At 37.4% G+C, this 144,179-nt stretch overlaps 3 protein-coding genes across 3 annotated transcripts; 2 read left to right on the forward strand and 1 right to left on the reverse strand.

Moving 5' to 3' along the window:
* Positions 1–33,485: 33,485 nt before the first annotated feature.
* Positions 33,486–34,168, forward strand: LOC131167634 (uncharacterized). The gene has a single exon (XM_058126428.1). The coding sequence runs from the start codon at positions 33,636–33,638 to the stop codon at positions 33,972–33,974; it is 339 nt and encodes a 112-aa protein (XP_057982411.1). The 5' UTR covers positions 33,486–33,635; the 3' UTR covers positions 33,975–34,168.
* Positions 34,169–36,073: 1,905 nt separating this feature from the next.
* LOC131167635 (protein DEFECTIVE IN EXINE FORMATION 1) lies at positions 36,074–105,447 on the reverse strand. Its single transcript, XM_058126429.1, has 14 exons — positions 104,882–105,447; positions 104,606–104,716; positions 104,142–104,224; positions 103,075–103,192; positions 102,790–102,950; positions 73,434–73,517; positions 72,805–73,331; positions 72,622–72,692; positions 63,734–63,990; positions 48,437–48,618; positions 37,322–37,605; positions 37,104–37,221; positions 36,826–37,008; positions 36,074–36,740 (listed from the first exon to the last, which is right to left on the reverse strand). Exons 1-14 carry the CDS (start codon positions 105,022–105,024, stop codon positions 36,423–36,425), a joined length of 2,640 nt encoding a protein of 879 aa, XP_057982412.1. The 5' UTR covers positions 105,025–105,447; the 3' UTR covers positions 36,074–36,422.
* On the forward strand, positions 79,777–83,800 carry LOC131167636 (uncharacterized). The gene is made up of 4 exons (XM_058126430.1): positions 79,777–81,944; positions 82,034–82,843; positions 82,935–83,053; positions 83,157–83,800. The coding sequence occupies exons 1-4, from the start codon at positions 80,972–80,974 to the stop codon at positions 83,658–83,660; spliced, it is 2,406 nt and encodes an 801-aa protein (XP_057982413.1). The 5' UTR covers positions 79,777–80,971; the 3' UTR covers positions 83,661–83,800.
* Positions 105,448–144,179: the final 38,732 nt, after the last annotated feature.

The following is a 144,179-nucleotide window of genomic DNA, read 5'->3' on the forward strand; positions in this document are numbered from 1 at the left end:
CCAATATTTTTGTCAATATAAACCACAAGAGATATTCAAATAATGGTTTGTAAAAATATTTATTTGATCTTTGTGATAAAATGATAATCTTAATGAAAAGGTATAGCAACAAAGATCTTTAGCACGCAAGCAAATATCTCAAAATATTTCTCAAGAATAAGCACAAGAGATATTTGAAAAACGATTTGAAAAATATTTTTGCAACCAAAACATAATATGAACTCTTGAGTGTTGCAATGAAAAATGCAAAACTCAGAAGCCCAAAGAAGTTTTCTTATGGAAGACTTATTTATGAAGCCCCCTAAGAGAACTTGTAGCTTACTCTCTATGAAATATAAATCTCAAAAAGAACAACCAAGAGAGAGTTTAAGCTTGGTGAGATAAGCACAAGAATACTCTTACAAAGAGGTATTTGCAATATGAATGAGTAAGAGTGGAAATTTAAAGCTTGAATATGAAATATAGGCTTTTTGAGATTGAGAGGATATTGGCTAATTATATTTTCTAATCTTATACTAATTATTCCAAATGAGGGGGTATATATAGACAACCCTTAAAATATAACCGTTAAGGACACATATGGAATTATTAGGAAAGTTTTAATATATTTTAACTAAGTTAACCCCATTTAAAAATATTAACCACGGTAAAAAAATAAGTCCAACTCGAGAGCTTCGTTCGACCAGAAACATTTTCGGTCGACCCAAGTTCGTATGGTTCAGTCGACCAAGACAAAAATGAACTGGGGACTTAGTCAACCGGACACATGTGTTGAGGGCAAAATTACCGAGGTTCGGTCGACCAGGGGGAAATGAACTATGGTCTCGGTTGACTGGGAAGGGTGATTTTTCCAAACATCACTGTTCGGTCGACCGGGAAGAAATGAACTAGTTGGTTTGGTCAACCAGACCATTGGGGCATCTCCTGAGGACCCTCGGTCGACTAGGTTGTTAGAGTACATTTTGGGCTCGGTCAACCAGGTGGTCAAAAAGTTGACTCCCTAGGGGTTTCGGTCGACCCAATATAAATGAACTATAGAAGTTCGGTCGACCGGGCTATGGTCAAACTGTTGACCCGGTCAGGGTTCGGTCGACTAACAGGAAATGAACCGGGAAGTTTGGTCGACTGGGCCATGGTCAACTTGTTGACCTAGCACCGGTTTGGTCGATCGGGCACTTTACTACAAGTAGGGTCAGTCGACCGAGTGTGCACATTTTGTGCATTTCAGTCCTATTTCAAGCATTCAATCACCCGAATCAAATAATCAATCATATGTATGCATGAATGAGTGTCCTAGGGTCATTTCTAAACCTTTTTCAAGACACCGAAAAAATCCGGTGTATTTGTCATAATCTTCAGGGTCTTCAGGTCTTCACTTCATGTGTTATGTGCGTGCACCATATGATACGTTTGATTAGTCCTGCACACAAACTAATCAATCCATTAAATACCAGAGTATTTATCATAATCAAAACAGGGTATGACCCATAGGGTCAACACCAAGGAAACCCGGGTGTACCTGTCATTACTAGAATTAAAAACCATACAACGGACGATGCTAAAACATCAAAACACTTTACCAGAGTTCAAACTATTCCCAAACACGTGTATAAAACTACCTATCTATATAATACAACCCAACAAAGTAACAAAATACAACAGCTGGTGGCTCACCAGCTCCAACTATCACCCCAAAAGTCTAATCCTTGCCCCATAGTAAGCTAGGCACGGTTCCCTAAAGGACCTGAAAAATGATTTGTATAATGGGGTGAGACACTTCTCAGCAAGACAAATTATATTATTTTCAGTGTGTGGCTAGGACGAGTTCCTGTGTGAAAATAAAACTACCATTATTTCACTGTATATAAAGATATGACATTTAAACTATACTGTCGGCTCAATATTGCCCATAAATAGTAAATTTGCCCATATATGCATAAAAGACAAAACCTGGACTGCTGAATTAGCATCGTCATGCTATCACATACTCATATGACATGCTTCCCCCCATGATGGGTTGTGCAATTCGAAGGCTGGACTCAGCATATGGCCGGTCGACCATAGTTAAGTTAGAAAAAGGTTGCAAGTACGATTGTGTTTACCCTTAAGGGTCACTAGGAACTGCATCGAATGGGGCCCTCGGAATTGCCTCGGGGTAGTACTGTATCCAGGTCTCCAATTGACTATCCCATATCACACTTCCATCCTCGTGTGATTGCACTCACTGCCAACTCATAGCTACGGTACCGTGCTCATGATATCACATCGCATATCCATAGGGTTCTAGAATCATATATGAAAATTTACATAATAATATGGAAATCATAATTCATTTTTCATAACACTAAATAAAACATATGTTGTTTATAATTCTGTCATTTTTTGTCTCGGTATAAAATCAGCATATCAAATCTTGGCTTATAGCCATCACATCACATCTCGACTTATAGTCGTCATATCATATATCGACGTATAGTCATCATTTCCCATATCAGCTTATAGCCATAACATCACAGTAGTTTACAAAGTCTATTTATTTATGCCAGTTAAACCTTACTCATGCCACACAATTTTTCACCTGATAAATCATAAATAAAGTAAACTGTCTGAGAAAATATACAAGTTGCTGTAAACAGGGGTATGAGCATCTCCAGGATTTAGTTTAACTCAAACTACATATTTTATTAAAAACCAGAGATGTTCAAACCATTCATGTTAGTCTTCCCAAAAAACGTATAAAAATCAAAACTACCATTTTCATCCCAATTTGTTCAGAAAATCATAAATTCTATTTCTATAAACATAAATTGCAATTTAATCGTTCCATAATTCAAAAACAATTGACATAATATAATCCCTTTACCTGCTTCTGAAGAAAACGCCTAAAACCTTCGAAACCACCGAACCTAACTGCTCAAATCTGTTGAAAATCGATGGCCTACATGTTGGGAGAAGGGAAAAAGAACCGGAGAGCACTAATGGAGAGTTCCCGAGACTAGAGAAAGAGTAAGAGATGAGAGAGAGAGAGAGAGAGAGAGAGAGAGAGAGAGAGAGAGAGAGAGAGAGAGAGAGAGAGAGTTGTGAGTTATGAAAATTTAAAACATAACTTAGCCCTTAAGTAAAAAGGCCCGTAGGAAAATTGTCGAGGATTTTTCTGGGTTTGATAAAATGGTCAACGGTTTGGCCTTAAAACAGCTCTCGGTTGTTTACCTGCAGGAAAACCGTTGACGATTTTTCTGATCCTCACAAAGCTGGTGACGGTTTGATCTTGGCCAAACCCTTTTTCCTCTTTTTCCTTTCCTTTCTCTTTTCTTTTATTTGTTTCTTTATTTTCTTGGTTTGGGTTACTATAATCTCCCATTCTTACAAAAATTTCATTCTCGAAATTTGGTAACTAATTCCCATCATATCCACCGAATGATTGTTGATCTACTGATCTGACTCTAGGAAGAGCTGGCAGCCACCCACATAGTAGTCTTGTCCCAGATTTATTAATTACCCTCACTTATGACACAGGAATACCGTGATTACACGTAATGTCTTGAAAGACTATAATTCCCATACAATACTCTCCCAAAAACCAACCATGAACTAAATAGTAAACAACTGAGCTTAAACAAACCTACTCTAAGCAACCTAGATACAAAACCAACACTTACCTACTGCTATACCTACCCGATTAGCACTGAGCCTCTCTGAATAGCTATGGATACTTCTAACGTATCTCGGTCTCTAATTACATGATGCTTCCTTCACTGTATGATTACACCAAAGTACCTTTACAAGCGGAATCCTTTTAGTACATAGCTCCTGCTCCTTACAATCTAAGATCTGTACTGGTATCTCCTCAAATGCCAAAGTGTCCTCGAGCTCCAAAGACTCGTAACTGATCACATGTGAAGGATTCAGAATGTACTTCCTTAACATGGACACATGGAACACATCGTGAATCCTGGACTATGCTGGGGGTAATGTTATTCTGTATGCCACCGAATCAACTCTCTTCAGAATCTCGAATGGCCCAATGCATCTAGGGCTTAGCTTCCCCCTTTTCCAAAATCTCATTATCCCTTTTGTAATGACCTAAAGAATAATGGTGTTTAAATAATAAAGAGAGAGGGAAATGGATACAGTAATAGAAGGAGGCAGCAGACTTCATCGACGAGGTTGCGTCTCGTCAATGAGAAGATACCGAGAGGTTGTTTTTCCAAGTTCTGAATTTTGTCGATGAGGAGAAGGAATTTGTTGATGAACCTCCTTCTTGGCTTCGTCGATGAGGTGACGTGGCTCGTTGACGAAGCCCATAGTATAAATAGCCTAAAACTCTGATTTTTACGTAGAAAATCAGCAAAAATTCTCTCTTTCTCTCTCTCTCTCTCTCTCTCTCTCTCTCCTCCCCCTATGGTTTCTTTCTCTTCTCTCTTCGATTTCGGCCTTGTTTTTCACCGGATCAACGATTTGAGATCACCACAACGCTTCTGGGGAAGTTCTTCCCAAGTCTACCAGAGCGGATCGTTGGTGGGGCAAAGTTAGATTTCATCCCTGGGTTAAGGTAAGGCTTTTTATGCAAAATTTGGTCTTTTCATAGTTATAGGAAATGTTATTCAGGGAAAAATACTGAAGTTTAGTTATGGGAGTTGTCGTTTTCAGGGTGTTGAACGGGGAACCCTACGGGTGCAGGATAAGTGTATTTTATGGGGTTCTTCTTAGAAATTAGGTAAGGGAATAACTAAAGCAGTCATTTTCCATACAAATTACTATTATTTATCAGCAAATTAATTTTCAGGAAGCATGTATTATATATTTATGAGTAGTTTGGTAAAAATGCATATTTAGGAAAATACTACTATTATGTTGAAATGTATATATTAATATGAAATGCTAGAAAATATGATTTTAGAATAGAATGTATGGTTTTATTCAACTTTGTGTGACATGAATATTATTTGACAAGGAAAGTATTATGTTATGGCAGTTTTACAAGTAAAGTATGTTTTTAGAAATTATGAACTAATGTAGTACATTATGGTTTCAAAATACATGATAAATGATTTATTTATTCAAAATGATATTTATGAAATGTTTGACACAAGGTCATGATTGATAGCCGGCGCAAGGCCATGTATAATGTATGATTTCAGCGCAAGGCCGTATGTATATGAATGATTTTGGCGCAAGGCCACAGATATGAAAGTAATCGGCATAAGGCCATATGTGTTATGTTATTACAGAAAATGCTATCAATCTATTTATATTAAACTGTATATTATCATGTATTGTATATTATCAGAACCCAAATGATAGTTCAGTTCAATTACAGGAGCACGGTACCGTAGCTATACATATCAGATTGTTATTTTCAGACTTGTGCTAATCGTCCCTGCTAGTAGAGGGGGTGGGAGATGGATAGTTGATGTGGCTTTCAGTGTAAAGTTGTAGAAATCCACCTGATAGTCTGGACCAGGGTGTGGCGGGCCCATCATACTTATAGACATTTTTGACTCGGTAGTGGTCGGCCAGCCATTGTTGGGTCCTGCCTTCGGGCTGCACAATCTGTCATAGGGGTAATACATGACATTAGCTGACTATACATCTTGAGTAAATTTCAGTATTAACAATTATATCAGAAATTTCATGATCATTATAAATTAATAGAAATTATGAAAGTTATGATTATTTAGATATGTTATTATGAATGGTTTACAACATATGAAATGTACTGTATATGTATTATAGCACTAAATATTCATGTTGCCACACAGTTGTATTTAGTTTATTTTCCCTTACTGAGAAGTGTCACACCCCCAATCTTAAATAATTTTCAGGAAATCCAGAAAGACCGACGGTTTGAGGCCGCCGTTGAGTCAGTTGTGCTACCCCGCTAGGAGGGTAAGTTTGAACTAGGATCAAGAGATTTTGATGTGGGATCCTAGAGATATTTTTTTGTATTTTTGGGAGTTTGTATATGAACATCGTATTTTGGATTATATTTGACTCTAGTATTATGTACTTTGTGGTTATGAGATTGTGATTTACATTTACTGCTGCCTAGGTTACGCTGTGTTTGACAGGTGTCCTTATTACCCACAGGTTCAGGTTGACAATTTTTGTAATGACCCAAAAAATAATGGTATTTAAATAATAAAGAGGGAGGAAAATGGAAACAGAAATAAAAGGAGGCAGAAAACTTAGCGTTTGTCGACGACATTGCACCTTGGGAGTAATAACTGAGGAATTTAATCAAGGACTCGTCGACGAATATAGGGGATTCATCGACGAGGATAACATAGGGTCTCGTCGACGAGGGTATGTTTCATCGATGAGAAAATACCGAGAGGGTATTTGGGTGACTCTGATTTCATCGACGAAGGGTAGGGTTCGTTGACGAATTGTCTCTTGACCTCGTCAACGAGGGCCAGTGTATAAATCATTTTTTCAGAAAAATTTTGACTCACAACTCTCTCTCTCTTCTCCCTACGGTTCCTCCCTCTTCTTTCTTCGATTTCGGCCCCGTTAGTCGTTGGATCGATGATTTGAGGCCACCAAGACGCTTTTAGGACAGTTCTCTCCAAATTTTTTGGAGCGGATCTATAATAGCTCGAAAAAGTTTACACAGGGCCTCGTCGACGAACACAGGGAGTTTGTCGACGAGGGCATTCATTGACGAGGGCATAAAGAGGCCTCGTTGATGAAGCCACGTCTTGTTGACGAGAAGATACCAAGAGAGGGTTTAAGGCTGACTGAAACTCGTCGACGAGGGTGCAGGTTCGTCGATGAAATTTCTACAAGACTCATCGACGAGGTGACGTGTCTCGTCGATGAATTTGGCCCTATAAATAGTGAAAACCCAAATTTTTCAATAGAATTTTGGGGTAAAACACTTCCTTTTTCTCTCTCTACACCTTTTTCCCCTACTCTCTTCGATTTCGACTCTGTTTCTTGCCGGATTGAAGATCTGAGGCCACCATGACGCTTCTAGCGAAGTTCTCTACAAGTCTACTAGAGCTGATCATGGGAGAAGTTGGTTTGGAATTCATCCCAAATTCAGGGTACGATATTTTATTCAGATTAAGCCTTCCTTGTAGTTATAAGAAATGTTGTAGGTAAGAAAATACTGATATTTTGTTCTGGGGGATGTCGTTTCCAGGGTGTTGAGTGGAGAACCCTGCGAGTATAGGGCTAGAGTATATCAAGAACTTTTCAGAGATAAGGTAAGGGAAATATGCAATGCTAGGAGATTCATTTATGTTATCAAAAATTTTATACATTTATATATGTGCATGTATATCAGTTATATTACAGAATATGAATTTTTAAAGTATGTGTGGCCGGAGTAGATATTACCTGATATGAAGTTTTGTACAGTTTTCAGTATGGCAAGCCATACAGATATAGTTAGATATTTTACAGATTTTTATATAGACAGAATATGTATACATATACAGTTTTACTCAGATGATTACACAGACAGATATTAAATAGTATATAGATAGAACAGTATATATATGGTGTATATAGAAAACTATGTTTTCCTAAATGCCATAACACTCAGAAAGTACAGACAGATTATACAGATAGAAAGTACAGACATATTATACAGATAGAAAGTACAAACAGAGTATACAGTTATAACATCAAGATGCTACAGATATTATAGAATTTACAGTACAGAGTTATGGTGTTATGGTTATTTTGGAAATATAATGAAAACAGTATAAAGAGTATAGTATATATATATATATATATATATATATATATATATATATGATATCAGATCCCTGTGAAAAGATTACAGATAGATACAATATATATATATATAGAATACAGAGCACGGTACCATTGCTAATATAGATAGAGTGCAACCACATATCTCAGATAGTGTGTGGGTATACCGTCAACCGTGCTCAAAGAGTATGCAGCTCTCCAGTTTGCTGGGTTGAGGGGGCCGGTTTGAAAAGGTAGCAGCTAGTCCCACACTTAGGAGAGTATGTAGTTTGGCCGGGCTGAGGTAGTGCAGAGTACAGTGACTTACCTGGAGGGCCGACCAGGTTAAGTCCCGCCTACGGACCGCACAACCCTGTCATGAGGGGTCAAATCATGACATTCAAAGTTTCAGGGATAAAACACAGTTATGTATATGTATACAATTTTATAGCTTTTGTTGTATATAGTATGATATTAGCAGTATGAATGATAGAAAGTTCAGATTCAGGGCTCGGGTGAGTGCCGCAGGTATTTTTTGGGGTCCTTGTTGGCGTAACTCAAGAAACCAAGTAAGAGAAAAAATATATATTAAATCAGAATTTTTATGAATTTAATGGAAAATAAATTGTATTATATATACGTGTATATGTTTTGGTATGAGTTTAAAATGCCAACCATTTAAATTATGTTTTTCCGAGCTTAGGTTTGTTTATTAGGTACGTATATGCGAAAATGAACTGATGAAAGTAGAAAATATTTTCAGGATAATTATGTAAGAAATCAAAGGTATTTTCGGTATATAGACATTAAATGTTAATTAACTTATTTTATAGGCAATCTATGAATTTTATTGCTAAATTGTGTGGCATGAGTAAATGTAAGTTCTGTGCAAATATATGTTAAATGTATGAGATGCAGGCTAAGTAAGTAAAGCATTAAGAATGAAATATGATATGAACCATGCTGCTTGTGTATGTTAATGCAACCATGTAAATGTATGACAGCTGAAAGCCGTGTTAGCAGATTTTAGCGCGTTTCTATGTGGACTAATTGATGTAAGATAAAAGGAGCTGTGTTAGCAGATTTTAGTGTATTTCTATGTGGACTAACTGATGACGGCTAAAGAGCAGTTATAGTATGAATGAATGAAATGAAAATGGAATAAAAAGGCAATGAAATGACAATGGAATGAAATGTGAAATGTGAACGATGTAAATGGGAAAGAGTCACTTAAAGTGAAATGAAATGAAATGTTAAGCTATGAACATGAACAAATATGAATGGTTGAATAATGACAAAAAGAATAATGTATTATGATATTAAAAGTATTTATGCTAATAAAATATGTTACAACTGGGGCGGGGCATACTCTTTACCCGAAGGCTTGCTGAGGAAGGCAAGTGCGCTAGTAGTATCAGATGTAGCAGTAGGCTGCATAACGCACTAGGGCAAAGGGAACTTACTTATATGGGTGGGTAGATTTTCCTATCCTTGGGGCTTTTGTTGGTTAACCTTTGCATGAACTGTGTGAGTACAAGATCAATCTAACACTAGAGGGCTTACTGAGTAAGGTGAGTGCCTTGATATCCTTCAATAGTGACCTTTGGGTTGCCAAATGTATCAGAGCAGAAGGGTGCTACTTGTATAGGCAGGTAATCACCCCTATCCTTGGGTAATCTCGTGGGTTAAATTTTTTGCATGTGATTGATTAGGTTCAGAGAATGATTTCAGAAATTATGTTAACGATTTTCAAATGTTAAATATTATGTTGTTATATAAACTCATGTTAGCCACACGCCGTTTTAATATATTGTTTCTTCTCTTACTGAGATATGTCTCACCCGAATATGAATTTATCTTTTTTAGGATTTTTTTGAGATCGAGCTTAGAGAGCTCGAGATTTTATAGCATTTTTGGGAAATAGAAAGAGAAAAGGGTATATTTTTATGTTAATTTTGATATGTACAAATTTATATTTTATGTTCTATGTTTTAAGTTTTCTGAGATATGAATGGTTGAGAATACTACTATTTGGGGATTATGTTTTGGAGACATGTATATATGTGATTACAGGTGGTGAATAGTTAATTTAGATTATGGATAGGAATAGTAAAGTCTGGTATTATATTTGTGGAGATTATATTTATGTTTTCCGCTGCGTACATGATATTAGTATGTAGATTATCAGGTAAATGAATGGATTAGTAGCACTCCGGGCCCACGTAGGGGGTCGGGGCGTTACAGATGGTATTAGAGTAATGTCCAGTCGGAAGTGTGATTAATTTCGCGTCGCCTAGATATGGAAATATTAGAGTATTAAGTTAGGGATGATTTATACCAGAATATAGGATTGAGTTGTGATAAGGATAGAGATGAGTAGATTAAGATACCATTAGGGATTCTGAGTTGTGTTTCATAAGCTTAGGGGCAGAAATCCCTTGATGGTCTTCTGTGTTTTTCTGAAGAAGTAACTAACTTCAGAATATCATGGTAAATCCATCAATGGTGATGTTTCCGAGTAGAGAAATTAGAACTTGGAATTTGAACTCGGAGGTTAGGTTGGTTGATTTGTAGAGGAAAATCTTTGAAGGAGAATAATTTAGGCGATGTAATTAAATGATTTGTGATAAAGTTGGGTGTTTGATATTTAAATTGGAGGATATGGAAATATATGTGATGATGTTGGTTAGTTGATTTCAGAGGTTATGGTATCGGGGGAAATCAGCAGGTACCTCTAGGTAGAGGTGGATTAGCACGAGTATACTCGTTGATCCTGACTAAGCCAAATAATGCGAAGGGGGCGGGTATAGGTTTATGATTAAGATAATAATAATTTAATTTGGCTATGAATGATTGAGAAGTTTATATGATGATTTCATTTCATTGTGGATAATGTAGCCATTCATTGGTTAGATATTGGGATATGTGAGATGTGTTGAGTTATGAATCCCAAAAATGAGGAAATGATTGATTAGTAAAGAAATTCTAAGAACGAAATTTTTTAAAGGATGAAAGAATGTAATAACCTGGAAAAAAAATTTAAATTTTTTTTTAATTAATTAAAATTATTAATCAATTAATTAGTTAAGCATTATTAAATTAATGTATTAAATAAACAAGTAAAAAGAAATAGTATGAAAAAAAAGTTAAGAGTAATTATTAATTAATTAAACATTATTAAATTAAAAAGGAATAGTAAAAAAAAAATTGGAATAAAGATATATATATATATATATATTAGTTTATTATAATGTATTTATATAAGTTAAAGTATATATATATATATATATATAAAAGATTTAATAATATAATAATATATATTAAATGTAATAGAATAGATTGGATTTCAATTTGAAATCCAATTCCATCTTTTTCAGCCGCCTCTCTGCAACTCTCTTAGTTTCTCTTCTACGTCTGTCGCTCGCCTCCTTCTCTCTCTCTCTCTCTCTCTCTCTCTCTCTCTCTCTCTCTCTCTCAATTTTTTGACGGATTTGCAGGTGATTGGGAAACGGAAGGTACCGTTGGGTTCCTAACTCCACTACTGACATTTCTAGTGAAGTGGATTCATCGTGGGAGTGGCGTAGGCACCACTCATAGGGAAAGGTATATTTCCTCTAAATTCTTAATTTCTCCTTAAATCTGCCCTTAAATCGATGATTAGGCACCACCACGGGGTCCTAGTCGTGATCGTCATCATTTTGGCGTGGGTAAATTTCCAATTGAGGTTTTCTAGGTCCCACTCCAAAGCGAGGGTGAGATTTGGGGAATTAGGTGAATTTGTTATACTTGAGGGTATAATCATTTATTTGGAATTTATGGTCGTAGGAAATATTAAAATAATATTTTATTTAGTGTTAATTTAATGGAATTAAGATTTTTGATTCAGGGCTCGGGTGAGTGCCGCATGTATTTTTCGAAGTCCTTGTTGGCGTAGTTCAAGAAACTAGGTAAGGGAAAAAATATATATTAAACTAGAATTTTTACGAATTTAATGGAAAATGAATTGTGTTATATATACGTGTATATGTTTCGGTATGAGTTTAAAATGTCAACCATTTAAATTATGTTTTTTTTTAGCTTAGGGTTGTTTATTAGGTACGTATATGCGAAATGAACTAATGAAAGTAGAAAATATTTTCAGGATAATTATGTAAGAAATCAAAGGTATTTTCGGTATATAGACATTAAATATTAGTTGACTTATTTTACAGGCAATCTATGAATTTTATTGCTAAATTGTGTGGTATGAGTAAATGTAAGTTCTGTGCAAATATATGTTAAATGTATGAGATGCAGGCTAAGTAAGTAAAGCATTAAGAATGAAATATGATATGAATCATGCTGCTTTTGTATGTTAATGCAACCATGTAAATGTATGACAGCTGAAAGCCGTGTTAGCAGATTTTAGCTCGTTTCTATATGGACTAATTGATGTCAGATAAAAGGAGCTGTGTTAGCAGATTTTAGCGTATTTCTATGTGGACTAATTGATGATGGCTAAAAAGCAGTTGTAGTATGAATGAATGAAATGAAAAATGGAATGAAAAGGCAATGAAATGACAATGGAATGAAAGGTAAAATGTGAACGATGTAAATGAGAAAAAGTCACTTAAAGTGAAATGAAATGAAATGTTAAGCTATGAACATGAACAAATATGAATGGTTGAATAATGATAGAAAGAATAATGTATTATGATATTAAAAGTATTTATGCTAATAGAATATGTTACAACTGCGGCGGGGCATACTTTTCGCCTGAGGGTTTGCTGAGAAAGGCAATTGCACTAGTAGTATCAGATTTAACACCCCGGCCCCCTACGTGGGCTCAAGTGCTACTAATCCATTCATTTACCTGATAATCCACATACTAATATCATGTACATAGCGAAAAACATAAATATAATCCTCAATCATATAATACCAGAGTTTACTATTCCTATCCATAATCCAAACTAACTATTCACTAGTTGTAATCACATACATACATGTCTCCAAAACATAATCCCCAAATACCAGTATTCTCAACCATCCATATCTCAGAAAACTTAAAACATAGAACATAAAACATAAATTTGTACATCTCAAAATTAACATAAAAATATACCCTTTTCTCTTTCTATTTCCCAAAAATGCTATAAAACCCTGAGCTCTCTAAGTTCGGTCTTGAAGAAATCCTGAAAGATAAATTCATATTCGGGTGAGGCACATCTTAGTAAGGGAAGAAATAATATATTTAAACAGTGTATGACTAACATGAGTTTATATAACAACATAATATTTAACATTTGAAAATTATTAACATATTGAAATCATTCTTTGAACCTAATCAATCACATATAGAAGACTTAACCTACGAGATTACCCAAGGATAGGGGTGATTACCCGCCCATACAAGTAGCACCCTTTTGCTCTGATACATTTGACAACCCAAAGGTCACTACTGAAGCATATTAGGGCACTCACTTGACTCAGTAAGCCCTCTAGTGTTAGATTGATCTCGTACTCACACAGCTCAAACAAAGGTTTACCAGTGAAAGCCCCAAGGATAGGGAAATCTACCCACCCATACAAATAGGTTCCCTCTGCCCTAATACGTTATGTAGCTACTGCCACATCTGAAGTTACTAGTACACTCGTCTTTCTCAGCAAGCCCTCAGGCGAAGAGTATGCCCTGCCCAATCGTATCATGTTCTACAAGCATAGATACTTCTAGTATCATAACACATTGTTTTTTCTGTCATTATTCAACCATTTACACATGTTCATGTTCATAACTTGAACATTTCATTTCATTTCATTTCACTTTAAGTGACTCTTTCCCATTTTACATCGTTCACATTTCACATTTCATTTCGTTTCATTCATTTCCATTTTCATTTCATTTCATTACATACCCAGCATCTTTCAGCTGTTTTACCTAGCATCTTTCAGCTGTTTTACATGGTTGCATTAACATACACAGGTAGCATGGTTCATATCATATTTCATTCTTAACGCTTTACTTACTTTGCCTACATCTCATACATTTAACATATATTTGCACAAAACATACATTTACTCATGCCACACAATTTAGCAATAAAATTTATACATTGCTTGTAAAATAAGCCAATCAACATTTAACGTTTATATACTGGAAATTCCTTTCATTTCTTACCTAATTATCCTAAAAATATTTTTCACTTTCATCAGTTCATTTTCGCATATACGTACCTAATAAACAACCTTAAGCTCGGAAAACATAATTTAAATGGTTGGCATTTTAAACATATACCGAAACATACACACGTATATATAACACAAATCATTTTCCATTAAATTCATAAAAATTCTGGTTTAATATATATTTTTCCCTTTACCTGATTTCTTGAACTATGCCAACAGGGACCCCGAAAAATACCTACGACGCTCACTCAAGCTCTAAAATAAAAATCCTAATTGCATTAAATCAACCCTAAATAAAATATTATTTTAATATTTCCTAGGGTTATAAATTACAAATAAATGGTTATACCCTCAAATATAATCAATTCACCTAATTCCTCAAATCTCACTCTCGCTTTAGAGTGGAGCCTAGAAAATATCACTTGGAAATTTGCTCACGCCAAAATGATGACGATCACAACTAGGACCCTGTGGTGGTGCTCGATCGTTGATTTATGGCAAATTTAAGAAGAAATTAAGGATTTAGAGGAAATATATCTTTCCCCAGGAGTGGTGCCTACGCTGCTCCCACGACAAATCCGCTCTAGTAGAAATGTCGGTGGCGAAGTTAGAAATCCAACAATATTTTCGATTTCACGATCGGTCGAATATTGGAGAAGAAATTGAAAAAAGTGGGAGAGGAGACGAGAGCAGGAGAGAACACTGGGGGGGGGGGGTTGCCTTTGAAATTTTATTTCAATCTTCTTGAAGCTTCTGCTTCAGGAAGTAATTTATGTATATATATATAATCTTATATTATAATATAATATAATATATTATATTATTATATTATATCATTTAATTAATAATAATAATAATTTAATTAATTTTAATTTTTAATTTTATTTATTTATTTATTTTTTCCCCAGGTTATTACATTCTTCCCTCCTTAAAAGAATTACGTACTCGAAATTTTGTTAGCTAATCAATCATTTCCTCATTTCAGACATTCATTAACTCACTATATCTCAATATTTATATCAAATGAATTCCTACATCATCCACAATGAAATAAAATCATCATATAAACTTCTCAATCATCTATAACCAAATTAAATCATTATTATCTTAATCATAAACCTATACCTGCACCTCTGACATTATCTGGCTCAGTCGGGATCAACGAGTACACTCGTCCTGGTCCACCTCTACCTAGAGGTACTTGTTGGTTTCCCCCGATACCATAATCTCTGAAATCAACTAACTAACCGCATACCACACATTTCCATATACTCAAATTTAAATATCAAACACTCAACTTGACCACAAACCATTAAATCACATCACTAAAATTATTCTCCTTCAAAAAATTTTCTCCCTAAATCAACCAACGTAACCTTCGAGTTCAAATTCCAAGTTCTAATTTCTCTGCTCAGAAACATCACCATCGATGGATTTACCATGATTTTCTGAAGCTAACTACTTCTTTAGAAAAACACAGAAGACTATCAAGGGATTTCTGCCCTCAAGCTTACGAAATACAACTCAGAATTTCTAACGGTAACTTAATCTACCCATCCCTATCCTTATCACAACTCAATCCTATACTTTGGTATAAATCATCCCTAACCTAATACCCTCCATATCCAGGTGATGTGAAATTAATCACATTTTCGGCTGGATAATGCCCTGATACCATCTGTAACGCCCAGAACCCCTACGTGGGCCCGGAGTGCTACTAATCCATTCATTTACCTGATAATCCACATACTAATATCATGTATGCAGCGGAAAACATAAATATAATCCTCAATCGTATAATACCAGAGTTTACTATTCTTATCCATAATCCAAAACTATTCACCACTTGTAATCACATATATACATGTCTCCAAAACATAATCCTCAAATACCAACATTCTCAACCATCCATATCTTAGAAAATTTAAAACATAGAACATAAAACATAAATTTGTACATCTCAAAATTAATATAAAAATATACCCTTTTCTCTTTCTATTTCCCAAAAGTGCTATAAAACCTCGAGCTCTCTAAGTTCGATCTCGAAGAAATCCTAAAAGATAAATTCATATTCGAGTGAGACACATCTCAGTAAGGGAAGAAACAATATATTAAAATAGTGTGTGGCTAACATGAGTTTATATAATAACATAATATTTAACATTTGAAAATCTTTAACATAATTTCTGAAATCATTCTCTGAACCTAATCAATTACATGCAAAAGACTTAACCCACGAGATTACCCAAGGATAGGGGTGATTATCCGCCCATACAAGTAGCATCCCTTTGCTCTGATGCATTTGGCATCCCGAAGGTGATTACTGAAGAATATTAGGGCACTCACCTGATTCAGTAAGCCCTCTAGCGTTAGATTGATCTTGTACTCATACAATTCAAACAAAGGTTTACCAGCGAAGGCCCTAAGGATAGGGAAATCTACCCGCCCATACAAATAGGTTCCCTCTGCCCTAGTACGTTATGCAGCTACTGCCACATCTAAAGTTACTAGTGCACTCGCCTTTCTCAGCAAGCCCTAAGGCGAAGAGTACGCCTCGCCCAATCTTAACATGTTCTACAAGCATAGATACTTCTAGTATCATAATACATTGTTCTTTCTGTCATTATTCAACCATTCACATTTGTTCATGTTCATAACTTGAACATTTCATTTCATTTCACTTTAAGTCACTCTTTCCCATTTTACATTGTTCACATTTCACATTTCATTTTCGTTTCATTCATTTCCATTTTCATTTCATTTCATTACATACCCAGCATCTTTCAACTGTTTTATCCAACATCTTTCAACTGTTTTACCCAGCATTTTTTAGTTGTTTTACACAACATCTTTCATCTGTTTTACACAGCATCTTTCAACTATTTTACCTAGCATCTTTCATGTCATGCCCTGAACCCGGAAATGGGACCTAGGGGTGAATTAGTAACCTAACCTGTCCCTGTATCATACAAATAACAACGATACAGCATAATGAATGAGGGCCCAAGCCCGTGGGGTAACCAGGCACCCTATACGCATCCATACACAAATCATATACACAGCGGAAAAGGTCATTCTATACAAGTACTGTACCATACTAAAGTCTGTACAAAACAAAACGAAATCCTGGCTCCATACATACAGAACGTACATCTGGGTGCCAACATACCCTAAAATGACAACCCGTGAAACAAAAGTCCTAGCACTTACCCAAGCGCTACCCGCAGTACACCGGCCACTACGCTCCCAACTCTAGGACGCTAGTTCTGGTTACTCGAAGGACCTGTAAAAATGTACGTACAACAGGGGTGAGACACATCTTAGTAAGGCAAACACATGTTATATTAGTGTGTGGCATTCGAGTGTTATCATGACAACAAATAAACACAGTTAATGCAATTCCAGTATTCTTACAATACAGTTCCAGTACAGTGCATACATGCACACACACGCATATGCACGCCCATGATCTACACGGTGTCGTCACACCCCTCAGCCCATAGCTAACTTGCGAAACACGGTGCCACCGGCACATGGCTAGTCTCAAACTCCCATGGCATCCTATTAGAGCTAACATGTGGATCCACACCCTTTGGTGATCAATCGGTATAGGCTCACATCCTAAGATATAGAGCCGGACACTCTTGCCAACATGGCAGGTGATAAACACACTCCCTCGAATATAGAGCCGAGCACTCTTTCAGTACCTGAAATTATTCGGAACCCAGTTCCTATTGCATTTCAACATAACACATTCATGCATGCTCATATAACCAAACATACCACACCTATTTGGTAATCCAAAAATCATGTTTTCCAATCATATACAGTTTAAAACAAATTCAAGGAACGACTATCCCTAATACACAGTATAAATCACAATATACCAACGGTTTTCAACAAAACCAGGGATGCAACCCAATACCCCCTTTTCCCAAAACTGTAACATGAAAAACCCATAATTTTACCTGTCAGATTCCCCCAAATGAGTAACCAAAACGCACACAGAAACCTGAACCATAGTTCTACCGAGTCTGATTTAAAAAATAACCAATATAAACTGTATTCCCTTACCTTTCCCCCAAAAGACCAATCCTGAACTCTACGGCTCCTAAACAGCGAACCGAGTTCTCAAAATCAACAAAACATAGTACAAAATATACTCATAACTCCGTCCTCTACCAAACTATCCGATCAAAAAAGGAAACCGAGCCTTACCTCGATTTTAAGCTAAAACCCAAAAATCTCCGAAATGGGATTTCGATCCGTAGGTTTTGTAGAGAATCCTTCCGTGATCCTCGTGGTAACATCGGATCTACGATTTCAGCAACGAATGATGAGGAAATCTAGAGATAGAGAGTGTAGGATGAGTTCTAGAGAGAGAGAGAGAGAGAGAGAGAGAGAGAGAGAAAGAGAGGATTTGAGATTTCTTAATGGTTAAGTAATGAAACTGATATTTATAGCCCCTTGACCTGGCCGCCCTCATCGACAAATGGCGTCCTCATCAACGAGGCCATATAGTTAGCTCGTCGACGAGACGGTGACCTCGTCGATGAGCCTGAGATCCTCGGTTTCCTGAAATCTATCGGCTTCTCCTCGTCAACGAGCCTCTAAATTTTGTCGACGAGAAAAACATGGACCTCGTCGACAAACTCTAACTTCGTCGACAAAGTCTGCTCAAATCCCAATTTTACCCTTCTCTTATTTATTTAAACCCACATATCACGGTTCAAGTTCTTACAACCTCCCCTCCTTACAAAAATTTTATCCTCGAAATTTGACATCCCTCGTTTGCAAACTCATTCGTACAATCAAACATATATACACAACTCTAGAAAGAAACTGACAACTACTACAACGCAACCTCATCATAATATATATACAACATACCCTCACTTATGGCGGAGGAAAACCATGGTTACATACACATCATGTCATAGGAGTTCACAAGTACACACACTCCCAAATACAAACCACCTATCCCAACCTAAAGCAGGATGACGTACACCTACTCAAAACAACTGTGGATACTTTTGGCATATTTTCGATTCCAGTTCCCAAGAAGCCTCCTCAACCTCGTGGTTCCGCCACAATACCTTCACTAATGGTATATCTTTGGTACGAAGCTTCTGAACTTTACGGTCCAGAACCTGAACAGGTATTTCCTCATATGCTAAAGTATCCCCAATTTTCAAACCATCATAACTAATAACATGTGATGGATCCAGCACGTATCTCCTCAACATAGACACGTGAAACACATCGTGGACCCTTGAGAGTGTTGGAGGTAGTGCAATCCTATAGACTACCAGACCCACTCGCTCAAGAATCTCGAATGGTTCGATGTACCTCGGGCTCAACTTGCCCTTCCTCCTAAATCTCATGACCCCTTTCATCGGAGTGATTCTCAGAAATACCTTACCCCCCACCTTGAACTCCAACTCATGACGGTGAACATCTGCGTAACTCTTCTGCCGACTTTGAGCTGATCTAATCCTCTCCTGGATCAAACCCACCTTCTCATATGCCTGTTGCACGAGTTTAGGTCCTAAAACTTGACGTTCACCAACCTCATCCCAACACAAAGGAGATCGACACCTCCGACCATACAAAGCCTTGAATAGTGCCATCCCGATACTAGCCTGGATGCTATTATTATAAGCGAACTCTACTAGTGGCATAATCTGTAACCAGCTACCACCAAAGTCTAACACACATGCTCACAAACCTCTCCGACTGTCCATCTGTCTGGGGGTGGAATGCTGTAAAAGTAAGCTTCGTCCCCAGTGCCTCCTACAAGCTCATCCAAAATCAAGAAGTAAACCTCGGTCTCGATCTGACACAACAGACACTGGTACTCTATGCATTCTCACAATCTCATGCACATACATATCTGCTAACCTACTCAAAGGATAGCTAAGCTTCATCCGTATGAAATGAGCAGATTTCGTCAATTTGTCCATGATCGCCCAAATAGCATTTTGCCCGTGAAGTGCTACCTGCAATCTGGTCACAAAATCCATGGAAATATGCTCCCATTTCCACACTGGAATAGGCATAGGCAAGGGCTGCAACGGCCCCGCCGGCCTCTAATGCTCAGCTTTCACCTACTTACACGTCAGACACTACTCCACAAACCGGGCAATCTCCCTTTTCATACCACTCCACCAAAAGGACTCGCACAAATCTCGATACATCTTCATACTACCCAGATGTACAGCATACAAAGAACGATGCGTGTCCTCCAAAATCGTCCTTCTGATCTCATCGTCGTTTGGAACACACAGCCTGGTCCCAAACCTCAACACACCTCCATCAGAGATGTTCAAATCTGCAGCCAATCCCTGCTGTACTTTCTCCACAATCTCAGCTAACTCCGCATCACTAGCCTGCGCGACTTTAATATGTTCAAACAAGGCCGACTAGATCACCAAGCTAGCAATGAAAGCCTGATGATCACCAAACACCAACTCTGTGCCAAGGCTTTCTAGATCCCGTCTGACATGATGCTGAGCTACAATTGCAGATACTGTTGCATGCTCTGACTTCCGACTCAACGCATCAGCTACCACATTAGCTTTCCACGGGTGATAACTGATCATGCAATCGTAGTCCTTGATCAACTCTAGCCACCGCCTCTGCCTCATATTCAACTCTTTCTGTGTGAAAAAGTATCTGAGGCTTTTGTGGTTAGTGAAAATATCACACTAAACACTGTACAGGTAGCGTCTCCAAATCTTCAATGCATAAACTACAGTGGCCAATTCCAGATCATGCATAGGGTAATTCTTCTCATACTACTTAAGTTGTCGAGAAGCATAAGCTACTACCTTATCTTGTTGCATAAGCACACATCCCAAACCTTTTAGGGACGCGTCGCTATAGATCACAAAACTGCCATCCCCCAAAGGAATGGTCAATACTGGAGCAGTAACTAGCTGGTGCTTCAACTCAAGAAAGCACTACTTGTAATCACTAGTCCAGTCAAACTTCACCCCCTTCCTGGTCAATCGTGTCAGAGGTCTAGACAATTTAAAGAAACCCTCTACGAACCGATGATAGTAACTCGCTAGTCCTAGAAAACTTTGAACCTCTTGCACACTCTTCAATCTCATCCAATCGACCACAGCTTCAATCTTGCTAGGATCAACCAACCACATGGCCTAAGAACGTAACCTGATTCAACCAGAACTCACACTTCTTCAGCTTGGCATACAACGTCCTTCCTTACAGAATCTGTAGTACCAACCTCACATAGCTCTCATGCTCTTTCGAACTCCTCGAATGCACTAGGATGTCGTCAATTAATACCACTACGAACTGGTCTAGGTACTCATGGAAAACCTTGTTCATCATATCTATGAACACCGCCGGATCATTGGTCGACCCAAACGGCATAACCAAGAACTCATAGTGACCATATATGGTTCGGAAAGCAGTATTCGCCAGATCCTCAGATCTAACCCTCACCGGATGGTATCCTGACCGCAATTCGATCCTCAAAAAGACCCGCGTCCCCTATAACCGGTCAAAAAGATCATCGATACGAGGTAATGGATAACGGTTCTTCATAGTCACCTTGTTGATCTCACGGTAATCAATGCACATACGCATCAATCTGTCCTTCTTTTTCACAAACAATACTGGAGCTCCCTAGGGCGAAACACTCAATCGGATAAAGCCCTTGTCCAGTAATTCCTGCAACTGCTCCCTCAATTCTTGAAGTTCCACTGGAGCCATCCAGTACGGAGTCTTAGAAATTGGTGCCTTACCAGGCAGCAACTCTATAGCGAACTCCACCTTAGGATCCGGAGGTACGGGTAAATCATCTGGAAACACATCCAGGAACTCGCTGACTACCGGAATATCCTTGAGTCTCAACTCATCTTGCGGCGATTCCTTCACACAAGCTAGGTACCCTTGACACCCGCCCAAGAGTAACCTTCTCGCCTACAATGCCAACAGAACCTGTGGCATCGAACGCACACATGATCCTACAAACTCGTACTGCTGCTTCCCGGGAGGTCTGAAAACTACTACCTTCCTACGACAATTGATCACAACATAACTGGAAAAAAACCAATCCATCCCCAGAATGACTTCGAACCCCGACATATCGTATACCATAAAATTCGTCGGTAGCAGCCTTCCCTGAATTATCACTGGGCAGTGTGCTAACATTCTACTACAGAATGATATACTCCCAGATGGTGTAGCAACAGATAATATCTCGTTCATGACTTGGGTCTCAACCCCACACAGTTTAACAAAACTCATAGATAGAAAAGAATGGGTCGCACCCGAATCAAACAAAACAGAAGCTTTATTTGAAAGCAATAATAAGGTACCTGTCACTTTGTTCCCTGTATGTTCAACATCCATTGGAGTAAGAGAGTATACTCTGGCCGGAACTGTATTCTTATGAATGGTTACCTGAGGTATCTGGTTACTCCCCCGATTCATACTAGATGTAGGCATATCTCTCTTCAGTACACGACAATCGCGAGCCATGTGGCCTGACTGGCCACAGTTGTAGCAGTTACCCCCAAATGACCAGCACTCGCCCTCGTGCCACTTGAGGCACCTGGTATAACAATCCCGTGTCTAACTCGCATGAGTACTCTGGCGCTTGGTATTCTGATGGTAATCTGAGCCTTTGTTCCTCTTCTTCCATGATCCCTGACGAGATCCCGACTGAGAACCAGAAGGTACTATCCTCTTCCTTGATTCCTAATCCACCTCATCCTCTCAGATGTCGTCCTCGATCACCGTGGCCTTGTCTACCAGAACTGAAAACTCGCGGATCTGAAGCATACCCACCAACCTACAGATATCCTTCCTCAAACCCTTCTTGAACCTCCGAGTCTTCTCGTACTCGCTTGAGATCAGACACGGCGCAAAGTGGGATAACTTTATATACTGAGCAGCATACCCCTACACCGTCATATCCCCCTGTGACAGAGCAGAAAACTCATCCGCCTTCGCATCACGAGTGGAGGCCTGGAAGTATCTCTTGAAGAACACCTCCTTGAAACGACTCCAAGATATCTCTGAAACACTAGCTCTCTGCTTTTCCAGCAGATTCATGGCAGTCTACCAACGCCCCGCTTCCCTAGACAGCTGGAAGGTAGCGTACATGACTCTCTACTCATTTGTACAGTGGAGGACTTCCAGAATCCTCTTGGTCTTCTCGACCCAGTCATCTGCTATAATCGGGTCGAGTCCCCCTTCAAACGTCGGCAGGTGCATGCATGTGGACCCCTCGATGGTACACCCTACAACAGTAGGAAAACATTCGCATCTCCTGACACTCCGCTCGATTTCTAGCATAACTTGCCTCGTCAAACCCCGAGGCATTGACGAAAACTAGTTGCTGGCAGTCTCCTCAGAACCACTCCCCAAGTTATTATCCTTGGGCTCCATTCTGAAACAGAATAGGAATCTGTTAGGACTCGTATATCACAGACAGTTAACACAATAATTAACACACACAATCATGTTAACTACCCTCTCATAGGCCTAGGTCTGTCCTATCACATCAATGCGAAAGTCATCAATGGTTTGCCCTGATTTTACTCGAATCATCATTCCAGGAAAAACACGAAACACCGCCAATGAATCCCTGTCTAGTAACAAAACAACCCTTGACCTACTTTACCCACTTCAACATCCTAAACTCTAGTACGTACACATAGCTACTCCGAACCAAGTCTACAAGACCTGGCAACCTGGTTAGCTCTGATATCAAGCTGTCACGCCCCAAACCCGGAAATGGGACCCAAGGGTGAATTAGTAACCTAACATGTCCTTGTATCATACAAATAACAACGATACAACATAATGAATGAGGGCCCAACCCTGTGGGGTTACCAGGCACCCTATACGCATCCATATAAAAATCATATACACAGTGGAAAAGGTCATTCTATACAAGTATTGTACCATACCAGGGTCTATACAAAACAAAACGGAGTCCTAGTTCCATACATACAGAACGTACATCTGGGTGCCAACATACCCCAAAACGACAACCGGTGAAACAAAAGTCTTAGCACTTACCCAAGCGCTACCCGCAGTACACCGGCCACTACGCTCCCAACTCTAGGACGGTAGTTCTGGTTACTCGAAGGACCTGTAAAAATGTACGTACAGCAGGGGTGAGACACATCTCAGTAAGGCAAACACAGGTTATATTAGAGTGTGGCATTCGAGTGTTATCATGACAGCAAATAAACACAGTTAATGCAATTCCAGTATTCTCAGAATACAGTTCCAGTTCAGTGCATACACGCACACACATGCCCATAATCTACATGGTGTCGTCACACCCCTTGGCCCGTAGCCGGTCCACGATATCCAACGTTGGCTCGTAGCCAATTTTCAAAACACGGCGCCACTGGCACATGGCTAGTCCCAGACTCCCATGGCATCGTACCAGCGCTAACAGGTGGATCCACACCCTTCGGTGATCAATCGGTATAGGCTCACGCCCTCGGATATAGAGCTGGACACTCTTGCCAACATGGCAGGCGATAAACACACGCCCTTGGAATAGAGTCAGACACTCTTTCAGTACCTGGAACAATTTGGAACCCAGTTCCTATTGCATTTCAACGTAGCACATTCATGCATGCTTATATAACCAAGCATACCACACCTATTTGGTAATCCAAAAATCATGTTTTCCAATCATATACAGTTTAAAACAAAGTCAAGGCACGACTATCCCTAATACATAATATAAATCACAATATACCAACGATTTTCAACAAAAGCAAGGATGCAACCTAATACCCCCTTTTTCCAAAACTGTAACATGAAAAGCCCATAATTTTACCTGTCAAATTCGACCAAATGAGTAACCAAAACGCACATAGGACCGTGAACCACAATTCTACTGAGTCTGATTTCAAAAATAACCAATATAAACTGTATTCCCTTACCTTTCCCCCAAAAGACCAATCCCGAACTCTACGGCTCCTAAACAACGAACCGAGTTCTCAAAATCAACAAAACACAGTACAGAATATACTCATAACTCTGTCCTTTACCAAACTATCAGATCAGAAAAGGAGACCGAGCCTTACCTCGATTTTAAGCTGAAACTCGAAAATCTCCGAAATGGGATTCTGATCTGTAGGTTTTGTAGAGAATCCTTCCGTGATCCTCGTGGTAACGTCAGATCTATGATTTTAGCGACGAATTGCAAAGAAATCTAGAGAGAGGGAGAGTGTAGGATGAGTTCTAGAGAGAGAGAGAGAGAGAGGATTTGAGATTTCTTAATGGTTAAGTAGTGAAACTGATATTTATAGCTCTTTGACCCAACCGCCCTCATGGATGAATGGCGTCCTCGTCAACGAGGCCATATAGTCAGCTCGTCGATGAGACGGTGACCTCATCGACGAGCCTCAGATCCCCGATTTCCCAAAATCTCTCGGCTTCTTCTCGTCAACGAGCCTCTGAATTTCGTCGACAAGAAAAACATGGAACTCGTCAATGAACTTTGACTTCGTCAACGAAGTCTGTTCAAATCCCAATTTTACCCTTCTCTTATTTATTTAAACCCACATATCACGATTCGGGTTCTTACATTTCAACTGTTTTACCCAACATTTTTCAGCTATTTTACATGGTTACATTAATATACACAAGCAGCATGGTTCATATCATATTTCATTCTTAACGCTTTACTTACTTAGCCTGCATCTCATACATTTAACATATATTTGCATAGAACTTACATTTACTCATGCCACACAATTTAATAATAAAATTCATACATTGCCTGTAAAATAAGCCAACCGACATTTAACGTTTATATACTGAAAATACATTTCATTTCTTACATAATTATCCTGAAAATATTTTCCACTTTCATCAGTTCATTTTTGCATATACGTATCTAATAAACAGGGAAAAACATAATTTAAACAGTTGACATTTTAAACCCATGCCGAAACATATACACGTATATATAACACAAATCATTTTCTATTAAATTTATAAAAATTCTGATTTAATATGAATTTTTTCCCTTACCTGGTTTCTTGAACTACGCCAACAGGGACCCCAAAAAATACCTGCGACGCTCACCCGAGTCCTGAAATAAAAATCCTAGTTACATTAAATCAACCCTAAATAAAATAATATTTTAATATTTCCTAAGGTCATAAATTCCAAATAAATGGTTATACCCTCAATTATAACCAAGTCACCTAATTCCCCAAATCCCACTTTCGCTTTGGAGTGGGGCCTAGAAAATCCCACTTGGAAATTTACTCATGCTAAATGATGACGATCACGACTAGGATCCCGTGGTGGTGCATGATCGTCGATTTAATAGCATATTTAAGGAGAAATTAAGGATTTATAGGAAATATACCTTTTCCCAGGAGTGGTGCCTACGCCGCTCCCACGACAAATCTGCTTCTGTAGAAATGTCGGTGGCGGAATTAAGAATCCAACGGTATTTTCGATTTCACGATCGGTCGAGTATTGGAGAAGAAATTGAAAAAAGTGGGAAAGGAGACAAGGTGATAGACGAGAGCAGGAGAGAACGCGGGGGGGGGGGGGTTGCCTTTGAAATTTCATTTCAATCTGAAGCTTCAGGAAGTAATCTATATATATATAATATTATATTTTAATATAATATAATATATTATATTATATTATTATATCATTTAATTAATTTTAAATTTTTTTAATTTTAATTTTAATTTTATTTATTTATTATTTATTTATTTATTTATTTCCCGAGTTATTACATCAGATGTAGCAGTAGGCTACATAACGCATTAGGGCAGAGAGAACCTACTTGTATGGGTGGGTAGATTTCTCTATCCTTGGGGCCTTCGCTGGTAAACCTTTATATGAATTGTGTGAGTATGAGATCAATCTAACACTAAAGGACTTACTGAGTAAGGTGAGTGCCCTGATATGCTTCAGTAGTGACCTTTGGGTTGCCAAATGTATCAGAGTAGAGGGGTGCTACTTGTATGGGCGAGTAATCACCCCTATCCTTGGGTAATCTCGTGGCTTAAATATTTTGCATGTGATTGATTAGGTTTAGAGAATGACTTCAGAAATTATGTTAACGATTTTCAAATGTTAAATATTATGTTGTTATATAAACTCATGTTAGTCACACGGTGTTTGAATATATTGTTTCTTCTCTTACTGAGATGTGTTTCACCCGAATATGAATTTATCTTTTTCAGGATTTCTTCAAGATCAAGCTTAGAGAGTTCGAGGTTTTATAGCTTTTTTTGGGAAATAGAAAGAGAAAAGAGTATATTTTTATGTTAATTTTGATATGTACAAATTTATGTTTTATGTTCTATGTTTTAAATTTTCTGAGATATGGATGGTTGAGAATACTGGTATTTAGGGATTATGTTTTGGAGACATGTATATATGTGATTACAAGTGGTGAATAGTTAATTTGGATTATGGATAGGAATAGTTAACTCTGGTATTATATTTGTAGAGATTATATTTATGTTTTCCACTGAGCACATGATATTAGTATGTGGATTATCAGGTAAATGAATGGATTAGTAGTACTCTGAGCCCACGTAGGGGGTCAAGGCGTTACACCAAATGATGTCTTGATCGGTCAAATTCCTTACAACACGTTTGACCAATCATAAGTTCAGTACATAATATATCTTACCAACCTATTCCCAACTTGGGCCAATCCATTGAGTGATTCTCGCCTAGCTCAATAATTTCATCTTGAAAGAACTCATATCCATGCAAGATTTTTCTCTATTTATTTCATCCTCACCATAGGATTAATCAAGTTTTTTTATAATTGGACTACTTGGGACCCATGTGATCTTTGACATATTCTTTGCCTCTAGGACCATTAGAACTTTTATCATAGGTAAACTTTGAATCCTCATAAATCTCTATATAGTTGGTTGACAAAGGATTTTTGAAGTTCTCATACTTGCTAGGGTCAGAATCCTCCTCCTCCTCAATATAATTGGCAACTAAAGAGTCCCTATAATTTTTATCAATGGTGTGCTTAGGCTTTTCATCCTCTTCTATGTAATCACTCAATAGAAGATTATCATAATTCTTATGTCTTCATTGCTGCTTGTGTTGTTGAGTCTAACAAAAATCATAATGAGTGAAGATTTTTCTAGGAGGAGATTGTGGAGTAAAAGACAATTGCCCCTAGTGTTTGCATAACAATGAGCAGATTGGCTAAACCCCTATGCATCACTATAATTATAAGTGATGGTTTGGCCATACCCTAGAAAGATTAAGGGTGAGCTATAACAGAAGCCATCATAGGTATTTTTATTGTGAACCTTAAATCACTGAAACTGACTTTCTACATATTCTCCATTCCAAGATCTATCCGAATCTTTAAATCGTGAACCATTATCTCCATTGTTGTCACTACCTCGTAAGAGGTGTGAGCAACCAAATGAAAGTTTTCTTTATATATTTTTTGTCGAATCAGTAACAAATTAACATTAGTGTATCTGGTCGACATTGGCAATACATTGTCTCCATTGATAGTTTGTTATGCATTTCTAGTAATTAGTGGCATAGTAGGTCTAATGGGCGTAACACAATTTTTTTTTTTTTGGTCAATTTTCTATGCAAACATTTTCAAATGTGGTATGGGGATTGATTTGATATGGAAATGATATTGTTACGCCAGCCTTCAATAGAGGAGTGGGAAAGTGCCCAACTTGCTCAAAGGATACCTTATAAAATAAGAAATTGGAATCACAAAAGAAGCAGAAATTTGTTAAAAGGAGGAGAGAGAGAGAGAGAGAGAGAGAGAGAGAGAGAGAGAGAGAGAGAGAGAGAGAGAGAGAGAGAGAGAGAGAGAGAGAGAGAGCGAGCTAAATAGACTCATATTAGAATAGATAAGAAGAGGACATAAGGAATTGGATTAAAAATGGAGGAATAATAGGGGTAGGGGTGGCGGGGGGGGGGGGGTGGAGATAAAATGGCATTGGACTGTTTAGCATTGGGCTAGTTGTATTGATATGATATGTCAAAGGTACTTATAAGATTTTCATCAGTGCTATATGTACCCATCTTAAGTGAACTCAAAATTCAAATGACCCCTAATACTTGCATAAATTTCAAGGAGTTTCTGAACAAAAAAAAGACATACTTATAACATCACCATTTTGTCCATCTTCATTTTATGAGATTTGCTTTCTTTAAAGTGTGTTCATAGTTAACTCTTCACATTTGATGTCTCACCAAGTCTTTTTTTACAATTATTCTCTCCTTATGAGGAGGCTTGACAAGTGTTTGATTATTGCTTCTCTTGAGCCTTGTGTCCTATGTGCCCTATGGTTAATTATTCATCCTCCACATTACATCTCTAGAGGATGTACAAATATTGCACAAACAAGTTGATTTGTGCAAGAAATTCGATAAAAGGATAGGAAGATTGAATAAATCTGTAAACTTAAAAATAAAAATAAAAATAGAAGACTTGTTAAAGGTACTTACAAGATTTTCATTAGTGCTATATGTACCCATCTTAAGTGAACTCAAAATTCAAATGACCCCTAATACTTGCATAAATTTCAAGGAGTTTCTGAACAAAAAAAAAAAGACATACTTATAACATCACCATTTTGTCCATATTCATTTTATGAGATTTGCTTTCTTTAAAGTGTGGTCATAGTTAACTCTTCACATTTGATGTCTCACCAAGTCTTTTTTATTCTCTCCTTATGAGGAGGCTTGACAAGTGTTTGATTATTGCTTCTCCTGAGCCTTGTGTCCTATGTGCCCTATGGTCAATTATTCATCCTCCACATTACATCTCTAGAGGATGTACAAATATTGCACAAACAAGTTGATTTATGCAAGAAATTTGATAAAAGGATAGGAAAATTGAATAAATCTGTAAACTTAAAAATAAAAATAAAAATAGAAGACTTGTTAAACAATGCAAATAGACTTATTATTGGACAAGTTTGAAATCCTAACTTTAAATGGCAAGGTTATTTCTTAAATGAGACATTTTGGATAATCATTTAGCGTTAGAATTCCCTTTTAAAAAGCTTTTTCCCTTCTAAGGTTGGTTTTTTTTTTGGAGGAGGGGGGGCTGCCCAAATGGTCAAAATCCCTCAAATTGGGCCATTTTTATGTAAGGGGGCAAACCCTAAAATTGAAAATTTTTAATGGATGCCCTAGAGGCTTGAACCATTTCTCAATGCCTTCTTTAGAGACAGGATGTCCTTTATAAAAGCCCTTGTTTGGAGGGAAGGGGGATTGAAAGACTCAATGGAACGCCCAAATTGCTATATTTGCTTATTTTAATTATAGTCAATACACCAATTCCTTAAATTGTTAACAGCACACTTAAACTACTAAATTGGATGGTAGTCCTAGAAAGCAGGTATGTTTCTCAATTCTGTTAAAATTGGTGTATTCCCAAGAGGGGGGGGGGGTTGAATTGGAACTTTAAACTTTTCTCCTAGGTTAAGTCAGAAGTCAATATGATTTGGTAACCTAGGGTCTTTTTACACAATTCCAAATGTGCTGATAAATAAAATATGCGAAATTTAAATCATACACATCATTCATACCATAACATATACGTGCGGTAAATATAAAGTGCGAAAATGTAAACAGACACACAATATGTTATCGAGGTTCAGCCAACTGTGCCTACGTCCCCGCCTCTATCTCGCAAGCCCGAGGATTCCACTAAAGGCTCACTTAAGGGTGGAGCGGCACCGATTACAATCAAGTCAACTACCACAGGGCTGACCTCAACCTTAACCTAGTCAATTAGCGGGGCTGACCTCAACCTACACGCCTTACCAGGATGGCGCACCTAGCTTTCCTAACCGGGTCTAAGCCAGTCCGGGACTATTTCAAAGGGTTAGTCTCCCTCTTCAGGCCTGTGCCTAGAATACAACAGTTTCGCTCAATAAATGAAATTGTACAATGATTCTGCTTTCAGGTAAAACTGATATGTACCCAGTTACGCGCAATCACATACACCACAATATGATTTAATATGTAAGCTCAGTGTGGTCTAATATTTCAACTCTCAAAATATTTGCTATCAGTGTAATGAGTGCATGAGAGTGTCAACAAACAATCTTTGTTTCTCAAGATATTCAATCAATCGTGTTCACACAAAAGATGTCAAGCAAACCTTAGGGATATCAATCAACAAGATATCTCAATCATGTGAATATTAGATAATGTATATGCTTGGTTTGCAAAAAGATGTGTAATCTTTATATTCAACAAGTAATATGTGAGTGAATAACTATTGCACAAAGATTAATATCACAAATACAAATATCTCTTCACAAGTATATCAAATATAAATCACACAAGATATTTGAGTATGTTTTGAAAATGATTTTGTAACCCAAAGACAAGTACAAGCTTCCTAAGATATTGCAACACTCAGAAGCTTAAGCAAGTCTTCTTAGGATAGACTTATGAACGAAGCCCCCTAAGAACACTTAGGTTTAGCTCTCAAGAAAATCGTTTCAATCAAATAAACAAGAAAAACAAACCTTTGAGAATAATCACTCAATCAACTTACAAAGAGTATGAGTAGTATGAGAAGGTAAGTATGAGTGTTTTTAGTATGAAAATGAGTATAATAGGTTTTTGGATTTTCAGAGAATTTTCCCTAATCAAATATGCTAATCTATGGCTAATAATCCCAAATGAGGGGGTATTTATAAACACCCTATGAAATATAACCATTGGGGACTTATTGGGAATTATTAAGAAAGTTTAATGACATTTTAACAAATTTAACCCTATTTAAAATATTTTAACCATGGTAAAAAATCAGGACAACCTGAGAGGTCTGGTAGACCAGAAACCTTTTCGATCGACCGAAGTTCATATGGTTCGGTCGATCGGGCCATTTTTGAATTGTTCGGTCGGTCGACTAGGGGAAGGCAAAATTTTCAATTTCGCGCGATTTGGTCGACCAAAGGAGAATGAACTGAGCCTCTCGGTTGACCAGACCGTTGGGATTGCTCCCGAAGACCCTCGATCGACCAGGTAGTTGGTATGCAATTTTGGCTTGGTCGACCAAGTAGTCAAATGTTTGACTCCTAGGAGGTTCGGTCAACCGGGTGTTTTTGAACTAACCTAATTCGGTCGATCGGGTTGTGGTCAACTAGTTGACCCAGATCGGTTCGGTCGATCGGGGCAGAATGAACTGCCTAGGTCGGTCGATTGAAGGTGCACAAAGTGTGCATTTCGACCCTATTTTGATTTACAAACACCCTATTCAAGTGCCTATCACAAATAAATGCACGGGTGAGTGCCCTAGGGTTATTTCTGATTCCTTTTGAAGACACCGAAAAAATTCGGCGTTAACCTCTAAGGTCTTTCTAAGGTCATTTTAGTTATACCTAGTTTGAGCTTACGTACTATACCATGCATGTGATGTGTGTGATTATTACATACAAAAAGGCCTAATTACTATTACAGACCAATTACACAACTGAATATATATTACAATTGAAAATATGAATTGGTCTTCAAGCTTTATTTTCTTTCACGTGCATCTTGATCTTGACAATTAAGGTTCCTACACATAATCTCAAATACTCATTAGATATTATGAGTATTTGTCATAATCGAAACTGGGCGTGACCTATAAGGTCAACAAACTCATACAATTGTCTATGTACTAGTAGAACATTCAGCAGCCATCACAACTAGTTCACTCGTACTTTATCTTATCATTCCTATTTTTGTTGGATGAAACTTCTGGTAACAAATCTTCATAAACTACTCCTTGATAAGGTCACTTATTGCTATAAAATTTTCATTGTGAGGCCAACTATTTTTGGTTGTAATAAAAAAGAAAAATAACCCTTGTCTTGAGCATTAATTTTACAAAGGCACTATTAATCCCACAACAACAATATAAACTTGTCTTTGCAGAAGTTCAAAGAGATTGGAAGGAAGGAGCCAAGTAAAGAGAGACACAACCACCTAGATTTTCTTGAAAAAAAAAATACATTTTTTTTAAAGTCCCAACAATATTTACAGACTCTATAAAAAAACTTCATAGTCAATTTTTAAAATATTGTTTCAATTACCACTAATGACTTTTCTCTCTTTGCTTTATCAACCAGTCTCATACCTTCAAGTTATCACGTGACTTCATAAAATTAAAATAGAATAAAAAATATAAACACTTTATGACTTAGAAAACTATAAGATATAGATTTTTTTGGCAATACAATCTTGACAACGCACGCTGCTCTCTCCCAATCACATGTCTTCAAACGATAAGCTCCCTGTTGCTGTTACAGAACAGACCCTAAACCTAATTCGATTCCTTATTTGACGGAGAGGGAGAACAACCATTCGCCATTCGAACACCTCACTCTTTATGTTTGAATTCTCTGTTCAGTTTCCAACTTGTACGATCATTCAACCTGAATAGTTGGTGAGGAGACCAGCAAATTCCTGAAATCGCATCTGAGCATACTTCTTTCGCTGCAAAAATTTCAGTCAACCCCACAAGTCCCGAGTTTTAGTTTTATTCTCAATTACGCTTGCGGCTATACCCACGAAGCCGATCAGTCTCAAAACCCTCAAACCCAAAGATTTTGATATTTTGCCAACCAAAAACTTCACAGATTTTTTTTCGATTAATTCCTGGTTAGGGTTTTCGTAAAGTTCAAAATTTTCATCTTGGGTTTGTTCCCGATTAGAAATTTGAAGATCGGCCCACCATAAAAACTCTAAAATTGGCGTGTTTTGTTTGTCTTGAAGATATGAATTTCAGAAGCTTGGACGAGTTCTGGTCCTTCTATGTCAACCAACACTCAAAACCATCCACTAGGCGTTGGCATTTCGTGGGGACTCTCACCAGTATTCTGATCTTTATATATTCAGTCCTCTTCAACTGGTGGTTTGTGTTCTGTGTGCCACTGTTTGGTTATGGCTTTGCCTGGTACAGCCACTTCTTCGTTGAAGGAAATTTTCCAGCTACGTTTGGTCACCCCTTTTGGTCCCTTCTGTGTGATTTCAAGATGTTTGGATTGATGCTAACTGGTAAAATGGACAAGGAGATTAAGAGGCTTGGGAAGAGGCCTGTTTTGCAGGCGTTTTGATCCTTCAGTAAGTTTTCAAGGATTTGTTTTGTTTATATTTATTTATACATGTAACTGCAGCATGGGATGCTCTCAGTTATGTTCAAATTCATGCTGTGAATGTGATATTTGGGGATGTTATCTATTCCTCCACTTCTTTGAATGTGAGAAAACAAGTTGTCAGGTATTGAAGTTGATCTCTTGAATATGGCAAATTGGGAAGAGCTTTTTGGTATAGTTGTTTTTAGGTTAGGTGTTCTTTGTTGGAATATAGCTTAATTAATGAGTCCTTTGTTTTTGTCTTTTTGGTGCTGGTAGGTTTTATATTTAATCAAAATTTTAAGCTGTTTTTATGTTTATTTTTTGTGTTTTTTATGAGTATATATGCAGCTAGTATAATGCATGTTTGGCTGACAATCACATTAGGTCATGTTTGGTCTGAAAAATGGAAGAAATGAAATGAAAATTTGAATACGGAGTATGACTGGATTCACAGTATTGAATTCGATTACATTCCCTCCTATTTCATTCCATTTCTACCTACCAAACAAGCAATTAATGGTATCCAAATAGGCTTCAACCTTTTATTATCATTATGAGAAATCTCCTCAAGTTGCTGAGTCTTGTTATCACCAAGGTAAACAAATCTGAAACTGAGAAAGAAAAATAAACGACATCACATTTGATTTATGGAATCAAGTTCTTTTGTTTTTTCACCCTTTTTCTAGTGTCTTTTTTTTCTCCCTTGGGAATAAATATTCTTATCCTATTTGATGTAACCTTAAGTTGTGTTGAACAAATGGATTATAATGCTTTCACCTTAGTGTTCTCAGATCCATTTAGTGTCAATTGCAAGACCCTGTCTATGCTTCAGACTCTTTAAGCATTGAAAAAATCAAAATCATGAGATATGTCAACACAGGTGAAACTTTCATGGATCCCATTCTAAGGCGGCTTAATTGAAAACTTGCTTTTGAGCTTGGAGCCAACAATGGTAAAAAGGGAAAACCCAAACAAGACACGACGTTCGAAATTAAAAATTATTAGGAAAAAAAAAGAAAAAGAATTCATCTTTTTTACTTTTGTTATTAAGAAAAATAAAAAATAATATAAAAGCATATCAAATTAATTAATAAAATTTTGATTTTGTGCACATTAGCACAACATTGATTTTTTCTTTTGTGTAAAATTTTTATTCATATTAAAATAAAATTTATTTTCAATAGTATTTGATATAGAAAAATAAAAATAAAAAATAGCTTTCTAATTTTTCTCTCTTCTCCAAAAACCATCATTAACCAAGTAGACTTTACTTGAATTTATTTGAAATTAAATAAAATTTAATGATGATGCATTTGGAAGATTGATTTCGAACATTAGGTTTGAATTTTGATAACATTAGGTTTGAATTTTGATAGATTCATGTAAAGTTCAATACAATTTTATATTATATCATCTTAACATCCAATACAAGTTCAAATTTCAGACCTCTCCAAATATAGAGTACACAATTTTTTTTTTTAAATCTGAATTTACACATGAGTTGCATTGTGCGTCCTCGTATGGATACAAATTTCAAGTACTAAAGCGCCCTTTTAAAATGTCTTAAAAAGTAAATACATTTTTAAAAGTACCTAAATTGTACTTGTGCCAATAAGTAATTTTTGGTATACGCTTAAAAAAGTAATTATCTTTTTAGAAAAATAAATATTGTTTGAAAGAAATATTTTTTTTATAATACGTAATTTAAGATTCTTTTAAAATAAATAATATTTTAAATAAATATATATTTTTTTTTTGTACTTTCAATAAGTGGTTCCAAATAATGGTGAAGCATTTTTTTCTCGAGTACCATAACAAGGCAACAAACTCTTCTAAATGATGGCGGTGCTTTCATTTATCCAGGTATAGAAAAACATTTTTAACATGACATGGTACCAACCACAAACCGGGAGTTTATTCTCTTCTTTATTTTATTCTATTATTAATTTAACTTTTTTGGGGGACAATTTCTTCGAAGGGAAAATGCTCAAAAAAATAATGCTTGTCAAAGGCTTCCACCCTTTGGCAGGTTGGATTGAACAGCATGAGAGAGAGAGAGAGAGAGAGAGAGAGAGAGATTTTAAAAAGGAGCCTTACTTTTAATTCATTTATTTCAAAAATACAACTATCATATAAATCTAAATGGACCAAAAATTGGGTTTCGACAAAGGAGGGGATTATTTTGGGCACTAAAAAATTTCAAGTCGTTCTATTCCAAAATCAATTTCAGCTCAGTTCCAAACTTGAGTACAGCTCCATGTAACAGATGAAGCATCAATTCAGCCACCAATGGCTTTTTCTCCCAAAGGAACTCAATCAAAACATGAAACTTCTGGCTTTGGGGCCAAGGAGTAACACTGCTCACATTTTTCAAACTTTTTAAGCATGCGCGGCATGGGGTGAGGTGAGTTACATATAGCTTGATCATCACAAGTCAGTGTTCCGTGAAAAAGATGGCAAAGGCATGGCCTCTTGTGGACGAAGAATGACGAGCACACCGAACATCCCCAGCATTGGCAAGACAAGAAGCCACTTCAGCAGTTTGTAGTAATGCATGTGAAATGTAAGGGAGAATTCGTCTGAAAAATAAAGTCCATTCTTGTCAACCATCTCCACCATTACTGTCCCCGTAGTCCGTACTGCCACCGTCGGAAGCTTTATTCGATACTTTCCAGGATGATTAAAAATCTGATTCTGTTTTATACTTCTCTCCCCTTGGTAATTGCCAGGAACCAGCAAAGTTGTCTGCATTATTTCCCAAAGTAAACAAAGAAAATTGTTGACACCATAGTTACCAGCCTAGGAAGGTAACAAAAAATGAACAACATACCGTGACATTATATGGTGCTTGAGACCCAGAAGGAAACCTGTATCTATCTACAATCTCAATCTCAACCCAGAAACTCTTGCCTTCTTCATCACGGAAAGCTCTTGATGAATGTGAAATGTAGACCCCTTGGCGATTGTGCCTGTTTGCAGCATTGTTTCTGCCTTGATTAGGTGCTTTCCATGCCTAAAAAAGTAATACAAGTAATGTTACATAACTTGAGGAATGTCCTAATTAAAGACCAAAAAAGGTCCTCACAAATCAGGTTAGTAATGTCCTGCCTTGAGGGGATGATGTGGAGCAGGGGTTGAGAAGCAAAATACATTGCCATTCATGGTAGTTACAATAAGATCAAGATCATCCCCACCGTCAACATTGTCTGCCAAAACCATGCTGTATCTGTCATGCAGCAAGTGACATTTTATATAATGTTTTTCTTTAATAAATAAAGAGAAACAATTAAGACTTATTCTATGAATGAAATTGTATCAGATCTTACGAAGTTTCGCCAATATCAACAACATCAGCACATGATGTTGGCCCCTCAATAAGATACAGATAACCATCAAAGGATGTTGTGACAATAGTGAGACCATTCCTTTTTTCACCACGTTTACTTAAATCAACAAGAAGAACTTGATTCATCACTCGTCCATGAGTTCTATATGGATAGGGACGAACAATAGACCCATCCTTGCCACTTAAAACATATATGTTCCCTGATAATGTTGCAACTACAACATCAGTGTGGCCATCTCCATCCACATCACCAATACTAGGACCCTGAGGAATTTTTTTACAAGTTATGTCAGATCATTCCACAGCAATGCAGAATTACTATCTAATTACCATAAATACAAATAAGGTGCACACAGTCACTAGGCTATTGAGCCAAAAGAAAGTTGGTAATCTTCTGAATGCATTCAACTAACATAGATGGTTATGTCAGATCATTCCACAGCAATGCAGAATTACTATCTAATTACCATAAATACAAATTATGTGCATACACAAAGTCACTAGGCTATTGAGCCAAAAGAAAGTTCGTAGTAATCTTCTGAATGCATTCAGCTAAAATATATGGTTCCAAGTCCAGCATTCATGATTCGATGAGAAACATAACTGACACTGATGTACTTTCTATGTATTCCACATGAAATCAGATATAGCCCTAAAGACGTACTATGTGCCAGCATAGGCAAATGCTGTACAAAATATAATTAAAATAAAGCAGAATAAAACATAGTGGAGACATCAATGCAGCTAATGTAAACTTTGTGCATAAATAAAAGTGGTTACCAGCATGCTGAACTATTGGTAAACCGTTCATGCATTTCAAGGCAACACCAAAACAATTACACTAAACTTTGCACTACACACTATTAATGAATGGATGATCTCAAGTCAATTTTCCAATCACAGTGGAACCAAATAATAAATTGCAGAAATTAAACAATCATATAGTGGAAAGAGCTTTCATGTTCAGGAGTTTCCATAGGAAATTTAAATTGTGGCTCATTTTTTTTTTTTTTAATAGAAAGAGATATCATTAACAGAAAGGAGGGAGAATTACAAAGAATGGAGAATAAGGCATCCTCTTAAAGACACACAGAAAAACAATTACAATAATGCCAACACCCCAAGCCCACCTCCCCCAACCAACACCCACCCCACAAAACCCCATCACCCTGAAGATCAGATAAAAAAACTCTCTGACCCGAAAGGAAGCAAAGAAAAGCTTTATTTTATTGGGGAAGTTTTGCCTTGACATTAAAGATCCTAGCATTCTTTTCAAGCCACAAAAGCCAAAAAAAAGCGAACACAACACACTTCCACAAAACCACCCTTACTCCTCCCAAAGCCTCAAAACCCCCAAGAAAAAATACATCAACAGCATGCGGCAATCGCCTCATCAAAAAACAGAGCGAAGGTTATCCCAAAGCTACTTAGCCACCAGCCAATGGAGAAAAGATGCTTGATGGTTCACCAGACACTAAACTCATTATGCATACATCTGGAATCTGGACTCAGCTTTATAAGGCCTACTTACTGCAACAAGTCATTAGCATTAATCCATTTGGGAGCCAAAGTCCACATGAAAGTCCTGATCTTAAAAGGAACTTTAGCATTCCAAAGAAAATTATTTAAGGTAAAAGAGTGAGAACTAGAGGCTTTCAACAAATGATAGAAGAAAATTTTCATGGTAAAAAAACAGAAGCATACCCAATCCAAATTGTGGCACAAATTTTAGAAATTATTATTATTATTATTATTATCATTAGAAGTAGTAGTAGTAGTAGTTATAAAAACAACACATTAACAGCCTGATGTAGGACGAGAAGCGGCTATATGGATGGATCATTTCGACCCAATAGGAGGCCTATGTCAAAGAATAGGGTGAATGGTTTATTGGGTCTGAAACCCAAATGTGTTTAGTCATTTAGTTGTTTTAAGTATAGTGTGTGGTTGCTTGTATTAGGATTATTTATGTTGGGGGCTTGTTTGTAGTAATTGTGTATTCTAGGGGTATGTTTGTAATGTAATGCAGTTTTAGGGGTATTTGTGTAATTTCATGATTAGAGGCTTTCTTATAAATAGTGTGAAAGCCATGTTGTGAGCAGTTGTCAATGAATTTGAATTGAGGTTGAACGTGAGTTTCCCCCAGGTATCTCCTCTCTCCTCCCTTCCCCTTCTCTTCTAATTTCTCCATGGCTACAAACCTTGATGCTGCCCCTGCATCATTTGGTATCAGAGCCCAACCACGATTCCATTCTTCATTTCAGTCCAACCATTCTTCCTCACTCTTCTCCTTTTCCCTTACTCTTCTCCCTTCTCTTCTTCTTTCTTCTCTGTTTCTGATCTCCTGTTCTGTCCATAATTCCCTGTTGCCCAGCAGCAGTCTGCCCTATTCTTCTTGCCTATTTGTCCTCCTTCTCTCCTTCTCTTAATTCTCTCCCATAATTCTCTCAACTCTCTGATTTATAAATTCTGTTGCTGTCTCCTCTACTTGCAGCAGTCTCTGTCCAGCAATTAATACCCTTGTTCCTTTCATCTTCTTCCTCTTTTCTTCTTCTTCCAATCTCTCCATTAATCACTTCTTCTCTGTTACTCTCTCATCTCATCATTTCCTCATTGAAATTTCATTTAAAAAAAAAAAAAAATGAAAGCAGTTCTGCAGTTTCAGAACTTTTCAGAAAATTCCAACCACGTCCCCATTTCCTCAAACACCACCTTCCAGCCATCATACTGCAACACCACCCACACCACCAAAAACAGAACCCCACGAAACCCTTCTCATAAAAATTTTATTGCCGCCCGACCACTGGAGGACCCCCATGTGCTGGAAAACTTCTCCAGCAGCCGACCCCTTCAAAACCCACCATTTCTGGAGTAATTTTGACATATAGCCACCACCACTGTATTCCCCAACCCTTGATCTACCATCACCTGGAAAGTCATCACCAGAGCACCATTTCCTGCGGCCTACGCACCCCACACGCCAGCGACTGCAAGTGGCATTCTGCCGGACTTCCCTCCTGCTGACAGAATCACAAGAAATTGGTGTTTCCTCATGATATTTTGGCTTCTAAGTTGAAATTGTGTAAGCAAGCACAATAATTTGGCACGAAATCCTAGAAATTGTTGCTGCCAGCATGAGAAGTCAGGTTTTATTGTTGCTATTTTTGAGTTTTTCTAGTGAATTTATTTTATTTTTGTGTGATACTTAAGAATAAAGGTGGCTTGAAGATTTTTCTTAAATAACTGAAAGTGAAGTTTGTGATTTGCTTCATATAAGTGCATCATGGGCACCAATGTTGAATTGTCTGCAAAGGTGGAGTTGTAATCCCGTAGGATACAAAATATGGAAAATGCTTTGGAGACTATTCCTGGCACTTTGAATAGGCTAACAACAGAAGTTGCAGTGTAAAAAGCCCACAGAATTTCCTACCAATAAAGAGGGCGGAATAGCTGCTGTCCCACATGGTTTTGAGTTGTGTGAAGACAGTAATAATCATTTGAGTAAGGGAATTAAACTAGAAGTCTGATTTTAATGGTGATGATTCTCTTGATGAATTTGATGATTGGGTGTATTCTTTGGAGTACTATTTCCGATGGCATGACATGAATGAAGTTGAAAGTTGTACTTTGCTGAATCAAAATTGAAGGGAACTGCTCGAATTTGGTGGATTAAACAAAGGGAAATCTTTAGAAGGAGGAGATTTGGTGAGATTACGACATGGGATGAGATGAAGCGAGTCATGCAGTGTGTTCATCTCCAGCTATTTGATTTGGAGCAAGAAGAAATAAGACAGTGGAGTACACTAGTAGATTCTATCATTTGGCTACTCGCACCGATATAAAATGGAAAGAGGACGTTATGATAGTTTTGTGCAGATAAGGGTTGAAGCCAGCCATTGCCTCCAAACTTGCTGCATGTTGTCTCATCACAGTTGGGGATGCAACACAGGTTGCCACTCAGATTGAGGAGGACACGTGCAACGCAATCCTCCTAGAGCTACATCAGCCCTTCCGCTTGAGAAGAGTACTAGTGGAGTGGTACGAGAAAAGACAATTTCGCAATTGGGTAAAGGTGTTCAGACTAGTACCTCTTGGAAAACTCTTGAGCATTCTGGGACAACTTCCAAGAGCCAACCATCACTCAAATGCTTTAAATGTCAAGGTTTTGGACATCGAATTGCACAATGTCCTAGCCAATTAGAAAAGGAAGAAGAAGATAATGATGATGATACTAAAGTAGTTGAAGTTGAAACAGAAATTCCAAGTGATTTAGATGATGTTGGCAATTTGCGAACCTGGTTAGTGCTTCGACATATGCTCTTTTCCCACAAGGTTAAAGAGATGGAGGATTCGAGGCGGATCAACATCTTTCAAACTCAAGTGATACGCCAAAAACAACTATGTACTTTGGTTATTGATCCTGGTAGCTGCACAAATGTAGTTTCTAAAGAAGCTGTGAAGAAGTTAAATTTGGAAGTTGAGCCTCATCCTGAACTATACAAGATTGCTTGGGTGAATAATACCAACTTGAAGATCCATGATCGCTGCTTACTTACCTTCAAGATTGGTTCCATTATGGAGACAGTGCAATGTGATATCCTTCCTCTCAAAATTTGTCACATTCTTTTGGGCCAACCATGGTTATTTGATTGGAAGGTGAAGCATGATGGATATGAGAATTCTTATCCTCTCCATTGACAAAAAGGAGTATAAGTTGATGCCGTCACGAATTCTTTCATTCACCAAGTTGAAGCGTACTGCCAGTTCCTTTCTTATGAAACAAGATGATTTTATCCATGGTGATGGACTCCTTGGTGCTTTCCCCAACTCAACGGAGTCAAGTTCTTTTTGGATGGAGGGAATTGATGTAGGATGAGAAGCTGCTATTTGGATGGATCATTTTGACCCAATTAGGAGCTTATGTCAAAGAATAGGATAAATGGTTTATTGAGTCCGAAACCCAAAAGTGCTTAGTTATTTAGTTGTTTAAGTATATGCGTGTAGTGGCTTGTATTAGAATTATTTATGTTTGGGGGGGGGGGGGGGGGCGTGTTTGTAGTAATTGAGTATTTTAGGGGTATGTTTGTAATGTAATGTGGTTTTAGGGGTATGTGTGTAATTTCATATTTTTAGAGGCTTTCTTATAAATAGTGTGTGAAAGACAAGTTTTAGGCAGTTGTTGATGAATTTGAATTGAAGTTGAACGTGAGTTTCCCCCAGGTATCTCCTCTTCTAATTTCTTCATGGCTACAGAACCTTGATGCTGCCTCTGCATCACAGCCTCAAAGTCCTCAATTATTTCGAGTCTTCAAGCAAAAGCTAAAGATGACATTGACCTCAGTGGTAGGCTTTATTTATCTGGTAGGGTGATTTGTACCTAGATTGCCTAGTGATGCAACCAACATAAATTTGTGCTTGAGAATAATCTAAGAAATACCTTTTCACCTTCATTTCTTCTTTCTTCCTACTCTATTCAGACTCTTCAATGTTAACACACTATATATACATACTTCTCTGAAATTGTAGAGTTCACATTTAACTGATACAGTGATACTACAGAGTTTACAGATGACTGATACTACCTACGAGTTTCATCTTATGGCTCAAATATAAATCTCAACATGTGATTCACCTTGGAGGGTGCCATTTTAGAGCTCAGAGGATAAAACATCATTATAAAAGCCCTCAATGTCCAAATTCAAATGTTACAATCATTGTATCCAATATTTTAGATTCATGAATTCCACATTTTTTTATTATTATTGAGATTTTTGGTAAAATGAAAGACCTAACACAATGATAGGTCTCTCCCTCTATTTATAATATCTATAAAATACATTCTAATGATCATAATACACTTACTAACTCTCACTTATTAACATAATACTAACACATCAATAACACTAAATGATTGAAATAACCATTAACACTCCCCCTCAAGTTAGAGCATAGATATCATATGCTCCTAGCTTGTTATAAATAAATTTAACACGAGCACCCTCCAAAGCTCTACAAACAAATCAGCAAGCTGCATATCAAACTTCACATAAGCAAGGTAATGAGCTTCCACACAAGTTTCTCCCGAACAATGTGACAATCAACTTCAATGTGTTTTGTTCACTCATGGAAGATCGTGTTGAAGGCAATAGAAAAACAGCTTGATTATCACACATCAACTCTATAAATCGAGAATATGAAAAATCAATTCTTCCAACATGTTTGTCAACCAAACAAGCTCACATGTAGTGAGCCATGACCCTATACTTTGATTCAACACTTAACCTAGCCACTATAGTTTGTTTCTTATTCTTTCAAGAAACCAAGTTACCACCAACAAAAATACAGTAACCAGTTGTAGAGCTTTTATTTGAAGGTGATCCAACCCAATCTGCATCAGTATATCCCTAAATATAAATTGACCTTGCTCTTGATATAAGAAACTTCACCCATATGGACCTTAGAGATATCTCAAGATGTGAATTATTGTGTCCCAATGACTTGTCTTCGGAGAATAAAAAATTTGATTTACAACACCTGTTGCAAAAGATATGGTCGGTTGAGTGATTGTGCGATAATTCTACTTTCCAACAAGTCTCTGGTATCATCCTGGGTTAGATAACAAACCACCCTATTCGACACTAACTTGCTGTTAGGATCCATGGGCGTATCAACCGGTTTGGATCCCAACAGCCCAATCTCATAGAAAAGATCGAGAATATACTTCTTTTATGATAAAACAATTCCTATACAAGATCTGAATACTTCTATACCCAAGAAGTATTTCAATGGTCCCAAATCTTCGGTTTGAAATTTAGGCTTCGCATACTTTGATCATCACCGCCTGTAATTAGAATATCATCCACATACACAATAATAAGAATCCTACTCAATGAAGTATGGTGTTTTTTGATTGACTACACACCATCGAAGGCCGAACTCAAGCACTACAGTACTGAATCTATCAAACCATGCTTTAGGAGACTGTTTTAAACCATATAATGCCTTTTGAGGCGACACATTGAGCCTGACTCCTCCTAAGCAACAAACCAAAGTTGTTGCTCCATATAGACCTCCTCCACAAGATCAACATGCAAGAACACATTAGAGGCCAATGACAAGTGGTGGCATATTGATGTAAGTTTGGCAACTAGGGAAAAAAAAAAGTGTCAGAATAATGCAAACCATACACCAAAGTATACCTCTTTGTAACAAGACCAGGACATACCTTCAGACGAGCCAAAAAACCATTAGGGTTGACTTTCGCAATATATACCTAGCAGCAACCAACCACAGTTTGTTAGGAGGAATAGATACCAATTCCCAAATATAATTGTCCTATAAGGCACTCATCTCTTCCATCATTGCATTCCTCCACCCAGAGTGGGCTAAGGCATTAGAAACAGATATAGGAAGGGCAACGGATGATATAGTGGTAGCAAAACAATAATAGAAGGGTGATAAGAAGTCATAGGAAACAAAGTTGGAGATGGGATGTTGAGTACATGTGACTTTACCTTTCTAAAAAGCAATGAGAGGATCAACATCGTGGGAAATATGATCATTAGACGAGAAAACCAACGGCATGGTAGTATAAGCTACAGCAGACTTTTCCTTGGAGCTTCCGTCCTGAATACACAAGCAAATTAGGATGTTCAAGACAATGAGGAGTCAAACTACATGGAGACATAGGTGAATAACTAGATAAGGACAACAAATTAGAATATGGAAGATTAGGCAAAGGAAGAGATTCACTGTGATCAAAAGCACTCAAGGACTAAAAGTAGTATGGTGTAGACTCGAAGAAGGTACCAAAAAGCGATGTAGAGTAGGAGTGTAATAATGATATCCCTTTTGACTGAATGAGTAGCCTAGAAAGAAACATTTTATAGGATGAGAATCCAACTTATCCACCCTCGGACTTGGCTGATGAACAAAGGACACATCTGAATATATGAGGAGGTAGATAGAATAAAGGTAAATTAGGAATGGTTAGGGAATTTTACCACTAAGAACAGAGGACGACATCCTGTTGATAAGATAACAAGAAGTAATAACAGCATTACCCCAAAACACTTTACGTACATGCATTTGATAACGTAAAGGGCAAGTAATTTCAAGGATATGTCTATTTTTCCACTTTGTAATCCCGTTTTGTTGGTAGGTGTAGAAACAGGACAACTGATGAACAATACTAACTGAGTCATATAAGTAATGAATTGAGTATTAAAATACTCTTTAGTATTATCACTCCGAAATATTCGAATTGACAAACCAAATTGGATCTTTATTTCAGAACGAAAAGCACAAGATACATGAAAGAACATTTTTTTATTAAATACAGCCAAGTCATCCTTGAATAATCATCCACAAAGTTTACGAAGTACTAGAAACCCCAACTTGGGCACAACTTGACTAGGACCCCAAACATTAGAATGGACTAACATGAAAGGGCTTGCTACTCATTTATGGACTTGTGAAGCAAATGGGACATCATGATGCTTTCCCTGACAAGACTCACAATCAAGACAAGACAAGAAAAGACACAATACTTAAGAAATAGACATTCCAAATTTTTCAACAAAGGATGACCACCCGATAATGGATTTGGAGAGGTGTGGCAGCATCAATGCAAGTGATGGAAGGAGATAGAGGCTCAAAATGATAAAATCCATCAGCCTTCACGCCCTCCACTAGTTGTCTTCCTCGTCTTCGAATCTTGAATGACCACAAAATCAGTGAAGAATGTTACTAAACAAGTAATGGATTCAGTAATCTTGCTAAATAATATAAGATTGAACGAAAAGTTAGTATTCAAAACCGAAAGTGGTATTCATAGTCTTAATTCCCTTAAAGACAAGATGGATCCATTAGTAAGAATAACATGAAGTAAGTTTTTAGGATATTGGAAAATAGAGAAGAAATTTGGTATACTTATGCTATGATCAGTGACTGTAGAGTCTATAACCAAAGGACTAGGATGAGAAGTACTGAATGACAGACAAGTTTTAGGGTTAATTGTTTGCGCAAGGGATGTAATGGCAAGAAAAGCTAGCTAGGATGCTTGATACTATTGGAATGTGGAATACTCTTCCTCTAACATAGATATAATATGCTGCTCCCCTCTTGGCCCCAAAGGTATGGAATCTATGGTGGCTGCATTAGCAATACGTGAAGGTTTACCATGGAGATCCCAACACCACTCAATATTATGAACACCTCGTCCACCACGAGCACACTAGTGAGGAGTGCCTCTACCTCGTCCATCTTTTCCACCACAACCGCTTGAACCACATTGATAACTTCTATGGTTGAAAACCAGAATCATCTTGCATGGCAAAGGCCTTCCTCTCAGAGCCAAATGCAAGAGCATGGGAATGTGTGCTGGAGGAAACACAAAGGTTGCTAAAATAAACATTGCCAAATGATGGCAACTCTGCACTGCCAAGTATCGGGGACCAGACCGCCTCAAACTAACTCGCTATAACACAAACAACTGTCATGTGCTTCCCCTGCTTCTGCATCTCATGAACATCAGCAGTTATAGGTTGCTTGATGTTAAACTCCTCATGAATACACTTCATCTCTCCAAAGTCCAAAATAGTCTGTAACATTCCTATCCCTTTTTTTATAGCTGAAAGTACTTCAGGGATAAATCATATATATGTATAGGTTTGGTATAATACCAAATCTCCTTGCATGCGTCCACATGCATGCACATTCGTGCAATCTTGGGTTCCATTGAGGTCCACAAGAGGGAAATAGTCGACGCATCATCCACACTTCTTTTCTCTCCTCATCAAAAGGCCCAAATTGGAACAAGTGGTCATATTTTCCTAAACTTGTTAAATAAACTCTAATAGCCTTAGATCACTGAACATAATTCTTTCTATCCAACTTTTCGATTGTTATCATAGCAGCGATGAAGGAAACATGTTTTTTGGATTCAAGGACTCCATCCCAACATTCACAAACTAGACAACTATCAAAGAAAAAGAACAATCCAACTAACCAAAACAACCACTAACAAGGTGAACCATCAAAACAATCATGAATAAGTCGCCAACAAACTAATATTAAACTGCCACAACCTCACAAAATCAACGTTTAACACTGCTATTGCTCCAAGAGCCTCCCCCAATGGCCTTTACTAACACAGAATGTCAACTAGTCAATTGCCACGAGTGCATGGTCGACAAAGGTTTGACTTTTGAATAAAACACATGCCTAAGAGCTTGATATTATGGTCTATGGAAGGAATCAGAACATGCTGGAGGAAAAAAATGCAGAAAAAGGTGACCAAAAACTGTCTCGCCTGCCAGAATGTGGGGGCACGTCAGGTAACCCCAGCAAAGGAATTTTACAGGGTTACAGTTTGGATCGTTCTTTTTTTATGCTGTGGTTGGTTTTATGAAATATGGAAGGGTTTTTGTGGTTCTGTGAAAGGCAATGACAGGAGGGTGTTTCCCAGCAACAACTGAGTTTGTTTTGGTGGTAGGGTTTAGGTTGGATCTTGCTTTGTTACCATGTTGAGATCTTTGGTAAAATGAACGACCTAACACAACAATAGGTCACTCCCTTTATTTATCATATATATCAAATACATTTTAAGGACCATAATATCCTTACTAACTCACACTCATTAACATAACATTAACACACTAATAATACTAAACAACTAAAATAACCATTTACAATTATGAATATCAATCTTCGTCAATCTGGGAAGACCCACACATGAAAGAGGAAATGAGTTGTGAAGTTAGAGAAGCCAAGTATCATAAATTTATGAACACTTTTATGTGGATCTTCTGAACAGATTGAATCATTTTTCAAAATCTTATACCGTATCTCACACATAAATCCCTTTCTTTAACATTCCTATTTATGCTTGCATGCACCTCTGTGTAAAATATACCATAAAATACTTACCCTATGTTTGGGAAACCATTGGATTTGGATTTGTATTGGATTTAGATAAATTGTAATGTAAAATTTTATTAAAATGTCCAAATCCACTTAAATCCAAATTTAGGGTCCGAAATCCATGCTCCCAAACACTACCTTAAGATCAAAGAACAATGGAACTACAGAGCACCTGTGGAACAAGACTCTTAAGATGGGTTTCCCAAATTTCTTTCCCTTGTGGCGTCCATGCAGCAACATTTCCATGTGTATCAGTAGTAATCAGTTCAATTTTTCCATCATCGTTGATATCAGCAGCAACGACAGCTCCATGAATTTCAGCCATTTCAAGAGGAAACTTGTCTCTCACCTTGCCTGGAACAAAACATAAATAAATTTCCCATTTGCTAAAGCAAATTAAAAAAAAATAAAATTGACAACTAGATTCAAATCACTTCAAGAAAGGAAGGCAGCACTTAAATATTGCTGTAAACAAATCTTGACAGTATATCCTTCTTAAAATCTTAGACATTTTGTTTTGGATCAGCCAAGACACAAGTCCTATGTTGCAATAAGTGTTTTTTTTTTCCCTCAATTCATTCTATAAAGATTTTTTTTTTCAACTTTTCATTCTGCATCATCATATCTAGACTCATAACCGTATAAACATATGGTTGCAAACAAACACTGTTCCAAGCTATGATGATGCAGAATGCAAGCTAGAGCTATTTTATTTTTCCAATTCTTATTGTATTTTTTCTTTTTATTTAGGGTATTTTATTGGAATTGTATCTTAAAGATTGAATTTAAAAAAAAAAAAAAAAAAAAACAAGAAGTCAACAAAGCCACAGCAGCAAACTAAAAAGCTTCCTAAAAAAATTAAACTCAGGAGGCAACCAAATTACAATCTAATCTTCTCAGCTTTAATCCTGTGAAATTTTCCAACCAATAGCTTCAGTGTTGAAAGGGAGTTGGATATAAAAGAGCGAGTTTCTGGCTCTCCAAACATGATAAATTGAGGCTGACCCAGAGCAGCCTAATCATATCATGCTCCCTTCTCTTACCTACAGAAGAAACCCACCTTAACTCTTTATTCCAAGATCTAAAATTCCTGGGTTTATTAAACCAGCACAGGAGTCTTCATATACACCTTTTATAGCTTCATACTTGATGGTCACTCTTGACAAATTTACCGCAAATAATGGAATCTGGCTAAGATTTTAGGATATTATTATATAGGAAATTACTATTAGTGTGTGTATCTTGGGGGCTAAGAATTACAAGATTGGACTGACTATAATCACTATCCTGTACCACTGATTGCAAGCATGGTTTTAAATAAAGGCCGCGACCGTTACGTAACGCCGTTACGTAAAGGTTTTTTGGGTTACCGATACCGTTACACACCGCGAAATCGGTGGGAAGAAAAATCATGGCCGTAGCGGCCGTTACGGACCGCGACCGTAACGTAAAGGCCGCTACGGCCGTTACATAACCGCTACAAGACTGTTACACCAAAAAAATATTTTATTTTTTACTTTTTCTTCTCACTTTTTCTCTCTCTTTCATATATCATTCTCAATATACCAAGTGGCAAGAGGGGGAAAAAATTATAATGAGGATGACAATGATACAAAATTTACTTTTTCTTTAAATACTCACAATAGATGCATTAATTAACAATTTCAAAATACTAACTTGTTAGGAATTTTCTTTTTTAATAATATTAGTAATGTGATATTTATGTTCTTTATTTTTCAACTTCAACCTTTTTTCTTTTCTAACTATTTTATATTTATATTATCCGTATGTCTTATGTGTCTAATAGATTAATGGAGTGTATAATGTATTTTATTTTATTAATTCATTTAGCACACATAAGAATTTATCATAGATAAGAACAATGAGAAGTATAAATACGCACACACACGTAATTTTCTATCAATGATGGTTTAAAACAAATGTAAACTTGTTGCCCTTACCAAATAACTTAGTTACTCGAACTAAAGGTTCCAAAATACACTAAAACCCTTTCTAAGAATGGCCAAAAGCTTAAAACATGCAAGTACGCTAATATGCACAAGGTTGTGCGTGCTTCAAAAAAATTCACAGCCGTTACACCCGCTTTCCGATATGTAACACCCGCTACTCCTGCTTCCCGTTACACCTGTTACCGTTACGTTACGCTACCCGCTACCGCGATTTAAAACCATGATTGCAAGACCCATTGGATAGGATAATCATTCAAAAGACCAAAATACCCTTTAATTTTGAGCAAACCACTCTCCTTCTCTTCTTTTCCTCCAATTTCTCAGCAAGTAAATCTACAAGCCAAACCAATCAAAGCAATTCCAAGGAGTATGAAGATAAAGAGGAAATAATGAGTTGAAGTTGAAAGGTGATCAAGATTGCTTTTGTTGCTTCTCTATTTTGCCCTCAACGTCGAATCAAAGCTTCAAATCACCAGAAAAGAAGAGTCACTCTCCGAATTGCAGGTTCTGGTCTGGACGCAGAGCACGAATTCAACCGCACTGGTAGCAAGTTTTTATCATTCTTTTTTTTTTTTTTTTGCTAAGCAAGACAACAGAAGACACAAACAGCAACAACAACACACACACACTGCAGATCTAATAAACATTAAACAAAAACAGGAAAAACAGGGAACTCATTTGTAGCAAAACCTCACCGAGACAGCCTCTAAGAATCTTTGCAAATAACCAGGTGAATACTGAAAGGTAAGGATGATGCATGAAAACAAACTTCTTTGCTTAAATACCTTCAGGCAGCCGATGCCGCAGCATCATGAGCAGCCCATTGGCAGCATCAATGCCGAAAAGCATAAAGTCCCAAGCTGTCTGGCATGGAGCCTGCATGTTGGGGTACTGGGAGCCTGCTCTTGATATTCATCACCAAGGTTAAACTGCCCTGAGCAACAACATTTGTGTATAGGATGGTTCTACAGGAAGTTCTATCTGCTAAACCACCCCTAACCAACGGTAATGTGAGGGGAGAAGGCAGTGTTTGACTCCCTGAGAAAATCAGATCGATCCTACAATCAAAAAATGCCAGAGGATCTTCCGGAGTGGATGGACAGAGCATTGTGCGAGAATTATTCGGAAGATGCATCCATTGCATTAACCAATCTAGTGAAAGCCGGCGTAGAGAAAGACACGGTTTTAAATAGCAGTAGTGGGCATAACATAACAGTAACGGGCATAGCAGGACGCGGGAAAAGCGGATATTACATAATGGGAAGCCCGGTAAAGGCTGTGAATTTTTTTCAAGTGCACACAATCTAATTTATATTGGTATATTTGCATGTTCAGCTCTTAACTCTTCTTAAAAATTGTTTTATTGTATATTCAATATTGAATCCTTTTGTTCAAGTTACTAACATTGTTTAGTAAAGGGAATAAATTTTACATTTGTTTTAGACCAATATTGACAGACAAATTATATAAATACTTTTTCACCTTTTCACTAATCACATGTTTGATTTAATTATAAAACAAAATTCATCATAAACTCCACTAATCTACTAGGCACATAAGACATACAGATAATACAATAAATTAAACAAATTCTGTTATTTTATTTGTTAAAGTAACAAAAATCTAATAATTTTAGACTAACAAAATTGTGTAACTTGTAAACTACGCTTGAACACTATAATATATGCTCATAAAATTTATCTTTAAATAAAAATAATGTCCTAATAACTTGAACAAGATAAAAACTAGGAGAGAAAGGAAGGTTGAAGTTGAAAAATATATAAAAGAAAAATCAAATTATTATCAATATAAATATTTTTAACAAAATAGTGTCCATAATTATTAAGTAATGCATCTCTTGCAAATATTCAAAAAATCATTTTTGTATCGTTATCATCCTCGTTATAATTACTCCCCACCCACATGGTTTATCGAGAATAATTTAATAAAAGGGAAAAATGAGAAGTAAAAATAAAAAAATAAAAAAACTATTTTCTGCCTCAGCAGTCCTGTAGCGGTTATGTAACGGCTGTTACAAATGTGATTTTCTTCACACTAATTTAGCAGGGTCCAACAGTATCAGTGACCCAAAAAACTGTTACATAACAGCATTATGACCCTTCCAAGACCCACCACCAGAGAAATTATTGAGAAATTGTCATATTGGAGCGAGAATTTCCAGAAGTAGAGCACAGCTCAGTTTGTGAAAGGTTTTTTTTTTGTTGATCAGCAAAGTAATTAAAGGGCATTAAGAGGAACACCCCCCCCCCCCCCCAAAGAAAAAAGAAAAGAGAAAAAAATACAAAGAAAGTACAAAAAATAAGTTCAATGAACATCCCCTCACTGCAATTCTCGTAAACCACCAGTAAGCCAGCCAGCCCCATCATATAGAAAGAGGGCTAAGCTTAAGCTCCCCCTCTTGGCCTCTCTAATCCTGTTAGTGTGTTGCACCAAGCATGGGGTCAGGGTCCTTAGCCTAACCTAACAATCAAACCAAACACAACCTCAGTTTATATAGATTTCTTAAATTTCCTAGCTCTCTCCCCAAGCAGGTAAGCCTATTAAAGGCGCCTTCTATGTATTAGCTGTAGAAAGACTGAAAGTCTGGAATTGAGAAAGAGTGTTGGATATCAATCATGCATCAAGAAGCAACAGAGCCAACTCTAATCTGACAACTGTCAGCGCTTTTTGACAGGGTTCATGATTTAAACTCAAATCACTGCAGCTTCCAAACAAGGTTGTCTGTGAGCATCCACTAAAGCTTGTAGGGTTCGTGAGTTCCACTTAAATCACGTTGCCCAGCCTCTGCCGCTGCCTCCACCTCTATCATATGCATCCAGCACAACTGTTAAGAAATCTCTCTAATCTTAACTACCCTAACTTTAGTTCATCACTAGCGAAACAAGATACCTTTGAGCCAAATTAGAAACCAATCAACCTTTCACCTCAACAAGCCAGAGTATAGTGCGGGGGAAAAAGTGCAGCGACAGCTTTGTGCACTGCCCTGAAATCTTGGTTCGCACATCAACCCAGCCCTAGTCAAACCCAAAATAAATAAATAAAGACCTCCAAGTACACAGTACATTCATTGTAACATCCATGCTTCCAATTGCTGACATCCTCCCCAAATCCCCAGTATTCCTTGGAGTCTCTGCCTCTGAAGTCAACATCCCATCTACCTATATCAGATCTACTCCACAATGGTATCAGCAGCAACATCAATTGTTGTTGGCAGCAATGTCATGCTACCAAAACTGCATAGGCTTGAAGCAGGCAAAGAATAATACCAGGAACCACGTTGATCAAAGAAGCCAGCCCTAACTTTGTTCAAAGAAGCAACTTTAAGCAAATTCATTTTAGTCAATCAGACTGGACTGAACCAGAACTAGGATCTGAACCAGCCAAATGGGGAGAAATAGAAAAGGAAACAACAATGACAACAAGCCAAGCCTTGAGTCCCACTAGGTGGGGTCGGCTACGTAAATTCTTTTTCCGCCAATTTATGTGATCATGGGCAATTTCCTTCGACAAATTCAAGGCTATTAAATCTTCACTAACTCATTTCAAGTTATTTTACGTCTACCTCTACCCCTTTACTACCTCTCACAATAACTCACTCACTCTTCCCTACTAGAACACTATTTGGCCTATGTTATAGGAGCCCAAATCAAATGAGTTGTCTCTCCCTTATCTTATCTTCTACAAGAGCTATGCCCAACTTAATACGAATACGTTCGTTTCTTAGTTTATCTTTTAACGTTATACTCCTCATCCATCTTAGCATTCTTATCTCAACAACTTTTACTTTTTGGATATGTTGTTTCTTAATCACCCAACATTCCGATCCATATAGCATAGCTGGTCTTGCAGTAAACCTATATAACTTCCCTTTTAATTTTAAAAGCATTCTAGAATCACAGAGCATGTTTGAAGCACTTCTTCATTTTACCCAACATGCTTTAACTCAATGTATTACATCTTCAATTTATCCTTCAGCTTGCATAATAGATCCAAGGTATCGAAATCTACTAGTGCTATTGATTTCATCATCATTAAGTTTTAACTGTCTCCAATATTCCTCCTACTATGACTAAAATTACATTTCATATATTTTTTCTTATTTCTACTTGTCCTAAAGCCTCTAGATTCTAAAGCTTCTCTCCAAATTTCTAACTTAGATTATACTCCACACCTAGTTTCATCAATCAAGACACTATCATTTGCAAACAACATACACCACGGAACCTTATCCTTTGATACTCCTAGTAAGTTAATCTATCACTAGAGCAAAAAAAATAAGGGCTCAAAGCAGATCCTTGATGTACACCTATTGTGATTGGAAGTTCCCTAGTCTCTCCACCAATAGTCCTAACACTAGTCATTTCTACATCGAACATATCCTTACTGATATAAACAAAATAGGAAACAGAAATAGTAAAAAGAGAATTTGAGAAGTGTGATTTGCAGATGAACAAGCTTGATTCTATGCTATGCACTCTTATATCAATCCTTTGATCATAATAATTGTGAATTAGAAGAGAACCGATCCTTTCAGCCCCTAAGAGTTGAGAAAGAAGAGGCAATTGAGGACTAATGAAAGTGATGGGAAAAAATGGATGCCTCAAAATTGGAGCCCGAGCCCCGATGTTCTTTCATAATAAAATTCTACTTCATTATGAGACCAGAAACTTAAATTGGTCTCTTCGTTCTTTATCCTCAAGCCATTTAAAATTCAGGGTCAAATTCTTTCTAGTTGGGGGAGAAAAGAATACATTATTTCAGAAATTAAGCTGTGTGAGTGAGGGTATTTTTATCTTTAAGAATTTTATTATTAATATATAAGAAGGCAGACCTGGAGCTGTAGGACACTGCCATCTACTCCTTTCTCTTACTTTCTTCTTTTTTCTTCTCTTCTTCTCTTCTTTTCTTCTTTTCTCCTCCATCTCTAACTTTGCCATGGTATCAGAGCATTAGTCACCTTTAAATCTGATTTATCACAGCTGTTTCTTTAGATACTCTGTTTTTCGTTTTTACTCTTATCTTTCCCTGATTAATTCTCAAATCTGATTTTGTGGTTCGTCCGAGAGTCACTTAGGGACCCTTTTTCATTGTGGTTTAGCTGTGCAGCATCCTTGATAGGATGCTGTTTGTTTGTCATGGTTTGGTGATGTGAAGCAGTTATGCTCTGTTTTGTGTATACTGCCTGTGCTGTTCTGCTGTTATGGCTGGTGTTGGCATGATAAACTGTTTTAATTTTACATGTTCGTGATTGCTTGCTTGCTTGCTTGCAATCTTGTTTCAGTTGCGGGTGGTTTTGATTGGTGTTCAATGACTTTGCACCTTCTTCTAGTTGCTGCCAGCACAGTTCCTGCAGCTTCTGTGTTACCATGTAGTTTACTAAGTGCCTGTTGTGCATGTGTGTGCTGCATGATTCTCCATAATTGCTGCATTGTTCATTCAAGATTCCGGCGTGCACTGATTGTAGTGCATAGGGGGTGGTTTTGATGGCTTCCATAGAGAGAACTTTGGCTGATACTGTTAACATACAGATCACAGCCATAGAATTGGTTGGATCCTCCTACTACCTGTTGTGGTCTCAAGTAGTGCACGTATATATTAACGCAAAAGGGAAGTCCAAGAAATTGTTGCATTCTCTTCTGTCTTAAGACTCGAAAGATTATGAAGATTGGATGAAAGAAAATGATATATTGTTAGTGTGGTTGTGGAACAGCATGGAGCCATGAATTGCTGCAAATGTGATGTTTCACAGAACAGCCAAGGCTGTATGGGATGATCTTCATGAAAGCTTCTCTCACAATAAAATCAAACTCGTATTTTTGACCTATATTAAAAGTTATTCAAATATGACCAAGAAGGTAGGTCCATTAGTGAGTGTTATAGCACTTCGATGGGGATGTGGGAGGAAGTAAACATCTATCAACCAGTTAGTTCCAACATTAAGATGATTAAGAGACAAAGGGCAGAATTTTTGGCTGCCAAGTTTTTGTCTGGGTTGAGTTCTGAGCTTTAACCCATCCACGATCAGATTCTTGCTAGTGAATCCATACCATCCATGAATGAAGTATATGCCAGAATCCAATAGATCGCCAAAGATGGCTCTCAATCTTCTCCTCAAGCTTCTTTCCGTGGTAGTTCAGCCATGTTTAGCACCGCTGCCAACCGTAGTAAGGGAAGTGTTGGAGGACGAGGATGGGGTTTGGAAAGTAAGGGTAGTGTATTTGGACGAGGAGCCCACCATGGCGATCCTTGCATTTGCACACTGTGGTAAGAAAAATCATACTATTGATTGCTGTTGGGATATCCACAGGAAATCAACTCGGGCTAATAAGTTTGTTGCTAAGGGTAACTCTATTGTTGAAAGTTCAAGTGCACCTAGCCACTCCATTGGGGAGTTGAGTACATCTACTGTGCATTGAGAAGAGTATAACAATCTTGTCCGCATGGTTCAACAACTCCAAAATCATTCCTCTACATCTAATGCTACTGTGGCCCATTAGGCACAACTAGGCTTCTTGCCTCTTCATCCTCTTCAACCTAGGTTATTGATTCTGGTGCCTCTACTATATGACAGGCAGTCCTAATTTATTTTGGTCATTGTAACACACTACTTTACACTCTAAGGTTACTCTCGCTGATAGTTCAATAACACTAGTTTTCGATTGTGGCAATATTCTCTCGTTTCCTTCTATGCCTCTTTCCTCTATCTTATATGTGCCTAAATTTCCCTTGGACCTATTATCAGTTAGTCAACTAACAAAATCTCATAACTATTTTGTAACCTTCTTTCCTTCTCATTGTGTTATTCACGATCTCCGAACGAAGAAGAGGATTCATGAAGGGCTTGGGAAGGACAACTTGTACTATTTTGATGGTGGTGGTGGTAGATCCAATTCTTGTCATACCGCTTCCTCAATTTCTACTCATGGTGTTTCTTTTGATCAATGGCATGCTCGTTTGGGTCATCCATCCCTTCAAAAACTACAATTTCTTCCCATGTTAAAGTCTGTTTTTGTTTTGAGTGTACTACATGTCAATTCGCAAAGCATGTTAGGGCATATTTTCTATCTGAAATTGAGTCTCATAGTAAATCTTTGTTTTCACTTATTCATTTTAAGGTTTGGGATCTATGTAGTATCAATAATTCGACTGGTCATCAATATTTTGTGTCTTTTGTGGATGGTATTTTCGCATATGACCTAGATTTTTTTGTTAAAAGACAAATAAGAATTTTTGAATGTATTTACTCAATTCTAACAAGAAATAAGACCTCAATTTTGCATTGGTATTCAAATTTTTTAATTTGATAATGCACTTGAATAATTTCAAAATGAGCTTCAATTTTTTGCTTGGCAAAAGGAATTATTCATCACACGTCATGTATACATACCCCTTAGTAGAATGGAGTTGTTGAAAGGAAAAATAGACATTTACTTGACATAGCACGGTCTCTCGTCCTTCATATCCATGTTCTGAAAACTTTCTAGCTTGATTCTCTTCTTACAACTTGTTTTTTGCTCAATAAGATGCCCTCGAGTGTTCTAGGAAGACAAATACCCTTCTCCATCATGTATCCAAAAACATTTGTGTTCTTTGTCGTGCCTCGTGTCTTTGGTTGCACATGTTTTGCTCACATTCCACATATTGGACACAAAAAGTTCTCTCATACTATTAAATGTGTCATTGTCAGGTGCTCAAGAACTCAAAAAGGTTATAAATGTTACAATCCCCACACTTGCAAGAAATACACTAGTGCATATGTCACCTTTTTTGAAGGGATACCTTATTTCTCTAGTGTAGTGTCCTCCTTGGATGAATCTATTTTGAGTCCATCAATGATTTTTTATTCCCCTCATGTGTTGATCCTTCGATTCCTTCCGTTATCCCTATCCAAAAATCTCCAATTCCTCCATCGGATACAAACAAAGATAAAACAATTGAAGGTTTATGAACGACGGAAAGCAAGCACAAACACAACTACCACCATGCAGTTGCCTTTTTTTTCCCAGCACTATTTTGACTTCTTACTCAGGAGATCCATCTAGTGTGACTTAGATTTATTCATTGCTAACCAGAAAGGTACTTGAACACGTATATGGTCTTTATTGACTTATTTAATAGCTCATTATGTTTCAATTCTTCACCTTCCTAGTCCTATGTATTATTTTTCCTTGTTTGTTTCCTAGATTTCTATTCCTTCTTCACATGTTGAAGCACTTGCCAACCCTGGGTGGAAGCAGGCAATGGATGTAGAAACAGATGCTTTGACGACTCAAGGGACATGGGACTTGGTGGATCTTCCTCCTAGTAAGGAATTGGTTAGGTGTCGTTGGGTCTACACTATTAAAAATCTTCATGACAGCTCTACTGAAAGCAACTTAAAGTTCAATTGGTTGCCAAGGGGTACATTCAAACATATGATATTGATTATTTTGAGACCCCTCCTTTTGCTTGACTAAACTCTATTCGTGTGTTGATCTCGTTGGAAGTTAATTTTGATTGACCGTCGATAAGAATACTTTTTTATATGGAGATTTGCAGGAAGAGGTATACATGGACCAACCTCCTCAGTATGTTGCTCAGGGGGAGGATGGTAAAGTATGTAGGAGTATCCTTAAGCAAGGTCTTCAATTTTGATTTCAACTCAAATTTTGTAGCTCCAAAAAAGTACAGCAATTTTGATTTCAATTTGAAAAAAAAATAATGGAAATCAGTAGCAAAGCATGGAATTCTTTTATGAAATTTTAGAAATGGTTAATAGACGTAATAATATAAGTTTAAGGACTAATATATTACAAGTTAAATACATCTATGTTGTGTATGAGGTGGAAAACTTATAATATAATGTGCATCAAACATATTTGTAAGATAATGTGCATTAAACACATTCAGTTAATACAAATGAAATTCTTAAATAATTTAAATATTATTTATTATACAAAAAATGATAATGTAGACATGAATGATTGGATAAAATGTTGTTGTAAGTTTTATTTTTTCATATAATTTCAAAGCCCTCATAGTAATCTTTTTGCTTCAATAAAAACATAAAATAAATTAAGAGAGAAATTTCACTTCGCTTCTATATCTCTCATTTGAATTCCAAGGAAATTTCATTATATAGTTAAAACTTCAACAAGTTTCACTAAAATTTCGAGATTTCGATAAATTTCGGATGATATGATAAAATTTCAATGGAAATTATGTATAATAGAAATCGATTGCCATTTTGATTTCGAGGGTGATGGAAATTGGAATTTCAACAAAAAATTCGACAATTTCATGAAAATTTAAGACCATGCCCTCGACCTTGGTTTGATAAATTTAGTGTAGCAATCACTATTTTGGCTTCATCCAATGCTATTATGATCATTCAATGTTTGAGGCAGGTGTGGTACTTCTAATAATTTATGTTGATGGTATCATCTTTACTGGCAACGACCACAGCGAGATTGCAAATGTTAAGCAGTGGTTTCAAGCTACATTGCAAATTAAGGACTTGGGTACTCTGCGTTACTTTCTTACTATTGAGATCGTGCGGTGTATGAAAAGGTTGAGTCTATCTCGGGAAAAATATACCTTGGACTTGCTAATTGAGACTGATTTGTTAGGAGTTAAACCAATTGATACTCCTATGGATCCTAACATGAAGTTGTCTGGGAATGTTGGAATAGAATTTGAGAACAAGCATCAATATAGGCAGTTGGTTGGCAAGTTGATCTACTTTATTGTCACTAGATGTGACATATCTTTTGCAGTAGAGGTGGTGAGTTAGTTTATGGAAAATCCCACAGAATTTGAGAACAAGCGTCAATATAGGCAGTTGGTTGGCAAGTTGATCTACTTGATTGTCACTAGACGTGACATATCTTTTGCAGTAGAGGTTGTGAGTCAGCTTATGGAAAATCCCAAACTACATTGGGATGTTTGTTTGTAGGATTTCACGGTATCTTAAAGGCTCTCCCAGCAATGGTTTGATATATAAATGTAATAAAAATAGTGAGAACATAGGATACTCTGATGCAAATTGGATTGGATCTGTTGATGATCGAAGGTCTACTACTGGATGTTGTACAAGCAAAAAAAACAAACTATTGTAGCTAGATCTAGTACTAAGCATAATACGGAGCCATGGCTCATACTGCGGGTGAGCTTATGTGGCTAAAATCTCTTATGTCAGAGATGAAATTGTTGCTAACAAAGCCAATGGATATGTTCTATGATAATCAAGATGCCATTAATATTGCTAGCAATCTAGTAACTATACAAAAATGTGTTAATTGACCTTTATCTTACACTTTATAGGTTCTATAGTCACCACTAACCTTTTTTTTTATTTAGGTGTGGTTAAGTTCACCTAATTACTATCCATTGATTCGTCTCTAGTTAATCCTGGGGCCCAAGAAATCGATAGTTTGTAGTCTACATACTAGAGTTGAACTCAAGAGTTCAATTATGTGAGAGAAAGGTACTAGCACCTCCTACACACCCGTCCTTTCGAACGGTACCAATTGAGCCACATATAATCACCAACACCCCAATTGTCCTTTATTTTAATTTGATTTACCTTTTCTTTTAATATAGTTCCACTTTACATTCCCATAGTATTCTGATTTGGAACATAAAGCTTCCCGCACCTCAAGAAAACCAATAGGGAGGGCTATTGTGTCCCCCTATGGCATCCATCGTTGAGTTCATTAATTGTAGTTCCTTTGCTTTCACTCATTTCAATTCATTCACATCAAACAAAGTTCCAATGTTGTCTTGTTGCAAAACCAAACTTACCATATAACGCATACTGCAGAAGCAACATGAAAGGAATTAAACATGCATATTATTCAATCAAATAAGGCCAAGGCCTCCTCTCACGTGAATCAAGTGGAGCTCGTCATCAACCCCAACATCCTATGCTCACTAAATGAGAACAAACCACACATGATTCAAATAGCAAGGCTATACCTATCTTGTAAAACCCCTTTTATCGTCGTATTTTCAATATTTGAATCCAATCTAAGGCACAACAAGTTCCAAAACACTCCAAAAACTCTAAAAACTCACTAGGAATTGGCTAAAATTTTTTGGTATTTTATGAAAATTTTCTGCAATTTTTTGAATTTTTAAACAATTTGCAATGATTAAAAATAAATAAATAAAAACAATAAAATAAAGAAATGAACCAAAAATGAAAAAAAAAAACAAAATTCTATAGGTCCTAGCAAAATTTAAAAAGATTCTAGATGTTTTATTTAAAAAAAAAGATCATTTTTAAAAAATTAAACAAAACATGTTTTAAATTAAAATATTCAAATAAATGGAAAATAAAAATAAATATAGAATAAATTAAAAAATTATATGAAAATTGTTCTAAAATTAAAAAATTTTATTTTTTCAATTTTTTAGGCCATTTTTCTCAAAAAGAAGTTATTTTGAAAACTAAAAATAGGATAAATATGAAATAAATAAAATTAAAATTAAAGAAATGTCAATAGGTTTGCATGGTCCGACCAATCGGTTCAACCATCTAAAAGAATCACGTGGGGGGCACGTGCATGCCCCCCCCCCCCCCTGGCGCTACAATACATCATCTTCCTTACAACAGCTATCCATCGAAACCCTAGCATTACGGTCCTCTGCCGCCGCCACCCTGGGCTCCGTTGACCGCCACCACAACCACCTTCATGACCGTCCCCCACAGGCAACCACTGCTGGCACCACCTGTCCCCGGAACTCCCACTGCTCTCTCTCTCTCTCTCTCTCTGAGACCTTGCTGCCACCCTGGGCTCAGCCGACTGCCGCCACAGCCACCTTCGTGACCGTACTCCACCAGTAACCTTTGCAGGTCACTCCCTCTGCTCTCTCTCTCTCTCCCTCTCTCTCTCTCTCTTCCTTTCTTTGGGACCTTGCTTTTTTACTGTTAGTGGCTATGTCAAATGAGCAGATACAAGCTATCATGGTGGTCGAGGTTCACCGTAAGGCAGCCATTAATGGCTGCTTCTACTCTTGCTTTGGTTTTCTTTCCTTTTTCTTATCTCTCTCTTCCACTCAACTGATTTCAATTGGCGACCACAGCACCAACTTTGGTAAACAAAGACAAATAAAGAATTAGAGCACAAGGCTAATACCCACAACCTGTATATACTCATCATGTGTACCCAACTTTGAGAGAGTTCAGGAAACAAGCACATGCAAAGCACTTTGTGTTCAACATGTATTCAAGAACAAAGTGCATTATACCTTAAGAAGTCTAAGAGTAGGCTGTTCCCTTTCTACATTGGAGCGTGCACTCCTCTTCAAATAATGTGTGCCTCCTTGTTGAGGCTCCTCGCTTAATGCGTTGAACATAGCCTCCATCTTCCCTCAACGAGTAGCCCCTTCTTATCCTAATAAGCCTTAGCTACCCTTTTATAGAGAAAAGGGAGCTAAAGTTTTGACCTAGTTACCTTTTTACCAAAATACCATTTTACATGAAAAGATAGTTATCCTTATCCTAGCGAAGGTTTTTGGGCAACACCCAAGGCTTATCCCCCATTAAAACTCCTACTAAAACAAGGATAACACCTTATTTAACTAAAAAGAACCTCAAAAAAAAAATTGAGGCTCCAAAGTATTTCAGATGCACAATTTGCACACTGAAACACTGGAAGGGAAAGCAAAAGTCTAAATAACTGTTCTTGATTCAAATTCGCTCTCTGATTGCCCAATTAACTCCAAATTAACCAGATATTGGTTGAATTGACCTTGGACAAATGGGGTGTCAACAAAATTTATACATCTCCAATTTGAGGGGGAGTGCTAGAAGAGTATAGGTTATTTCAGCAATTAGGTTGTGTGAGTAGGGGTTTTTTTGTCCTTATGAATTTTATTATTATAAATATATAAGAAGGTAGACCTGGAGCTGTACAGTACTTAACTCTCTAGGATACAGTCGCCACCTCCTTTCTCTTACTTTCTTCTTCTTTTCTCTTCTCTTCTCTTCTTTTCTTATTCTCTCCTCTATCTCTAACTTTACAACAAATGTAAAAGAAAGACTGATCTTCAAAATAAGGTGAATTCATGGAATCACGCCATATGTAAACTCACCCCAGAACACTGTCCTCAAACTGAACAAAACATACAAGAACACAGGATCTAATAAACCAATAGATGACATACAAGAGACCAAGGAAGCAAAACTGAATTCATGTACTTAAAATAACTTTAAAGTGAAAACAAAAAAGAGCATGATTTCTAAAAGCATAAACACAAGCAAGGAACATAGTTTCACACTGGGCAAAGCAAAACTATCACCAAAGATACTGGGATCTAAGCAATGTGATAATTTATCATACGCAGGTTACACAACTTTAGAGTCTACGCAAGTCATATGCATTTGCAAAATGGTATTATAACCTAAAAAGAAAACTCAGGACCAGGAAAAATAAATAAAAAAACAAACAAACAAACAAAAATGGAACATTTAGATTTGGACACTAAGAGATTACCATGATGATCCAGAACATAAAACAACCCAAAGGAAGTTCCAACAAGAATGTCTAGATTCCCATCGCCGTCCAAATCAACAACAGTTGGAGAAGAATATACATAGGCATGGAAATTTCCTTTATCTGTACTTAAATCCAAGGGTGTAGTCCACTTAACTTGTCTGGTATCAAGATTGAAAACAACAATGGAACCAGCTACATATTTTCCCACATCAATATCACCCAGTTCCTTTGAATGCTCTGGGTTGTCATAGTACCTGTGAGCTTATAAGGTGGCAAATTGCTTACAGATCAGTAAAAATTAAAGGCAGCAGAAAAAAAATCAAATTTTAAATTGAAACGACTACAGCTATTTGCTTATTGAAAATGATGATGCAAATTATTAAATATTTTCTTAAAATTAATATACTGGACCCAACCTTAAGCCCAAACTGACCAATAGTTTCGGCTGAAATTTAGAAACAGGGGTTGGGCTTGGTCAACTGGAACAAAACTGCATGAGCTAATGTAAATTTATTATATTTTATACTGTACAATGTAGTGATTCTTTAGCATGGGATATAAAATAATAACATAGCAATAAGGCGACCCACACTTCAAAGAATATCGTTCTTGGCAATCAGAAAACACATTGACTGATTGTGCACAGAAAAAGGATGAGGATGCTAAATAGAGAAGTTGCAAGACAAAACAATATAATCTGAGATGGAAATAGAGATACCACAATTATTCCTCACAAATTTGAAAAATACTTACTAATTTCTCACAGCTATTATAAAATTTACATAGAGGGCATTCTGGTAGAAATTTAAACAAGAAAAATAAAAAGGTAAGAAATAGAGCATGGATAACTATTCCACCCAAACTAACCATATTGATTGAGCCAAACAAAAATAGAGGTTAGTTGGAGCACCTTAAACCCAAGGCAGGGAATGGTTACGCAGCTGCAATCCTTACCCTGAATAGCAACTTGATAACTTGCTGTTTAGCCTCCGAAGATTGCTTGGCCAGTAAAGTTGTTTACATTGGGAGAGAAACAGATGCCTTGGTGAGTTTTTTGCAAGAATGCCCTAGGAGGTGTGATATGGAATGCCTCCTGATAAGGGCCAATGGTCAGGAGCCACAAAGCTTTATAAGTTTCTTGACAGCTTGCTTGGAACATTCTCAACAATGCAAAGAGAGGATGAGGTGAAATGGAAAATCTTGAAGAGAGACTGTTCTGACATCATGTCTTTCCAGATAATGACGGAGGCAATAGAACTGATTGCTGATTTTTGGCCTATTAGTTTGGTTACTAGTGCGTATAGGATTATTACAAAGGTGTTTGCAAGCAGGCTGAGTTCAATTATAGAGATACAATTGCTCAGGCTCAAAGTGCTTTTGTGAGGGGAAGGAAAATTGTGGACGCCATTTTAGTGGCTAATGAGGTTGTGAGTAAAGGGAAAAGGGTTAGTTTAAGGTTTTGGAGAGGAAAGGCCCTTGGTTATAGGTGGAGGACTTGGATGAGGAGCCGATTGTTTAACGCTTCATTCTCTATTATTATCAATGGGAGTCTAAATCTGGTTTAAGGCTTCAAGATGTCTGGCAAGATGATTTGTTGTCCCCATTCTTGTTTGTCATGGTAGTTAACTGTTTGAGTAGAATGGTATGGCGATTGATAGAGGGCTCATGAGAGGTATTGGGGTGGCTAATGAGAGGGTCATAGTGTCTCATCATCAGTTCTATATGACACTATTTTTTTATTAGTGGATCACAAAGAATCTTTTTTAAATGTGCTAACCATTTTATAGTTTTTTTGAGTATGTTTCAGTGTTAAAAGTTAATTTAAGGAAAAGTGGGATCATATCAATTTGGGTGTGGATATATCTTTGGAGTTGGCTTCTTCAATGGATTTTGTTACATTAAATTGGACTTCGATGTATTTATAGGCTCCTTTGGGTGGTAATCCCAGGACGGTGTGTTTTTTTGGGCTCTTGTAGTAGACGGGTGGAAAGATGCTCTTTTTCCTCTAGGCAGTTGTGTCACACTTATTCATTCTAGTCATCTAGCGTCCCAAATTATTTTTTGTTCATTTTTAAAGCTCTTGTTTGGATGGCTAGGTCTATAGAGAAAATAATGAAAGGCTTTCTTTGGTGCAGGTAAGGGAGAGGAAGAACCATGGCTAGGCGATAAGTGGCGTAGGTATAAAAAGGAAGGAGTGCTGAGTCTAGGTAATTTGGTGTTGAAAAATATTCCCTAGATAAGTAAATGGTTGTGGAGTGATGTAGGACAAGAAGCAAGACCTTGGGAAGACCCTTGTTAAAGAAGAATTGGGTCAAGGGATTGTTGGATTTAGTTAGCAGTTAACCGTGTGTTTAATGACTAGGATTATTTGTATTTGGGGGCTTGTTTGTAATATTTGTGTATATTAGGGTTATGTTTGTAATTTCATGTTTTTTTAGAGTTGTATGTGTTGATTCATGTTTAGAGGGCTATCTTATAAATAGTGCGTGAAAGCCATGTTTTTTTTTCCCAGTAAAAAAGTATATATTAAAAGGGAATCAAGGGGATGCCTTTGCTACAAAATACTGAAGTACAAGAAATCAAGCACCCTGAAGGGTGTCACAAAAATCAAAATTACATTAAACTCATTTTCCAACTCTGCTCTTTGTTGAACTTAAGTGTCGAGATTGAATTTTTGAAAACTCTTCTGTTCCTCTCTTTTCCTGTGTTGCCCGTGTTCCTCTCCAGGCCCAGAGCTCCCCTCCAAAAGAGCTAACAGTAACTCACCTTTCTCTGATAAGAGTCAAAGCCACATTCAAGATTTTTAGTTCAAGGGCAATGGAGAAGGTATGGTCTACTGATTCAGCCTCAACCATGCAAAGGGTGCATCTATTGTCAATGGAGAACCCCCTTCTCTGCAAGTTGTACAGTGTCAAGATCTTGCCATGAGCTGCTTCCCAGTTAAAAAAAATGCAACCTTATTTGGGGCAGCTGTTTTCCATAATTGAGACCAAGGGGATTTAATGTCGATTAACTCTTGGATAGAAAGTTTCTTGTAAAAAGATCTAACAATGAAGACCCCCTTCTTGTCCAAGGACTAAACAGGAAGGTCATGAGTATTTTGAGACTTGATCTTGTAAAGATGACAGTAGAAATCCGTCAGCTGGTGAAGTTCCCAATCTTACACATTTTTATGAAAAGGAGTATTCCATAAAACCCCTGAATAGATGCTTGAAGGTGCTGACTAATGCAAGCATCTCTATCATAAGCTATTTTAAAGATGGCTGGAAATGAGACACTGAGAGCCTCCGAATAAATCCACATCATCCTGCAACTCCACACACTGCGATACCATATAACAAGGATGCCTCAAGCGTTACCCACAGCACCAAGGGAAACCCATCCGCAGGTCTCCTGTCCCCAGAGATATCTGACTAGAAGGAGATCCATATTTTTCCACTTTGGTCCCCTGTAAGTAAACAATGTCACTTCCCCAAACCTGGAGAAAGGACCTTATCACACTTCTTTTAGGTTGTGCGTTCAGCCCCTCGTGTTCCAAGAGATGATTTTCCTCAACATTATTTAACCATGCAACCCCAGCTGCTGCTTGCCTCCTCCAAGTGTGTGAAAGCCATGTAGAAGTAGATTGATGATTTTGAATTGAGGAGTTAAAATGAGATTTCCCCCCTTGTATCTCCCCTCTCCTCTCTTCCCTCTTTCTCATTCTTCTTCTTCCCCTCTATCTCTCCTACTTTTCCATAGCTGCAGATCCTTGATGCTGCCCCTGCATCATTTGGTGAAGTAGGACAAGAAGCAAGATCTTGGGAAGATCCTTGTTGAATAATAATTAAGAAGAATTGGGTCAAGGGATTGCTGGGTTTAGTTACTAGTTAGTTGTGTGTTTAGTTTAATTTTAGTATAGGATTGTGTATTTGGGGTCTTATTTGTACTATTTGGTGTATTTTAGGGGTATGCTTGTACCTTCATGCTGGTTTAGGGGTGTGTGTGTGTAATTTCATGTGTAGAGGCTTTCTTATAATTTTGAAAGCCATGTAGAAGCTGGTTGTGGAATTTTAACTGAGAAAGTGAACGTGTGTTTCCCCCTTGTATCTCCTCTCTTCCCTCTTCCTTCTTCCCCTTTCCTCCCTTCTATCTCTCATGCCTGCAGATTATTGATGCCCTGCATCATTTGGTATCAGGGCCCAAATACAATCTCCATTTTTTCATTTCAATTCTCTTTCCCCTTCACTCTTCTTCTCCCCCCCTCTTCTTCTCTTCTTCCTTCTCTCCTCTGTTCTGTAACTTCTCTCTCCCTCACCAATGCTTCTTCTTCTTCCTCCCTTATTCTCATCCTCTACTTCTCTCCCTGTTTCTGATCTCCTGTACTTGTCCTATTCTCCAGAAAATGCTAGAACCAAAACTTCTCCTTTGCAGGAAAAGCCTAAGACTGGTGATCTGTGACCGTAACTTCGATAGAAATTCCAGTCATGTCTCATTTTTTTTCAAACACCCCATTCCTTGAAGATTTTCACAACACCCTCCACACCATCTTAATCAGAACCACCCAGACCCCTTCCCATAAAATTTCATCACTGTCTGATCAGCGGAGGGCCCCCATGCGCCAGCATAACATTCTCCAGCTGTAGGCCTTCCAGAATCCCTAGTTTCATGTTTTTTTTCTCTCATCACACCACCACCACAGCTTTAATCCCCACCCCCAGATCTATATTTTCCTGAAATTTTATGACAGAAGAGCCCTGCCGATGGCCCACACACCCGCCACAGGAGTGAGGGAGTTGCTGAACGCCCCCTGTATTTTCCAAACCCATAAGAAATTGCTCCAGCCATGATATTTTGGGCTATCTCCATGATATTTTTATCTGCAGTATAATATTTTGGTCCCTGATACAACATGTTGCAGTGCGATAATTTGACACGAAACGCTAGAAATTGTCACCACCAGCATCAAAAATCAGGTTCAGTTGCTCCAGTTTGTAGTTTTTTAAGTGAATTTGTTTCATTTCTACGTGATACTCAAGATTAAGTGACTTCGAGATAAGTCTTGAAAATTGAGAGTCAACTTGTGGGTTTTACATGAATAGATTGAAAATTGTGGTCAAATGGTATTATGGACTTTTGGCGATATATAGTTGCAGTGTATATATGTACAAATCCAACAAAACGAACAAATTATTGGAAAAAGGAATAGCATTTATAATACTTTGGGCATAATTCCAAACTTTTTCACACCTTTCTCAACTGTGGAGGAAATATTTGCAAAATCATCATTGATGAAAGATGCCCTATGAGAATGTGGTTTCAAGAAATGGAGTCACTCATATGCAACTTCATACAGAACCTCACCCAAAACCTTATGAGATATCTTGGTTTGATAACTCTAATATACATGTTTGTGAAAGATGTTTGGTTCCTATCCAGATGAGTGACTATTTTGATACTGTTTGGTGTGATATCATACCCATGAATATTGGCCATGTACTCCTTGCTAAGATGATTTGGGTGTGACTCAAGGATTTGAGAACACACGTCTTCCACTATAATGTTAAGAAGATAATTTTGAAGCCCATTCTGCCAACCAACCAAGACAGAACCTGCCAGAGTTACTCAACTTGAAGACACTACAAAGCAAGGAAATGAATGTGTTTGGAGACGTTTGAAGTCCTTCAGACATTCCTATTGTTGCGTTTGTCATTCCCGATGTGTTTATTGATGCCAACTCTCAATTCAAGTCTATAATGCTGCCAAAGGACCATGGTTTCTTGCATCACTCAAGTGTTGGCTTTCAAATAGTCCAAATTCGCTTCTTACTTCTGATCCTCAACATTTCAGAATTCGAGGCAGAATATTTTCTAATTGGGGGAGATTAGATGTACGACAAGAAGAAAGACCTTGGGAAGATCCTTGTAAGAGAATAATTAAGAAGAATTGGATTGAGGGATTGTTGGGTTCAGTCAGCAGTTAATTGTGCGTTTAATTAAAGTAGTATGTGATTACAAGTATTTTGGAGACTTGTTTGTATTTTAGGGGTTTGTTTGTAATTTCATGTTGTTTAGGGGTATATGTGTAATTTCATGTGTAGAGGCCTTCTTATAACTAGCGTTTGAAACCCATGTAGAAGTTGGTTGTTGAATTTGAATTGAGAAAGTGAATGAATGTTAGAGAATAATTAAGAGGAATTGGGTTGAGGGATTGTTGGGTTCAATTCGTAGTTAATTGTGTGTTTAGTTTTATTTTGGCGGTTTGTGTGTATTTTAGGGATGTTTTATAATTTTCAGTTGTTTAGGGGTATATGTGTAATTTCATGTGTAGAGGCTTTCTTATAAATAGCATTTGAAACCCATGTAGACGTTGGTTGTTGAATTTGAATCGAGAAAGTAACCAGGTGTTCCCCTTGCATCTCCTCTCCTCCCTTTTCCTTCCCATTTCCACCCTTCTATCTCTCATGATTGCAGATCATTGATGCTGCCCTGCATCAATATGGTTCTGACTCTTCTAATATACTTAGGGATTTATCATATGTTCATCCATCTCCCCACTGGAAGGGTTGGAGAGGGTCTCTATTTTTTAGGCCAATGGATTGGTTAATAAACGACAGCGTAAGGATGGAATTCTGCCTGCCACAGTGGAGATGTCTAGGAAGGGTCTAGAAGCTCAGCAATTAATGGAAAATATGGGTTTAAACCTGTCTGATCCTGGAGGAAATGAAGTGCATGTTGGTGGTGGTAATAGTAATTAAAAGAAGGGCCAAATGGAAATAGATAATTTCAAGTGCTCGGGGAACTACGATGGAAAAGGACTAAAGAGGGGTTTTCTTGGTTAATTATTGTTTAAATTTTTTAGGCCACTATTTTTGTGTTCTTTCTTTTTACTTTGATTTTTAATTTTTTAGAGGACTTCCTGTCCCCACTTAAATTGTAATTTCTCTTTTTCTCCGTCTAATACAACAACAACAAGCCTTAAGTCCCACTAGGTGGGGTCGGCAACATGAATCCTTTTTTGCCAGTTCACCCGATTGAGAGCATTTTCCTCCTCTATCTTAAGAGCTATTAAATCCTTCTTCACTACCTCATTCTAGGTTATTTTAGGTCTACCTCTACCCCTTTTAATACCAGAAACAAGAACTAACCCACTCCTCACAAGTGAGCTACTAGACCTGCATTTCAAATGCCCAAACCATCTAAGCCGCCCCTCCCTTATCTTGTCTTTGACCGGTGCTATGCCTAGTTTATTGCATACATGTTCGTTCCTTAATTTATCTTTTAATGTTATACCACTCATCCACCTTAACTTTTGCATTCCGGAAACTTTTATTTTCTATACATGTTTCTTAATTACCCAACGTTTTGATCTATAAAAGCACAGCTGGCCTTATAGTCATCTTCTAGAACTTTCCTCTTAATTTTTTAAGAGTATTCTATGATCACACAACAGGCCTGACACACTCCTCCAGTTTACCTAACCTGCTTTAACTCTATGATTATATCCTCTTCAATTTCTCCTTCCACTTACATAATAGATCCAAGATATAGAAATCTACTAATGCTATTAATTTCTTGATTATCAAATTTAATTTTCTCTCCAATATTCCCCCTTACATTACTGAAATTACAATTCAAATATTTTGTCTAATTCCTACCTATCCTAAAACCTTTAGACTCTAAAACGGTTCTCCAAAGTTCTAACTTAGCTTCCACACCACTCCTACTTTCATCAATCAAGAAAATATCATCTACAAACAACACACACCAAGGAATCTCGTTTTCGACATTCCTAGTGAGTTCATCAATCACTAAAGCAAAAAAGATATTGACTCAAAACAGAACCTTGATGGATCTCGTCTTGGATATTCCTAGTGAGTAAATTAATCACTAAAGCAAAACGATAAAGACTCAAAGTAGAACCTTGATGTACAGTTACTGTGATTGAAAATTCTCTAGGTTTCCCTCCTATAGTCCTAGCACTAGTAATTATTCTATCATACATATCCTTAATGACCTCAGTATATCTACTGTAGACTCCCTTCTTTTCTAAAATCCACCAAAGAACTTCCCTAAATACTCTATCATAGGCTTTCTCTAAATCAACAAAAACCATACGCAAGTCTCTCTTCTTTTCCTTAGACTTTTCCATTAATCTTTTTAAAAGATAAATAGCTCAGGTTGTTGATCTCGCAGGCATAAAACCAAATTAATTCTCTAAATATCTCATTTCTAGTCTTATTCTTTGTTCAGTTAACCTTTCCCATAATTTCATCGTATGACTCATAATATTAATTCCTCGATAGTTATTATAATTTTGAATATCATCTTTGTTTTTGTATAAAGATATTAACGTGCTTCTCCTCCATTTCTCAGGCATTTCTTGGTTTTTATAATAGTATTGAATAGATTAGTCAACCATATACTTCCTTTATCCCCTAAACATTTCCAAACTTTAATTGGTATGTTATTTGGTCCTATAGATTTCCCATTTTTCATCTTTTTTGAAGTCATCTTAATTTCAGGGACTTTAATTTTGTAAATAAATCTCCTATTTTTAATCTTTTCCTCATTTGTCATTCCCAAGCTAAAGCTTTTAGTTTGGTTTTCATTAAACAACTTATTAAAGTTTCTCCATCTAATACATCCTTTTTTGCTATCCCCCCTCAATATATATATATATATGAAGACACCCTATATTGAAGAAAAAGAGTAGATAACAATACAACCATTAGGAAGAACTTCATTGCTAATAACATTGGATGAACAGTTAGAAGCCAACCTAACCACACATGCAATGGTTGTGCCAGCTCCTAAACATTACGCAGAAATAATTCTCTGTTTTTATTTTAAATAGTTAAAGGAAAGTATATGTTATGAGTTATGACACAGCAGACGAAAACTCACTCATGATCAAAGAAGTAGGACACAGCAACAACCATTTCTGAAACCCCATCATTATCAATATCTGCTATGACCTGAGAACGACAAATAAAGTGAATCGAAGTGCAATTTTATAAACAGCTAGCAGAGCTACGTATATTGACGAGGACCAAGAAAAAACTATAGAACTTCACACACTGAACTTACAGGAGTGCTCAGGATGTGTGAGTCAATATTAACAAAATCTTCCTCTTTTTCATGTTGCCCTTCAGTCCATTCCTCATCACCCCACATGGATTCATCAACATAATCATCATAATCATAATTATACTCATCAGCTAGCTCATCATTGTCACGGAGTAAATCAAAAGATGATTCGGCATCTGCTTCCAAATCTCCATCATTTTCCACAGTCGCAACATGAACATCTTTGTCACTTTTACCTTCAGAGTCAGAACCACCCTCCTGCGATGTATTGGACTTATTATCTTCAAGAAGCTTTCTACTGGTGCTCGTTCCATTCTCTACACCGCTTTTGTTCGCTGTACCAGCATCCAAAGAAGAATTATCCATGCCCTTTAGCTTAATGCTGTTTTCTACTAGACTATCATTCATTTTCCCTTCATTCCTTGTACTGGACATGTTCTCCATGCCAGGGTCACCAATTGATGCAAAGATTGAAGTGTTTGATCCAGGGACTGACGCGACTGATGCAGAAATGCTCCCATTTGTTTCTAAAACAACAAAAGAAAAAGCAGTTTTTTTATAAAAGAATTACAATTTATGGAAATACAATTACATGCAAAATCAGGCACTGTTGAAGCTGCCAGGTTCACCAGTTGGTGCAGATATTGAAGTGTTTGATGACGTGTTTGTTCCAGAGACCAAGCTGTTTGATGCAGAAATGCTCCCATTTGTTTCTTAAACAACAAACAGCAATAAAGAAATATCAGTTTTTTTCTTAAAGAATTACAATCTATGGCATTACAATTACATGCAAAGTAATGTGATGTTGAAGCTCGTACAATATTTTTTTAAAGAAACAGAAGAAATTCATTAAAAGAGTATAGGAGAGTACAAAGGGGATAAGAAATCCTCATTTCACAAAAATGAAAATATAAAATAAAATAAAACCAGTACAAAAGAAAGAAATAAAAAATCTATGCTAAAAGAGCCAACCGATCTTGCTAAATGTCCAAGAAAGTCATATTACCAAACCAACTAGAAGTGAACGCCAATAAAGAATCCAAAAGCACAACCTTTTTATCAAATAAGATATAAAGATGAATTCAATCACAAAAAATCCGATCATTCCTCTCCAACCAAACAATCCAAATAATTGCATAAACAGCAGACTGCCACAAAGCCTTGGCCCTTCTCTGTTTCCCAAAGCCAACAAAATTCAACCAACAAAAAACTCATCCAACGTCTGAGGACAAATCAAACATTCTCCCATCAAATTAAAAAGCCTACTCCTAAACTCCAAGACACAGAACAATGAATAAGTAAATGCGCATCATCCTCATTATTATCATAACACATAATGCAATATCAGGGGAAACAGCCATGTATGGCCTACAAACCTGCAACAGATTGTTAGTGTTAAGCTCTATTAAGAATGGATATCCACACAAAAAGCCACAACCTTCAAAAGGTTTTTGGCTCTCCAAAATCCATCAGCAAGAGGGGAAGAACAGTGAGAACCATCAGGATGAGAGTGAAACAACTTGCATGAATAAACCCCAGAATTCTGCAAAGTCCAAACACCAGACCCTAATATCCCCCGAAAGAGTATTTGGAAGGATACAGCAAATATAAAAGAGAAGAAAGCTCCCCAGTCTCCCTACTATTAAGATTTCTACAGAATTTAAAGTCCCAAGAAACCTCCATGTCATGAATAACAAGGGAAGAAGAAATAAGTGCATCAGGACACAAAGTAATAGGAAAACTAAAAGGAAAGAAAGCTGAAAAATACAATTCACCTAGCTGTATATTCTTCCAAAATCAAACCCTACAAGGCTACAACCATCTCTCACCTTATATTTGATGCAAGGAAAAAAGAAAGGAGATAGCTATGCAATGAATTTCCATAGCCTGGACCCTCCGTAACTCCAGCTATAAAATTAGCATCCATCCATTATCTTGCAGACCAAATTTACTTTTGATAATCCTATGCCTTAAAGAATCATTTACTAAAGGGAGACGCCATAATCACTTACCCACCAAAGCGGGTGTATTTAGACACCAACTTATCAAGACCCAATCCCCCCTTCTCCTTATTGAGTACAAACACCTCCCAACTCACAAGATGATCTTTGCTCTCACCCGCCCCTGACCATAGAAAAGCTCTCATAATCCTCACTAATCTATTAGCAACCCCCACTAAAATCTTAAACAAGGATAGAAAATACAAGGCAATTGAAGAAAGACATGCCCGAATTAAAGTAATGCAATCACCCAAGGAGAAAAACATATCCTTCCACCCATCAAGATGCTTAGAGACTTTAACAATGACTGGATCCCAAAACACCTCAGCTCTAGGATTACCCCCTAAATGAACTCCTAAATATGTCGAAGGCCACTAGTGGATCCCACAACCTACAATAGAAGCAAAACCCAAGACTAAGATTAATTGCAGCCAAATCACACTTAACTAAATTGATCTTAGGACAAGAGACTATCTCCAAAACCTGTAAAATGGCGAAAATGTTACCAAAAAGGCTTCCTATCGTCTGAAAAGAACAAAACAGTATCATCAGCAAATGGCAAATGAGAAACAACCACATCTTCCCTACCTATGGCAACACTACAAAGCCTCTCTATTATCCAACTCAACACATTAGCTACTAAAACAAAAAGAAAGGCAGACAAAGTGTAGAAACCCGAACCCGGAAAATAAGGAAATAAATAAGAAAAGAAGGAAGGAAATTTTTTAAGGGCAAACAGCAGGATTCGTCAACGAACTCCCTGTTTTCGTCGACGAAGTTCAAACGTTGTCAATGTGGAAATGCCGAGAGGAATTTGAGGCTTAGGATTCGTCGACGAACCCCTCCTTTCGTCGACGAACATCCTTCTGTAGTTCATCGACAAAGGCACCATTTCATCGACGAATGCGACCGGGACAACGGTCTATAAATAGGATTTTTCATTTCTTCTTCATTAAGAAATCATTATTCTCTTTCTCTCTCTCTCTCTCTCTAAACAGGCGTCCCTCACTCTCTCTCTACGATTCTTCGTCGTTCGTCGCCCGAATCGACGATCGGAGGTTACCACGAGGATCTGGGGAAATTCTCTACAAGTCTAGCGGAGTGAATTCTTGAACGGGGTCTTTCCAAACATCACCCCAAAGTTGAGGTAAGGGTAGAAATGAGCTATTTATCTAGCGTATAACTGTTTAAATGGGGAGTATGGGCCTAGGGGTGTTTAATGGTTATTATTTTGGGGAAATGTGTTTTCATGGTTTTGGAGCTTCTCCAAAACCAACAGTTCAAAATGGACTTTTCAAACCTAGGATATATGATATGGTATTTTGAGTAAAAATGAACGGTGGATAGTTGGTTTGACATTATAAACTAAATATATTGTGTTTCTCAGTTGCCTACGGGCTATGTTTAAAATACTGAAAATGTGTGGCAGGTGAATGATTTTATGGTTTATCGTGAAACCGAATTTGGAAATGATTGTGAAATATACTGGAACTGTTTGCGAAATAATGGAACTGTTTGTGAAAAAGCAGGGATTTGATATAGCGGTTGTGAGCAGAGTTTTATATGACGGCCAAGGGTCGGGATTACGTTTAGTGGTTGTGAGCCGAGTTTTAAATGACGGTCGAAGGCCGTGATTGTGTTCAGCGGCCATGGGCCGAGATGTATATGACGGTCCCAGGCCGAGTTTATAATATGACAGATTTTTATACAGAATGAGTTTGAAATACAATTTTTATTACTTAAATTGCATGATATGCTTTAAGAACCCTGAGGACCAGATATGTTATGAGCACGGTACCGTTGCTAGAGATTCAGTATTTGACCATGCGCCCCCACACTATTCTGGATAGAAGTGTAGGGTGGTTTCAGCCGATTAGCCTCAGTAGAGGGTGTACCTTCCCTAGCAGTCCAAACCAGGAAGTAGCAAGGCAATCGGACCCGCAAGCAAGTTGCGGATGCCTACAGTCAGAGTTAGCAGCAGATGAATGATTTGACTTTGTCTGGGTTGATCCCCCAGGGCTTAGTCTAGCCTTCGGACGGCACAACTCGTACCATAGGGAAAGTAAATGGTGTTTAGTCAAAGGGAGTGTCTTTTATGCATATCTGTAGATTTATGTAAATGATGTTACTTATTTACCGAAATTTTTATACTATGGAAACAAGACGAATATGTTCAACTGTATAAAGTGAGTACAATGTAAAATAGCTATTTTCGGTTAAATAGAGGATGGATGTTTTCCGTAAACACTAAATGCATGTTGACCACACACTGATATTAACTTAATCTTCCTCACTGAGAAGTATCTCGCCCCAATATACAAATTATCTTTTCAGAACCATCTCGAGGTCGAGTTTAGCGAACTCCGGGGCGGGTTGATAGCCAGTTAGTTTTTGTGAGTGTCAGTAAGAACTCTTCTGTATCTAAGTTGGGTCTGAAGCCTTGAGTATGTATTATGGGTGTATGGATTGAATTAGTTTTGGTATTGTATTACGGTTTGTATTATGAGCATCAGGAGACCCTGATGTATATTAGTAACATAGAACTCTGGTAATGGATTATGGAGACTATTTTATTTATTTCCGCTGCATTTATACTATTGATTATGGTATCAGGTACACAGATGTCACTAAAGTAGCACCCCGGGCCCACGTGGTGGGTCGGGGCGTTACACAAAGGGTTCCCTTGCCTCACACCCATAGTAGCATTAAACCAAGATCTAGATTTACCATTAACAGTCATAGAAAAAGAGGTAGAAGGCAACCTCTAATCCAAGAATGCCACTTATTCCCAAAATGCTTCCTCTCAAACACCCTATCCAAAATATCCCAACTCACCATATCATAGGCCTTCTCAAAGTTCAACTTCAAAACTAAACCCTTCTTGTTCCTCCTAACATCCTCGACAACCTCATTAGCCACAAGAACACCATCCCAATTATATCTACTCTAACAAATGCTGCCTAAGAATTAAACCAAAACTAAACCCTTCTTGTTCCTCCTAACATCCTCGACAACCTCATTAGCCACAAGAACACCATCCCAATTATATCTACTCTAACAAATCCTACATCACCACCTTAATCCTCTCCAGTGAAACCTGATCCCATATGCACTCATAATCAAACCAATAGAAGGGAAGTCGCTAACCATGACAAAACTCTTCTACTTAGGGGTTAAAGTGATAAAGATCAAGTTCATACTTTTTAGAATCACCCCATTAGCCATCAGCATGAAACTCAAGAAGGACCTCCTAATCTCATCCACCTCAAAAGGTCTCTCCAATCAAGCCGACAAATCACTAGAAATTGTACTTTACTGCATAAAAGTACACTAACAACAAGACGACAAGCATTTTCCTCCTTAAAAGGGTTTCTAGAAAACCTCTTAAATCTCCTCAAGAAGAACAGTTGGGTCTCTAATGACAACCCCTAAATCCAATTCCAATTATTTAATCACATTTGTTTTACACCTACCTTTAGCTATCCTATGAAAGAATCTAGTAGTATCATAATCCCCTCCCTTAAACCATTTAAACCTAACTTTTTTGCCATCGTCACCTCCTTCAATAACAAAACTGCAAAACCATCCCTCCCATGAGTTAGCTCAACTGAAATATTACCCAGATCTTCTGCAGAATCAATCTCCCGAAGCCAGTATGGTACAAGAGTAATTCATTTCTAATTGAATTTCTATTGGAACTTTACTAATTAAACACATGTATAATCATGCAAAAATTATTCTTTCAATTTTATACAAAGTGGCCTCTAAACAGATACGGCTCCAGTTAAACACATGATACTGGGCCTTAAAGAGAAGTTACTGCATAAGTACACTCAAATAGTGTGAGGCTAATATAACTTTCATGCATTAAGCTAATTATTGACACATTGAAAAGATAAAGAATGGTGCAAAGACAAGACGAGTGGAAAAATCTAGCTCAATCTATGTACAAGAAATAATTGATAATTCACTCCACCACTTGTTTACAAGCTAAAATCAAGGAAACTATTCAATAAATATTCACAAAAAGAGTAAATTAGGACTAGAAAGTAACAGATTTAATAGACATCCTTAAGACCATACATTTCTTTGTGTGTGTACATACATACACACGTACAGAAACTGTAGTTTCATAAAATATTTGTTTAATTTTTTAAAATAAAAAATGAGACTTATTTTTTCTGCAATATTTAAGAACTTGCATTACCATTGCATTTGTGACTCAATTAACTTCTAGCTACACATCCAATGTCATTATAAATGAAGTTCATCAAGATGATTGTGTAAAGGTGGTCTACCTTAAGTTTTCTTCACTATAGTATCTTCTCTCCTAGTAAATAGCAATGTGTGTACTAATACAGGGTCACAACCTCAAAAGATAAGATTGCGTTTGTTTCACGTTGTTTAAGGAAATGCAAAATGCCATGCCAAGAGAAGAAAGAACTATGAATTATTCTATGCTGAGAATATGAGCAATTTCATTGTTTTTGTGAGACATCACATCCAGAAGAAAGTTAGGGGGCCCCAATACCTTAGTATGACAATGAACCCCTACACTTATCCCAATCAGGATCTTCCCCAAATTCTACCTAGCCATCATGCCTGTAAAACCCTATTTCTCAAATCCTACTCCTCAAAATCAACCCCTTTTTTTCTTAGTCCACTCACGATGCTTACTAGTACAACGTTTGTTGTGGCCAAAGGGCCCTAAGTGCTAAATTTCCTCCCATTTTAAGCTTGGCTTGCAATAAGGATGCCCTCAATCAACATCTTCACATTTCAAATCAAGGACCTTTTGGAACATTCCGTTGATAAAATATGTTCCTAATTGGGAAGTTGATCACCTCATTGACTTTTACAGCAGTTTGTACAAGTTCCGGCACCAGAACATTACCAATGAACATTACCTTGGGTAAGAGGAAATGGTTAAACAATCTATTCGTTTGGGAAGCCTGAGGCTGAAATACCTCCATACTTACAATCATAGTAGTTAAAAGCGCGCCTCAGGCGCAAGGCGCAGTGAGGCGATGAGTTCGCCGCCTCATATCAGGTGAGGCGAGGCGACCTGCAAGAGGCGAGACGAGGCGAGACGAGGCGCAGTGAAGCGCGAGGCGCAGTGAGGCGCGCCTTGTGTATTTTTAAGCCATTTAAAGGAGACAAACGAACAGAGCCCTAGCCCCTTTCGACCCTTCGAAGCCCTTCGTGAGTTCGTTTGCGAGCCTTTGAACCAGCCGGAAGCCTTCGCGACTTCGTCTTCGAGCTTCGACCAGGATCGTGAGTTCATCTTCGACATTTTGAAGAAGCACGACCTGCGCAACTTTGTTTCGAACCAGCCGGAGCCCTCGCGAGTTCGTCTGCCTGCCTTCGAAGCAGTCGTGAGTTCGTTTGACTGCCTTCGAGCACGACGTGAGTTCGTCACGTCGCCTTCAACACTTCGAACCTTTGTAAGTCTTCTTCTTCTTCTTCTTCTTCTTCTTCTTCTGCTGCTGCTGTTGCTTGCGTCCCGCTGCCTGCTGCTTCTCTTCTCTTCTTCTTCTTCTTCTTCTTCTGTTGCTGCTTCTCTTCTTCTTCTTCTTCTTCTTCTTCTTCTTCTTCTTCTTCCTGCTGCATGCTTGCTGCGTGCTGCTGACTGCTGACGGCTGCCTGCTTTTTTTCTTCTTCTTCTTCTTTATATGTAAGCTTACTGTTTTTTAATTTATAATATTTAGTTTAATTAATGTAAGCTTATAAATTATAACTAATAACATAATATTTATTTTTTTCACAGAAATTTAGCTACTGTTTTTTAATTTATAATATTAACTTCAATTAATGTAAGCTTACAATTTATAACTAATACATAATATGTATATTTTTAACAGAAATTTAGCTACTGTTTTTTAATTTATAATATTAAATTTAATTAATGTAAGCTTACAAATTATAACTAATACATAATATTTATTTTTTTTACAGAAATTTAGCTACTGTTTTTTAATTTATAATATTTAGTTTAATTAATGTAAGTTTATAAATTATAACTAATACATAATATTTATTCTTTTTATTGAAATTTAGGTACTGTTTTTTAATTTATTTGGAAATGCATTATGTAAGTCTTAAATTATAAATATATGATGCATTGTTTTTTTCAGTTAGGATACGGGATACCAAGTCTAAAATCTTAAATGGATTCTAGTTCTGGATGTGAGGCCTCGTCAAAGAAAGATCCCGCATGGAAGTATGCACATTTGGAGGATAAAAAAAATAGAAATAATTTGACTTGCAATTTTTGTGCTAAAGTCACAAGGGGAGGAATATTTCGAGCAAAACAACACATTGTCGGAGGATTTCGAAATGTGAAAGAATGCTCTAAGTGCCCTACTCATGTACGTGAGGAGATTAAAGAGTATATGTTGAAGAAAGATATGGAAAAGGAGGAAAATGAGTTATTGCCCGACTTTGATGATATAGATCATTACGGTGAAGATGAAGAAGATGAAGTTCAAGAAATTGACATTCGTGGCAAGAGAGTGTTTACTAGTGATGGAAGTAAAAGATCATACCAATCCAACTTGAAGAAACCAAAACAGAAGGGGCCTATAGACTTGTTTTTTACTCCCGATCCAAAGAAAGCGATTCAAGCTAGGAAAGAAGGGAAGATGAAGCAAACATCAATAAATGAAGCGTGCAAAAAAGAACTTAGAAAAAAGGCAATGGGAGATTTTGCTAGGTGGATGTATGATGCTGGGATACCATTTAATGCTGTACGTTTGAGCAGCTTTGCAGTGGCACTTGAATCGATTGGACAATATGGTCCTGGAATAAAGCCACTTAGCTATCATGAAGTGAGAGTTCCTTACCTAAAGGAGGAAGTCAGTCGAATGAAAGAGTTGTTGAAGGTCCATAAGGAGGAATGGACAAAATATGGCTGCTCAATTATGTCTGATGGTTGGAGAGATTCAGTTGCTAATAAAGACATAATCAACTTTTTAGTGAACTCTCCAAGGGGATCAGTATTCATCAAGTCTATTGATGCTTCTAATATTGTCAAGAATGCAGATAGAATGTATAGATTACTTGATGAGATGGTCGAAGAAATTGGAGAATCAAATGTGATTCAAGTGGTAACTGACAATGCGTCAAACTATGTTGCAGCAGGTAAGAACTTATTTTTAGAACTACTTTCTATAGTGTATATATTGTTTATTTTAATATTTTCATGGCTTCATTCCTTGATTTTTCAACAGGGAGATTGTTGGAAGCAAAGAGGCCACATTTATATTGGACACCGTGTGCTGCTCATTGCATTGATTTAATTTTGGAGGATATTGGGAAGATGCCTTCAATTCATGCAACTTTGAAAAGGGCAATTTTTTTGAATGGCTATATCTATAATCGTGTTGGCGTTGTCAACTTGATGAGACAATTCACTGGAGGAAAGGAGTTGCTAAGACCTGCAGTTACAAGATTTGCAACTGCCTTCATCACTCTTCGTTCAATCCATCTTCAAAAGAATAACTTGAGGAAGATGTTTACTTCTGAAGATTGGAATACTACTAAATGGGCAAAGGAGGCGGCTGGCAAAAGAGCAGCTACTATTGTTTTGATGCCTACTTTTTGGAGTACCATCGTTTATGCTCTTAAGTTAACAGGTCCACTTGTTCGTGTACTCCGTTTGGTTGATGGGGAAAAGAAGCCTGCAATGGGATATATTTATGAAGCAATGGATAGGGCTAAGGAAGCCATAGCTAAGGCTTTTGGTGAGAGAGAGGATAAATTCAAGGAGGCATTTGAAATTATTGATACGAGGTGGGGATGCCAACTCCATCAACCGTTGCATGCAGCTGCACACTACTTGAATCCAGAATTTTTCTATTCAAACCCCAACATTTTGCAAGATGAAGAAATTATGTCGGGTTTGTACAAATGTGTTGGAAGGTTACTGCCAACTATTGAAATGCAAGATAAAGTTTCAAGTGAGTTGGAAAAATACAATGCCGCTAGTGGCGTCTTTGGAATTAGTTTGGCAGTGAGACAAAGGAAGACAAAAGCACCAGGTAAAGTGGCATTTGTACTACCTCTTCATTTTTGAAAATTATTTTTGCTATTTACCTAGTAGGTATTCATTTAAAATTTATTTTATAACAGCGCAATGGTGGATGGCATATGGATCAACAACTCCAAACTTGCAAAAGTTTGCTGTGAAAATTCTTAGCCTCACGTGTAGTGCTACTGGCTACGAAAGAAATTGGAGCATATTCCAACATGTAAGTCATTAGTATATCATGGATTAATTATTAAAGAACAAGAACTACCAATCTACTGCTTTTTAGAATCATTATTAACCATATTACTGTAAACTTTTTGCAGCTTCATAGCAAAAGGAGAAATAGGCTATCCCAGCAACGCTTGAATGATTTGGTATTTGTGAAATATAATCGAACTCTGAGGCGTCGATACGACAAACGTGACACCATTGATCCCATCCTCCTGAAGGACATTGATGATAGTAATGAGTGGTTGATTGGTAGGATGGATGGTGATTCTGATGAGGATGATGAACTTGTGTTTGAAGATGATAATTTGACTTGGGATTCTGTTGCTAGAGCCGCTGGACTAAATAACCCCCCACATCACACTAGATCAAGAATAAGTACAAATATGCCATCATCGTCTAAAGGAAGAGGAAGAGCTTCATCTAGTAGTGCAACCACTGCTAGGGGTCGGACCACAATGTTGGAACTTGTAGATGAGGATGAAATCCAAGTGGATAATGCAGAGGAGACAGAAGAGGAAAAAGATGTTGGAGAAAACAGTTCTAATGATGAAGAGGAAGATGATGATATCTTCACCGACCTAGTTGATGATGAGTGATGAGTGATGATTGAGGAGGATTTTTAGATTTTATATTTTGAAATCTTTTATTGTACTCTTTTCTTTTGATGTTGAACTATGTTGAATTGTTGAGGCTTTTGGGCTTTGTCTTGGCAATTTTATTAAATTTCCAATTTTTTTATTGAATGTTTTGACATTTTAAATTCTAATATGACTAGATATTCATATGTTCATATATAAATTACCCCAAATAGATATTTTACACCATTTTAATAATTGTGCGCCTCACCTTCGTGAGGCGCGCGCCTTCGCCTCGCGCCTCGCGCCTCGGCTTCAAAGACCCTTTGCGCCTCGGCTCGCCTCGCGCCTCTGACTACTGTGCTTACAATAAACCCTTCTTAGGAAATGGCTATGGAGATTCATGAAGGAAAAAGATCACCTTCAACGTGGAGTCATTGCTTCTAAATATAGGCTCTAGCTCAATGAATGGATCACTCACGCCATACGAGGACTCTACAGAGTTGGAATTTGGAAATACATCAGGAAAGGCTGAGACAATTTTCCCCCTATATCAGCTTTCAAGTGGAGAACGGGGGGCAATGTTTACTTTTGGCACAATGTTTGTTGTGGCCAAAGGGCCCAAAGTGCTAAATTTCCTCCCATTTTCAGCTTGGCTGCAATAAGGAAGCCCTCCTCAATCAACATCTTCAGATTTCAAATCAAGGACCTTTTGGAGCATTCCGTTGATTACATAAGTTCCTGATTGGGAACTTGATCACCTCATTGACTTTTATAGCAGTTCGTACAAGTTCTGGCACCAGAACATTACCAATGTACCAAAATGGATCCTGGATGGTAATGGTAGATTCACGGTCAATTTTTTTAATAGGAACTCTCCCCACTGGGAGCAAACAGTGGCAACCTCCCTGGGAATCACATCTGGAAAACAGCAGCTCCCACAAAGGCAGCTTTTCATACTTGGGAGGCAATGCACCAGAATGTTTTAACCCTTGATAACTTGCAGAAAGGTGGGCTGCCCCCTTGTCAAAAGGTGTTTTCTATGAATGGTTAATGCTGAATTCGTAGACCACATCCTCCCGCACTCCACTGGACTAGAACCTTTGGACCATGACCTTCTCCTTGACCAGGCAGCAATGGGCCACTGCCAGCTCTGTTGGAGATGAGTTATGGGCTTGGAAGGGTATCCCAGGCACCAAATAGAAGAGGAAGGCTTTGATCCACATCCCCCTTAACATATTTTGGTGTGTTTGGAAGGAAAGAAATATGGGAGCCTTCAAAGGACTACACCCCTATGGATTAATAGAGATTAGTAGTTGCTACTACCAGCTGGCACAATTTTTGAATGAACCTATTATAATTCTTGATTTTGTCACACTTCGCAGGGTGGGTGATCTTTTTTTGTTTGCAGTACTGAGTTGGCATCCCCTTGATGCTCTTTTAATAAAATTCTCTTTGCGGATAAAAAAATATACATTTACAAGCCCAAAGTATTATGCATGGTTCAAAGTGAGGGGAGGCCAACAATTGGAGTTGTCTTTGAAGAAATAAGGGTGATGAAAGAGGCCATTGAATTAAAGGCAAGAAGCGGAAAATGGGTTCTCAAAGTAATTTTCGGTCAGATAGAGCACTTGAACATTCTCTTTAATGTCTTCACATTGCAAATACTAGATTTAAACTTAATATTTATAAATTTCAAAGAATTCATATCTGGAGCTACTTTATATGAATATTACATTTTGCTTTAATTGATTGACAACTTTTTTCCAAATCCAAAAAGTCACTACAAAGAAGGTGGTGTTGGGACAGGGTCTTGCACCTCCAATTTGCCAACAATGCTTTCTTCTTTTTAATAATAAATTTTCTTTTCCAGATTATAGTATTGTGTGAATATATATTATTAGCATGTGAATAATATAATAACATTTCAACATATAAATCATATATTATAATATATATAAATAATATACAATTATTAAATTATGTTAACATAATTACTATTTATAATTAACATTTTAATATTTTTTTATTAAAAAATTAATTAATGCTCATGTTAATTAACATTTTTTTTACATTTTCAATATTTTCTAATTAACAAAGTAATTGAAATTTTCAATTAACATTTTTTATTAACAATTTTAAATATTAATTTCAAATATTTTCTAATTATTAAATTATGTTAACAATTTTAATTAATATTTTATACTCAATATTTGTAGTTAAGATTTTGATATTGTCCAATTAATAGATTAATAAACGTCTATGTTAATTAATATTTTTAAATGACATTTTTAACTTATCTAATTATACAATTAACATTTTTAGCTAACACTTCTAATAAAAATTTAAATATTTTCCAATATTAATATTTTAAATTTCTTAATAAATATTTATGTTAATTAAATAATTTATAATTTATAATTAACATTTTAAATATTTTATTAAAAAATTAATCAATTTTTTTATGTTAATTAACATTTTAATTGACATTTTGAATATTGTCTAATTAATAAAGTAACTGATATTTTCAATTAACACTTTTAATTAACAATTTAAATTAAAAATTTCAATATTTTATAATAATTAAAATATGTATTTAACATTATCTAATTATAAAATTAACATTTTTAGTTAACACTTCTCATAAAAATTTAGATATTTTCCAATATTAATATTTTAAATTTCCTAATAAATATTTATTTTAATGAGATAATTACTAATTTATAATTCACATTTAAATTTTTTTATTAAAAAATTAATCAAAAATTATGCTAATTAACATTTTTAATTGACATTTTGAATATTGTATAATTAATAAAGTAACTGAAATTTTCAATTAACATTGTTAATTAAAAATTAAAATTAAAATTTTAAATATTTTATACTTATTAAATCATGCTAACAATTTTAATTAATATTTCAATTAAAATTTTGATATTCTCTAATTAATGGATTAATCAATGTTTATGTTAATTAACACTTTTAATAGAAATTTTTAATATTAACTAATAATAAAATTATTGACATTTTTAGTAAACAGTTATAAAAAATTTTAAATATTTTCTGATATTAATATTTTAATTAAAACTTACTAATTAATATTTATGTTAATTAACCTTTTTGATATTGTGTAATTAAAAAACTAATTAAAAGTTAACATTGTTAATTAAAACTGTAAATATAGTCTAATTAAAAAATTATTTAAATTTTTAATTAAAATTTTATAATTAATATCTTTAATTAACATTTTTAATTTTTCCAATTAACAAAATATTTAATGTTTATATTTATTATAATTTTCAATTCACACTTCTTATATTTTCTATAAATAGAACTATGAATGATTTTTATTTTCTAATTGAAAATAATCTTATTATTAATCTATGTTTATAATATTCTTTTTAATAATATTTTTATAATTTGTCATCAATTTTTAATTAGTAAAATGACAGTCATGCTCATAAATTGTTTAAATTTACAAGTATGCCACCGTCTACAAACAGTAGCTACTTTTTTTTTTTTTTTTTTTATCAGTAAAGGGATATTGATCAAATGGGTATGTCCAATATCCAATGGGCATACCCAGGCAAAAGGGAAGCCAAATCTCCAGCACAATTGCAAAGCAATCCAATCAAAAGGATAAGCTATAAAGGCCACCCACTGCAAGTAACAAAGTTACATCAAAAGCCTAGAGCAAGGCAACAACCAAAAGAACAAAAACAAGTCCAGGATTCTGAACAGAACATCTGAAAGTGAAGAGCTCCCAACCAGAATTCTAGTTCCAGCACTGATTTAGCAGTAATGGAAATTTGTCATATAGGATTCTATAGGTTTGTGTCTGAATCACCTTAACAATCCCTTCAGGGGACGTGATGGAGCCTTCAAATTTTCTTTTATTTCGAAAGTGCCATAAGAAGTAAACCGTGGTAACCAAGCAGATTCTCTTTGAAGCAGCCTGAATACCAGTGCCTTTAGCTTCCTTATGAAGCCATTTAAGAGCAGCTTTAACTGTTGTCATTGATCCCATTCCCAACCAGTCCTTCAAAAGACTCCACGCTGAACTTGACACTCTGCACTTGAAGAAAATGTGATCCAAAGGTTCTGTTTCAGAACTGCAGAGCACACAAACAGGATCCAAACCCACCAGCTGAGATTTATCACTAGTAGGAAGTTTACCCTTAGAACATAGCCATAGCATAAAAGAGTATTTGGGAGTGCAACCAGACTTCCAAACAACTGAGAGCCACTGTACCTTCTGACTTTTAACTCTCCAGAACTGGTAAGCCTTTGAGCTGTTTAACTGATCACCCAAAACCCATTGTCTAAGCTGTTTATCTGCATTCTCAGTATCCCTGAATTCCTGCAAAATCAAATTCTTAATCCCCACAATTTTTTTGATTAGGGGGGAGTCTTCATGTTTTGGACTGACCTCCCAAATGCTACCACCCCTCAGATAAACTTGGTTCGCCCATTTTGACCACAACGAATCCTTCTTGTCATGTATATTCCATAAAGCTTTGGAAAGAAGAGTTATATTCCAAATTTCAAGATCAACCAACCCAAGACCTCCCTCTTCCTTAGGCAAACAAATTTCTTTCCAAGCCACCAGGGGCCTTTTCCTACCCTCCACCCCCCACCCCCCCCCACCCACAGAAAAGTTCTACAAAGTCTGACCAAGTGATTCAAAACTGATTTCTGAATGGGGAAAATTGCAAGGCAAAAACATTCAACTCCCTAAACCACTGATTTAATCAACTCCAGCTCCCCAGCATAAGAAATGGACTGGCAAGGCCAAGAAGCAAAAAGGCTTGATTACTTCTCCAAAACCACTTATTTTTGCTCCAAAAAAGTAATTTTGGAATTTTTTTTTTTCCAATAAGTACTCATCCAGAAGAGCTAAATAGTTTTTTTTTTTTTTTTACACAAATACTTATTTTAAGCACTTTTTTAAACAAGTACTTTATTTTTGATTACTTCCATCATAAGTTTAATTCCCCAACAGTTATTACAATTTTAAATTTCTCCTTTATTTTTGTATACAAATATTAAAGTACTTTTCCTCCATTCATCTTGCATTTTCTTGGGTCACCTTGTAGGAATCTTGGAATACGATATCTAGGATGTTGGATGTCCACGCTGGGAACCCATGGAAACCCTCTATAGAAATCTGTATGCCTTTGAATGCAATATCTACTCAAAACATGGGTATTCAAAACCCACCTCTTCCTGAGGTAATCTTTGGCTCCTGAGGGAATCCAACTTTATGGTACAAATATATCCTTGCCATTCATTCCTCTAGTAAGAAATTGTTATTATTATTTATTTATTTTTCAGTATTCTGATTACTATAATAATAAGTCTAACATTCATGCCCCCTATTAAACTCCTACTGGGAAGAGCTAGTAATATCCATTTTTGGAAAGATCCTTGGTTGGGGAATGCAGTTTTGTCCACCTCTTCTCCACGCCTTTTTCGCGAGTGCAGGGCAGGATGATGATTCCATTTCTTCTTTTGTTTTTGATCCAGTTGGTCCTTTGCCTTCTTGGGATTTCCATTTTCGTAGATCATTAAACAATAGGGAGATGGTAGAGCTATTTTTCTACGCTAGTCTTGTTGAATGACTGTCATTTTTCTTTAGAGGAGGCTAATGGTCTTGGCCTTTGGATCCTTCAGGGGTTTGCTCTTGAAAATCTTTTTGTGAGTTTCTGAATAGGTCTAATTTACATTTTCCTCTCTATAGATCCATTTGGAAGGCCAAATTCCCCTTTAAAATCAGCACTTGATAGAATTAATACCAATAACTTGCTGCAGGTTAGGTGGCCTTTGAAGGCACTATCTCCAGATGTTTGAGCTCTTTGTTTTAATTATTCAGAATCTGCATTGCATTTGTTCATTCATTGTGATTATGCTTGGAGGGTGTGGAATAAGCTATTTGGTATTTTAGGCGAATGTTGGGTGAGTTCAGAGGCAGTGGAGGACTTTTTGGCAGTTTCCTTCGTTGGTTTTGGCAGGAAAAAGGAAAGGGCAGCCCTCTGGAAATGTGCTTTTTTGGCAGTCATTTGGGGGTTGTGGACGAAGCATAATGCTCATACTTTTCTAGGAGGGAGAAGTAGCCTCATTTGCTAATTTGCGAAAAGATACATTACTTGGCTTCTCTTTGGTGTGTGGCGCAGAGGAATTTTAAGGGAGAAAGCTTTTCTGATATTCAGTGTGAATGGCATTATGTGTTGGGAGTGTCTGTTCGTGTTGGTTTTATCTCTTGTTTTTTCAGTTTTCCAGTTGTTTCTTTGTGTTTTTTATCTGGATTTTCCATACTATTTAAGGAGATGTCTTATTGTCCTAGCCGTGTATTCTTATTCTATTAATGAAATTCTTCTTTTCCAATCAAAATAATAATAATAATAATAATAAGTTAACATCATTAAGATAAAAACTACTATAAATAAACACTTCTGAAAATAAATTTTAGAAATAATATTATAGAGTTAGAAGTACCCTCAACTAATCAATTTGAAATTTAAAAGAATCATTACTTGAGCATTAAATAAACAAAAAATAATAACTATAAATATTTTAGGTAGAAAATCACAATTTAGAAATTGCAATAAATTTATTAATATGTTTTATGGAAGAAGTCATACATCAATTCTTTTATGAAATAATAAATAATAAAATGTTGTTTATTAAATTTTTTTTTTTTATCTATAATGATGTATAAATATCAATTTAATATTTTGCATAATGTTAATTAGAACATTCCTATCATATCATACCCTATATTTTTAATATTTTTCTTGTCTATGCATCTACACAGTGTCATAATAGTATCTCAAGTCTACATTTATATTTTATAATCTTAAACAAAATATAAATTTTTATCAATAATTTTGAATATTCATAATTTAAATCAAATTATGACAGTATATTATTAATTTTTCAAAAATATATATCTTAACTTTATTAAAAATTATAAAAATATTTAACATAATATTATTCACATGCAATGCACATGACACATTTACTAATACTAATAATGCATATCATTATTTGTTATTATCACTATGATTATCTCCCTCTAGAAGAATCGTCCCTCTGGCATAAAGTAGTAAAAAGTAAGTTTGGGATGGATGAGAACAGGTGGGATACCCATGATATTTTAAGATGTTCTTTGGGGAGCCCATGGAAATCCATTTCTCAGATTCATCCTTCTTTCATCCCTCAACACTAAACTTGAGGGTAGGGAGGGGTTCTCATATTCATTTTTGGAAAGACCCTTGGCTGGGAAATGCACCATTTTAACTACTACTTTCCCTCATCTAGTTCTGAACAAAATATAGCCACTTCTTTTTTTGTTGATAAATTGAATAGTCCTTTAGTTTCTTGGAATCTTCATTTTAGGAGACCTTTGAATGATAGGGAGACACTAGAATTGTCATCTTTATTGAGTGGGAGTAATCTTTCTTCAGGGAGGGACGTTCATTCTTGGTCTTTGGACCAGCCAGTATTATTTTCTTGCAAATATTTTTTTGAACTTTTGATTCGTTCCAACTCTTCTTTCTCGCTATACTCTGCTATTTGGAAGGCTAATGTTCCCCCTAAAATAAAGGCTTTCATTTGGTTGGTCGTGCTTAATAAGATAGATACCAATAACTTGTTGCAAATTAGGAGACCTATGAAGGCTCTCTCTCCCAATGTATCTGTATTCTGTTACAAGAACTCTGAGACAGTTTCTCACCTTCTTTTGCAATGTGAATTTGCTTGGGAGTATTTGGGATATGCTTTTTAGCGTGATGGGAGAAAGTTGGGCTTGTCCTCCCTTGGTGGAAGAATTTTTAGAAATATCCTTTGCAGGTTACAGTAGAAAAAAGGACAGGGCAACTTTATGGAAGTGTGGCTTTTTCTCAGTATTATGAGGTTTACTGATGGAACGTAATACTCAGATATTTTCTGGGAAAAAGTTAAATCAAATGTTGGTTTGGGAAAAAAACTGAAGTATTTGGCTTCTTTGTGGTGTGTTGGGTATGGATTTTTTAAAGAGGCAAGCTTTTGGGAGCTGCAGAGAGATTAGAGGAACACATTGACTGGATGATTTTTTTCTTGGGCATTTTTTTATGTTTTTTGTTTAGTCTTGGAATGTCTCAGGTTGTCTCGGGAGATTTCTCATTCTCCCTCTTGTAAATTCTCTTTCCATTAATGATATCTTCTTTTGTTATAAAAAAAATTATCATTATCATTATTACCGCAAAAAGTACTATAAAAAATTACTATTATGATCATTATCATGAAAAATATTACTGGTTCCCAACTAACCAGACCATCCTTTTCCTCCCCCACCCCAAACTAAAGGAAATCTCTCATGATTTTTGAAATATTAAAGGATACCTCCTACCCTCACAGAAATTCTAAAAATAAGGAACAAATGAGGAGGAATGCTAGCTAAGCAAGCCTGGGGGTTAGGGTAATATGCCCATCTAGAGAAAATAAAGCACCCTTCCACCCATCCAACCTCTTAGACACCTTCTCCACCACACAATTCCAAAACCTAACCAACCTAGGATTACCATCTAAAGGCACACCTAAATAAATCAAAGGCTAATAGACAAGAAATAAGGAGGAATATTAGCAAAGCAAGCCTAGATTAGGGCAATACATGCACCTAAAGAAAATAAAACACCCTTCCACCAGCCAACCTCTTAAGACACCTTCTCCACCACAAGATCTCAATACCCAACTAACCTAGGATTACCATTTAGAGGCACACCTAAATAAACCAGAAGCTATTCAATAATATCACACCCAACAAGGAAGACAACTCCAACCAACAAGAAATAACCAAATTGACACAGGCTATCCCACTCTTCCCCAAATTTATTTTTAAACCAAGGACCCTCTCAAACAATTGCCAAATAGAAAGAACATTTGAAAGAGAATCTCTATTTTGTTCCAAGAAATAATAGTAGCATCCACAAAAACTGATGATGAGAAACCACAATCCCCTCACTCCCCACTCCAAACACTCACACAAACCCTCTCTCTAGAACCCTATAAACCAATGCACTCAAGACATCTAGCACAAGAACCAGCAAAAAAAAAAAGAAAGACAACCTTCTTGCCTAACCCCCTTCAAAGCTCTATAAACCAAGATTTAGGCTCTCCACTTATAATGACTAACAAAGAAGGATTAGACAAACACTCCTCATCCAAGACCGCCACCTTTCATGAAATCCCTTCAAAAAATGATTTTTATCCCGAAAATTCCAACTTACTCAATCTGTAAATCATAAGCCTTTTCAAAGTCTTCTTTGAATACAACCCCTTCTCTCCTTCTACAAACATCCTCTACAACCTCCTATCTACTAAAATAGCATTCCGAAAACAAAATTCCAACTTACTCAATCTGTCAATCATAAGCCTTTTCAAAGTCCTCTATAAAAACAAACCCTAATCTCTCCTTCTACAAACATCCTCTACAACCTCATATGCTACTAAAATAGCATCCACAATCTGCCTATTCTCCACAATAGCACTTTGAGCCTCTGAAATAGTGATCTATCTCCAATCACAAAACCCAGCCTATCACCTAAAACAACAATGTATTATGCATTGGGCGACTTCATTATGGATTATGCATTGAACTACAATCGGACAGCTTAGCCAGTCAAGCCCGTCTCGCTATAATTGCTAAGAAAACAAACAAATATTCGAACAATAAGTAAGAAAATGTCAGTTCCACGTGAGCCACCTCATGACCCCCCCAAGCTGCTTGATTCAAAAAACCTATTGAAATCTTTCCATTAGACTATAATTGTAGGAAAAAGAGGGCACTTTGATAGCAATCACCCACTCATGCTGCTGTGAGGAGACTGCTAAGATCAAAACCCAAGCTTAAGACAGAAAAGAGCTCCATCGATAATCAGATTGCGAATGCACTCGACGAGGCAAGTAATATTAACTACCGAGCCTGCTTTAAATTGAGGTTGAGTTCCCATTTCTTTCAATTAGGGAGATTCATGCAGTCATCATCAAAAGTTAATTCTATTTTTGTTATTTTGTTTATGATATTTTTATAATGATCTTATCTTTAAAATTTTTAGGCAAAAAGGGCAGTCCAGTGCACAAAGCTCCAGCGTATGCGGGGTCCGGGGAAGGGGTGGACCACAATGGGTCTATAGTACGCAGCCTTACCTTGCATTTTTACAAGAGGCTGTTTCCACACCTCGAACCTGTGACCTCCAAGTCACAAGGTGACAACCTTACCGTTGCTCCTAAGCTCCCCTTCATTTTAAAATTTTTAGATAATTCTATTTAATAAATTAGTTTATTCAGGTTTTTTAAAAGCATTGTACGCCTATAATTGAAATAATATTATTTTGTGTTGGACATTGGTCTTATATCACACGGGAATTTCAAAAGTCATGATTGAATATCTAAAACAATGGCTTTTCGAGCAAATACGAGTTCATTCTCACCCTAAATTCTGGCAATAAATCCCATATTCCCATCTTCTTTAATGGCATTTGTAGAGACCCGCACTCGTAAATAAGGAAAATAAATAAGAAAAGGGTAAAAAGGGAATTTCAGCAAGGTTCGTCGACAAAGCCAGTATATTCGTCGACGAAGTCCCTTCAGTTCTTCGTCGCCGAAATTCAAAGCGTCGTCGACAAAGAAATACCAAGCGAACCAAGAAAATATTCGGATGGGGTTCGTCAACGAAGGAAGAGCTTGGTCCATGGATAGTCCAGGTGGTTCGTCGATGAAGGTACCGGTTTGTCGACGAATTTGACTCAGTCAAAGGCTCTATAAATATCATTTTTGGTTATTTAAGGGGTAAGAAAACCCAAAAGCTCTCTCTCTCTCTCTCTCTCTAACTAGCGAGCTCACTCTCTCTCTCTCTCTCTCTACGATCCTTCACCGTTCGTCGTCTATTTCTACAATCGAAAGTTTCTATGTGGATCGGGGGAGGAAACTCTACAGTTATAGCGGATCAAATCGTCGTTTAGAAGATTTTCGAGATTTTCCCTAAAATCGAGATAAGGATCTGAATTCGTTTTCGTTTAGGTAGATTTGTAGTAGATTGAATAATATTGAAGTATTGTTCTTCGGCTTTTAGGTTTTGAGGATTCCGTGTCGTAGTTTTGGCTCAATAAGCTCTTGTTTCAGTCTTCAGGATAAAGGTAAGGGGATTTGTTTACATCAGTATTTTTTTAGAAAATGAAACCACAGGATATGTAGCTTATGTTTATATGTACTTATTGACTGCTTATTTACAAAGTTTTACTGGGTATAAATGCTGATTCTTACGGTTTTCACGATTTTACAGTTTTGGTAAAAATGGGGTTTTTGGCATATGATCTCCAAATTTCTTAAACTATTTTATTTGCACTAAAAATAAAGTAGGAGATGCTTAAAACTCTTAATAGCAGCAGAAATGATATTTTACGAACCATTTTATATGAAATGTATATATATGATCAAATAAGTATGACTAATGATATGAATTGAATCTATACTGATTTGAGATGCATGTATATGAACTATGGGGACTAAGGTTCCAAGTAGTTAACAAAAATTGCAGAAAACAGGTGCCGGTTAGATACCGTGCCAAGTATGAGAAAAGGGTAAAACCGAGAAGTTACAAGCCGGTTTTTACCATAGTATGAATGAAAGTATGCATGAATAAGATTGTGAAAATACTGGAATTGCACAGGTGATTATGTTTTAATGTAAATTATATATATGATATTGGGACCACAACTTGTCTCAATAGTATATGAAGCCTTAAAAAGCTTATATGATATAGGCTCGATACCGTTGCCAAAACAGAGGTACAGTGCAACCACACGTAGTTATTTTTTAGTGTGGGTACCTAGTAGTAGGCTTGGTAAGAAGGGTCATTGGTCAAAAGGGATCAGGGTGGTAATGGCCAAGTTGGACTACCATATGTTATGATGTCTGACAATGTTTGCACGAACAGGACTTGATCAGTGCTTTCTTATCGCACAACTCTTGCCACGGAGAGTACTGGCATAGTTATGATAATTTCGAACTGGACGGTGTTCTAAATATGCATATACATGATTTAAAAGTTTTACTGAGCAAAGTCACAAGTTTAAGTACCGGACAGAGGGATTTTACAGTGTATGAGCCTGTACCCTACCCTAACCTCGGGAACTCTCACTTGTAATGATGTTGGGTTATACATTATCAGGATTTATATATGTACTATATATACATTACAATATTGAGAATGTGCAATCTATGTAATTGTTTTCAAACAAGAATATAATTGTACAATCACACACTGATATAATATCTTCCTCCTTACTGAGAAGGGTCTCACCCCAATCTTACAACCTTTGTTTCAAGAGTTACAGGAAATCGGTCCTAATCTTCTAGAAAGACTTTGGAGCGTAGCGTCTGGTTAGCTGACGCAAGTTTTGTATGAGTTCTGGGTTGTTTAGCCAGGATGAGTTAGAATGGGAATGTAATATAGTTTATGCTTTACATACGGATGAATGTATGTAAGGAACAGTTAGACACTTTGGTACGTCTATTAGAATCCATATGAATGTTTATGTTTTCTGTAATATATGTAAGTACAAATCAGTATGGTATACCCGTATGTCCCTGTTTAAAGCGGGTATTTTATGTATGTTATCAAGATTTGTACAGGTTATGTATGTATAGTAGGACTCTGGGGCCGTATAAAGGGCCGGCGCGTTACAGTTTGGTATCAAAACCCATAGCCAACCGGAAGTGTGATGTGAATTGCACTGCCTGGTTATGGATATGCTCAGAGCTTAAGTTGCTAGGTTCTGTAGATTAGACTATACCAAAATTTAGGATGTGAGTATGATTTTCGAGTTTAGCTTAGTATACCTAAGGACAGAAATCTATTGGCAGACTTCTGTGCTTTTCTGGATCATTCGAAGGGTTCAGAAAATCACGGCAATCTATTGACGGTGTTGTTTCTAAGTGGAAGGGCGGAACTCAAATTAGAATGAGAATGTGAGTCATTAGAGTACGTCGGTACTAGGAATGTTATTATGGGAAGCAAGTTTATAGTATTGCAGTATTAGTTGGTTAAACTTCTAATTGATTTCCTCAAATGCTTTTCAGGATAGAATCCAGGGATATTACTGTCAACGTTGGAGGCAGTAGTGGTGAGGGTGCTGGCCATGAGGTTAGCAGTGACTCTACTAGTATGCTACGGGACTTCGCTCAGCAACTTATGGCTGAGGTTGTTCGGACCAATAAGGGTCAAGGTCGTCCCCTTGCTGAGTTGAGATGCTCCATCGACCAGATCACACGACTGAAACCTCCCATCTTCGTAGGGGAGTGCAGATCCGATTCGAGCTAAGAATTGGATCGGAAAGATTGAGAAGATCCTAGACATCCTGAATTGCACTGAGAAGTAGAAGGTAGCCTTTGCGACATTCAAGTTGACGGGTGAAGCAGAGAAGTGGTGTTTAGACCTCCAGGGAAGCAGGAATTCAGATTCTTAGGGTCGTGTGTGCGTTCCGCACCACAGATCCTCTCAGCTTTGCAGGTTAGGAGATTACTTTTGGAGGGATGCCAAGGGTATCTGGCATTTTTGAAAGACACGCCGGCAGGGGAATGTGAATTGGAGGAGATTCCTGTTGTGTGCGAGTTCCCAGATGTGTTCCCAGAGAACTTGCTGGGATTACCTCCAGATCATGAGGTGGAGTTTGGTATAAAGCAGGTACGGCGCCGATATCAAAAGCCCCATATCGTATGGCTCCAACTGAACTGAGAGAGTTGAAAGAACAGCTTCAAGAGCTACTAGATAAGGGGTACATTCGACCGAGTGTTTCTCCTTGGGAAGCACCTGTGCTATTTGTAAAGAAAAAAAACGGGTCGATGAGAATGTGCATCGACTACAGAGAACTTAATAAGGTGACGATAAAGAACAAATACAAATTACCCAGGATTGATGATCTGTTTGACCAGCTAAGATCGATCTACGGTCTGGGTATCACCAGCTAAAGGTGAAAATGGAAGATGTTCCAAAAACAGCTTTCCGAACTCGGTATGGCCATTACGAATTTATGGTTATGTCATTCGGCTTGACTAATGCACCTGCAGCATTTATGGATCTGATGAGTCCGATTTTCCACGAATATTTAGATTAGTTCATCATGGTATTCATTGATGACATCCTAGTATATTCTAGGAGTGCTACAGAGCATGAAGTTCATCTGAGACTGGTACTGCAAATGCTTAGGGAGAATAAGTTTTTTGCTAAACTGAAGAAGTACGAGTTCTGGCTGGAACAGATTGCATTTCTAGGGCACGTAGTGTCCAGAGAAGGAGTATCAGTGGATCCGAGTAAGATAGAGGCAGTAGTGGACTGGGCGAGACCGAAGAATGTTCAGGAAGTCAGAAGTTTTCTGGGTCTTGCAGGTTACTACCGTCGTTTTGTAGAAGGGTTCTCCAGTTTAGCAGGTCCATTGATGTGACTCACGAGGAAGAACGTGAGGTATGACTGGACTGATGAGTGCGAACTGAGTTTTCAGGAGCTGAAACGGCAACTGGTTACTGCTCTGGTTCTGACTATTCCATCTGGGGATGGTGGATTTGTTATCTACAGTGCCGCCTCTAAGAAGAGTCTCGGCTGTGTCCTAATGCAGCAGGGCAGGGTGGTTGCATACGCTTCTCGTCAACTCAAAGAGTATGTGAAGAACTACCCGACACATGATATGGAATTGGCAACTGTAGTGTTTGTATTGAAAATCTAGAGTCACTACCTGTATGGTAAAAGGTGCAAGATTTTTACTGATCACAAAAGTCTTAAGTACATTTTCACCTAAAAAGAGCTGAACATGAGGCAACGTAGATGGCTTGAGTTGATAAAGGACTTCAACTATACTATTAGCTATCACCCAAGAAAAGCAAATGTGGTAACTGATGCTTTGAGTCGGAAGTCTGTGGATGCGTCAGTCTCTGCAGCGGGAGTTCAGCATCAGATCTGTATGGACCTGGAAAGGTTGGGCTTAGAGATAGTAGAAGGAAATCACCAAGTTGTTCTTGCTAGCTTGGTGGCACAGCCGAACTTATAGGAGAAGATCCGAACAGCTCAGAAGGAAGATCCAGAGCTGGTTGAGGTTATGGAAGGAGTTCGGAGTGGTTTAAAGCCGGATTTCAGTATCTTTGGTGATGGAATTTTGAGATTTCATAACACGATATGTGTACCAAATGACAATGGAATTAAATGGATCATTCTGGAGGTTGATTGTTCGCTCTACACCATACATCTTGACAGTACGAAGATGTACCGGAATCTGAGGGAATCTTTCTGGTGGTCAAACATGAAAAGAGAGATCACCCGTTTCATAAAGCAGTGTCTGACATGTTAGCAGGTCAAAGCAGAGTACCAGAGGCCAGCAGGACCACTTCAGCCACTTGACATCCCCAAGTGGAAGTGGGAACACATCTCGATAGATTTTGTGACGGAGTTACCTACGGCGGTGCATGGACAGAATGTCATATGGGTTGTAGTTGATCGGCTGACAAAGACTACACATTTCATTCCAATCAGAGTCGGCTATTCTCTGAATCGGCTGGTAGAGTTGTATGTGCAGGAGATTGTACGACTCCATGGTGTCCCTATTTCTATTGTTTCATATCGAAATCCACGTTTTATGTCTCGTTTTTGGAAGAGTCTATAGGATGCTTAGGAATCACAATTGACGTTCAGTACGTCTTTCCACCCGCAGATGGATGGGCAGTTTGAGAGGACTATTTAGACGTTAGAGGATATGTTATGGGCTTGTGTACTGGACTTTGGTGATAGTTGGACACGATATCTACCGCTTGTTGAGTTTGCGTATAACAACAGTTGCTAGGCTAGCATAGAGATGGCACCTTACGAGGCATTGTATGGTCGTCGGTGTCGATCTCCGTTATACTGGGATCAGGTAGGTGCACGGCAGATACTGGGTGCGGAACTAATTTAGCAAGTCTCTGCAAAGGTTGAGTTGATCAGGGAAAGAATTAAAACAGCTCAGAGTCGGCAGAAGAGTTATGCTGATACTCGCCAACGAGAGCTAGAGTTCGTGGTAGGAAGTATGGTATTCCTAAAGATTGCTCCAATGAAAGGGGTGATGAAGTTCGGAAAGAAGGGGAAGCTAAGTTCTCAATATATTGGGCCTTTAGAGATCCTAGAAAGGATAGGTTCAGTAGCTTATCAGGTGGCTTTACCCCCAGCACTATCTAGAGTCCATGATGTGTTCCATATGTCAGTGCTGAAGAAGTACATGTCAGATCCATCACACGTGCTAAGTTATGAACCTCTAGAGATCAGTGATACTTTATCGTATGAGGAGGTACCAATACAGGTATTAGATCAAAAAGTTCAGCAGTTACGGACTAAGGAGATATCGCTAGTGAAGGTATTACGGCATAACCATGCAGTGGAGGAAGCTTCATGGGAGTTAGAGTCCGAGATACGCCAGAAGTACCCTCACTTATTCAGAGATAGTTAGAGTTATAGAAGTAAGCAAAAGGACATGTAAGTAAATGTATGTGTGTTTAGTAAAGCATGTATGACTTTGGGGGAATTTGTATGCATATTGTAATCTCTCGAAGTATTATGTTGTAACCACGGTATTCCTCTGCCATATATGAGGACGGGTAATAAACTTAGGCCGGAGCCTCTATGTGGGTGGCTGCCGACTCTTCGATAGGACTGAGCCATTAGTGTAGAATATGTGTAATATCGATTATCAAATTTCGAGGACGAAATTCTTATAAGGAGGGGAGATTGTAAAGACTCAAACCCGTAAATAAGAAAAATAAATAAGAAAAGGGTAAAAAAGGGAATTTCAGCAGGGTTCGTCGATGAAGCCAATATATTCATCAACGAAGTCCCTTCAGTTCTTCGTCGCCGAAATTCAGAGCGTTGTCGACGAAGAAATACTGAGCGAACCAAGAAAATATCCGGATGGGGTTCATCTACGAAAGAAGAGCTTCGTCCACGAATAGTCTAGGTGGTTCGTCGACAAAGGTGCCAGTTCGTCGACAAATTTGACTCGGTCAAAGGCTTTATAAATATCATTTTTGGTTGCTTAAGGGGTAAGAAAACCCAAAAGCTCTCTCTCTCTCTAACCAGCGAGTTCTCTCTCTCTCTCTTTACAATCCTTTGCCGTTCATCGTCTGTTTCTACGATCGGAAGTTTCTGCGTGGATCAGGGGAGGAAACTCTACAGTTATAGCGGATCAGATTGTCATTTTGAAGATTTTCGAGATTTTCCCTAAAATCGAAGTAAGGATCTGAATTCGTTTTCGTTTCGGTAGATATGTAGTAGATTGAATAATATTGAAGTATTGTTCTCAGTTTTTAGATTTTACGATCCCGTGTCGTAGTTTTGGGTCAATAAGCTCGTGTTTCAGTTTTCGGGATAATGGTAAGGAGATTTGTTTACATCAGTATTTTTATAGAAAATGAAACCACAAGATATGTAGCTTATGTTTATATGTACTTATTGACTGCTTATTTGCAAAGTTTTACCGGGTATAAATGCCGATTCTTACGTTTTTCAAGATTTTACGATTTTGGTAAAAATGGGGTTTTTGGCATATGATCTCCAAATTTCTTAAACTACTTTATTTGCACTAAAACTAAAGTAGGAGATGCTTGAAACTCTTAATAGCAGCAAAAATGATATTTTACGAACCAGTTTATATGAAATGTATATATATGATCAAATAAGTATGATGTATGATATGAATTAAATCTATACTGATTTGAGATGCATGTAAATGAACTATGGGGACTAAGGTTCCAACTAGTTAATAGAAATTGCAGAAAACCGGTGTCGGTTAGATACCGTGCCAAGTATGAGAAAAGGGTAAAACCGAGAAGTTACGAGCCGGTTTTTACCACAATATGAATGAAAGTATGCATGAATGAGATTGTGAAAATACTGGAATTACACAGGTGATTATGTTTTAATGTAAATTATATATATGATATGATATTGGGACCGCAACTTGTCTCAATAGTATATGAAGTCTAAAAAGCTTATATTATGTAGGCTCAGTACTGTTGCCAAAACCGAGGTACAGTACAACCACACGTAGTCATTTTTCAGTGTGGGTACCTAGTAGTAGGCTTGGTAAGAAGGGTTACTGGTCAAAAGAGATTAGGGTGGTGATGGCCAAGTTGGACTGCAGTATGTTATGATGTCTGACAATGCCTGCACTAATAGGGCTTGATCAGTGCTTTCTTCTTGCACAACCCTTGCCACGGGGAGTTACTGGCATAGTTATGACAGTTTCGAACTGGACGGTGTTCTAAATATGCATATACATGATTTAAAAGCTTTACTAGGCAAAGTCACAGGTTTAAGTACAGGGCGGAGGGATTGTATAGTGTATGGGCCTGTACCCTACACTAACCTCGAGAACTCTCACTTGTAATGATGTTGGGTTATACATTATCAGGATTTATATATGTACTATATATACATTACAGTATTGAGAATGTGCAATCTATGTAACTGTTTTCAAACAATAATATAATTGTACAATCACACACTGATATAATATCTTCCTCCTTACTGAGAAGTGTCTTACCCCAATCTTACAACCTTTGTTCCAGGAGTTTAAGGAAATTGGTCCTAGTCTTCTAGAAAGACTTTGGAGCGTAGCGTCTGATTAGCTGACGTAAGTTTTGTACGAATTCTAGGTTGTTTAGCCAGGATGAGTTAGAATGGAAATGTAATACAGTTTATGTTTTACGTATGGATGAATGTATGTAAGGAAAAGTTAGACACTCTAGTACGTCTATTAAAATCCATATGAATGTTTATGTTTTCCGCAATATATGTAAGTACAAATCAGTATGGTATACCCGTATGTCCCTATTTAGGGCGGATATTTTATGTATGTTATCAGGATTTGTACAGGTTATGTATGTATAGCAGCACTCTGGGGCTGTATAAAGGGTCGGGGCGTTACAGCATCATCCTAGATTATTACCTTTTACTTCAAAATGTCATGAAAAACACAAGGTGCTCATTTGAATTTTAGAAGGCATTCAAACACATCCTAAAAGATATGACAAAACTAGACGGCAATAGATATATGCATTCAAAATCTGCATACAAGAGATTCGATTTCTAACTTACGTGACATTGATATCATGTCAGCAGCCTCCTGGATTAGTATGTCATCATGAACATCTGGATGAGAACGGTCCACTGGATCTGAATGCAAACCAACATACCAATCTTTACGAACTCTCCTCCGAGGTACTTCTAATTTATCAGACATCATGTAGCCTGAAACCCTTAAATAAAAATAGAAATAAATATGACAATCTAAGTTTTGGAATGATGGAGTACAACTATCTAAACAATAATGATCAAATCACTATAAGTTGATCATACAAGCGATAACAAAAAAAAAATTACCTGAAGAAGAGCACTTCACCATTGTAAGTAGCCAAGGCAATTTCTCTCACACCATCCTTGTCAATATCAAACAGGAGAGGGGTGGAATGAACAGTTGACTGGTGAAAAGCAGGCCACCCTGATACAATATGTCATTAAATAAGTATATAAATGATTAATTGCATCAAAGTCTATGCAAACGTCTATAAAGCTTAAATTCTTATGAACTTCAAATGACAAAAATATGCAACTAAAATACTAAAATAATTTAAAGAGTGATCATGGTTATGACAAAAGCCTCCAATTTTCTACTTCCTTTTTAAGAAAATGTTGACAGCGTCAAACTGAAGCAAAATTGTAGACGGTACTTAAAGAAAATGATAGTTGCTATTTACTGTTTCTGGAGAAGCAAATCTTAGGGGCAAAGTCACAATTAACTTTCAGAGGCATAGCCTGTAATTTTTCTTATTTTTATGTTTTTTTGTGGGTTATTTATAGGGTAACTTTAAAAGTCCTTTAGTGAGTCCAGTTTTGAATTCTATTGTTGGAAGCTAAGTCATGGATTGGTTTAAGTTCCATGCCTCCCAAGCTAGTTGAATCCTAGTAGGACTGATAAGTGTGAAGTCTGTAGAAGGGATGCCGCCTTTTGATTTTTGATGGATGACTGAGCTAGAATTTTTTAGCATAATTCTTTCTCAAGGCTGTGAGGGTTTCCTGCGCACTGTAAAAGCATCTGAATTGGATTGCCTTTACCACCATAAAACCCTAACCATGCGGTACTTAAAAACCTAGTCCTTTTTGCTGCACAGAATTTCCAGCTACTATTATATTATTAAATCCCAATTAAACTTATCCCTAGTCCCCCCCCCCCCCCAATTGTGATCCTACTTTCTACCATAATTTCAAACCCTAAAATCCATTATTTCTCTTACCCTAACCATACCTAAGACACATAAACAAATATTTCCCTTATCCGTCCTGCATCAATAACAGAACTATTCACTGGATTTATTCTTTTAAGGTAATTACTTGGCCAGTTAACTTATATATACAAAGTCATTTTCATACAAAAAGTCAACTGCATATACCTGGCATTTTATCTCCATCGGAGCCTTCTAGCACTTCCAGGTAATGAACGAAAGAAGGAACTACTATTTCAAGTTTTCCGTCACTGAGAAGCAAATCCAGTATATCATGATCAAATACAATACTTTATGGACAGATGACAAAATTAACATGTCAAAAGGAGAAGAAAATGAAAAGAAAATAAGAAATTAGATTGAAATTGATGGAATGCAACTCCAACATACAAATTAGGAATATAAAATAATACACCCATTTGGCAATGATAACACCATACTTAATCTGGGAGAATCATTTCTGGAGTAAATTTGTTTGAAGAAAAAATTCAAAAGCTAACTGAAGTGGGACATTTTTCTTTATCAACAGAGAAAGATGTGCTGAGGAACATTCAGGAGATTCTCAGATTCCACGTAAATAATAATAACCAAAAGCAGTTATGTTCAACAAATAGTCGGGAGAAAGCACGTACCTGTTAATGTCCGCAACCAGGGGGGTAGCATATATGCTGGAGCTCACTTCTGTCTGCCATCTGAGCTCCAGATTTCGAGGGCACTGTGTGTTTAACAACGCATCCTCGTCTCTACACACGCATACAACAATCACAGAATTAATGCGGCAAACACAACACTATTCAACACACTTATGTACCATCAGATTCAAACCGAAACCGAACCAATTAAATTTGCAGAAAAGAAGAAGAAGAATAGCTGGAAATAAACAAAGGTCTAATAGGGGTTAAGCTTACATGTCTGGATACCCAAGGGCATCGTCGCTAGCCTCTCGTTCCCGAAACTTGTTCTTCGTCTCCTCACCAATTCCATGATTGAAATTCAAGAAAGCGAACAGAAGAAAACAAAACAAAAACAGTCTAGGTGCCTGGGATTTCATAGGATCTCCTCTTTATCTTTATCAAAAAGCACTACAAGTTCAGAGAAAAACAAAATTGAGAACTTGTTCAAATGATCAATCAATATCTTCTACATAAATCCTCGAGAAGTTCTTAATGATTTCTCCTTAATTGATCATAAATAATTAATGGGGAAGAAAAACCCAGCTAGGGTTCTAATGTCTGAGCCGACAGCAATTGACGAGCTCCGCAAGACCGAGCAGGGAAGCACAGGGGAGTCGAGGACAGTCACGGGTTTTGGCTCTTCGTAGGCAAGTGACACAGTAGTTACGTGGCGTCGTTTCATTGGACGGACGCATACCCGATTAACCCGAGCATGCTCGACCCGAGTGCCCCAGGCCAGACCGCGCTAGCCAGGCCTTGTTAGCGGAATAGGAGTCGACCGAGATGGATCTAAATCAAAGGATACATAGTAAGCAAGTACCTCATTAATGGTTTAGAGTTAGACTCGTAGTAGTCGAGATTATTTATTATCTAAATAATATTGTAAAATAATCTCACATCGGTTGGGGGTTACTAGGGGATCTACCTCATAAGTTGGTCGACTCCTAAATCACTCGATGCGTTTAAAATTCGTGAGGGTCCTTAAGACCAAGAGCGGACAATATCAGGTAAGGGATGGACCGGTGCACTTGCTGGAAATGATGCGATCCCAAAAAATGGATGAATTGGGTTTTAAAAACTTTTTGGCTAATTAAACATTTCGTTGATTCACCACAAATTATATCTCATTCACGTGTATATAAAATAATTAAACTGTAAGTGCAGGCATATACATGTGCAGCATATCTTATTTAAAATAAAGGTGTGCATTCAAATAATATAACAGTAAATAAATAGGCATACACATATTAAATTTAAAGTGCAGTAATTTAAATGAGATAGAGAGAGACACACACAAAATATTTGTTATCAAGGTTCGGCCAAACCAATCTACGTCTCCGCCTTGGGCATACCCCTCAAGGATTACACTATATCTGCTCACTTAAAAGGGCGGAGTAGAAGCCGTTTACATCCTCTCCTTACGGGGTGAAGAAACCCCCAGCTCAAGTACTAAGTTAAGTTGAACTAATCTCACTTACGGGGTTGAGACTCTCCAGTTCAATTTTCGGGCTAAACCTTAATGATTTAGAGTTTGACTTGTAGTAATCGAGATTATTTATTATCTAAATAATATTGTAAAATAATCTCACATCGGTTGGGGGTTCCTAGGGGCTCTGCCGCATAAGTTGGCCAACTCCCAAATCACTTAACGCGTTTTAAATTCATAAGGGTCCTTAAGACCTAGAGCAGACAATATCAGGTAAGGGATGGACCGGTGCACTTGTTGGAAATGATGTGATCCCAAGAAGGGGGTGAATTGAGTTTTAAAAAATTTTCGACTAATTAAGCATTTCGCCGATTCACCATAAATTATATCTTATTCATAATGCAAACGTATATATAAAATAATTAAACTGCGAGTGCAAGCATACACTTGTGCAGCATATCTCATTTAAAATAAAGGTGTGCATGCAAATAATATAACACTAAATGAATAAGCATATACATATTGAATTTAAAGTGCAGTAATTTAAATGAGATTAGGGTGAGAGCGACACAAGATATTTATTATCGAGGTTCGGTCAAACCAGCCTACATCCCCTCCTTGGGCATACCTCCCAAGGATTACACTATACCTGCTCACTTAGAAGGGGGAAGCAGAAGTCGTTTACATCCTCTCTTTACGGGGCGAGGAAAACCTCGGCTCAATTACTAAACTGAGCCGAATTAGTCTCACTTACGGGGCTGAGACTCCCCAATTCAATTAACGGGTTAAGACTCTCCAGTTCAATTAATGGACTGAACTCAACCAATACATGGAAAACATTTGTGTACATGAAAATGCTTCTAAACATACAAACAGAAATGTACACATTAAGCTCATAAAACATCCACTCTCAAAAGATATGAAATAAATGCTTAGTAGAGTAAGGGTATTTTCAAAATGATTTTTACAATATAAAGATTTTTCAATGAAAGCATGAATGCAAAACTATATTTCTCCAACAACACATTTACCATAGAAATATGTGGAGAAATCTCAACGCTTACTCTTAAAATGATTTTCAAAGTGAAGAGTAAATGAGAGTACAGATCTTTGAATGAAAACAAAGTGTCCAAATAAACACTATCTTGTAAAACTGATTTTTAAGAAATAAATAAAGGAGAGTTATTGGAGAGTAAAAATATTTGCCCCAAAATGATTTTTGAAATGAAAATGTAGTTGGGGGAACTTTGATTAACTAAAAGATTTGAGAGAAAACATTGCTAATCAAAGTTGCAATTTAAACAAATGAAGGGGGTATATATAGAGATTATGAGAAATATGTCCGTTCGGGACCTATTGGAAATTTTCAGAAAAGTTTAATTAAGTTTTAACCTTAATTATCGCAGTTAAAAATGAGCAACCCGAGAGTTTCGGTTTATAGTTCGGTCGCCCGAACAAACACAATGGAAAAAATAGGTTTTCCATCTTCAGGTGCCTAAATTTTGGTTCGTTTTGCTGAATCGAGGCGATTCTCCAAAATAGCACGATTTGGTTGCCCGGTCTAAAGTTCGGTATGACGAACTTGAACTTTCGGTCGCCTGAGGCATATTTGAACATGAAGTTCAGACTGCCAAGTTGGTGAAAAAAGTACCTAACACGAGTTCGGTCGGCCATGGACACTCAAGTCATTTGAGTTCGGTCGCCTAAATCTAGGTCAAGTTTTTGACCGGTCAGCAATTCGGTCGACTGAGGCAATTTGACTTGCCAGGTTCGGTAGCCCGAAGTCCTTTTGATTTTAGCCTAAGGTCCTATTTTCATATTCATTTAAGTGTGGGGACCTAAAGACCTTTCTAGGGTCTTTTTGACCTTATTCAACCATGTGTGAATAAGCCTGCGGCAATTTAGTTAAAGGGTATAAAAACCCAAGGTCGATCGACACCCTAAGGTCTGTTTGCAGCCTATCTGAGCATTCAAAACATACCATGCATATGCATGCATTATTACAAACCAGAATGAAAAATAAATGCATTACAAATGAAATAAACAAATGTCTTCATCTTCCTTTTGCTCTTCAAGACTCCATGGAACACGCCAGAATGATGATAAACTTGAAGTTCCTCCTATATTCCACTTTTCTTTATGTGTAATAACTCGAACCGTGACATATGGATTTAATTAAGAAAGATAAGGGTAAAATAGTAAATTGAGCAAGCTTCGTCGACGAAGCCAACTTTCATCGACGAAGGCCTTCTGTTACTCGGCGACGAAACGCAGAGGCTCGTCGATGAGGAGAAGCCGAGAGGTTTCGGGAAACCAGGAATCTCAGGCTCGTCGACGAGGTCACCGTCTTGTCGATGAATTGTCTTCAGTGCCTCGTCGGCGAAGATGCCATCTCGTTGACGAGGGCGGCCAAGCCAAAGGGCTATAAATATCCATTTCCTTTTCTTCCAAGCTAAATAATCTAAAATCTCTCTCTATCTCTCTAGGAACTCAAAATACTCTCTCTCTCTCTCTCTCTCTAGATTTCTTCATCATACGTTGCTGGAATCGTCGATTTGACGTTACCACGAGGATCAGGGAAGGATTCTCTACAAGTTTTAAGGATCAGATCTTCATTTCACAACATCTGAATCCCCACCTCTTGCACCAGAAGGCCCAACTCCATAATACCGACTAGCGTGCACGCTACTACCTCCTCGGTCCATCCTGCAATATTATCAAATTATTTTAAGTATCTGAATCCTACAATACTATACTAACTGGACTACCCCTAACCTGTAATGACCAGCTTAATTTCCACATATTTTTTTAAATAATAAAATACAATATCAACATATCAAATCTAGTAGGTCATAATCAACCTAAACCCGTGGGTACTAGGGACATACGAGAAACCCAATACGGAAGCCTAAGTAGCAAGAAATCCTAACATCATAAACATAACACCATTCATTTTAGTACCAGAGTTACTACATCCATTGTGTTTATATATACATCCCAAAAAGAATTCTAGAGCCACTTCTCACCAAAACTATCTGGCCCTAACAAAATATTTACCCTTCAAAAAGGGCAGGTCAGCTGAATCTATCCCAGACGAGCTTTATCCGCTCTCCAATCAGGGGCTCCTAAAAATTTCATGTAATTTGGGATGAGACACCTCTCAGTAAGGGAAATAAACTAATACTAGTGTGTGGTAAAATAAGAATTTCGGTGTTTTACATATAATCATATACATAAACATAACCAGTAAAACTATATGTATCATTTATGGGAAAAATATGTATAATCACGGCATAGCAAAACATATAGAATTTCTTTAAGCATAATCCATCTCATATAATAATAATACGAAAACAACCCTGGTAGGTTAGCTGATTGTTGTCACGTATTACTCCCACATGACTAGGTTGTGTGGCTTGAAGGCGGGACTTGACAATGGTTAGCCGACTACTGCCAACTCAAAAGTATAGTTTGTAAGTCTGATAGGTCTTCCAGACCTGGTTCGTACACCAGGGGTGCTCACACTTCTTAAAACCACATCGACTATCCGTCTTCATGCTACTCCATACAGCAGCATTAACACAATATCGTGATGATCACGAACACATAGCAGCGGTACCGTGCAAGTGCTAGGCTAAACCAAGCCAACCAGGTTCTGATAACATATAGCATATAATGAAACTGTGATACATGGATATTTTATACTATTAATTGCCAAATCAATATCATCACATCATTTTGCATATTTATATACATCATAAAAATCATCGGCCCGTATGCCAACATTTCATATTTTACCATAGCTCAGCCTGTACGCTGGCAAAATCATATCCATAGCTCGGCCCGTACGCCGGCAAAACATATCCATAACTCGGCTTGTACGCCAGAAAAACATATCCATAGTTCGGCCCATACGCTGGCAAATCATACACATAGCTTGGCCTGTACGCCGGTAAATCATATATGTAGCTCGGCCTGTACGCTGGCAAATTATACACATAGCTCGGCCCGTACGCCGGAAAAACATATAAAACCCTCCACCTCGTACACCGGTTTTCCATTATAAAAATCCATAATATTATCATGTTCCTAGAAAACGGCAGTTTATCATAAAATCTACTCATGCCATACAAAATGGGTATTATATATATATATTTATATACATATATTTTCCTAAAATCAAATGCTATACAATTCTACTTACAATTTTCATAAAACAACTAACTTAATTTATCCCCTTACCTGATTCTTGAAAAGCCCCTAAGATAAACAGTTCTGCACCCACAGGATTCTCCGTTCAACACCCTGAAAATGATATTTCCCATAACCAAACTTCAGTATTTCTATGCGTACTACGCTTTCTACAACTGTCAAGAAGTCAAATACTGAGTAGAAAGTCTTACCCTGAATTTGGGATAAATTTCCAAACTCGACCCACCGACGATCCACTCCAACAAATATGCAGAGAAATTCCCTAGGAGTGTCGTGGTGGCTTCAGATCATCAATTTGTTGAAGAACGGACCCATAAATTAAAATATAAGGGATGGAAACCGAAATGGGAGAGAGAGAAAGGTTTTACGCCAGAAATTCTGTTGAAAAATGGAGTTTAACACTATTTATACACTGGCCCTCGTCAACGAGCCACGTCACCTCATCGACGAGTTCATGAAGACAAATCATCGACAAACTCTCTCCTCATCGATGAAATTCAGAATCACCTAAAACCCCCTGTCAGTATTTTCTCATTGATGAAGCACACCCTCATTGACAAGTCCAATATGTCACGTCGTCGACGAACGCGAAGCATTCGTCGATGAAGACCTACTGTGCCCCCTTTTTAATTTCCTTTTCTTCCCTCTTTATTATTTAAATATTATAATTTCTCCAGGTCACTACATAACCTCTCATTACTAATTTAAGGTTGAGTCCTACCGTATGACAGTAAAGATCATCGATAGTTTACTATGATTTTCCTAGAATCGTCACCCCAGGAAAATCACAGAAACCACCCCGAAATTCTACCTCCAAACTACAAGAACAAAACCCTAAATTCTCATCCTAATTTCCCAATATCAACTTCACCAATACCCTGTTCAACTCTTCTTAAGATTCCATTCCTAAATTCTGGTATTGTTTTCCACTGTACTTTAAAGTCTATAGAACCTAACAACCTAGGCTCTGATACCAAACTGTAACGACCCAAAAATTACACCATTTTTTTTAAAATAAATAAATAAACACATAAACTACTTTATTATCCCTGCTATAGCATCTCAGGCCTCAGAAGAGCACTGAGGTATTCCTGTACATAATAGACACACCTATGCAGCGGAAAACATAAATCATACAACCATATATATACATACAATACCTGAATTCAGTGTTTCCAAACCATAGCTACATTTTTACATCTCACACCAGTACCATCTATCCCAAAACACAACGCTCTGTACACACTTACCCTATAGGCAGGGCAGTCAAGGGATCACTCTATCTGCGAGTCTGATCTGCTCGCCTAGCTAGCTCACTTGAAAAATATTACATTAATGGGGTGAGATGACGTTTAGTAAGTGAAAATATGCTATTACTAGTGTGTGGCAATCAAGTTGCATAACTATTATAATAACATCTGAAACTGTATAAAATGGTAAATCTATACAAAATATATCATACATTCGTTGTAGTTTAAAATATAACTGTATCATCTGATTTTCTACTTTTTATACTTCTAATATCATACTATATTTATCAAACACTGTAAATCTGTATATATACATAACTTTGTTTTTCCCTGAAAATTTGTATGTCATGATTTGACCCTTCATGAGAGGGTTGTGCGGCTCATAGGCAGGACTTAACTTTGGTTGGCCCACCAGGTAAGTCACTATACTCTACCCTTCCTCAGTCCAGCCAAACTGCATCCACTCCTAAGCACGGAACTGGAAAAACTACCTCGTCAAACTGGGCCCCCTTAACCCAGAGTTCTGGGGAGTCTAGAAGCTCTCTGAGCATGGTTGACAGTACCCATATACTATTTGAGATATGTAGCTGCACTCTGATCTGTAAATAGCAATGGTACCATGCTCTATTATCTGTATCTGTCTGTAATATTTTCCTCAGGGATCTGATACTGTATATATATTCTACTATTATAATTACTCTACTGTTTTCATCATGTTTCCAAAATAACCATAACAATGTAAATCTGAACTGTGTATACTGTGATATCTATATCACATATCTGTAGTAACTGTTTGTAATAACTGTATATCTGTCTATAATATCTATTTGTATAATCTGTAAATCTAAGTGTTATGGTTTTAGGAAACATGGTATTCTTTAATTACTGTGATATACTGATCTGAATAAAAACTGTAATACTTGTTTGATAAATATCTATTTGGTAAATATTTGTCTATATCTATATATACTGTAAATCATGATATGCTGGGAAAAACTATATAAATTCTATATCAGGTAAACATCCACTTAGGCCACAAAAATATTAAAACTCATATTCTGTAAAACTGGATAATAAACTTGTATAAATATAAATATACATAAAATTTCAGATATCTTTGCTAAAATTTCCTAGCATAGCATAATTCCCTTACTTGGTTTTTGAAAAGCCCCTTTTCTGTATCTAGTCCCGCACCCACAGGGTTCCCCACTCAACACCTTGAAAACAACATCTCCTAGAGCAAAACATCAGTATTTCTCCATGTACTACATTTGTTATAACTATGGGAAAGGAAAATACTAAATAAAATGCCTTACCCTGAAATTGGGATGGAATTCAAGTCAGCCCCACCAATAATCCGTTCTAGTAGACTTGAAGAGAACTTTTCCAGGAGCGTCATGGTGGCCCTGGATCGTCAAACTAGCGAGAATCTAGCATGAAAACTTAGAGAGAAGGGGGAGGGGACGAACTGAGGAGAGAGAGAGAGAGAGAGAGATAGTGAGAGTGATTTGTGCGAAAGTTTCAGCTGAAAAATAAAGTTTAGGCTATTTATACACTGGCCTTCGTCGACGAGTCACGCCACTTTGTCGACAAGGTCAAGAAGGAAGTTCGTCAACGAATGCCTACTCCTCGTTGACGAAATTCAGAACTTAAAAATAGCCTCTCGGTATCTTCTCATTGACAAGACACGTCCCCGTCGGCGAGACCCTCATGTGTGCTCATCGACGAATCCCCTATGTTCGTCGACGAGACCTTGTTTAATTCTTCTCCTTTTCTATCCTCCTATTATTAAATTATGAAAATTATTCGGGTCTCTATAGTCATGATTTAACCCCTTATGACAGGGTTGTGCGGCCCGTAGGCGGGACTTACTCTTGTTGGCCTACTAGGTAAGTCAATATGAATCTCTATCAATCGACAATCTAGCTCACTGCAATCTCTCTGGGCAATCTCCAAATCTATCTCGTTTAATTTTCCACCTCAACCCAGCTTGCTGGGGAGACTGCAATCTCTCCTGGTGCGGTTAGACGGAATCCACATACTATTTGAGTTATGTAGTTGCACTCTATCTGAATTAGCAACGATATCGTGCTCTACTATCTGAATCTTTCTGAAATTTCCTCAAGGATCTGATACTGTGGAATACTAATATATATATTTATCTTACTGTTTTAACATGATTTCAAAATAACCATAACATTATAAATCTAAACTGAAATATCTGACTGAAATATCTATAATATCTATCTGAAATATCTATAATCTCTGTTTGAAATATCTGTAATATATTTCTGAAATATTTGTAATTTCTATTTAAAATATCTATAATATTTGTTTGAAATTTCTATCTAAATAATCTATAATGTCTTAGTGTTATGGTTTTAGAAATCATGTCATTCTAAAAAATGCTACAACTCATACTTTCTACTAATATACTGTATAACTGGATATTTGTAAAGTTGTTTAATCATCATACTATATTGTAATAAACTCATGCCACACATTTGAGTAATCAAAATTTCATGCTCAATTTCTGTAATTCTACTGTAATACTAATAGCCCTAATATTCAGGAAAAAAAACTGATTAATGAGTTGACATATATATATATATACACACACACACACACACATAAACATAGTCTTCTGACATACATGCTAAAATCCCTAGCATAACATATTTTCCTTACCTAACAACTGGAAAGCCCCTAGTATAACTGGTCCTACACCCGTAGGGTTCCTCGTTAACATCCTGAAAATAACATCCCCTAGAAAAAAACTTCAGTATTTCTCTATGTACTACATTTCTTATAACTATGGTAAAGCCAAATATTGGATAAAAGGTCTTACCTTGAATTTGGGTTGAAATCCAAGGTAGCCCCACCAACAATCCACTCCAGCAGACTTGAAGAGAACTTCCCCAGGAGTGTCATGGGGGCTTTAGATCGTCAAAGCAGCAAGAATCTGGCCCGAAAACTTAAAGAGAAGATGTGAGAGAAGAATAGGAGAGAGAAGAGGGGTTTTGCGCGTGAGATTATGGCTGAAAATCAAGTTTAGGCTATTTATACACTGGGCTTCATCGACGAGCCACGTCACTTCGTTGACAAGGTCAAGAAGGAAGTTTGTCGATGAATGCCTACTTTTCGTCGACAAAATTCAGAACTAAAATATAGCCTCTCGGTATCTTCTCGTCGATGAGACACGTGTCCCCATTGACGAACCCCTCAAGTGTGCTCGTCGACAAACTCCCTGTGTTCGTCGACGAGACCCTGTTTAATTTTTCAATTTTAATTCCTTTTCTTTCCTTCTCCTATTATTAAATTATGAAAGTTATCCGAGTCTCAACAATCACCTTTCCTTGCTACATTAGGACACACCCGAAACCTTTCTTAGAGGCGTCACTGAAGATAACAAATCCACCATCCCCAGATGGAATGGTCAGAACTGGACCGGAAACCAACCGCTGTTTCAGCTCCTTAAAACTCAGCTCGCACTCATCTGTCCAATCATACTTCATGTTCTTCCTCGTGAGTCACATCAATGGACCTGATAAATTGGAGAACCCTTCTACGAACCGTTAGTAGTATCCTGTAAGCCCTAGAAAACTTCTAACCTCCTGAACAATCTTCGGCCTAGCCCAGTCCACTACCGCTTCTATTTTACTTGGATCCACTAATACCTTTCTTTGGACACTACACGCTCTAGAAATGCAATCTATTCCAGCCAGAGCTTGCATTTCTTCAATTTAGCATATAACCTCTTTTCCCTGAGTATTTGCAGTACCAGTCTCAGATGAACTTCATGTTCTGTAGCACTCCTGGAATACACTAGGATGTCATCTATGAATACCATGATGAACTGGTCTAAGTATTTGTGAAAGACCTTGTTCATCAGATCCATTAATGCCGCAGGTGCATTCGTTAAACCGAAAGGCATAACCATAAATTCGTAATGGCCATACCAGGTTCGAAAGGCTGTCTTTGGAATGTCCTCTACTTTCACCTTCATTTGGTGATACCCAAATCGTAAAATGATCTTAGAGAAGATCTGCATGCCCTATAGCTGGTCAAACAGATCATCAATCCTGGGTAGCGGGTATTTATTCTTTATCGTCACCTTGTTAAGCTCTCTATAGTCGATGCACATCCTCATTAACCTATCCTTCTTCTTTACAAATAACAACGGTGCTCCCCAGAGCGAAACACTTGATCAAATATACCCCTTGTCTAGTAGCTCCTGTAGCTGCTCCTTCGACTCTCTCAATTCTACTAGAGCCATATGATATGGAGCTTTCGATATTGGGGCCGTACCTGGAACCAATTTTATAACAAAATCCACCTCTCGATCTGGAGGTAATCCTGGAAAGTCCTTTATAAATACGTCTGGGAACTTGCACACTACAAGAATCCCCTTTAGTCTATGTTCTTCTAGCGTGTCTTTCACAAATGCTAGATACCCTTTGCATCCCTCCAGGAGTAATCTCCTAACTTGCATAGCAGAAAGAATCCGTAGTGTTGAATGCACAAACGACCCTAAGAACTTGAATTCCTGCTCCCTTGGTGGTCTAAACACCACCCCCCCTCCTGTGGCAATCGATACTGGTATAACTGGTAGATAACCCATCCATCCCTAAGATGATATCGAAGCCATGCATGTCAAATACAATAAGACTGACTAGTAGTACCCTCTCCTGAATTTCTACTGGAAAGTCATAGATTACTTTACTACATACGACTACGGAACCAAATGTCGTAGCCATTACCAGTTCATAATCTAATTGTTGAATTTCTAACCCACACAATTTAACAAATCCGCGGGAGATAAAGGAATGTGTTGCCTCAAAATCGAATAATATAACAACTTTATGAGAAAGCATGTAAATGGTACTTGTGACTATATCACCAGCCTTTTTTGCATCACCTGGAGTCAGGGAATACACCCTCGCCTGGGCTGTACCCCCTTGGTGACCACCACGCTGCACCTGCGTACCTCCTCTATATGGCTATTGTGGGGCTCCACTGTTCCCTTGCATGTTACAATCTTTCGCCTGTTGTCCCATCTTACCACACCGCAAACAAGCCCCTGTAGTCCTTTAACACTACCTAGAGTGCCTCTTACCACACGTAAGGCAACCACAATAAGATGTGGTACCCTGAGATGTACCACTACTGTTCTTATTCCAGTTGCCCTACCTTGCACCAGAAGAATAGCTGGGAGGTGCTGGCCCCTTCTTCGGGACTTGCACCTCTGAATCCTTCTGCAAACTCTCCTCTGCTACGGTTGCTTGGTCTACCAGAGTAGCAAAGTCCTGCAACTACAAGATTGCCGTCTATTTGAGGATCTCCTTATTCAAACCCATTTGAAACTTCTAGACCTTCATCGCCTCATCTGGAATCATGAATGGAGAAAATCGAGATAGCTCCTAGAATCTGGCGACATACTGTTGAACTGTCGGTGACTCCTGCGTCAGACTTATGAATTCCTCCATCTTTGCATTTCTGACCGTGGCCAGAAAGTACCATTCAAAGAATAACTCCTTAAAACAAGCCCACATCATCGCTACTGGTATCGATTGGCGCTCCTCCATCATATTTACTGACACCCACCATCTCTCTGCCTCCCTTGATAACTTAAACGTTGCAAAGGTTACTTTCTGCTTCTTTATGCAGTTCAGAACATCCAGGATCTTCTTGATCTCCTAGATCCAATTCTTAGGAATATTTTCCAACCAAAAAAATCATCGAAAATATTCAAAAAGAAACATGTTTTAAGCTTAGTTGGTCATCACTTGCGACCATGACAATGAGCAAATTCGAGGGTTTCTAGGGTTGTTTTGACCTAGTTTCTTATTCATTTTTGTGTGTTTTACCATATGGACTTTTTTTTTCTTTTTTTCTACCCTTCAAACACCTCATGCATGTAAAAATACTTTTTTTTTTTTTCAAAATATTCTCTCCTCTTTTTTTTTTTCGGTTGGCGAAGCTCTAGTAAGCTCTCTCCTCTAGTTCTCTCTCTATAACACCTAAAAACCCACTTATTTTGCTTAATAAATACCCCATGGCAAATAAAAATAGAGCTTTAGGCTATATAAATTCAAATTATCAATGAAATAAGCCAAAAATCCTATATTTAAGTAACCTTACCTCCCCAAGTGTATCAAACCAATTTCTTCGGCCATCAAGTAGAGTTTAAACACACCAAATGCATGATCTTAATGAGAGATTAAGATTAAATTACTCACCTTGTATCTTGATACTCTGAATCATTAAGAAATCCCATGTTTTTGTGAGCTGACTTGTTGATTTTGGCGGAGCCTCCTTCTTCTTTTCTCTTTTTCTCTCCCTAGCTTGGGTGTGCAACCCTTCCCTTGTGCTCAACGCGCTCCCCTTTTTCCTCTTTTGTTTGGATGTAAACGAAAATCCCCTCTTCTCTTGTATCCTTTGGATTACCTCTCTCTCTCTCTCTCTCTCTCTCTCTCTCTCTCTCTCTCTCTCTCTCTCTCTCTCTCTCCCTCCCTCCCTCCCTTCCTTCTTTTGGGAGTGAATGTACACTTCCTTTGCCTCCTCGTATTCGTGTGTCGCTTTGAAGCCCAAGCCTTTTTAAATAGAACAAACCTAGGGCTTACCTTCTTTTCCTCTCCCAAAATACCCCTTATCTTAAAAGGAGCTCACTTTTATATCAAAAAGGGGTGCTTCGGCCCTCTTTTTACCCTATTCTTATCCATTTCAAATTAAAATGAGAATAAGCCAATATTCTTGGCTAAACAAGTCTAAAAAAGATGAAAATAAGGCTCCACAATTTTTTGAATGCGAGATTTGAACATTAAAATAAAAGGAGGGAGAACATGTTTTCCGTTAGTTGTTCCTAAAATCACATTCACTTTTAATTGCTTCTTAAACCCCAAATTAACCTAGATTTTGTCTAAATTGACCCCAAGCAAAATAGGGTGTCAATATGGTGCAACGAAGATGGCATTGCCCTATCTATATGGATCCATGGCCTACCTAAGAGTAGATTAAATGAGGGCACAATTTCCAAGACCTGGAATGCAATTGTGAAGACACATGGACCAATCTCAATATCAAGATCAATCTCTCCTATAATTTCTCTCATGGTTCCATCAAAAGATTTAACTATCGAGCTACTCTTTCTCATTGAAGACTTGTCTAATCCTAACTTTATTAGTGTTGAATATGGACATACATTTAGTGTTGAGTCTTTATCAACCAAAACTTATGGTATGATCTTCTTTCGATGTTTTATAGCTACGTATAAAGGATTCACATAACCTCTTCCATCTGATGGAATTTCATCATCTGCGTAGGGATGTTGTTTACTACCGACATGGAATTGACTATATTCTAAAACTATTCAACCAGTATATTATGAGAACGTGAGTTTCCTTCAATACCTTCAACAAAGCATTCTTGTGACCTTCTAAAGCTATAAGCAAATTGAGTATAGAAATCTAAGTTGGAGTTTTGTTCAATTTTTCCATAATGCTATAGTCACTGATCTTAAGTTGTTATAGAAACTTCTTAACCTCCTCGTCATGGGTTTCTTTGCTCTTCACTATGTTAGCTTCATTCTTTTTCTTCACCCACTCTCTCTTTACCCTTCCTCTTTCTTCCCAATTCTTTAGAAGTATAATAACATCCAATTCTTATTATATCACCAACACTAGATAGAACAACTACCTTGGCTAATCCTCTAATTTTATTATTTATGTTCCATACTTCCAAAGCATAACTTGGTTTAAGGAATACGGAAACGAAATAGGTGATTTGAGAATTGAAGTTTCAGTATTTATGGGGTATGGATTATACTGGACCACAGTGGGTGTGAAGCTAATTGTAATAGAAGATGTGGATGGATTGGTACCATGGATTTAACATATTTAAAGAGTGTTGATGGATGTGTTTCCATAATCTGGTAAAGGGTTAGTTTTCACACTAGAATTTGAAGCATTTTTACTAGCTGGAACTTTAGAATATTAGTATCAATGAGGTCTTTGACTTGATGTTTAAGGGCTAATGAATTGCTGGTAGTATGGCTAGAGCATTCATATGATATTCACAATTCTAGTTTTTTGTCATAAAACTTCATATTCTACCCTGGTTAAATGGGTACTAGCACAATCTTCCCGTGTGCCAACAATTGATGGTATAAGTCAACCGAGGGAATCGAAAGAGTAGTGAATTCCCTCCTTTGTCTTAGGTTAGAATTGGCTTGATTTGGGTTGGCATTTAAAGGGATATGCATATTGGGTTATGAGCTAATGATAGGTGTTGGCTGTAACGACCTACCTAATTTACTATAATTTTTTTTTCTTTCCATAATAACAATCAATATAATAATCCTAACAAATCATAGTCAACCTAGACCCATGGGTATTAGGGATATACCTGAAATAAACCACTAACACCTAAGCAGCGGGAAACGTAAAAACATATACATTTTAAATCATCCAATCCACACAATACCAAAATACACATCCCAAAATATCCAAAAAGTGTCCTAGAGTCACCACCCAAAAAATCCGCCAGTCCCTAGCAAAATGACTTACCCTTCAGATAGGGTAGAACAGTCGAACTCTAACGCTGCGGAGCTCTATCCGCTCTTCTATCTGGGACTCCTGAAATGTTTATATAGCGAGAGTGAAACACCTCTCAGTAAGGGAAATAAACTAATATCAGTGTGTGGAAATATGAGTGTTTTCGTGTTATACATATAATAGTACATAAATCATATGTGGTAAAAGTGCATGTATCATATCTGGGAAAAACATGATTTATCATAACATGGTATAACATACTGAGTTTCTATACATGAAATCATTGTATATGAGTGTACATGAAATAACACCCTGGATGGATAGCTGGCTAGTGTCATGTCTTACCCCCACATGACTGGGTTATGCGGCCCGAAGGCGGGACCTAGCAATGGTTGGCCGACCACGCTAGATCAACATAAGTTTATAAGTACGATGGGTCTGCCCCTCTTGGTCCGGATACCAGGGGGATGCCTGCACTACCATAAAACCACATCGACTTCCAATCTCCCACTGCCGCTTACGAAAAGTGATAGCACTAACATATACATGATCGTGATCATATAGCTATGGTATCGTGCTTCATGAAAACCTAAACCAAGCCATCCAAGTTCTAATAACATATAGTATATCTCAAATGATGATATGTAACTGTTTCATAATAATATCTGTCAGGATAATATTTTCATAAATTCTTGCAGAACATATCATGTAAAATTCACGGCCCTTACACCGGCATATCATATAAAGTCTACGTGTAGTGATCGTAAAAAAAATTTAAATTAAAAGAAATTAAAATTTTTTTAAAAAAATTAAAATTAAATTAAAAAATTAAAATTAAAATTTTAAAAATAAATTAACTAATTAATTAAATAATATAATATAATAATGATATAATATTATAATGATATATATATATATATATTACATAACCTGAAGGATCTCAGGATCCCTCAGGCGGAAGAAATACAGAGCGCCCCCCCTCGTCTCCTCTCTCCCACTCTCCTCAATTTCGTCTCCAATATTCGACCTATCAGAAATCCAAAAATACCGTTGGACTCTGTTCGCCGCCACCGACACTTCTATTAGAGCGGATCTGTCATGGAAGCGGCGTAGGCATATCTCCTAGGGTAAGTTCAAATCTCAAACTTACCTCAATTTCTCTTAAACCATAAGCCCAATTAACGAACGAAAATTTTCAAGAGACTTGTGGGGAGATTCTCTACAATCTAACCGGACCGAGTTTTCGAATTGGGGCTCCGGGGCACCAATCCTAAATTGGGGGTAAGTTTAATAATTTAGGCTTTATTAGGCTATTTAGGGTATTCAGAGCCTAGGAGAATTTTAGGGAAAATTACTCTACGGATTGTGACAAGTAATGTAATGAAGTTTGAATTTTAGGGTTTCGGGGATTTTGAACGTCGTGGGGCGTAGGCCGGGGTCTTAGCGGGCTTTTCAAGAATCAGGTAAGGGGATTAAGTTAAGTCAGTAATCTTATGAAATATGAATCAATTTAGTCGTTATGTTTATATAAATTTATTTATTTATTTGAGAATTTAAAGGTTATTTTGAAAACCTACCGTTCGAAATGGTTTTTACAAACCTAGGATATATGGTATGGTATTTTTGAACAAAAGGAACGGTGGAAAGCTTATTTGTTTATATGGATATGTTAAAATGTGAAAAATCGTGTGGCATATGATTTAATTGGTATGAATTATTGTATATTTGGATTTGAGACTTTGAAATACTGAATCATTTGAGAAATACTAGAAATGCTTGTGAAAATACTGGAACTGTTTATGAAATACAGGTGTTTGAACTAACAACCAGTGGTCGGGTATTTTTTGATTGGCCAAGGGCAAGGATTATTATTGGATGGCCGAGGGCCGAGTTTTAATTGATGGTTGTATGCTAGATTGTATTTTTTGGTCGGGGGCTAGGTTTTTTGAATAATAGGAAATATATGTGAATTAATGTTTTAAATGGTGATTTCTATTATCTAAATTGCATGATATGCTTTAGGAATCCTAGGGACCAGTGTAATGTGGGCACGGTACCGTTGCTAGTTAGATCATGTGCACCCACACTGTTCTGGATAGAAGTGTAGGGGGGTCCATCCGACTGCCTGCGTGACGTTGAAGTAAGGGCGTCGGACCTGCAGCTTTGCTGTGGATGCCTGCAGATGTGTTTGCAGAGGATGTTGTTTTTTTGACTTTGTTTGGGCTGATCACCTAGGCTTAGTCCAGCCTTTAGGCTAGCCTTCAGGCTGCACAACCCATGCCACAGGAGAAGTAAATGGCGTGTTTGTCACAGGGAGTGTTTTATATGCATATCTGTTAATTTATGTGAATATGGATAATTAATAAGATAATTTTGAGGGCTTGCTGAGAGAGGCGAGTGCCCTAGTAGTAGTAATGGTATTAGAGCAGAGGGAAACTACTTGTATGGGTGGGTAATCTTCCCTATCCTCGGCTAATTGTGTGTGTGAGTGTAAAATAAGAATGTTTTCATAAATGTGTTTATCTGCTTAGTGAACTGATTATTTTCTGTACACTAAACACATGCTAGCCGCACATTGACATTAACTTAGTCTTTCCCTTACTGAGCTGTGCCTCACCCCTACTTTACAAATTATCTTTTCAGGTAATCCTAGAGATCAGGTCTAGTGGGCTAGAGGAGCCGGGCTAGAGGTGTAAATTTATGTAGGTAGTGTGTAGATAGAGATTTTATTTTTATTTAGTTTTATGGGATATAATTATGTGAAAATAGATATATTTGTGTATAAAGATAGTTAGAACTCTGGTAATGTAATTTGAGGGTTATGTATTTTATTTCCATTGCATATATGTGTTTTATATATGTTGAACAAGGTATTAGGCACACATACGTCACTAAAGTAGCACTCTAGGCCCACGTGGTGGGTCAGGGTCTTTACAAGTGGTATCAGAGCCTAGGTTTGCTAGGTTCTACAGACTTTGAGGATTGATAATTACCAGAGTATAGGTTGAGATAAGATAGGGATAGGAGTGGGTAGGTTCAAATGGGTTTTAGTCTAGAAACTTGGAGGCAGAAATCTATTGACAGACTTCTGTGATTTTCTGAATCAGTCGCGAGTTTCAGAAAACCATGGAAAATCCATCGATGGTTTCGTTTCTAGGTTGAGGGACTTGAACTCAGGAAATTTAGGTTGGAATGTTAGTATGAGTGGGTATGTGTGTGAAGTTAATGTTGGGATGGAGATTTTTACCTCAATGGTTTGGTGATTGAATTGGAATATGAATTATTAAATTAGAACCCGTATATTATATCAATTCCATTATTCCATATTTGCATTAATTATGTTGAATGTGAAATGTCTAAGTCGGGTTATATCCTATTTACATACTGTCAGATAGTGCCATTGTATTATTTGATTCAGGCAACCAACTTGTTTATGTCTCGGGGATTTGTTCAACTATGTGGGTTAGAGGCTCAATTGTTAGAGACAGAGTTAGGAGTGGGCCCATCGATAAGGTCAGTGCTAGTATGTAGTAAGGTGATCAGGGATTATCCAGTTGAGATTCGGGGGAGAGTGCTACCTGTTAGTTTGATAGTTCTTGATATGCATGGTTTTGACATTATTCTGGGCATGGACTGGCTAGCATCTAGCTACATAAGCATTGATTGTCGCAGGAAAGAGGTGGTATTCAGACCTCCTGGGGAGTTGGAGTTTGTATTTGTAGGGTCGTGTGTGCGTTCGGCATCACGGATCCTTTTGGCTATCCAGGCAACTTTTGGGGACGCCAAGGTTACCTTGCAATGGTGAAGGAAGCGCCGAAGGAGAAACTCAAGTTGGAAGATATCCCAGTGATAAGGGAGTTCTTTGATGTGTTTCCAGAGGATTTACCTGGGTTGCCTCCTAATCGTGAGGTGGAGTTTGTAATTGATCTGATCCCAGGGATAACACCAATCTCCAAAGCCCCATACAAAATGGCTCCAGCTGAATTAAAGGAGTTAAAGGAGCAACTACAGGAGCTTCTAGACAGGGGGTTTATTAGATCGAGTGTATCGCCCTGGGGTGCCCCGGTGTTGTTTGTCAAGAAGAAGAACGGGTCGATGAGGATGTGCATCAACTACCAGGAGATTAATAAAGTAATGGTGAGGAACAAGTATCCATTACCCCGAATTGATGACCTGTTTGATCAGCTCCAGGGTACGCAGATTCTCTCTAAAATTGATCTGCGATCTTGATATCGTCAGGTGAAGGTTAGATCAAATGATGTATCGAAGACTGCTTTTTAGACTTAGTAACTCCATTACGAGTTTTTGGTTATGCCATTCAGGTTGAGAAATGCTCCAGCGGTATTTATGAATTTGATGAACATGGTATTCCACGAGTACTTAGACCAGTTTGTTATTGTGTTCATAGATGTTATTTTGGTCTATTCAAGGAGCCCTGAGGAGCATGAAGCTCATTTGAGACTAGTACTTCAGGTGCTTAGGGAAAATAAGTTATTTTCTAAACTTAAGAAATGTGAATTCTGGCTAGAGCAGGATGCATTTCTGGGTCATGTGGTATCCAAGGAAGGGATTTCAGTGGATTTGAGCAAAGTAGAGGTTGTAGCTGATTGGGCACGGGTGAAGAACGTGCAGGAAGTCAAAAGTTTTCTAGGTCTTGTCGGATACTACTGCCAATTTGTTGAGGGGTTCTCCAGATTATCAGGGTCTTTGACATGACTCACAAGGAAGAATGTGAAGTTTGACTGGACCTACGAATGTGAGCAGAGCTTCCAAGAATTGAAGTAGTGTCTAGTCATTACCCCAGTGTTAACCCTTCCATTAGGTGAGGGTGGATTTGTAATTTATAATGATGAATCACAAAAGGGGCTTGGTTGTGTTCTAATGCAGCGGGGGAAAGTCATTGTGTATGCGTCTCTCCAGTTGAAAGAGTACAAAAAGAACTATCCTACGCACGACTTGGAGATGGCAGCAGTTGTGTTTGCATTGAAGATCTAGTGACACTACCTTTATAGTGTAAGGTGCGAGATCTTTACTGATCATAAGAGTCTCAAGTACTTCTTCACCCAAAAGGAGTTGAATATAAGGCAACGCAGATGGCTCAAGTTGATAAAGGATTACGACTGCACCATTAGCTATCACCCAGGAAAGGCGAACGTGGTAGCTGATGCATTGAGCTGGAAATCTGGGGGTATGTCAACCTCAGCAGCTATGGCTTCGCACCAGATCGTGATGGACCTGGAGAGGTTGGGTGTAGAATTGGTAGAAGGGAATCATCAGGCGTTCATTTCTAGTCTGGTAGTTCAACCGACTTTACGGGAGAGAATCAGAATAGCTCAGTTGAAAGATGCAGAGTTGATGGAGATTGTAGAGAAGATACAGGATGAGCAGCACACAAACTTTAATGTTTCTAAGGATGGATTTCTCAGATTTCACACTTGTTTATGTGTGCCAAATGACGCAGAGATAAAGAGGATGATTCTTGGGGAAGCTCACTGTTCTCTCTATACTGTTCACCCGGGTAGCATGAAGATCTATAGAGACTTGTGTGAAACATTCTAGTGGAGCAACATGAAGAGGGAAATTGCTAAATTTGTGGGTTAGTGCTTGACATGTCAGCAGGTGAAGGTAGAACACTAGAGGCCAGTGAGACCACTTCAACCACTGGACATCCCTATATGGAAGTGGGAGCATATCTCGATCGACTTTGTATCGGGATTGCCTTCAGCGTTGCATGGGCAGAATGCCATATAGGTAGTGGTTGACAGATTGACAAGGATTTCCCATTTCATTCTGGTTAGAATCAATTATTCCATGGATAAGTTGATAGAACTCTATGTTCAGGAAATAGTCAGAATACATGGCGTGGTCATGTCCATCGTTTTAGATCCGAATTCGCGGTTCACTTCCTGGAAGAGTTTACAGGGAGTGTTGGGTTCTCAACTCACTTTTAGTACTGCATTTCACTCTCAGACGGATGGACAGTCTAAACGAACCATTCAGATTCTTGAGGATATGCTACGGGTATGTGTGTTAGATTTTGGGGGCAATTGGATCCAATATCTGCTGTTGGTTGAGTTTGCATACAATAACAGTCACCAGGCCAGCAGTGGAATGGCACCATATGAGGCCTTGTATGGTCGTCAGTGCCGATCTCCATTGTATTGGGATGAAGTAGGCGAGCAGCGGATTTTGGGACCAAAACTTGTTCAACAAGCCTCTGCAAAGTTCGAACTTATCAGCGAAAGGATCAAGGCAACCCAGAGTCGGCAGAAGAGTTATATAGATACTCGCCGACGAGAGTTAGAATTCAAAGTAGGTGATATGATATTCTTAAGGATTGCTCCGATGAAGGGGGTAATGAGGTATGGAAAGAAGGGTAAGCTGATTGGGCCGTTCGAGATTTTGGAAAGGATTGGTTCGGTGGCATACATGATAGCACTACCCCCGACGCTGTCTAGGATACCCGACCTGTTTCACATGTCCATGTTGAGGAGGTATGTTCCAGACCCCTCGCATGTGATCAGTTATGAATCGTTGGAGATTGGGGATACTCTAGCATACGAGGAGGTACCAGTTCAGATTCTGGATCGAAAAATACAGGAATTGCGTACCAAGGATATACCGTTACTAAAGGTTTTGTGGTGGAATCATGCAGTTGAGGAGGTTTCTTGAGAGTTAGAAACGGAAATACGTCAGAAGTACCCACAGCTATTCAGTGAGGGCTAGTGCCAGACGGGTAAGGGTATGGTTGTATGTAGAGGGATTAAAGTAGGTTGTGTGGTTAGTTGTGTATAGTTTTAATTATGGATAGTCTTTAGAAAAAATTGTTATGGTTATTGTAATTTCCCAAAGGCAGTATTATAACCACGTTTTTCCTCCACCATAAGTGAGGGTAGTTAATAAACGTGGGACGGGGCCGCTATGTGAGTGGCTACCGACGCTTTTGCAGATAGAAGTCGTGAATTAAGGAGATAATTGGTAATAGTGAACAAATTTCGAGGACAAAATTTTTGTAAGGATGGGAGAATGTAGTGATCATAAAAAAAATTTAAAATTTTTTTAAAAATTATTATTAAAAAAATAAAAATTAAATAAAAATAAAAATAAAAATAAAAATAAAAATAAAAATAATTTTTTTTAAAAATAAATTAACTAATTAATTAAATAATTATTATTAATTAAATAATATAATATAATATTATAATGATAATATATATATATATATATATATATATATATATATATTACATAACCTGAAGGATCTTAGGATCCTTTAGGCGGAAGAAATATAGAGCGCCCCCCTTCTCGTCTACTCGTCTCCTCTCTCCCACTCTCCCCAATTTCGTCTCGATATTCAGTCGATCGGAAATTCGGAAATACCGTTGGGCTCTATTCATTACCATCGACACTTCTACTGGAGCGGATTTGTTATGGGAGCGGCGTAGGCATATCTCCTAGGATAAGGTCAAATCTCAAACTTAACTCAATTTCTCTTAAACCATAAGCCCAATTAACGAACGAAAATTGCCAAGAGACTCGTGAGGAGATTCTCTACAATCTAGTTGGAGCGGTTTTTGAATTGGGGCTCCAGGGTACCAATCCTAAATCGGGGGTAAGTTTAATAATTTAGGCTTTATTAGGCTATTTAGGGTATTCAAAGCCTAGGAGAATTTCAGGGAAAGTTACTCTAGGGATTGTGACGAGTAATGTAGTGAAATTTGAATTTAGGGTTTCAGGGATTTTGAACGCCATAGGGCGTAGGCCAGGGTCTTAGCGAGCTTTTCAAGAATCAGGTAAGGGGATTAAGTTCAGTCAGTAATCTTATGAAACATGAATCAATTTAATTGTTATTTTTATATAAATTTATTTATTTATTTATTTATTTGAGAATTTAAAGGTTATTTTGAAAACCAGTCATTCGAAATGGGTTTTACAAACCTAGGATATATGGTATGGTAATTTTGAACAAAATGAATAGTGGAAAGTTTGTTAGTTTATATGGATATGTTAAAATGTGGAAAATCGTGTGGCAAATTATTTAATTGGTATGGATTATTGTATATTTGGATTTGGGATTTTGAAATACTGAATCGTTTGAGAAATACTAGAAATGCTTGTGAAAATACTAGAACTGTTTATGAAATGCAGGTGTTTGAACTAACGGCCAGTGGCGGGGTATTGTTTGACTGGCCAAGGGCGAGGATTATTATTTGATGGCCAAGGGTTGAGTTTTAATTCATGGTTGTATGCCGGATTGTATTTTGTGGCTGGGGGCTAGGTTTTTGGAATAATAGGAAATATATGTAAATTAATGTTTTAAATGGTGATTTCTATTATTTAAATTGCATGATATGCTTTAGGAACCTTGGGGACCAGTGTAATGTGAGCATGGTACCGTTGCTAGTTAGACCATGTGCACCCACACTATTTTGGATAGAAGTGTAGTGGGGGTCCATCCGACTACCTGCGTGAGGTTGAAGTAAGGGCGTCGGACCTGCAGCTTTGCTGTAGATGCCTGTAGATGTGTTTGCAGAGGATGTTGTTCTTTTACTTTGTTTGGGTTGATCACCCAGGCTTAGTCCAGCCTTCAGGCAGCACAACCTGTGCCGTGAGGGAAGTAAATGACGTGTTTGTCACGGGGAGTGTCTTATATGCATTTCTGTTAATTTATGTGAATACGAATAATTAATAAGATAATTTTGAGGGCTTGTTGAGAGAGGCGAGTGCCCTAGTAGTAGTAATGGTATTAGAGAAGAGGAAAGCTACTTGTATTGGCAAGTAATCGTCCCTATCCTTGGCTAACTGTGTGTGTGAGTGTAAAATAAGAATATTTTCATAAATGCAATTATCTGCTTAGTGAACTGGTTATTTTCTATATACTAAACGCATGTTGGCCACACACGGACATTAACTTATTCTTTCCCTTACTAAGCTGTGCCTCACCCCTACTTTACAAACTATCTTTTCAGGTAATCCTAGAGATTAGGTCTAGCAGGCTAAAGGAGTCGAGCTTGAGGTCTAAATTTATGTAGGTAGTGTGTAGATAAAGATTTTATTTTTGTTTAGTTTTATGGGATGTAATTATGTGAAAATGGATATATTTGTGTATAAAGATAGTTAGAACTCTGGTAATGTAATTTGAGGATTTTGTATTTTATTTCCGCTGCATATATGTGTTTTATATATACTAAAGTAGCACTCCGAGCCCACGTGGTGGGTCGGGGTCGTTACACTATGGCCCTTACACCAACATATCATATAAAATCCACGACCCTTACGCCAACATTACATATAACATTCATAGTTTGAAAGTCTCTGTATCGTTTTTAATATTTTCCTAAAAATAGTAATAACATGCTTATTGTAAAAACATAATATTTTATCATCATAGTTTCCATGGTAAATGTTACTCATGCCACACAAAAGGAATAATATTCTGAACATAAAATCTGTTCTAAAATCATATTTCTGATCAACAACATTATTTCCAACATAATTTTACAGTTATACATATTTACCTAAAATTAAATGCTGTAAAATAATAAATATATTTTTAGAGGAAAACTGACTTAGTTTATCCCCTTACCTGACTTTCTGGGAATCCCACAAAATACCCAAAATCACCCCCGTATGTTCCCCAGTTCAACACCTTGAAATTGATATTTTCCCCACAAAACTTTAGTATTATCTTACCTAACATATTCTCCTCAGTCTAGAAACACCGAAAACCTAATAAAACTGAAATTAACTAACTTATCCAAATTTTGGGATGGTTCCCAAGTAGGCCTAATCAATGATCCACTCCAGCAGATACAAAGAGAATCTTCCCAGGAGTAGCGTGGTAGCTTCAGATTGTCGAACCGGCAAAGAACCGGCCTAAAAACTTAGAGAGAAGGGGTGGGGGACGAAATGTAGAGTGAGAAAAGGGTTGCATGCAGATTTCTTCACTGAAAACCCGAGTTTGAGCTATCTATACACCTACCTTCGTCGACGAGGCCAAGTATAGAGTTCATCGACGAACACTTATTCATCGTCGACGAATTTCAGACCCTGAAATAGTCCTCTCGGTAATTCCTCGTCGACGAGACATGTGTCTTCGTCAACGATCCCAATTAGCCGCTAGACCTTGCTGTGACCCCCTTAAAAATTTCCTTTTTCTCTCATTTCTTTTATTATTTAATTGCTATAATTCACTGGGTCTCTGCATTCTCCCCTCCTTATAAAATTTTGTCCTCGAAATTTACTATCTGTATTGACACAATCCCTTTAAATAAAATGGGCTACTTATTTTATTACTTATCCTCATTTATGGCGGAGGAATACCATGGTTACATTCAGGATTCTGGGAGATTACAATACACATAAAATAAAAATTCTCCCACAACCAAAATGCTATTTACTACCAGAAATTATTAAATCTAACTAACTTGCACAAAAGAAATTTTACATATTCAATAGTAACTTTCCTAATTACTACTAATTCCCGCTAAAGAGATATGGGTACTTCTGTCATATTTGCTCCACAGGTTCCAATGAAGCCTCCTCTAACACATGAATCATCCACAAAACTTTTACTAAAGGAATCTTCTTATTGCGCAATTCATGTTCTTTCCTGTCCAGAATTTGCTCTGGTACCTCCTTGTATGCCATCGTATCCATGAACTCTATCTCACCATAACTGATCACATGGGAGGGGTCTGGGATAATATATTTCCTTAACATGGATACATGGAATATGTCGTGTATTCTAGACAAAACGGGTGGTAGGGCTAGCCTGTAGGCAACTGACCCCACTCTCTCAAAGATCTCAAACATGCCAATATACCTAGAGTTAAGCTTACCCTTCCTTCCAAATCTCATAATTCCCTTTAGTGGAGCTATTTTCAAAAACACATGATCTCCAACATAAAACTCCAGTTTCTTGCTGCGAGTATTAGTGTAACTTTTTTGTCGACTCTAAGTTGCATTGATCTTATCTCTGATGAGCCGAACTTTATCATATGCCTGCCGCACTAGCTCTGGTCCCACCACTCGCCGCTCACCTAACTCATCCCAGTATAGAGGAGAACAACATCTCCTACCATAGAACGGTTCATAAGGTGTCATTCCAATGTTGGCTTGATAGCTGTTATTGTATGCGAACTCTACTAGCTCCATATAATGAGTCCAACTACCCTCAAAATCTAGCATGCATACCCGCAACATATCTTCTAATATCTGAGTCACCCTCTTAGTCTGGCTGTTCATTTGAGGATGAAACGCCGTGCTAAAAGATAACTGAGACCCCAGAGCCTCCTACAACTCCTCCAAAACCGTGACGTCAAACTTGGGTCTCAATCTGACACTATAGACACTAGCACACCATGAGAACGAACTATCTCCTTAACATAAATCTCTTCCAGTCTGTCCATGGAGTGGTTGACTTTAATAGGGATGAAGTGAAAGGTCTTCGTCAATCTGTCAACGACCACCCAAATAGCATTCTGACTATGCGGTGTCGGTGGTAAACCTGTCACAAAATCCATAGACACATGATCCCACTTCCACTCTGGGATGTAAAGTGGCTACAATTGGCCCGCCGGCCTCTAGTGCTAAGATTTTACCTACTGGCACGTCAGATATTGCTGTACGAACTCGGCAATTGCCCTTTTCATGCCACTCCACTAGTAAGACTCTCGCAGATTCCTATACATTTTAATACTACCTGGATGAACCGTGTATAAGGATCTATGAGCCTCCTCTAAGATCGTCCTCTTGATGTCCATATCTGTAGGCACGCATAACCTGGAACAAAACCTCAAGGCACCGTCATCAGAAATGCTGAATTTATCTCCTTGTCTGTCCTGCACCTTGGCTATCAACTCTGCTAATTCTACGTCATCTCTCTGAGCTGTCTTAATTCTTTGCTGCAGAGTAGGCTGTATTACTAGGCTGGCAATAAATGTCTAAGGATCACTCTCTACCAACTTTACACTGAGTCTCTTTAGATCCATCTAATTCGGATGCTGAACCTTCATAGTTGCTAGTGCTGGTCTCACTGATTTCCTACTCAAAGCTTCAGCTAGCATGTTTGCCTTCCCTAGCTGGTAACTGATAGTGTAGTCATAATCTTTAATAAGTTCCAACCACCATCTCTGTCTCATGTTCAGCTCCTTTTGAGTGAAGAAGTACTTCAAACTTTTGTGATCGGAGAATATCTTGCATCTTTCACCGTACAAGTAATGATTCCAAATCTTTAATGCGTGTACCACTGCAGCCAATTCCAGATCATGGGTAGGGTAAATCTTCTCATACTCTTTCAACTGTCGGGAGACGTAAGATACAACCCTACCATACTACATCAACACACAGCCAAACCTTTTCAAAGATGCGTCATTGTAAATTACGTAACCATCACCCCCTGACAGAATGATCAACACTGGTGCAGTGACAAGCCTCTGTTTCACTTCCTGAAAACTCTGCTCGCAATCATCATCCCATTCAAACCTGACATTCTTCCTAGTCAGACATGTGAGAGGTCTTGATAAAGCTGAAAACCCCTCAACAAACCGAATGTAATAACCCGCCATTCCCAAGAAACTCTTAATTTCTTGAACGTTCTTTGGTTTTTCCCAATTCAACACTATCTGAATCTTACTGGGATCCACTGAAATACCATCACCTGAAATGAAATGCCCTAGAAACGACACTTTCTCTAGCCAAAATTCATATTTACTAAACTTGGCATACAACTTCTTTTCCCTGAGCATTTGAAGTACCAGTCGTAAATACGTCTTATGCTCCTTAAAACTCCTTGAGTAGACCAGTATATCATCAATGAAAACTACAATGAACTAGTTTAAATACTGGTGAAAGACTCTATTCATCAAGTCCATGAATACAGCAAGAGCATTCGTCAAACTAAATGGCATAACAAGGAATTCATAATGCCCATATTTGGTCCTGAAGGCTACCTTCGAGACATCTTTTGCTTTTACTTTCACCTGATGGTAGCATGATCTAAGGTCAATCTTGGAATAGACCCGTGTACCCTAAAGCTAGTCAAATAAATCATCTATACGGGGTAGAGGATACCTGTTCTTGATCGTCACCTTATTAATTTCCCTGTAGTCTATACACATCCGCATAGACCCGTCCTTCTTCTTTACAAACAAGACTAGAGCATCCCATGGTAATACACTGGCCCAAATAAATCCTTTACTGAATAAGTGTTGTAACTAATCTTTTAGCTCTTCCAATTCTGCTAGAGCCATTTTGTAAGGAGCTTTAGAAATTGGTGTTGTCCTAGGAAGTAGATCAATAGCGAAATCTACCTCGCGGTCGAGAGGTAACCTAGGTAGATCTTCTGGAAAAATGTCTGGAAATTCTTTAACCACTGGTGTATTGCCCAGCTTCAATTCATTCTCTAACGCCTCCTTAAAAAAAGCCATAAATTCCCAAAAATCATCCAGTAGTAATCTCCTCGTCTGTATGGTTGATACTAACTAAAGCAGGGATTGTACACGCGATCGTATGAACCTGAATTCTAATCTTCTAGGAGGTTTGAATATTCCTTCTTTCAAACAATAGTCTATACTGGCATAATTGGCTGCCAACCAGTCCATACCAAAAATTACATCGAACCCATGCATATCCAATACTATCAAATCAGCTGGCAAGACTTTTCCCTGAATATCAACTAAACAGCCTCGGAGCACTTTACTACACCTCACTACCGACCCTGTCGATGTAGTTACTAATAGTTTGGTATCTAACAACTATGTTTTTACCCCACATAATCTAATACACCCCATAGACACGAACGAATGTGTGGCTCCTAAATCAAACAGTACAATAACTTTAAATGAAAGCATGTTAATCATACCCATCACCACATCGCCGACTGTATCAGCATCTCTAGGCATCAAAGCATAGACCCTCGCTGGAGCTACATTCCTCTACTGACCTCCACGGGATGCCAAATAGCCTCCTCGGTATGGTCTGGGAGCAGGAGCGGTATCAAGTGGTATAAGGCAATCTCGCATTAGATGTCCCTGCCTACCGCAATGATAGCATACATCTCTCCCCACTCGACACTCTCCCAAGTGTCTCTTCCCACAAGTCTGATAGACAGGAAAATTCTGCACCACCTGAAGCTCTCGACCTTTAGTCTCCTGCCTTTGTCTTCTACCATAGTTTCCTCTCCTCCACTAACCTTGCCTAGATCCCTTCTGGAAGCCTGAAGGTGTAAATCCCTTCTTCCATCCCTGCTCTTCTACATCCATGCGCTCACTAGCCTCGGCCAAACCTGCTTTGTCAACTAACTCAGCAAAATCCTGTATCTTCAGCACTACCACCTGCTTGTATATTCCTCGTCTTAATTCTCTTTCAAACTGTCTTGCCTTCGTTACTTCATCAGGAACAATATATGGGGTGAAGCGGGAAAGCTCTATAAACCTCACCACGTATTGCTGGACCGACTGTTGTCCTTGCTTCAGATTCAAGAACTCTTCCACTTTAGCTTCCCTGACAGTGGCTGGGAAATATTTGTCAAAGAATAATTCTTTAAATTGGTCCCATGTCATAACTATCAGCATCGTCCTCTGCTGCTCCAGAAGTTTCACAGCAGTCCACCACCTCTTAGCCTCCCTTGTCAGTTTATAGGTGGTGAAGAGGACCCTCTACTCCTCCGTGCACTGTAATACCACCAAAACTTTCTCGATCTCTTGCATCCAATTCTTGGTGGCTGCAGGATCAACTCCTCCTAAAAATGCTGGAGGATTTATCTTGGTAAATTTCTCTATCATGCACCCATGGCCTGCAGATAGGCCTCTCTGCTCTCTGGAGCTCCTAGCGATCTGAGCCATAACCTGTTGAGTCATGCTTCGTAGTATCGCATCAGAATCAGCCTCGCCTGCACTCGAGGGCCTTGCACCGTCACTACCACTCATATGGGCACTACCTCCTCCAGGGTCCATCCTGAAAAGATAATAAACATGACTTAGGGACCCTATCCTTATAACTTACACATCCAACCAAAATCCCCCATCTTGACATCCTTATCTTATTTCAAGATTCAATCCTATACTTTAGAAAAACAACTTGGCAATAGTTTACTATGGCTTTCCGAAAATCGTCACCCCTATAAAGACACAGAAATCACCACGAAAGTCCTGCCTCTAGACTGCAGAACAAAACCTTAAATCCTTTTCCTATACTCTGGTATCGTTTCCGCTGCACTCTAAAGTCTACAAAACCAAAAAACCTAGGCTCTAATACCAAACAGTGATGACTTACCTAATTTACCATAATTTTTTTTTTCTTTCCATAATAGCAATCAATATAATAATCCTGACAAATCGTAGTCAACCTAGACCCATAGGTACCAGACATATACTTGAAATAAACCACTGACACCTAAGTAGCGGGAAACGTAAAAACATATACATTTTAAATCATCTAATCCACACAATACAAGAGTACACATCCTAAAATATCCAAAAAGTGTCCTAGGGTCACGACCCAAAAAATCCGCCAGTCCCTAGCAAAATGACTTACCCTTCAGACAGGGTAGAACAGTCAAACTCTAATGCTGCAGAGCTCTATCCGCTATTCTATTTGGGACTCCTGAAATGTTTATATAGCGAGGGTAAGACACCTATCAGTAAGGGAAATAAACTAATATCAGTATGTGGCAATATGAGTGCTTTCGTGTTATACATATAATAGTACATAAATCATATGTGGTAAAACTGTCTGTATCATATCTGGGAATTATATGATTTATCATAACATGGTATAACATACTGAGTTTCTATACATGAAATCATCATATACGACTGTACATGAAATAACACCCTAGATGGATAGCTAGCTGGTGTCATGTCTTACCTCCACATGACTGGGTTGTGCGGCCCGAAGACAGGACCTAGCGATGGCTGGCCGACCATGCTAGATCAACATAAGTCTATAAGTACGATGGGTCTGCCCCCCCTGTTCGGACACCAGAGGGATGCCTGCACTACCATAAAACCACATAGACTACCAATCTTCCACTGTCCTTTATGACAAGTGGTAGCACTAACATATATATGATTGTGATCATATAGCTACGGTACTGTGCTTCGTGAATGCTTAAACCAAGCCATCCAAGTTCTAATAACATAGAGTGTATCTCAAATGATGATACATAATTATTTCATAATAATATCTCTTAGGATAATATTTTCATGAATTCTTGCAGAAAATATCATGTAAAATTCACGGCCCTTACGCTGGCATAGCATATTATATAAATCCACGACCCTTACACCGGCATATCATATAAAGTCTATGGCCCTTACGCCGGTCTATCATATAAAATCCATGGCCCTTACACCAACATATCATATAACATTCATAGTTTGGAAGTCCCTGTATCGTTTTTAATATTTTCCTGAAAATAGTAATAACATGCTTATTTTGAAAATATAATATTTCATCATCATAGTTTCCATGGTAAATGTTACTCATGCCACACAAAAGAAATAATATTCTGAACATAAAATCTGTTCTAAAATCATATTTCTGATCAACAACATTATTTCCAATGTAATTCTACAATTATACATATTTACCTGAAATTAAATGCTGTAAAATAATAAATATATTTTCATAGGAAAACTAACTTAGTTTATCCCCTTACCTGACTTTTTGAGAAGCCCACAAAATACCCAAAATCAACCTTGTATGTTCCTTAGCTCAACACCCTGAAATTGATATTTTCCGAACAAAACTTCAAGATTATCTTACCTAACATATTCTCCTCAGTCTAGAAACACCAAAAACCTAATAAAACTGAAACTAACTAACTTACCCAAATTTTGGGATGGTTCTCAAGTAGGCCTAATCAATGATCCACTCCACCATATATGGAGAGAATCTTACCAAGAGAAGCGTGGCAGCTTCGGATCATCAAACCGATGAAGAACTAGCCCAAAAACTTAGAGAGAATTGGTGGGGGACGAAATGTAGAGAGAGAAAAGGGTTGCATGCAGATTTCTTCGCTGAAAACCCGAGTTTGAGCTATTTATACATCCGCCTTCGTCTACGAGGCCAAGTAGAGAGTTCATTGACAAACACTTATTCATTGTCGACGAATTTCAGACCCTGAAATAGCCCTCTCGGTAATTCCTCGTCGATGAGACACGTGTCTCCGTTGACGATCCCAATTAGTCACTTCGCATTCGTCGATGAGACCCTGCTGTGACCCCCTTAAAATTTTCCTTTTCCTCTCATTTCTTTTATTATTTAATTGCTGTAATTCACTGGGTATCTACATTGGCCTTACAAGGTTTAATCTTGTTTTGATGATAAAAAATTAAGGGTATTTAACATGATTGTTAAAGCAGATTTCAGGACCTCAAAAAGAGCTTATGGGATCAAGATTATGTGCTTGAAGAGCTTGATGAGGTACTTAAGTTAATAAGCTATAAAGGAAGTTGAAGCATACTGAAGGAAGAAGTTCAAGATTAGACATAGCATGGAAGCTGAAGCATGAAGACTTAGTGTTTAAGATAGTTCTATCATATACAAGTCTCATGTAAATACTTCAAACAATTCAATATTGACATATGAAGCTCTTAGGAATTATCTTTGACCCTAGAGACCTTATTTTAAAATCATGGAAAAAGTATTTAAAGTCTTGCTTATGTTTTTCCAAGATCCAAGTAAAGTTTTGAAATCAAAATTTGAAAAACATGTAAGCTGAATGAAGGACAGGCGATTGATGAAACATCATCAGGCAATAAAAATTTTCTGTGTTTTTTAGAATAGCAAACAGAACTGAGATAGGCGATTGACCCTTCAAGACTAGTCGACTGACCTCATTCTGTGTTTGAAAAATACGCTGAACTGTAAAGGATCAGTTGATTGACTTTAGGTCACAGCCAACTAACCTTCGAGATTTTAAATTCTCAACAGCGAGGGAAAGTTTCCAAAATTGATTTCTTGGGCTCCAAACTTTTTCAAAACTTGGGAAACACTGCAAGTAACTTGGGGAATATGAAAATTTAATTTTTATATCTATAAATACATGTTAATGTAAAGAATTAAAAACAACAACTATCAACATTCAAGAAAATTCTTTCTACTCTTCAAAGCTATCTTGCTAATACTTTTGCTGAAGTACCTGCTGTGTTCTTGCTGATACTACTCACAATTCTTGATCATTTTCTACTGAGAATTTCAATCCTAAATCAAAATTCCGATGATAATCATCTGAGCTTCATCTTTTTATATTGATTATTGATTGAAGTATATTAATATTCAACTGTACTAATATGCTCTTACTAAGAGTTCTACTTGTACAAAAATTGTTCCTTGTTTTTCTTGTTGTTGTTTGACGATTCAGGGTTGTTAGATCATTACCTAATGAGAAGGGGTATTCTTGTTAGAGAGGGATCTCCACCTTATACGGAGAGATTGTAACTTAGTTTGAAAATAAGTTGGAAAGGAAAATCCTCATAGCGGTTGCTTGGGGCAAGGACATAGGCCACTGGCCGAACCTTGTAAAAATATGGTGTTCTTCTCTTCTTCCCTTAATCTATTTAAATTATTGCAAACATATTAATTGCGTGATTGTTTAAATATTTACTAAGAACTTACTGAAAGTTGGGATATTGTTGAATACTGATTTGAATCAAGGAGATTGATTGGATTGAATATTTAATTAAAGCTTTGAAATCTGAATTGTTGAATGAACAGTTGATATAAATCTTGGGTAATTATATTGCAAGACACTTCCAAATGGTCTATTGAGATTATCTATTGAAGTTATTATTTTTCATTCTTGAGCAGAAATTTGGTTATGTATTGAAGTATTGGATATGGATACTGAATTGTTAAGCATTATAACTGCGTTTAATCTTGTGAAATAAATTATTTTATTAAATCAAAATTACAGAGTACCTAAGATAAATTTCTAAAACTAATATTGTCTTTCATATATATTGAAAAGAAAATCTGATATGGAATTTTTATTCATTGAAGTACTGAAAGTTGAATTGGTAACATCATCTTTACATTACACTAATTATTGGTAAGGTCGTTGATAAAAATTGTGTTGTTGGTTGGATAGTGTGCTTGTAATCAACTTAGATTGTAAAAGGGTTATACTAAACTAAAAGTTTTGTAAAGAAAATTTTAAAACCCAATTCACTCCCTTCCCCTCTTGGGATTACACCTTTATTCTCAACAAGTTGGGTAGGATAGGTGCAAATAACTTAAGTTGAATTTTGATTATGTACCTTGTCTTTAGAAACTACATTCACCTCTCCTTCACTTTTCTCTTTCTTTAAAAATACTTTCTCAGCAACTTGTTCGGCTAATTTCAAAGTGGTATAGTCAATTTTCTAGATTTTAGTCCACTTTCGATTCTATCCCCAATGCCCACAATTGTTGCAAGGTTGGATAGACTTTGTGGGATCAACTTGTCATAATATACACCTTTCAACGTACCTACAAAAGTACTAACCATTATAGTATCCAATAATGACAGATTTTGTAACGCCCCAACCTAGGTCTGTTAGGGAGCACCGCATCTCTCCTCCTCCACCTGGACCAAACAACAGCGGGGCAGGCCTTATAGAACTAATGACTAGCCCTACATACCAACACATGTCCTTTTTAGTGTTTTTTGCCCTCACTCACACACTTCCTGAGAAAACTTCCTAGAAGGTCACTCATCCCAAGATTACTCCAAGTCAAGCACGCTTAACTATAAAGTTCTTATGAGAAGGCTGCAGAAAAGAAAGGTGCACCTTGTTGATATGGGTAGTAACATCTAATATTTTTAAGCCTTTCTTCCACGGGGGTATTGCATTCTCCCCCACTTACAAAACGCAACGTCCTCGTTATGAACCCACATTTCCAAACTCAGGCGACGTGAATCTCATCACACTTTCGGCTAGGTAATGGCTATGATACCATTTTATAATGCCCAACTTGGGTTTGCTAGGGAGCATTGCGTCTCTCCTCCTCCACCTAGACCAGACAATAGGGGGCAAGCCTTATCGGACTAATGACATGCCCCACAGACCAACACGTGTCCTTTTTAGTGTGTGTTGTCCTCACTTACACATTTCTTGAGAAAACTTTCTAGAAGGTCACCCATCCCAAGATTACTCCAAGCTAAGCATGCTTAATCGTGAAGTTCTTATGGTAAGACTCTTGAAAAGAAAGGTGCACCTTGTTGATATGAGTAGTAACATCTAATCCTTTTAAGCCTTTCTTTCACGGGGTGTCACAGATTTAGTTAAGCAGCAGCCATCCTCCACATTTAAGGATAGTCTGTTAGAATTTTTTAAATTCTTCTTCTCCATATTCTAAAGACTCATTCGGTATATAGAAATGTTGGCATTCAACGAATACCGTTTTAAGAACAAATAAGGAGCTATTTTATAAGCATAAATCTGAAGCTAGGCTAAATCCCTCCATTTTTGAACTCGATTCTTGTCAAGTGAGCATACCACCTTAAAGCTAGGCTAGTTAAGTTTTCATGGAATATATGTATCAACAACTTCTGGTTCTTAGAATAAGGAGCTATTTTATAAGCATAAATCTGAAGATGAATGTTCAAACATCCCATCCTAATATACTTATCAAAGTTAGGTACTTTGAAATTCTTTGCAATGCTCAATAAGAAGACATAAATCTTCATAATCTCTAACACCTTTGTCTTCTATGCCTTGAATTGACCTTAGTTGTTCTTTAATGAAAGTCATACAGTTTTAGTCACTAGCTCACTGATTTCCTTCCTCTTTGGATTTGGCTAACTTAGTATTTGCCGCTTGTCTAGTTATGTTAATGAAAAAGGATTCCTGAGCAACTAATAGTTGAATTTCATCAATTACAAGTAACTTCCCTTTTATGAGCTAGGCCAAAGTTGTTATAGAATTTTCGAAAACCTCAATCTTCTCATCCAATGGTGATTAAATGCTAACTATATTCTCTTTATTTTAACTAAGTTTCAGTAACTCCATGCTTTGTGACCTAACTCTAGTAATGATTAGGTCGAGAATAATTGGATAAATTCTCCTTCTTCTTGGAATTTCGATTACCCTCTAAAGATTGTATCAATTAAGATTTATAAAGAGAAAACAAACAATCCACTAGTCAAATGCATAAGCAACAAAGATGATAGAATTCAATAGCATAACTAGTGCAATATATTAAATAGTCTTGATATTAATTTGGCTTGGAAGCCTCTTTAATCAATCCAATTGACTTGTTATACTCTGTATGCAACCAAATTCTACAATGATGAAGATAAAAAGCACTCAATGTGTAATAACCCAGAGAATTAAACAAGGCCTCATCGATGAACATAGGAGATTCGTCGACAAGAACATATGAGGGCCTCGTCGACAAGGATATGTTTCGTTAATGAAAAGATACCGAGAGGGGGATTTTAGCAGTCTAAAATTAGTCGACGAGGGATTCGGTTCCTCGACAAACTTTCTTCAGTGACTCGTCGATGAGATGACGTGTCTCATCGACGAATCTAGGACTATAAATAGCTAAAACTCAGATTTTTCAGCAGAAAATGGCGCAAAAACATCCTCTCTCTCTCTCTCTAAAATGACCCTCTCGCTTTCTCTCTTCGATCCCGGCTCCATCTCTCACCGGGTTGACGGTTTGAGGCCATCACGACGCTCCTAGGGAAGTTCTCTGCAAGTCTGCCGGAGCGGATCGCTGGTGGAGCTGGTTTGAATTTCATCCCAATTTCAGGGTAGGGCATTTTATTTAGTATTTTTCTTTCCCACGGTTATAAGAAATATAGTATGCGAAGAAATAATGATATTTTATTCTAGGAGATGTGGTTTTCAGGGTGTTGAGTGGAGAATCCTGCGGGTGTAGGGCTAAAGTACAATAGGGGCTTTTTAGAAACTAGGTAAGAGAAATATGCTATGCTAGGAGTTTTAATGATGTTATCAGAGATTTTTTTATGTATATATATATATATATATATATATATATATATATATATATACCAGTTCATTATCCAGTATTTACAGAATAAGAATGTTAATGTTTGTGTGGCCTGAGTAGATATTTTCTGATATAGAACTTATAAAGTTTTTCCAGCGTATCCTGCTATATAGTATATATAGATATAGACTGATATACACAAACATTTATTCAGATCAGTATATTATAGTTTTATTCAGAACAGTATACCATAGTTTTTGTTCAGATCAGTATATACAATATTTACAGAATGTCATGTTTCCTAATACCATAACACTCAGAATATACAGACAGATTATATAGTCAGATATACAAATATAGCATCTAGATGCTATAGTTGTATTATTCAGATATTATAGTATTTACAGTATAGAATTATAGTGTTATGGTTATTTTGGAAACATGCTGAAAACAGTAGAAAGATTATAGTATTATATATATGGTATCAAATCCCTGTGAAATATTACAGATACAGATACAGATAACAGAGCACGGTACCGTTGCTAATACAGATAAAGTGCAACCATATATCTTAGATAGTGTGTGGGTACCTTCAAACCGTGCTCGGAGTGGATGTAGCTCTCCAGTTTGTTAGGTTGTGGGGGCCGGTTTGACGAGGTAGTAGTCCAGTTCCGAACTTAGGAGTGGATGCAGTTTGGCCGGGCTATGGTAATGTAGAGTATAGTGACTTACCTAGAGGGCCAACCAACGTTAAGTCCCACCTATGGGTCGCACAACCTTGTCATGAGGGGTCAAATCATGACATACAGAGTTCTAGGGAAAAAGCACAGCTATGTATATGTATACAGTTTTATAGTATTTGATAAATATAGTATGATATTAGTAGTATGAAAAGTAGAAAATTCAGGTGATACAGTTATATTTTAAATTGTGAAAGTATAAGATATGCTTCTCAGATCTATCATTTTATACAGTTCAGATGTTATTAAAATAAGTACGCAACTTAGCTGCTACACACTAGTAATAGCATATTTACACTTATTGAGCATCGTCTCACCCCATTACTTTAACATTTTTCAGGTGAGCAAGTTAGGCGAGCAGATCAAGCTCGCAGATAGAGTGATTACTTGGTTGCCCTATCTATAAGGTAAGTTTGTACAAAGTGATGTATTTTGGGGTAGATAGTACTGGAGAGAGATGTATAATATAATTACAGTCTAGAAATACTGAATTCTGGTATTGTATGGTATATATGGTTGTATGATTTATGTCTTCCATTGCATAGGTATGTGTATTGTGTACAGGAATACTCCAGTGCCTTTCTGAGGCCTGAGTTTTTATAGTAGGGGTATCAGGGTAGTTCATATGTGTTTATTTTAAAAGTAAAAAAGTGATTTAATTTTTGAGGTCGGTACACAATGAATGATTGAAATGCCCCTAAAGATAATGTCAATGGCTCAATGTGTCTTAAAATTTTCTTTATCCCCAACACTAGGTAAAAGCTCTATCTTAGGGTATAAGATAAATTTTTATAGTGCATGGTTAGGCTCTACATATCACAAACCATAAAGGCTCCTGGATTGTCTTCAAAGAGAGTCAATTGAAGGAATTTTCATAAGACTTATATGGAGGACAAAACCCCACGAAGAACCTCATTATTTCTTCCTTCTCCTAAAACCTACAAGGAAAGGAGTTCGGGTATTGGACTCGTACATTTTAGTGGAAGTCTGTGAATTAAAGCACTTATGAATATGCACAAAATGTATGAACATGGAAAAAGAATATAAAATACCGCATATCAGCTAACAACAATATACTTACACAATATGAACATAGTAACATATAACACTCCATATAACCACAAAAACCGTGCACACAATCACATAAAAGGCGATTTGTGTAACGACCCCAAAAACATATATACATAATTAATGTAACAACCTAAAAAAAAAGTTAATTAATTAATTAATTAATAATAATTATTAATTAAATAATATAATATAATATAATAATATAATCTAATATATATATATATATTAACTGAGGATCAGGAAACATCCTGATCCTCCTTTAGAAAGAAACCTCCCTCTTAAAACCATCTCTCTCTCTCTTTCTCTCTCTCTCTCTCTACAAAATTGAAGAAC

The sequence above is a fragment of the Malania oleifera genome, chromosome 11 (genome assembly GCF_029873635.1).
Source record: "Malania oleifera isolate guangnan ecotype guangnan chromosome 11, ASM2987363v1, whole genome shotgun sequence".
NCBI lineage: Eukaryota > Viridiplantae > Streptophyta > Magnoliopsida > Santalales > Ximeniaceae > Malania > Malania oleifera.

Bases quoted from the DNA above. Each gene is read 5' to 3' on its own strand.
- LOC131167635 (XM_058126429.1), bottom strand. From the start codon at position 105,024: ATGAAATCCCAGGCACCTAGACTGTTTTTGTTTTGTTTTCTTCTGTTC. The intron at 104,717-104,881 runs GTAAGCTTAACC...ATGCGTGTGTAG, and splicing joins GCCCTTGGGTATCCAGACAT to AGACGAGGATGCGTTGTTAA. The intron at 37,606-48,436 runs GTGCTCTGTAGT...AAAATTCCTCAG, and splicing joins TTAAGAGTCTTGTTCCACAG to GGTCCTAGTATTGGTGATGT.
- LOC131167636 (XM_058126430.1), top strand. From the start codon at position 80,972: ATGGATTCTAGTTCTGGATGTGAGGCCTCGTCAAAGAAAGATCCCGCA. The intron at 82,844-82,934 runs GTAAAGTGGCAT...ATTTTATAACAG, and splicing joins AAGGAAGACAAAAGCACCAG to CGCAATGGTGGATGGCATAT. The intron at 83,054-83,156 runs GTAAGTCATTAG...AACTTTTTGCAG, and splicing joins ATTGGAGCATATTCCAACAT to CTTCATAGCAAAAGGAGAAA.
- LOC131167634 (XM_058126428.1), top strand. From the start codon at position 33,636: ATGAATTTCAGAAGCTTGGACGAGTTCTGGTCCTTCTATGTCAACCAA.